The 121,896-nt window shown below is 39.2% G+C and overlaps 1 protein-coding gene across 2 annotated transcripts; it reads right to left on the bottom strand.

The window, feature by feature from the left end:
- Positions 1-630: 630 nt before the first annotated feature.
- Positions 631-114,306, bottom strand: LOC140665729 (uncharacterized). 2 transcript variants are annotated; one of them, XM_072892192.1, is made up of 4 exons: positions 113,896-114,306; positions 48,846-48,891; positions 7,875-9,099; positions 631-7,789 (listed from the first exon to the last, which is right to left on the bottom strand). In XM_072892192.1, the coding sequence occupies exons 3-4, from the start codon at positions 8,861-8,863 to the stop codon at positions 6,559-6,561; spliced, it is 2,220 nt and encodes a 739-aa protein (XP_072748293.1). In that variant the 5' UTR covers positions 8,864-9,099; positions 48,846-48,891; positions 113,896-114,306; the 3' UTR covers positions 631-6,558. The 2 variants fall into 2 exon arrangements, with proteins under 2 accessions (XP_072748293.1, XP_072748294.1); XM_072892193.1 differs by lacking the exons at positions 48,846-48,891; positions 113,896-114,306 and adding an exon at positions 46,704-46,860.
- Positions 114,307-121,896: the final 7,590 nt, after the last annotated feature.

Here is a 121,896-nt window from a genome sequence, read left to right as displayed (position 1 = left end):
TACAATATTTTGAATAGCTATCATTGCAGAGATAATACATATATATTGATAGCTCAAATATTCAGGTATTTAATAGTGATAGTTTATATAACTTTATGTGATTAAATACAAGTTTTATATCGAATGTCTCTTTGAAACATAAAAAGAATTGTATATATCTTACGCTTATTTTAAGCTCACTTTTTCTAAATTATATAATTTCGTAGATTAAGTGACATTTGTCACGTTCATCGATATATTATATTTTATATATTGAGTAACATTTATTTTCACAAATTTTGAGTCTTTTTAAACTAGAGTGTATAAAATAAATATGACGTAAGAAAATAAAACAAGGGCGTGTAACACGCACTTTGTATAATATTCTATTAGTATGCAGACAAAAAACTGAAATTGAACTGTCGCAACAGTTTCCATATTCTGTCAATACGCAAACTTTTACCTTTAGAAAATAGATACTTTCCGTAATCTCACGTCACCATGATACTCTTGCCAGGATTGCTTGTGAAGGAATCCTTACGTAATCCTACGCCCTCTCCCCCCCCCCCCCAACTCTTCGAAAAGGTAAAGCGGAAACGGGAACGGGATCATAGCGTCTGTGAAACGCATGCTAAAAAAAAAACCGAGGACTTTAATACAAAAGCTATCTTTATTCCTTTAATCTCATATCAGTCGTGAAAAATCCTTCGCTACATCCAAAGTACGTACGACATGTGCAGAATCGAATACATTACGTTATACACGGTAATACAAATCGTATTGCTCAATCGTTCGGAACATCGTGTGTACCTGAAATTGTATGCGTGTGTTGGTGTATAAGTACATAAACGAGGGTGTGTGTGTGTGTGTGTATGTCCATATATGCAGGATTGTGTCTGCGAGCGTCGGAGAGTCGTAACTCTCCGCGGGAGAGTTTTACGGTCGAGAAAAGGAGGGAGGTTTATACGGGAGAGGGAAGGTAAAATGGGAGAGAGAAGTATTGGGTGGTTTCGAAGGAGATCGATTCGAGTGTGGCTTCGACTCTCATTTTCTCGTGTATACTTAATGTTGCTTCTCTCTCTTTTTCTCTTTCTCTCTTTCCTCCTTCCGTTTCCTACTATCTTCCTGTCACATACACGCTCGTGTCATTATCGACCTCGCAGCATGAGAATTCATGAGCTCCGTAATTTGTTACAAAGAAGAAAAGGAGAAAAGAGATATTACTCTTCCAATGCCAATAATAACAACGTAAGAATTATACATAAGAACGCGAATGAGCCAGATACAGGCCAACTATTTGCGCTCTAATTTATAATAAATAACGGTTGATTCTTTTAGATAAATATTATATAAATCACCGCAAGATCTGAAATGCAAAATATTTATACGTCCAAAAAGAATTAAATATGGGCAACAGTTCTCTCGATAGAGGAGATCCCCGGAGGGATGTTTTCCATTTAACAGACGGGAAAGTCTGCCGTTTCGCAGTTGCTACCCTTAACTTTTGACGTGCATCCGACGGATGGAATTACGGGAGTTTCGTCGGACGGCTGATTAATGCATCGACGTGTGATTACATTTACCGGAAAGCATCGTAGCGCATTGCGAATGCGAAGGAAGTTAATAGGACGAGCCCCTCTGCCTTCCCCCTTTCCTCCATGAGATTTTCCACGGCGTGAATGTTTCACCGCGCGAGTCGACGAACGGAGGCGAAAGCCGATTAATATTCACGACCGATCTCGGGACGTTAAGCCTTTATACGATGAAATTCTGCGCGTATGATTTCCTTGCGAAATTTAATTCGACCGATTTAACGAAGGAAAATTTTGTTTCTCTGAAAACTGAATATTTCCCATCTGCATGAACATTAAAAATATCAAAAGTCAAAGAAGATTAGGGTATACAATTTCTATCAAATTTTTACGAAAAGAGAGAGATGACTCTGTCCGTTTGTATCATTTCTTGTGAAATATATTTCTCGTATAAAATTTTTTTGTGAAATACATCTCTCGTAAAATGTGTCTTCGCGGATTCTTGCATGGAAAATGTAGAAAAACTGTTCGATAGAGTTTCACAAAAAACGAGATCGTTACTAAACAAGCTCGCGGTCTCGCTGGTTATAATTAGCGCGCGCGCGCGAGACACGGAAAAGGGACAAATGAGAAGTAAAAAGGGATCGATGGAAAAAGAGAAATCCATTTAATTCGGACGAGCCACAAACGAGCGAATGCAATACCGCCTGCGAGCAAGATCGTTAAACTTTTGCTACTGTTTTTCTTGTTCCCGCGTTTAACCGTTGCTTCGTCAATTCGACGAAAATAAATACGTACGAAGGAAGCGACAGATTGCGATGATAAATTTTTATCTACGTAAAAACGATTTGAAAGAACAACGTCGAAAACAGAAAAAGAGTCAAAAACTTCCTAGTTTAGATATTTTCCCCGAGAGAGAAATTGTTTTCGATTGTGTTGCATTTTTATTTTTCTTTCGTCAGATTTTAATCGACGCGAATAAATATGCATGAAGCACATCTAGAGAGATCTATGAAAAATTTTCGCCTGTGAAAAATGTGATATCAAAAAATCGGTTCGTTTTAAAGAACGTCGAAAATAAAATTCGTTTCATTTCTAACCTTTCTAAACTATTAAACGAAATAATTACCTTTGTAAAACAACTCTTTAAAAAAAAAAAAAAAATACATTTACATTTTCTCACGGAATTTAATTCGATTTAACGATATTATTTATTCAAACTACAGGCGCACTTCTTTTCAAGAAGTTCGTGGTTCTTTAAGAAGATTCTTTAAGGAAATGGTAATTAAATATAACGGTGTATGCTCTTAATTATTTAATTCCTGAAATAACTCTTCTAAAGTTGCACTTAAAACACAATATTTAACGTTTTTACATTCATCTCACGAAAGTTTAGAGAAAATAGAAAATACAAAACCTATAGAAGTACCCATTTGTGAAATGCTGAGAAATTAGATAAAAAATATAACGTAATATATATGTATATATGTGTATAATATTTTTCAAAATGCTGTTGATGGAAACTACGACTATAATTTTCGTCGAGTTTGAATTTGATTAAACGAAGATTTTAATATGCCATATTATTACCGCATTTTTACCGCAATTTTGTTAAAAATACGGCCTAATGGCCTGCCCATTCACAGCACATTAATTGAAATTCGCAAAATTGACCACGCGCGTCGAAGTTGTCCTCGTTAGTGAGCTCGTTTAAAAAGTTCTAATTAAACGACGAATGCGAAACTACCTTTACAGAATTTCGTCACTGCGTAAAATTGCGTTTGCTTCTAAAATTCGATATACAGAGTTTCGAACCCGATAACATTATACAATCAAATTTAAATGTACCTCGATTATTATTTGCGATTTTTAACAGAAACTTTATAATTACCCTGCTTTGAAAAAATATTTGCTTAATAGATATGTATAACATTTTTCACAAAGCTGCCTTAATAAAAATATTTGTTTAATTAAAAAACATTAAGTTTAATTTCAACATGTTTATCTCTCGTTTTATTTAATGTAATTTGCTTATGAAAAAAATATTTGATTTTTTAATTTAAAATTAAAAACAGCCAATTATAACTAACTAGAAACAAACAGTTTTGATTTCTTAGCACATTAAAGTCTTTTGTTCTTCTCATGTCTCGAACATTCTCTTTGCTTGAAATTTCGCAAAGGGTAAATAAATTAGTACGTTGCCGCCCCCCGCCCCCACGCAATGAAATATTGTTATACGAAACTTTCGAAAGCAAAGACGCAAATTTCGAGTTATCTCAACAGTGAAGCTTAAAGGACGTAGGCAGGATTCTATATCCTGTGAATCGCCAGACTGGAAGGCAAACACTGTTCATCCGTGAATCGCATCGTGATTACGGTGACGGTAAGGAAACCAGTTTCTCGTTTCTGGTTCTGAGAGGATCCTTCAGAGTGTCGACGCTCTTTCTCGCACGCGTATCCGGCTGTTTATAATCATTTGTCATCAACTCATCGATATTTTATAAATTATTATCATAATTTGCAAACTTTACAAGCGATTCAGCTTTTTTTCTTTATGAAACAACGTCAATTAATTTCCACTATACACAGTTTCTATTAATCGAAGATTGATTATTTGAGAGAGCGAAGCCAGCTCGAATCACAAAATTTCGAAAACACCTTTAAAAAATAACTACTTTCACCAGTTTTTGTTCCTTAGTGTTTTAGTCGCGCCATATAATACGTATGTATATATCTATCTGTGTGTTGTGTATATATATATTTATATATATTTATATATACGCATATGTATATAGATATACAGGGCGTCTCAGAAAAGACGTATACTATTCCCAGGAGCTGCGAAATTAATCCGTAAGATTTTTCGTTAAAATGTAAACTTAATTTTGTGACGAAAAAAAAAAAAAACCAATGTAAAGAAAAAACAATTAAGATAAATTTCTAAAACTTTGAGAAATAAAATTTACCATGTTAAAAATTATAAACTACGTTACGTTGAAACGTTCATTCCTCAGGTTGTAATCTTATTTTAAAGAGAAAAAAAATTTGCAAAATTATATTTTAAAATGCATAAATTTTTCACACTTTATACACTCGATCCTGGTATATATCGTTTTTTCAGAATACACTCTGTATGTTCAACGGTATCTGTACATCAGGTCGAGCGCCACTGCGGCTTCCTAATCTCGCACAGTTCACCAGTCTTAAACACCAAGTTAACATTATTATCACTACAGCAGAATCGCTACAATTGCGTCTCCGCCTGAAACGCCAAGATCGAGAGTCCTCACGCAATTGAAATAAACGATATCCGTTTGATAAGTTTAAAACAAGGTGCTATGTAGGAGGATGCGAGAATAGCTTGAGCAGATTTCTGAATCACAAGCATCCCAAACATGTAAGGTACAATGCTCTATTGACAAACATAAACGATATTAAAATAATTTAAAAATGACTGAAGCGTACAGATCGCTTCCATCGTCTAAAAAAGAGAAGAGTTATGAAGTTTATATTTTTTCGATATAATAATAATAATAATTTGTTTAAGATTCCGTAAAACAATTTTACGAGAATTGTATTAAAAAACATATATTAAATCCTATAATACATATAAATATATCCCTCCTTCCTCAAATATCTATAATATTTACTATTAAAAAGGACAATTCTCTCTTTTTTTTTTTTTTTTTTTAATACCATTATATCTTTTCAATTCGCTCATCTCGCAATTTCCGATTCATCGCAGACTTTAACGGGTTACGGGATCGACATGAACAATTAAATTTAATTAATTTCACATTTTCTCAGCGGATCCTGTCGGAGCGACCGCTTTGAGCACCGGTCACGTTTCTGTCCGTGCAACGCTAAAAGCGCGCCATCGAGGTCCAGTAAGACGCGTTTCACTCCATCGAGCCCGCCAAACATTTATCTATCACTTTAAGGATCAGTCACGCCATCTTGGTTCCTTTTCAAGGCGACCAAACGTTTCTCCTTGGAGCGCGTCCAAAGAACGAGGTCGTATTTCACAAACGCGACACGCCGTTTAAATAAATCCGGCCGCCATTTTGATGTCCGAAAAAGCACTTCCTGCATTTAAACGCGATCCGCGTAAATTCTTCGGAGTCGATTTCCCTCGAATTCGAGGGAATCGCCTCGCCCTAGCGCGAACATCTCCTTCGTCATCCTTCCCGACGAGGATTGTGCACTACGACGACATTCGTGACATGCCTTCTGATTAATCTATTACGTCTCTACCGCCAAGACGAATCCTTTGTTCGCGCCGTCTCTGGCGGCCGTGTTCCGCCAATCACATCCTGGACCCTGTTATCCTCCGAGAATTAATCTGGCAGCGTGACGAGGACAGATTTCCTCCTTGATGCCAGTAATTCGTATTGTTCGTAGCTTCGTTAAGGTCTTCATGCTTGATGTTTGACTCGCGTGGAAGGAGATTATATATATATATTTATATGAAAAGTACTTTATTATTCTTGTTGCTGAATCAATATATTGAGCAAAAAGATTGAGAAAAGATATCTTTTTTTCTTAATCCGTAATGATTGTTTCGTCGATGATACATATGCAAATTTGTGAAATTCTAAGTTAATTTCATTTTATTTTCAAGTTCAAAATTTATGAAAATGGCGAATCATTTTTTTCTCTAATTAATTTCCTTATAAATAAACCGATCAAAAGATAATGGAATATTTGTGCGTGTTATCGTTAATGGTTAAAATTAATTTGTCGTTTCAAGATACTTTTTGACCAAAATCAGACAGTAAATAATATTAGTTATTTCTTTGAATGTCAAAAAAATGTGTAAAGTTAATACCATCTCTTCTACCTTTTCACTTTTGAAGAAGTTAAATGGCAGTAGATTTTTTATAGAGAAATCGATACATCCAATCTTTTCTTCAATGTAGGTCCCCATAGAAAACGAAGGTTGGGTACACTCACAAAAAGTGAACGTCAATCTTATTCAACGATAGACTAGAAACTTCCACGCTTTTCAGACTTGATGATTATTTCCCTTATCGCCTTTGGCTATTTTTCAAACGTCCATAGCGTCTCCCACATAGCCCTCGTCAGGACTCTCTGGGTGATTCGGTGGTTGCTCTTCCGCTCTCGCGGCGGCAGCAGCCGCGGCCTCGCGAGCAGTCTTTCCGAGAAGGGATCTCGGCGACAAGGGAGTGGTCTCACCCCTATAAGCCGCCGGGGGTGACGGTATGAACGGTACTTCCGGGAAGACGGCAACCGGTGAGACCGGCGATTGAATGGGCAGCTGTTGCTGAATGGGTTGCTCGACCGGCTGAATCGGCAGAGACGGCGGCTGCTGCTGCTGCTGCTGCTGGTGCACCGGATAGGGATAACCCTCAGCGGTGTACCTGGCATCGGTTCGCGGTAAAACAGGGTCATATCCCGGTGATCTCGCGAGGAACTCGGCCTCGCGGGAATACCTGGCTGCCGGCGCAGCCGCCGAGCCAGGCTCCGTCATTCGTTGTCGAAGCCTAGGCAAAGTGCTGGCGGTGAAAGAGATCTTAGGCAAACCAAAGTTTAACGGATAGCCATCCTGGTCTAGGTAGCTCATCTGCGGTAAAACTGGTGGTGGTCGTAAATCGGGCTGTAGAGGATAGCCCGAATCGTATTCCAAGATTTGTCGATCGGCACCACCGATTCGTTGATGATGCCGACCATACAGCTGGCCATAACCCACCTCTGTGCTTTCGGGTACCTCATTAATCAAATCTGGTTCGGTCAGGTACTTGGCGACCGGACTTGCTACCGGATATGCGTTTCTAGAGTGTTCTCGATGCTCCAAAGTAGCCGCTCGGCTGATTTCTCGCTCGGTGTACGAAACCATCTGCTGATGCTCTAAGCCGATCAGACTGCCGTTACCCTTTCGGCAGGAGCTGCTAGTAGTATCTTTTGTGATCGGCAGTACTGATTTGCTCTGTGTCACCAAAGTCTTTGAGTTACGCTTCCGGTCGCGGCGTCGTTTTTTCGCGCAATATATCACGCTGCCTATCAGACAACCCAACGCTAAGAGAGTGCCTACGAGTGCGCCTGCGGCTATGGCAGCCACATAGCCGCCACCGGAATTATCAAACGGCGGTTCCATGGTGGATTTTTCGCGAAAGAGCACGAGAAGAGAGAGGTTTGCCACGGCAGAACCTGCACTGTTTTCCGCGATGCAACTGTAAGTACCTTCATCGAGCGACTCGACCGAGTAAAGAAACAGCATGCTGCTCATGTTGGTCCCACCTCGTTGTCGGTAAATATATCTGCAACCAATTCAGAAGAATACGGTTCGAGATAAAGTATATGCAGACATTTGAATCAAAAATGCAGGATATAAATATCACTTACCTTGGAAACGAGGAAATACCATTGACTATCGAATCATTCTCATTCTGTAACTCGCACGGTTCTCCGTTGAACCACCAGATAACCTTGGCGGTAGGTATCGCGTGAACATTGCATGTCAGAGTAACATTTCCTCCTTCATAAATCTCTAAACGATCTTGAAGTTCAATACTGGGCAGGCAAGCTAGTTCGCTAATCTTGAGACTCTTGATTTGTCTGCCGCGCAATCTCTCCGGAGAATCGCAGACTGGTTCAGATTGCTGCGGAGCTGCCGGAGCTGATTCCTTGAGCCAAGCTTGCATTATTCTCAGCTTGCAGTTGCATTGCCATGGATTGTTATGAAGAGTCAATCCCCTGAGATTTCCTCCCAGTGGTAGAGTGTGATCAGGCACATAGACAAGTTGATTACCGTCAAGCCGGAGCCACTCTAGCGACTGAAGACCTTCGAAAGCGTGTTGCTCAATAATCTTTATTTCGCACTTGCTAATTTCTAGCGTGGTCAAGTGAATTAGACGACGAAAGGCGTCTTGGCGAATCTCTTTAATCGGATTTCCATTTAATATAAGTCTCATTAGACTTGGATAAGAGTCGAACGTATCCGTGGGTACTTCTTCAATTTTGTTTTCGGAGAGATCTAATTCTACCAGGCCGACTAATCCAGAAAATGCCCGGGAGGCAATCTTGATGATGTGAGATCTACCCAAATAGAGCCGTTGGAGGTTAACTAAGCCGAGTGCAAGGAAACACTCCTCCGGTAGGTTGACCAATTGATTGTCAGACAGGTCGAACACTTGTGTTTCCTCGCGAGCACCCTGCGGTAATCCCCTGAGACTACGATTCGCGCATTCTACCCACTCTTTCCCGCCTTTCCACTTGCATGCGCACATACTCGGGCAGCCCTCCGCCGCGCCCGCCCCCCAAGATAGCAACAACAGCAGCATCGTGCCGAGAAGGGCAGCCCACCGCCACCAGGTTGGTACGATTGAGCACATGGTGCTCTTTCATCCGGCGATAAGCCCCCTCTCGTTTTCCTTCTTGTTCCTCTTCTTCTCGTAGCACGATTGTACTCCTCCGTTTCTATCGCATTTTTCGCTGACCTACTAGCCGCGCACGCTGACCCTTCACCGTCGCTGAAGGGAGACTGCGGTACTTCGATCGAACCGATGCGGAGCTGAATCCACCGTCGCCAAGGTGCATCAGCTCGCGAATAATATTGAAAGGCGAATCTCTGCAACAATAAGACGAATAAATCAATGAGTTACGTTGTTACTTTGGATTCTGATGTGATAAATGGTTAGACAAGCTATAAAGGAAATCCGGAATAATTTAGGAAAGATTCAGTGCGCACGCGGAATCAGTTTCTATGCATTAAATACAAAAATTAATTCGCAAGAGTAATAGATCTCAGCAATCTCAATCTTAAAGACTCTGCACTCGTGTAAGTTTATTTTTTATGAATTCCGCAACGACCAATAACAATCGATTACATAATTTAGTCTCCCGTGAGTTTGCCCGCAAACGAAAGAACTATTAGACTTCCCAGCTGGATCAGGATTTTCCTTGGTCTAGAGTCCCACGGAAAAACACAACCGCTGTGGAAACTGTCGAATCCCCGGTAGGTGATCTCCAGGGAATTCCAATGTGGCGAGAGCGCAGGTTGAGGGCGGATAATAAATTCCATGAAGAGAGGGTGTGTATCCCAGGAGGAGGAGGCAAGGACGTCGTGAGGAGAAACACTGCCGATATCAGGATATCGGAATATCGAACGCGTTCGTGGGGCACCGCATGCAAAAATCTTCCGCTTCTTCGTGGCTTTATTCTGGCACAGAGACCTTTCACCCTCGAGGAATGCAAAGGCCTGAAGGATATTGCCGATCTCGGACATTTCGAATCCAATATCGACTGACCTGCCCGTCGTAACCGCGCGACTTGCAATTTCTTTCTCGCATCTTTAAAATCACTAATACCGCAATATTTCACGGAAAACGCAAACAACGCGGATATGATATCTTGACAAGCCGTTCGACGGTTCATATAATATCACGTATATATAACTTTTATCATGAAACAAATATTTCAGTTTACTCTAGTCGCATGTAAACTAGTTGTAGTTGATTCTGTACATTTTTTAATCATAAATATATAAATCAAAATTACGATTATTTTATCAAGTCACGTTCCTTTCGACGCGTACTCGCAAATTATCGTCGAGCTTTCTCCTCAATGTATACCTGATACTGTATAAATTCAACTTCGCATAAATGAGAAATCTGGTGCAGCAAGAATCGCGCGGGAAAAAACGCGAAAAGGTAGTGGAAAAATGACGACGATACTAGAAGGTTCAGTCGTTCGTTCTTTCCACTTTTTCGCGCTCGCCCTCGGAATCGCGAGCTCGTTTAGTCGGAAACGTTTTCATCGAGGATGCGAATTGTCGAGTACGGGGAAGGGTTGGAAATATCCGAATAGTCTGCCGGTAAACCGCCGACGTTTCGCTCTGCACGCGCGAAAGTGCGCCCTTAAAGGAGCGTTCTTGTAAAATTGAGTCTCGCGGCCGAGCAGTAAATATCGAATGCGAAACGGTGAAATGCTCCTGTTGCCCCGTTGCTCGAAATGGAAATGAGAACTGAAAATGAAAGAGACGAGCAAGTTCCGTGAGCTAAGGGACTTTTCAACACTTTTTCTTTCGCAAATGAAGGAATTTCATATTTTATTTCAACTCGTTCCCGTTCCCGTGATTCTCCTCCATTTCGTATCAACGATATATGTGTAAGAAAATTCGTTTCTCCCAGAAAATCGTACTACTAACAATAAGTAAGCCCTTTCAAGAGATCCTTAAAAAACGGGGTGAGTGACGTTTTCAACGGTCATGCTAAAATCGTAACGATAATGTCACGATTAAATTTAGTGGTCGTGCCGATTCCAGCGCTATTTCGTTAATTGTTCCCGCCATTTGGTGAGAGGAATTTCACTCCCGACGGAGGCGAAATGGGAAGAAATACTTCCCGGCAACGGAATGGAAGCAAAGCGAAAGAGGCTGCTGGAAGAGCTAAACGGCGCTGAGAGCATCCATTCGAAATGGCGAATCGTCATTTTAACTATTATGACTGTTATCAGCAAAGGAATAATACATTTGGGCGAGACAGTTGAAATGCCGCATCATCAAATATAAAAAAAGACATGGAGACGTGAGAAATTTGCGTTTCGAGTCGATATGTATCGCCTGTAATTGTTGCCTTTTTATAATTATAATTATAATTATAATTATTTATAGTTTTATATATTATATTATTAATATATATATATATATATATATATATATATATATATATATATATATATATATAATCTACTATTATTATCTGTAATTTAAAATCTCTACAGTTCACACTAGAATGCCTCACAAGCATCTATTCATAAAAATTATTAAAATATTAATTAAAAATTAGATTATTTGAGACGCCGTATATATAAATACCGAGGTGAGACGTTCGTGTTTGGTCTATAATAAATTGTCTATAATAATTAATTGTGCACATATACATACTATACAGATGATAAAATATTTGTTAACGATTGTATATTTATTTGTCGAGTTGTTTGCATTAAAATTTGAAATTGCAATAGTTCTTCATAAAACATAATACTCGTATATTCATATATGTATATTATTGAATAAAAATATTAAGCGCGTATATTTTGTATATAATATATATTTATACATTAAGCAGTATATTCTATATTCTATGATTACAATATATTATATATTCTAATTTTTACTATAATATTTTCTCCATGTAAAAATTTTTATCATATTATTTCGTGGCGGAAGAAAAAATATAGAGCGGTAAGATGTACAGCGCAAAGCGTGTATTACGGGGAAAAAACAGGGACGATTCTCAAAATTCGTCGACGAGAGCTACACGCGCCTATCACGCACACGCAGTGATGCCAGAAAGAGCCACTTCCTCCGTATGCTACCAGAATCAATTTATAATTATCACTACACTATATCTAATAATTTACGTCAGACTATTGAACTACATAATGTATCGAATGCGTGCTCCGCGAGATATTTTCCGATCATCTACAAAAAATTAATTATGCATATATGTATAAAAGTTATAAATTATGTATATTTTTTTATTGTTTATAAATGATTACGCAATAGTTTGATATTTAAAGATTTTTGAATAATTGCAATATTTGTTTAAAATATAATATACGTATATAATATTATTGAATATATATAATATTGAATAAAATCATCCTGCTATTTCTTCTATATATGTATATGTACAATTAGTATATTCCACGATAATTATTCTATAATTATTCTAATTTTTACTGTAATATTGTCCCCATGTAGAAATTTTTATCATATTATTTCGTCGCGGAACAAGGAATACGGAGCAGTAACATGTATATACAGCGCAAAGCGTATTCCGGGAAAAAAAACATCGGAGACGATTCTCGGAATTTGTCGACGAGCAGCTGCACGTATCCAGGCGCCTAATTAAGCAAAGCCTTGTCTACAATAAGTCCATGATCATAAGAAGTTTAACCAATTGCGTTGGATTATTCTTTTCTAAATTCAATCGTGATTGGTTGGGGCTTCTACGTCAACGACTTACCGTAGACAAGGCTTAATGCGCGCAGTAATACCAAGTTGAATATCCCGTAGAGGGGAGGTCAGTATCAGAGAGATCACTGCCGGGCGATGTTGATCCTCTGTTTCGCGCGTCTTAAATCGGTCGAAAGGGAGAATTTCGCGGGTGAGTGGGAACAAGTGTCGGGAGTGCCGAATCGAATAACGGGCCATTATCTCAGCACGTTCATTTAGTCTGCGGGAGTGCCGAGAGTGGAAGGGAGCTCTTGTACAGCGCTACAGGAGTCAGTATCTGAGGGATCGCTGCCAGCGATGTCGATGTCCTCTGTTTCTCCCGTCTTGTATCGATCGAAAGAGAGAATTTCGCGGATGAACAAGTGTCGGGAGTGCCGAATCGAGTAACGGGCCATTATCTCAGGACGTTCATTTAGTCTGCGGGAATGCCGAGAGTGGAAGAAGGACGGACGATCGTTTCAACACATTATTTATTAAACCATATACAAGAGTATATTGATTTATCGAACTAAATGATGCATTGAGTGCGGGCCCCCAGCCCCCATAGCGTGAAGCGTATGAGGAAGAAAACGTCGCGGATCGCGGATCGCGGATCGCGGGTGATTCGAAATCGGTCGACGGCGCTGCACGGAACAAGTGGCGCCATCGCGCGGCAATACCGCGCGTTAATGCCGCGTTTCGCCAACACCAAGACAGCCTATATAGCCTAGGGGGTAAGGCTGCCGTGTCGCGGCTCGCGGCGCTACGAGGGACGACTGCTGGCGATGCATGCGACAAGTCGTGTTACCGCGTAATATCGCACGGAAACCGACTGATTGTGAGACAGCCTGGATGGAGGGAAATAGCTGCTGTGCTAAAGTGTCACCGCGATTATTTAATCGGAGCCATCACTGCCGGCGATGTTGATTCTCTGATTCTCGCCTCTTGTATCGTCGGGAGTGCCGAACATAATAACGGGCGATTATTTCTTTATTATTATTAGTCTCCGCGATCGTGATTTACGTCTTTCGATATTCGTAAACGACATGACTGAGATAATTTATCGCGTTGCAAATGACGGATTTCGAACGAGTGTCGGGAATGCCGAGTTGATAGACAGACAATCGTTTCAGTGTATTATTTATTAATCCGCGCAAAAGAATGCACCGAGTTTTTGTATCGTGTATTATATATATATAACGCGTTGTACGTGTAATTTTATTATTCGTGTGGCGACAATCAAGCGAGAAAATATCGCCATGTATATCTGTATAATGTAATATCCGAAAATATTTAGTTATATAATTTGCCGATTGCTCGCGCGATGAATACTATTATTTTTTTCGCATTATTCTATGTCGTAAATAAAACAAAGTTCGGGCCGAGAAGTGCCGAGGAGATTATTATCGGGAGTGTCGTGCAAAATGTCGCGCGATCGTCATAAGTGATTAATTAGTGTACTCATGGTCATTTAAGTGCAAGTGTTTTGTGAGTGTTTTGTGCTTTCGAAGATACATCGACAAAGGATTAGGATAAAACTTGGAATGACATCAGGTTTTTAATAATAAGGTAATTTATTACGTTTTCGTGGAATTAATTTTTTTTTTTTTTGTCACGATGATCGCATAGCATATTTCACGCAATTCCATTTGGGTGTATGAAGCTGGATTTCATTTTGTGAAAACTCTTATTAATTAATTATTAATATTAAATTTAATAGTTCTAGGTAGATTAAATAAATAGTTATACCTAGTAGAGTTAAAAAACGATTGAAATTCCGAGATATTTGAATTTTTTTCTGTATCATTAATGCGCGCGATCAAGTGAAAGCGATTACCGATAACCACTTCGTTATTTCGCCACTTTTAATTTTTTTTTAATGAATTAACTTAAATCTCTCGTAAAATTCTGCAAATTCTATAATGTTATAACTGAATAATAAAGAAAATGAAGTATATTTACAATACATTGCTTACGGCATATTGTAATAATTTTACAGCAACTGATGTTGTCGTTGCACGATTACATTGGCGATGGTTTGTGACTAATGAATAGTCGGGCGACTATATTGATTACATATAGCACGGCATATCTCTCATTGTCGAGGAACCGTCACATCACACGTCAAACACGGAGAGATAATTTAATTAACATCGATCTTCGCGTTTAATTACCGGGAAACAAGAGGACGGCTCGCGAACAAAGAGGGAAAGAGGGAACATTTCTGAAAGGTTATTCGAATCTGGATTTGAATCCTTCTTGTACGGTTAGAACGGCATTTTCGTCCTCGACTTTAGCGACGCGACACAAAGGCCTCGAGGACGAGAAAATTTCCGCCAATCTTTTCAACGATTGAGAAACACGGACTTCCTGTCGGATGAATTTTGTACATTTCTATAGTCGACCAATTACTTGTTTATAAGGCGTGTTATAAAGTAATTTAGCTGTGATGTGATTAATAGAAGAAAAATATAACAATGTGAGAGAAAAGGATAAAAATTAATATTTGTCTCGATTGTACTTTTACTTTGTACCGAGTTACAGAGAGCAATTCCAAGTCGCGCGCTGTTTTCATTTCATAAATGCCGGCGAGGAGAGAGAACGTAGTAGAAACTCTCGTAAAACCTAATCTAATAATAAACTTGGCGGTATTGAGTGTTGCGCGAGCGAATATACAACGACTGAAATAAGAATTGCGGTGTGTAGTGCGCAATTGTTGCTTAAAGTTCCCCGGGACTCGGGACCCGAGACTCTTCCGACTCCTCGAGCGTGTTCGAAGGCTCCACGGCCTCTTATTCCTGCCTTTTCAAGCGAAGTAAAGGCAAGCAGCAGCCTCTGGTATCTTCATTCTCGACTTACAGCGCGACTTACAAAGACTCGAGATCGAGTGGGCGAGTATCGAGAAGCGGCCCCTTTGCCGATCTCTCGCGAACGTCGAAGTTAGCTGTTACGTAAATTCCTCGGGTACAATTGCTAGATACTTGATCAAAAATATAAGGAAGAATTACGGTAGAATGCACAAAACGCGTAGAGTGCTTTACGAGTTTTCGCTCCATTCTCTTGCGAATATTTCTTGAAAAGAGAGAGAGAGAGAGGTCTGCGACACAAAATTTCTTAAAAATTAAAACTGCAAAACGCTTGAAGATTGAGTCAGTAGACTGCAGTCAGGCACATGTAAATAGAATTTTATGTAAAATATACAGTGTTTCGTAAAATGTGTTTTATCTGCAAACTGCATATATTATTGCGCGAACAATTTTATTATCTTTCCTTTAAATCGCGGAAATATCATAAAAGGATCTTTCGTTGCGAAGAAGAACCGGCTACGCTAATTCAATTAACTTCGATTCGCAATTATTCCCTCGGCAAATCGCAGAGGATCGCACAGAGCATACTCTCTACGACCGGGAATTGTACTTTAATGTCGTTTAAATCCGACAATCTAATTGATTCTTAGAGTATATCAAAGTCGAAAGATTTCATCTTTAATTTACAGATAATAAAAGTTTATTATAATAATAATTATACATGTTTGTGTCTGTATGTAACATGTATAGAGAAAAGAGAAAAATCACATATTTTATAAACGCATATAAATATCCTATTTAATTAACTTGTTTTTTTTAAATTAAATTCTAATTAAATTTTATTTATTTAAAATTAAACATTATTACATACATTAAATATTATTTAAATTGCATGAAATCGCAATACATACATCTGCATGTCATATTATATTTTAGACATGTAATATTAGTTTAAAAAAAAAAAAAAAAAAAAAAAAAACAAGAAACAAAATATTACATCGAGCGTTTTTACTATTTTTTTTTCAGACCCCGATGTAATAATGTCGATGGGGTGATGCGGGAGATGCTCGCGTACTCGAAAGCCAATTTTTTGCCTCTTTCTTTTTTTGTTAATGTAAGCCGCGCTCCAACGAAGAGTCTAGAATTACCAGGCGTTACGATCGATCGGTCGCAAATCGAATAGCGAATTTGATCCTTACTATCCTTCTTTTTGTAACGACCCTCCTCGCGGAAGCATTTCCCTCGCCTTTGACAAGCCTGCCCCCGCTTTAGGTAAACAAATTTTCAGGATGGAAAATTCTACCAAAAATTTGGACACAAGCCCCGTATTGTGGCAGAATACTGCAGATAGAAAGTCGCAGCATTTTTTATCTTTTATCAGTGACAAAAATAACTATCAGTAAATAAAAAGTCATAGGTTTTTTCCTCTTTTATCAGTGAAAAACGATATTCTCCATTACACACACACACATACACACACACACACACACACACACACACACACACACACACACACACACACACATATATATATATAGGTATCATATAAATATATAATTATCTTTCTGTTTGTTACAATTTTATCCATTTTGTCTATTTTGGTGTATGATCAACGGATTCTCTTTACGTCCGTATGAAATCAGATTTCGGACTCAATTCGGGGGAACAATCGTATCTCCGATTTTCATTTCCGGTCGAACAGTCCTCTATGGGAATCGACGACGTCGAAATAACGCGCGGTGATATTTTTTTCAGCTCGCTCCGGCGGAGCACAAAATTACCGAATACCGTAATCGATGCGCCGCGAAAACGCGCCCGACCCTCTTCTTCCGTCTTTCGCCAAGAGAGATCTGGAAAGTAACGATCCCCGGGGCGCCGCGAGGAGCAACGTCTATTTTTCTTCCTTCCGCGAAGCCGGGAAATAGAGGACCGAATGCCTCGTCGACGACAAGTCACCGATAATGTCCGTAAACGCGAACCGAGCGACGGATACCCGTGTAATAAATCACGTAATATACAGGCTGATCTCCGAGAGTAAAAAAGCCGCGTATTTTCTCGAAATCGCAAGCCGTAGAAAATCAAGCCGACTAGAATGCGCTGATAACATTCGAGTGTCAAATGTGACGATAGTTTATCGCTTATTAACCCTTAAACTGAACACGTTTTTTTGGTACCGTACGCGTGGCTAACTGTGGAGTCCGAGTTAATTTTTGTACTCTAAAATTACTTACAAAATTCTAAAAAATATTTACACATCTTCTTTTAAGTTTAAGCTAAAAGTTTATGTAATAGAGTTAAAGAAACAATACTATATTTTAAATACTATATTTTTGTTATTTGTTAGATCAAGATTTGGAAACATAGATGTTTTATATAAAAATGGCACGGACACGAAAGACCCACGTGTTCAGTTTGAGGGTTAAAGATCTTGGAAAACATCGAGTTTCTCAATTTTATAATTTAGAGAGAAAATTCCACAGTTCGGCTTTATTTGAATCAATTTGGTTTAAATGTAATTTCAAAATTTCTCTATTTTATAATTTAAGAAAATTTGAAAATTTAAAACATTATTACTAAAATATGTTGAAAATTACAAAGTTACAGATAACGTCTAAATGCAAACCGAGTGACCGATACCTGTGTAATAAATCACGAATAAACAGACTGATCTCCAAGAGTGAAAAAGCTGCGTATTTTCTCGCAATCGCAGAAACCGTAGAAAACCAAACTGACCAGAACGCGGTGATAACATTCGTTTGCCACAACTGGCGATAGTTTATCGCTTATGAAAGGATCGCTTAAAGTTCTTAGAACGTTGAGTTTCTCGAAAATTTTAGAATTTAAGAAAATTTCTCAGTCTTTTTTTTTAATTGACTTGCTTTAAATGTAATTTCAAAATTTCAAGCATTATTACTAAAATACGTTGAAAATTACAAAGTTACAGATAACGTCCAAATGCAAACCGAGCAATGGACTCCCGTGTAATAAATCACGAATAAACAGACTGATATCAAAGAGTGAAAAAGCTGCGTATTTTCTTGCAATCGCAGAAACCATAGAAAATCGAACTGACCAGAACGCGGTGATAACATTTGAGTCCGAACTGTCGATAGTTTATCGTCTATAAAGGAAGATATTAAAGACGATAGAACGTTCAGTTTCTATAAAAAAATGTAAGGAATTCTACAGTTTGGCTTTTTTTTTCGTATTACATTTGGCTTAAATAATAAATTTTAGTTGGAAGCAAAATTTATTATCGACAATTTATTATCAACATTAAAGAGCATGATAATGTTTGCAGAAATATATATAGCATACCTCATCGTCATTGATATTAAGTGTTATCCGATAGGACACAGAATGCTCGAAAATTGAACAAGACCTCAAACTATCGCCAATGTGAATTATCAGTTAATTGTACCGAAAATATCGTTCGTTAGCGGCATAGCGTCAGCGATTTGTGTTCAGATGCGCCCTGCAAATAGGCATTACGTTGCGCTCGTAATTGTGCTAATAACTCCGACTAATAGTGATAATAGCGTGGCGCTAATTTTACTGTTATTTACCGGCACTCGAGGTTCACGCGAACGTTATAGTCGTGAGGCGATATTTCACATAAATTAAAGTCAACCTTCAAGTCATTAATCGTCATTGAATTGCTAATAAATATTCTACTTCCTTGGCACGATGAATCGATAAACGCGCGTTACAGCAAATACAATTAATCGTGGGAAAATTTTTTTTTTTTTGAAACTAAAATGAAATAAATTTTTATAAATATCAATTTTACGTTAGGGTAAACTACGGTATGATTTCCATAGGGAAAAGATGGCCATAGGCTGTAATTTTTTCAATAATCGCTACATAGTGCGCTTTTTTAGTCATTATCAAAGATAATCGATATTTACAGTAGTTTATGCGCATACATTGTCCGAAATAACGATATTGTGAATATTATATCATATTTTTACTTTTGACTACCTGCAAAGTTTTTCATTCGTCCACTAAAAACTGTTACAACGTCGAATAAATTACAATTAAGCTATCGTAATCGACGTTAGACATATTATAAAGATATGTAAATTGTGATATGACCTATAATTTTTATTTTCGTTTTAACTATATTTTTATAAATATTATGGCCATCTTTCCGTCACCATGGTCATCTTTTCCTTAAAAGTTGGGTAAGATGGCCCATGCTTATTAAATGTTTTTCTTTTAATTTCGATAATATTACGTAATTTAAGCTTCAGGGAAGATAATATGCTAAACATTATTAAAAAATAACAAAAATAAAAGTATATTTTTAGCATTTTAAAAAACTATGGCCCTCTTACCCGAGTTTACCCTACACCAAGAAATTTCTTCAAACATGAGAAAAAGAGAAATAAAAAATGTATTCTCTTACACTTATTTACAAATGGACGTTTATAAAATTGATAAACCCGTTCGATTTACGTTAGACGTGCATCTTCGCGAATGATATGATAAAACTGATTTTATCTTAAAACGTCCATAAATCATCCTTCCACGGCCTCCGGATCACGGAGTCTGTGCAGCCATCTTTTCGTAACCTTATTGAGTGATCTAAAAGCGGACGCGTGACATCCGGCGGCGATCGCTTTTAACACGACACGCTCCGCCGAGCCATGAAATTACCAAATCATCATCGAACTTGCCCTTCGCCCTCGTATAGCTCCTGGGGAAAAAGGGGGGATCGAAATGGGGGTCGACGCATTTCCCCATTACGTGCGTCGTTGGTCTCTCTTCCGCGAGCTGAATCACCAAACAGCGGCATCGACGCCAACGTCTTGACGTCGCTCGACGTTAAGCCGACGGCGGATATCGTCGACGCGCGGAAAATTCGCGCGGACGTAACTGCGCTGCGGAATCCGTCCGCCATCCGCCATCACGACGGGGCTTACGAGATTTAATGCGCCCGTTAGTCGGTGAAGATGCAATTTAATCTGACCCGTGAGCGGTCGTATTATGAGCGCCGAGCACGGATCACGGAATGATGAAATGTCTTTCTCTCTCTCTCTCTCTCTCTCTCTCTCTCTCTCTCTCTCTCTCTCTCTCTCTCTCTCTCTCTCTCTCTCTTTTATGCGAGAGATATCGATTCAGTAACTACATTCATTTTCCGTGTTCGGAAATATATTGGACGTTCAAAACCATCAAATATCCTTTTCATAACAGATTCTTTAGCCAATTTTGACTTTTGGTTTTTCCTTAGTGAAAATGTAGATAGAAATCATTTTCTTGTTACAAGTTTTCGATTTTCTTGTAATACATTTTTACATAATTATTTTGTTATAAATTTCAAATTAAAATGTTATCATAATAAGTTTACCTGAAATTAAGTAAAGGATGTATGTAGGTTTCTAATTTGTTTAATTTCACAAAGTTTGGTTCGCGAAAAATTCTTCTTTTTTAATCGCTTTTAATTCGGAAATTATTCTTCGACATTTTTACTAAAAGAAAGTTGGGCAGAGAATTTGCTATTAAAAGAATACTTGAGGATTTAAAAAGAAGGAAAAAACACCTTGGTATAGGAAAATGGAATGTATTGTTCCTTACATAACTCAGATCCTTGCGAAGAAAGGAATTGACGAACCAATACAGTACAAGTACTAATACAGACGGATGCTATAAAATGTTTTTAGTGTAATTAACTCATTTAACTTTCCCGTGTTCGAAAATATATATAAGATCTCTCAAAACCATCGGATATTCTTTTAATAGCAGATTCTTATGTTTAATTTAAAGTTTTGATTTTCCCTCAACAAAAATGGAGAGAATCGAGAGAAATTATCCTTTTTTGTAAATATAAAATTTTTTTTCCTCATCTCTCATATTTTTATAACTTTGTCTCAAATTAAAATTCTATTATAAACTTTTAATCTAAAATTAACTGGAAACTGTAGCTTATTAATGTTTTAATTCCACAATGTTTGTAGTTTGCAAAAATCTTCTTTTTCTCTGTCAGTCGCTTATAATTCGTAAATTATGGATGCCTCAACATTTTTGCTGGAAAGAAGAAATTAGAATCAGAGAATCTGCTATCCAAAGAATATTTGGTTGTTAAAGAAAAAAACAGCCTGGTATAGTTGTCTTTTCTTTAAACCAAGTATTCTTTTGATAGTAAATTCTCTTTTCGAGTATATCGTTCCTTGTATAATTCAGATTCTTGCGAAGAAGGAATTGACGGAAGAAACAATACGCGATACGAATGCTATAAAATCGTTTTAGCGTTTAATTAACTCATTTAATTTTCCCGATCGTCTTGCCGGCAGATAATGAAACTAAATATTCTTCTCAAGGTATTTCTCGCGCAAAACCGGAAAAACTTTCTCCGAGACTTGGCCTTTTTACAAAACCTTTGTTCCTAAAACAGCGTCATAATTGTCGTACTCGGACGAAATTTCAGACAGCGACTTCGTTTTCCCGGTCGTATTCCCGGTCGGAGACTTCGTCTCGTTCACAGCGCGCGGCTTGTTACTTTCCCTTAATGAGAAATGTTAACGTCGCGAAGACTTTTTAAATTAGCGCCTTAATTAACCGACGTGCGCGCGTTTTTTTTTTACTTTCACGAATACGAGCTCACGTCGGCTGCAAAATTCACTAGCTCTATGTACGCCCCAGCTCGTTTATGAGCTCGTCCTGTCAACGAAAACGACGTTCTCTGGCATTTCGAGTTTTATTTTCGGTTTTACGTCGTTTTTGTTACGTATACAGCACGAGTTGTCATTGTTTTTCCTCGTCGTCGATATATACATACAGTTAGTCCTATGCAACTTGGAGTTTTCATGTGTATATATATACATATACAATATATAGTTCTGCTATGTGTTTTCGTGAATAATTCAAACTTGATTTGAAAAGCAGCGTTCGATTGAGAGAGAGAGAGAGAGAGAGACAGAGACAGAGAGAAAGTTAATAAGCTCTCTAAATAAACCCAAGGAGGATTCACGGCCGTTAAACCTCGCGTAGCCTTTTGAATGCGAATGTCGGATGCTGTCAGCGCTTTTTCCGCCATTGTCGTTGCTATTCTACGATCGGGAGACATCCCTCATCCCCCGGATTCGACGTCTCCCGCGGGAACGACAAGCGACAATAAGCGACTCGGGGACGGCAAACTGGCGAGCAACACGGACGGGCGTCTGTCTCGCGACCGGTTGTATTCCAACGAGATTACGAGGCCGCGATGCAAATATGGCGGGGCATGCGACGTGTGAAATATGCAGCCGGATGCAAACGGCTTCACCGCCAAGTCCGAGCGGAATCGTCTCTCTCTCTCTCTCCTTCTCTCTCTCTCTCTCTCTCTCTCTCTCTCTTTCTCTCTCGGAATGTTATTCGAGGTGGCATAGTAATTCCGCTCGGGGCGAAATTTCGTCCGCGACGTCATCGTCCCCCTAATTTATTCACCGAGATCGTCCGACTGGCGTAACTTTCTGAAAATGGTCTCGCGCGATAACTCGATTCGAATCGTACGGACGATGCGTCCCTCTCTCTCTCTCTCTCTCTGTCTCCATTTCCCTTTGTAGTTACATTTTCGAAATCCTCTATCCTCGCAATATGAGGATCTCAACTAACGGTGATAAAACCGCTAAACAAACGTCAGACAGCGATGGCCGATGTAACGAATGTCGTGCGGTATGACTAAAATATTTCACCAAAGGCCGAAACAAGCGCGGAGGAAAAGGGGGAATGTTCGAAAAGGCCAATACGTTTGCCGCGAGTGTGCGGGAGCAAGGGCGATACGTCTCGTCGAAAAGGGTGGTGGAAAGAGAGCTGGGTAGAAGAAGGGGAGAGGGGGGGAATACGAGAACATATCGCACGCCGTTTGTTGTGCGCCACGTCGCGTCGTGCCGGCGGTGTAAACGATGGGACGAAAGGGGTGTACGGGGAATTGTAGGGGTTGGAAAACTCAAAGCGGAGGCGCCGCGATGCCGTTCCGGCCAGCCGACGCCCCGTTGCTTTGCAAAAAAAAAAAAAAAAAAAAAAAAAAGAGAGAGAGAGAGAGAGAAAGAAAAAAAGGGTAAAAGAGGAGAGTCGGAAATCGCGTCGCAGAACGTCCACGTTCGCGAGAATCTACGAACGCGCTCGGCGTGTTTCGTGTGGGCGAGACCGTGTTTCGCGATTAAATTCGAGTCGACCAAGAGACTAGACTCACACGTAAAAATGTTAAATGTGACACAATTTATAAAAGCGATATATATGTATATTGTATTATATCCATACATTATCAATTCTTACGTCTGAGAGTCTCAGGGATGTCTATTTAGTCATCTTTGATCGCTCCAAGAACTCGAGTGCTCCGGCACAATTAATAATGTAGTTTCAATAAATTAATTTCATAGCTTACATGAAAGACTAAGTATTTCGCTGCGAGCGTTGTCGCGCGGAGAACGCGGAGAACGCGGACTTTGTCAATTTTCATATTGATTTAAATAAGGAAGTACAAGACGAACCGAACTTCCTCGCGAGCTTAACGACTTTTCAGTCTCTAAGCTCTTCGCGGAACATACTCGGTTAAATAACTATCGTCGTCGTCGAAATAATTTCCTGCACACGATATATTACACAGAAGACACGTCTCTTGTACGTTGAATATTATACGCTGGATCTCCGTTAATGACGACACGGATATAGGGTAGGTACTACCATCGCATTCGTTGTCAAAAAATCATCCTTTTCCTTTCATAAAATTTCCACAAATATTTATTATTTATATCATTAATATGAATTATATCATTTTCGAAATTTCTTTTTTAATATAGAAATAGAATAAATTTAATGTTCTTTTGATTCTTCATGTAAATAATTTTTTGTGCAAAAATTTTAATAATTTTATTATAATTGAACCTAATATATATATATATATATATATATATATATATATATATATATATATATATATATATTTTTATATTTATATATTTAAACATTTGAAAAAATTTTATTTGAATTGAAATAAATTCCGTTACGGCAGCGAAGTATGCTTTTTGAGTCTGATGTAAACAAAACGTTATTTATGTAGTTTTGAATTTCTCCTCACATTATTTCGTGTTCAACCATGGAGTATTCATACGAAGAATATTTCGACAAACTCATAGCTCGAGGGAAGTAGTGAATATCGACGTGTTGCACAGAATCTTTTACCTTTGAAGATGACATTCGAATTATAAAGTTTCTCGGTATTTTGCAATTCGCATTCGCGAAAAACACAACTGTTAGAAAGAATTGAAGTTTCTCGGTTCCAATATATATATATATATATATATATATATATATATATATATATATATATATAACTTTTTGTACATATTTTTTTTGTCGCCACGTACACAGGATGTTCAATATAAGTTAGATTTCATTTAAATAGAATAGGGTAAACTAGAATATGATGGCCATAGGCTGTAATTTTTCTAATAATCGCTACATAGTACACTTTTTTAGTCATTAATCGATATTGTAAATATCGATCATCTTTGATAATGACTAAAAAAGCGCACTATGTAGCGATTATTAGAAAATATACAGCCTATGGCAATCTTTTCCATGTGGCCATCATACCCTCTAGTTTACCCTATTGACCTATACTATATCCTCTGTTGGAAAAATAAGCATTTTTGTATTGCTTTAAGATAATTTTTAATGTACTAATATTGTGCCGTTTCTGAATTTTTTTGTATAAAAATTATAATTATAATTAAGTGTCTAAAATTTACATTTTTTATAGTAAAACACTTAAAAAGTTTTATTTAACATAAATAAATAAATAAATATATATATTATACATATATATCATATAACAAAATATATATGTATATACAAATATTTACGTTAATTAAAAACTTTCTTAAGTACTTTATCATAAAAGTACCTATATGTATTAGACTTAATTATAACATGAAATTTTTATATGAAAAATCAAGAAATGACAAACGTATAGCATTTATTAAAAAATGAGATATCTCGAAAATAACATTTCTAAAAATTTTATCAAAGAAAAGAGATGCTTATTTTTCGATCAAAAATACTGTAATACAAGTCTGTACTTTATCTATATGAAACCTTACGTACGTGGCACAGCGAGAGAATATGGATAAAAAAAAAAGTACATATATTCACCGACAAATTGCGGTTTTCAAGATTTTCGAGAAGCATCAGCCGCGGAACCGCAAAAACAAAATACCTCGGACTTGAATAAAAGCTCATTCACCCTGCTATAGCAGAGGTCTATTCTCGGAAGTTCTCGGGTAAGAGCTATTGATTTCTTGGCAAACAACACGAAGAAAAGCCATGCGGCTATCCAAACGCAACACATCGCCTACGTTAATGGTAGCTCGTGCGCTACTTTCGACTAATCGATTCCGTGGAAGAATAGGCACCTCGTGTGAATGAAGGGCCGAACGGTCTGCCAAGTTCGACTGATTACTCGGGTTCTAATTCGAATGGATGGAGGCATCTACGGAAGCGTCTAAAACCAAGAGGAGAGACTCTCTCTTTCTCTCTCTTGCTTTCAGCCCGTCGCTCAATTCGACGAGCTTTTCGCGTGAAGTGATCAGCTCGCGAGAACTTTGGGACTCTTCGCGATGTGCTTTTCAGAATCCGAGGACTTTCGTCGACTGTTTCTCGAGAGCGAACCTCCAGTTGTCGCATATGTTGACATTGAAAAATGAGTTCGAAGAATACACGAGGGAATATACACGTTTATGGAGCCACCATAAAACATACATATATATATATATATATATATATATATATATATATATATATATATATATATATATATACACACGAAATACACACGGCAATATTTTAGGCATGCATTTTGCACGACGAACGTTTACGAAACTACTCTGGTGTTTGGTGAGACGAAATTACACGGAATAATCGCACGTTTCATTAATCATGATGAAGACAAAAGAGACAAATATGACGAGAGAGAGAGAAAAAAAAAAAATACCAACTATAAGAGTTTTAAGAGCGTCTCGTATAACGTGACTCTGCTAACGTAATCTTGCTTTACGCACTGCGGTCGAAGACTCAATAAAGGAAAAACACGTCGATAAAAAAAGAAGAATAGAGGACTTTAACCGCTCTGATGAACTTGCGGCGAGATGATCCGCCGCGCCGTTTCGTTCATTACGAGCGAGAGCGCCATTGTTTTTCTTTTCTCCCCCCTTTATCACAACGTTTGCTGTTTACGGCGCAGTAAAACGACTCGCGTGTATCTTCCTCGACTCGGCTCGAAGGAAACGTCGTCGACGGGCATCCTATCACTACGTGCAAATAGACGGTATCATCGTCGAGGTTTTATAGCGCGCGATCCTGTCTTCGTCCATTTCCGGGACAAAAAGTCGCCTGATGCGTATAACGATGGTGCACGTACGTATATGTATGCGTGTATACGCGCGCGCGCGCGCGCGTGTGTGTGTGTGTGTATGCATCGATCGATATCTCACTTGTTCGATCATACGAAGCGAAACTATTGCATGTTTTTACGCGTCCGAGATGGGAAGATTCTCGTTTACGTTTATGAGTTTGATATCGACGGACTATTCTTGCGAGGAAATTTCAGCCATGAATTTTTTTTCAGACCCTTTCAAATCGAAAGCTACATCTCGTGAAATCATTATCGAGAACGATCGAAAAACCACTGCAAATACGATTTAAATGCGATTTACGAAGAGACCTGACCGTTGGAAAGCGGTGTTATTAGTAAACACATGATATCCGTGGAGCCTACAAGTGTTTATTTAAAGATAATCCTTAATCCGTATGCTTGCATCTGCGGCTTATGAATCTGCGTGTCTATGATTTAACGAGATATTCCAGATATTCCAGATAGATCCTAAAGCAAATAAATTTGAAGGTTCGATTAGGTTAGCAAAATCGAAAAATGGGGACTTTTTAATATCATGTAAAAAATTTATTCAATCAGACAATTAATACTTTCTGAAGATATATTTTTAATAATAAAATCAAAATGAAAAAAGATATTAAGGGGATTCAAAAGCCGTTGTATATTTTCGACTAAAATTTAACCTAACATAATAATATATTTGCTTAATATAAAAGTTTTGCAATTTATACACACGAAATAAGATAGGTTTCTGCTAGGAATTGCATGAAGGAATATTTGTAAACTTTTAGAAATGACGTCTGACGTGAGTTTGTGTTTCAATCTCGCACACTTACAGATGCACGAGAGTAATTTTTTACAAATTTTGAAGATCTTTTTTACTAGGCTTCTAAAGTCATTTCCAAAAGTTTACTAATATTCTGTTATGTTGTTCCAAACGCGGACGCTATATCTCTTGCACGAACATACCGTCGAACTTTTTATATTAAATAAATATTGTTACGACGCGTAACTGTCATCTTTTAATTTTTTATCATTTTTATATTTAATTATTATATTTAATTAGCGTGTTGTTTTTACAAGTTCTTTAATTGTGGAGGAGGATTTATCAATTGCTTAATATAAAAGTTTTGCAATTTATACACACGAAATAAGATAGGTAAGATAGGATTTCTTGTAGCCAAAAAAGAGATTTTCAAAATCTGTAATTCATGTTCTGTCAGTAATTTTGGATCCCCTTAAGATAGATTGACGTTGTAAATAATGTTTCCATGGTGATCGAGATTCAGCATCTGTTATTAAATTATTTAAAATACCCACTTTTTATCTTTGCAGGTGTCATATTCAGTTCATATATGCTTTTTTCGAATTTCTATTTTTTTCTCAAGTTATAATAAGAAATAATATAATAATAAGACAAAATAAAATTTCCAAAGAAAACTTAATTCTTAGGTTCAGATGTGTTTAATTAGCAAAAATAAATTTCTTAAAAATCTCTTCCGACTTTGAATCGAAAATTCTAAATATAAAAATTTTTTTAATGTTTAGTTTTTATTTTATAGACCATTTATACAAATTTTGATCACCATATGCACGATTATTTATAACATTATTGTTCTTCTGTTTCAATATCTGCAATTTTTCATTTCTCTTTTATTATTAAAAGTATATAGTATATCTATTTTTTTTTTAATAAAAAATATTATTTATCTATTCATTTAAATAAAAATTTCTCACAATATTAAAAAGCATCCTTTTGGGATTTGCTAAATTCTTCTAAATTCGTAAAGAGAGATTCGCGAATATGCTCGAGCCGCTAAACGATATCCGATATATCTGTAACAAAGAGAAGCTATACACTCTGTAATAGTACTCTCTCGCGTCTCCTCGAATAATAAGCTTCGCGAGCGAAGTCGGTTTCGCTTAACAACGGCGACATAAATAAGTCACGCTCTAGGATGGCACAATGCTCCTTTTGAACGACGAGAATACACTTACGGCGGTGAATTTGTAATTTTACATGTCGTGCCGTGACCTGGACCACCATGCCGAGATTCACGAGATGAACCTCCAAGTCGCAGTAATAACAAAATAGTCTCTCGTACATCTCCGTGAAACGAGAATTTTGGGCTGTGCATATGGTCGTGTTAACCGCCAAGTTCTTGGTGAAATTCTTATCATTGCGTTTCTACGCTTATGACGCGTGGACGAATTTTTATTACCCGTATAACTTTCTTCACGCTATTCCATGGTCTATAGCGTATAGATATATTGCATATACGCGCGTCAATATTTATATTTCAAGAAAATCGGAAAAGTTTCATCGGGGGATACTATCGTCAGAGAGTAGAATATTGAATGCCGAGGAGTAAAGAGACAGTGTAAAGTTTTAGTTCCGTTAAGCTGCGATATGCATGGGAACACAGATCGGGGCAAGTTTCGCTGTTTATCGCGCGCCTGAGAGACATCACGCTGATCGTATGTCAAACGCAGCTGGATGTAAACAAACCAAGTTTGATATCCAGGCCGCCTATTTAGCACTGAATGCGGTTCTATGTACGTGTTAGTCGCGCGAGCGTAAACACAGGAAGGGTTCGCCGTGTTCCGACGACCCGACTTAACGTTAAGTGTCAGGTGCGAATACGGGGCGAAGTGTCAAACTTGCCCTGACGTCTCTTGGTGCCTAACTCGCTCGAATAACGTTATAACGAAATTTCCCAAGTTGTTAACGGAGACGAACGAGGCCTATACGTGTTAGTCGCGCGACCCGGCTACGGTTTAAGTCTGTTTCAAGCCGATTATTAGACCGTACGGAGCGCTAGCTCTAAGAGCTATAACAAGAGCCGCGACAAGTTTACGATTACATCCGTAAGCGCGCGTAAAGTTCACCCTTTGCGGATCATAGATTCCATAATTCTTAGCTAGCGCGTGGCTATTCCAGATTCACACTGATCCCAACTCCCGTAAATTCCAACTTCCATAGATCTTACAGATTCTACAGATCTCTCAAACTTTGCGAAAGTTCGAATCTTGGTTTCAGAGATCGTGTAGTCTCCCGCTAAGATCCTATACACGTTGTAACTCTAAGCTTGTCACATTGATCATACGAGATTCCCGCGTCTTAAAATCCACAAATAATAGATTTCGCTATTTTCGAGAAAATTTTCAAGCCAAGAACATCTCCGCGGATTTTTCTTTTGTTTTTTCCTCTGCCAATTTTCCGTCGGTAGATTCCTGTCTCCGCGAAAATTGGTGCAATTATAACGACATCGTTGGCTTGGCAAGACTTTTAAAGTCGCTGACAATGAGTTATATTTATATTTATATTTATACATATCCGTACCGCGTACATTAGTGTACAGATGCTAAATTCAATTCTGTATGATTAAAAAAATGTAGGTATTTGCACTGTTCCGCATCCGTACCGTCAGTGTCCGTACCGACATCACCGATATCGTTGTCGACCAAATTTTCATGGACGGCATTGAACGTATCAATACAAACATGTACGAACAAATGTAAATAGGCGTCCATCCGTGTAAAAATAACATTTTCTTGTAGGAATATTTTATTATGTAGGATTCGAAATAATTTAGTAAAATAATTTTAACAAAATAATGTAATCGTTAATAAATCTAATATAAAGTATTTAATTACATTCAAATAATATGACAATATGTAATATACAATTCAATAATTAGTATTATAAAATTTTTTAATCAACGAAAGGTTTTTTTATATAAAATGAAAAATTCATCCTCCCTTTTACGTTCTGTATTCATGCGCTTTGTGGATCCATAAATTTCGTTTTTCTTTTTTTTTTTAAAGCTCTTCTTTATCCAAAATTAATGCAATTCCTCTTCTGACAGATTTCCCATATACGTCTCAATCGTGACTTGCTATTTCAAAAAATTCACGGATGCGATCTGGATGTGTGTAAATAATTAAATCTGATTTTGCCAGTACTCTATGGATACGGAATTGATATGTATAAATAAGCCTTTAAAAGGTCAAAGTAGTTATGATATATATCACGATATAATTTCGATTCTTTCCCGCGTTCCCTCAAAGCTGTTACGCTTTAAGATTATGAAGGGTTTCTCTCGCGACTGGCCGCTTGATGCACGGATAAACTCGAAGAACTAATTAGCCACGTCGGATCTAAGTGTTTCTTGTTGAAAATCAGCGGAATTCCGTCGTTAACAAAGCACAACGAAATGAAAGGGAATAAGAGATTACAAAGGACGCCATAGAATTAATTGTTGTGGAAATTGCAGCCTTAAGGAAATTTCCAGATATCATCAATAAAGAAAATACCGATGACAGAGAACGATATTATTTTATGTTCATACGAGACAAAGCGATTTTTGTCGTAGCAAATCGTTTCTCGTTCTCATTCTCGACTTGTTGAGAAATCGCGTAAAGAAACTTGTTTAGACCCATTCAGAAACTCAAATATTTTCATCACAATGCGATAAATATTTAAAGTTGTACACAAAGGAAATATTACAGTGAAATATATATTTTTTGCATTTGTCTTTTGTATTTTTGAAACTAACATATGAGAAAAATCACGGTATTTTTATTCAATAAAATATAACATTACAGACATGTTATATTTTACAAAAGAGTATTATAATTATTTAAACATTTTAATGCACAAAGAAATGTATCATTAACAGACAGACAAAACAAATGCATAATTTATAATTTTTATTAATAAATATATTAACATTTTCGTTATATTTTTTAATTTGAAAATACATAAATGTTTCAAAAAGGAATGTATTTGTTATGTAATTATACTGTAAAATTTTCTTTGCATGTGTATATCTCATTTAAAAAAAATATTTGGAAACCGAATAAAAAAGGCATCCGTGCTTTTCGAAAAATGGCTAAAAATGTGAATAAAAATTATAAAAATGTAAATTATGTCTCCTAATTATGTATGAAACAAAGAATTTCGGCCAATTTTCACCGCATTTGACGTGAAGATTTATTGTCACGTGTGAATTGTTTCTCACGTGCAGGTCAGCGCTCAGCGCGCGAAACATCTCGTCAAAGCCTGACGCAGTACACTTCAGACACGTACAAATTTAATTAACCTCTTTGTTAATTAGATTCGTAAGAATCCCTTTGTACCAGTTATACGTGCTCCTTTGCCGAAGTAAACAAAAAAACTCATGCGTGATTTTCAATTAATCCGCCGCGAGTGCTCCGGCCTCGGAAAGTTCATCCGGCCGTTTTCGGGATGTCTAATTAAATAAAGATTCACAAAGCGAAATGAATTCCTCAAAAGACATGGTTCTTCACATACATCAAGTTAAACGTACATCATGTTAAGCACACATATCTCTTCGTGTTCTACTTCACGAACAAACCGACCGCTTTGATCGTACGAGCTGACCCGGAAACAGATAAATCTAATTTTTCATATAGCGACTCCTATGGAAACTCGACTCCTGATTTTTTTTTTAACATGGTAAACGAATAACAGTGCATGTATGAGTTTTCAAGCTAAAAAAAAACTCTACAAAGAATATTCTGAAATACTTGGAACGACTTAAGATGTTACAAACAGTTTATATGTATATTGTATAATTCGCTCTAGTTTATCTTTGAAAAGGAGGATGCCCCCTAAGGACGACCTCGTAGAGCTCATCTCTGTCCGCACGATACACAAGTGCTGCAAGTTTCTAACATACCCTACCTCTGTCCGCGTTTACGGCAAACTTTCTCACCTGTGTACGTAGACATCCATAGCAAAGACCGCTTTAATATCTTAATGGAGCAAGCGACTGGCGGAGCGAATGAATAAATTTAAGTATATTTTCGAGGGAAGATCGACGAAACTCTCTCGACGAATGCCCAAAGTGGATGAAAGGGGAACAGTAAGGGTGTGCAAAGAGAGAGAGAGAGAGAGAGGGAGAGAGAGAGAGAGAGAGAGAGAGAGAGAGAGAGAGAGACGAGGAAGAGAGGGAAGAGGAAAAAGATACTTCTACGGTTGTACGGAATAGTGGTTCTAATGGAATTCACAAAATCGTCAAGATTTGTGGAACCTATCGAATGCGAGAGAAAAATTCTTGAGATTGAGATGAATTGAAATTGGGATAGGAATGCGAGCGGAAGCGGAAAAGAGAGGCGAAGAGAGAATGGTAAAAGTAAATAGAAGTTGGAGAAGTTAATTAGATAACGATAATGTCCCCTGTTTGCCGGCGCTTATCCTTCTCAATTATAAATAGAAATTTAATTCGAAACTCAATAATATCGTAGATATCCATGTTCCCACAAACCGTTGCGCGATTTCCAACGGTCCACGAAAACGGTCGCAACGGCAAAGACAGCGGGATAATCCGGTCGACCCGACGAACTTTGGTGTCGAATCGTTTTGCATATTAAACGAACGTAATCGGCTATCCTAACGGAAACAGATGAGGCACGTTTCCCGCATTAGCTAAACGTAGTCACGAGCTGACGACGATTAAGAGGGACGGAGGGATCGGTTGGGGAGGAAGGTGGAGGAAAAGGGAACAGAGGAAATGTCTTCTCCTACCCTTTTAATTCGATTCCTTCCCCTTCGACACTTTGGCTCGGCATCTTCTCGCAAAGTTCTTGTATTTGTTCATCACGACGACATCGGCAACCGATTCCAAGAGTTTCCTATGTTCACCTAAACTTTGGACGCGACTTCCGACAATTGCGCTGATGGCACAGCTCGCCGTGCCATCGACGGTTATACGTCGGACAATAGCGATCGCCGGATACGATCGTTGTCGGTTCGCCGAGGACAAGGGAGATACCTAAACTAGTGGCGTTATCGCGACACCGAGTGTTCGACGTGCACGGAAATAACATTTCGCCGCCAGATACACCAAGATAATAAAATCATTGCCCGGGAAGAATGGAAGGGGAGTTGGTTGAACATATTGTATAATTTGGAAATTCAAATATATATACTTTAAATTTAAAAGGATTCTATTTATATAAAATATCGTGTATGAATATTCACTAAATATATTTAAAAAGTAATTCTACACTTTTAGAGAAGCTGTTTGCTCTGTTTTTTTATTAAAACGTCCGTGTAACATTTTGACATTGACATCGAAACAAGCGCAACTGCGATTAAAAAATTAACAAGTTAATTTAATTTTCCTCTCTCTCTCTCTCTCTCTCTCTCTCTCTCTCTCTCTCTTCTTTCTCGCAAACTTACTTCCCCTGTCAGGGACCCATCTCCACGTTGAAACTTCCAAACGGCGAACTCTGGCGTATTTGTTACCGTCGGAACAAAACGAACGGATCGATCTCTCACCGCGAGAAAACGAAAACCAGAGTGCGAAGATAAAGTTTGATAAGCAAGAGCGTCTCTCGATTTTCCGAAGAGAGACCGAGCCAGTCACCGTAATTAAACGAAAATTGAATAGCGCGAGCGAACAATTTTTTCACTCGTCATTGATCGCCGTTATTCCATCGACTGAACTCATGATGAGCGCATCGAGTTTAATTGGCTTATAAATTTAATTTGTTTTCACGGTGTGTATATTTAATAAATATATACACCGCGCGCACATACGATAATAAATACTGATTCCGTTGACGAGCATATCGTGCATGAAAATAAAACAAAAGCTGCACTGATTTTCAACAATTTTGACAATCATTGACGTTGGTATATTACGATACCTATTATATATTATATATATATATATATATATATATATAAATAATAGGTATCGTAATATACCAACGTCAATGATTGTTAAAATTGTTGAAAATCAGTGCAGCTTTTGTTTTATTTTCATGCACGATATGCTCGTCAACGGAATCAGTATTTATTATCGTATATATATATATATTAATAATATATATTATTAATATATATATATAATATGGATAAATAATTGCATCTATAATATATCAGTAATATATTTGTGTTACTGATACGTTATAGATGCAATTGTTGACATATCTCCTGAGCATCACGCGCGTTTTAAAGTTATTAAAATAATTTTAATAAATAAAAGATGGAGAAAAGAGAAGATTGAGAGACGGCCGTCGAAAGAGGGAAGCGCAATATCGAAGGCAACGCGAATACACATGCACAATTGAGATGGCAAACGTAGCAGCCATTGCGAATTTCTCAAAGATGCAATTCGCATCGTCGATTCTCCGGTACAAATTCGTTGTACGAGCGGGAAAGAGAAAATCACGTCGTCGAATATTTACCGAAACGTCGGGCGCAAACGTGAGAAAACAGTAACGATAAGAATAAGAAATGCAGTGAATGTAATAGCAATGTAGGTACATAACAAGGGTAGCGCGGAAATGATGTTGCCGCGATATATATACCAGGTGTTTAAAAATTGCAACAATGTACAAGTGTCAATAATTTCGGAGTAATTTTCCAGAGTAATCGACCTACCTGATTATCAACAGCGCAGTTTCTCTCGCTCTCGCTATATTTTTTCGCGATATTTTTAACGTTTTAATCCCATTTCTCACCCCAATCCCATTTAGCTAGAACGTCATCGTAATAAGATAAAAACAGCAACGTCTCTTGAAACATGTCTAGCATCGCGAAACACGAGAAGGCGTCGCGAAACGCGAAACCGCGCCGTCGCCGTCTTCGTCATCCTCGTTGCCGACGACGACTCGTTCGAGCAGAGACGAATCGCCTGCAGGTTCACCGATAACCGCATTAACGGCTCCTCCTCGTCTTCATCGCAGTTTCGTTTTCCGGCCCGCTTATTCTTGAAGAAAGTACTGCGAGAGCAGCAGAAGAACTCATCACTTCACCTTCGGCTACTTTTACGTCCCTTTTTCCATCTAACCTTTCTTTCTCTCTCTCTCTCTTTCTCTCTCTCTCTCTCTCTCTCTCTCTCTTTCTCTGTCCTTCCTCTTTATCCTCCTTGAAGCGATGAAGGACGAAGAACCAGGAGTAGCGAGAAAAGAGGAATGCGCGGACAACTCTGTCAGTCGCGCCGAGAAAAGGAGGTTGCGAGAGAAGACGGAAGAAAAACCGTCAGACCAAAAGGGGGAGAAAAAAGGAAAAAGGAAAAAGGAAACGGGTGGCAAAGAGGGCGCGGTGACAAAAAAAGGACGCGAGGGAAAATGCAACGAGGGAAGACCCCGAAGAAAGTGGAGGAACTTTCCCGCCGCTGCTGTCTGTTACTCATTTCTCCTTCACCCAACTCCCCTTCAACCCTCTTCCCTTTTCCCTCCTTCGCTTTTCCAACTCTTCCCTCCTCCTACTACCCCTCCGCGAGACCCTCCGCTGCATTATTCATGACTTTGTCAACGTCGCTTGCCGCTGTATTTTTACGGCATTATACTTGGAAAAATTTTGTGCCAGGGAAACTCGATATAGAGAGCCACGAGTGCACGCGGTCTCTCCCGGAGAAACGCGCGTCCTGTGTATCCTCGATGGAGGGTACACCGTCAAATGAGATGACCTCTATTGGGGAAAGAGGGAAAGAGAAAGAGAGAGAGAGAGAGTAAAAACACACCGTAGAATTTACACAAAAATACAAATTGCCTAATTTTGATAATAATTAATAATATTTAGACATCGGAGTTGCGAGTGCCTTTATTAAAAATGGGTAAAGCAGAAATACGAGGTCACATCAGGTTAGGTTGAGTCACCGCGTAAAGTGTAATTTATTTGATGTCGCGGCAAAGAGAATTTTACGAGACGTAACGATTAATACCTGTTAAATAGATATTTGAGCTTATGATTCGTTAAACGAATTAAGCTGCCGCGTCGCGACCCGGAAAAAGCACTTTCGCATCCCCCGTAATAAGCAATAAATTACTAGATATCACGGTATAATTTTTCGATAAAGGGAATTTTGCGCTAATTAATAAGATGATTAATATATGATAGAAATTCACGAAACAGATTAAATATCAATTAAATATTGCAGCTATTATGCGATCTGGTAAATGGACATGAAATACGCGAAAGTGCGTAATAAGCATTACTTAGCGATAAATTGCTAAAACTCGCGGCGATATTCGCTTCGGCGGGAGAAATTTTACACGGGGATATAAACCGGATATAATGGATATCTAATAAAAATTCAAAACTCATTTTCGAAGCCAATTAAGTTGGGCCATTAAAATATCGGAAAAAGGGGAACTTTTGCCCGATAAATAAATAACGCGATAAAACGATTCGGACGCAAGAACAATCGCGCGCGGCGCGACAAGTCCTTTGTTCCTTTGTCGAATTTTTGTCAGCCCCCGATTCCTCGATGTTCCAGAAACACGGGACCGCCCCGCGAAAAAAGGAACACGCGCGCACGCGTGTTCGCACACGCGCATCCTTCTCTCCCGTGACCGAAATAAATGGGAGTTCGCTCCTCCCGTTCTATCCCTCTTTTTTTTTTTTTTTTCTCCCCCTCTGTTGATCCTTCGTTTTCATCCTTTTCTCTCCACGCCGGGCGTTTCCATCGTGGGTTTTGCCGCCGTGAGTAACGACACCTGTCCGACTTTGTAATGCCTATGTTGGATATATTTTGTGACAGATGTACGTGGATCTCTCCGCTCGCAATTAGTCCCGGCAAATCGCGAGCGCCAGTCGCACAGACAGTCGCACGATTGCGGTCGCCTATATTTCGTTGTCGCAAACTTGCCCGAAAGATGGGATTTTGAGCCGCGCATTACATTATGTCGTGCACTTACTTATTCTCTCGATATATCCTTTGCCGGGGAAATTTCCTGGATAAGCGAAAATTCGCGTCGTTTAACGAAACGGGAAAAGAGATAACCGCGTTACTCGCGCCGCCGAAAAAGCTCGAATAAATCGAGCGGCCGAAGCCGCGCGATTAATGATACATACGTTACCGAGAGAAAAAGAGATATATATATGTATATATCTCTTTTTCTCTCGGATATATATTGGATATATATATATATAATAGGAAGATTTCTCTCCGTTTGAAATTCTCCGTTCAATGACACTATAAACAACGCCGGCCGTCCGGCGAAATAACGCTTCATGTCAAGTCTCTTCCGGGGAGAGTACTATAGTTAACAAGAGGCTTGTTCCAGTTGGTTGGACGCCTATTGCCTATTGTTTGCATAAAGATAATAGACGCTCATCATCACACTCTCCACGTCGATGAGATTCTGTGTACATAATCGCGTTATCGTCCTTTCGTTATTATTCGGCAGCTCGATTTCACGGAACTAAGTATATATATATATATATATATGTATACATTTAATTTGTTGACGCATACACTGACATTTACTCAAGTCTTGAGCGCTAGGTAAGTAAATCCAGAGCTGTCGATCGCTTCGATTAAACTTCCCGACCAAGTTTATACGCTTAGATTAGTGAAAGAGTCTCGGTTGACCTAAAAAATTGTCAGATGGCGAAAAATCCTTTGTTCTCGAGTTACAATGCGCGCATTGTCAGTCAAGTGGCTCGAGTCGGCTATGCCGAGAAAAAGAGAGAGAGAGAGAGAGAGAGAGAGAGAGCTGAATCCGCTAGCGTGTTCCTGGCAGCGACAGATTCGTCTTTTCAAGAATCGTCTTTGATATCATATCGATGTTAATCAGGAACGGCGAGGAACTGACGAGGAAATTATACGATCAAATGCGAGATAAAATATGGAATCGATCTTTATGCCATTATAAACCTCTTTTTTTTTTTCTTTTTTTATTACATCACGCGGAAATCCCGTTATTACATTCTGATCTATCTTACGAACGCTGTTTCGAAAGTTCAACGAGGGAGCGATTCTCAGGCAACGAAACGACCGATTATGCCATCGTTAGCCAAGTTGGCGATCGAACACAGTCGCAGCTTTATCGTCCGGGGGTTCGGATTGTACGTAATCGAATCAATCTCTTTCGTCACCGTAAGCGAAAAAGGGCTGGCCCCCGACTACCATTTTTCGCGAGATCCATCATTCTGAAATATGCCGGTCGTGACGAGGAGCGATCTAATCGCCGCAGCTGAAGGGACTATCGATCAGGCTACCGAACACTCCTCGCACATGTGTACACGTTCTATGAAAATCAAAATGATCGAGAATCTCTCGATATTCCGCGGTCAGAATACTCGGAATAATATCAATAAAGCATAGACGTCGGTAACCACCGCTTGAGCCAAGTATCGATACTACCTCCTCCGTTCGTAGTATCGTACAGTACAATAGTTAGCCGTGTGTGTATGCGCGCGCCTCATGGTTTATTCAAAGAGCCGCTATCTATCCGTTCTCTGGATGCGAGTGGGTACGCAACAACGACGACAGTTCGCGGATAATCAAGTCGTTAATGCGCCGCTGCGTCGGCGCGAGAAGTTATTCCCGATTCGAGGAAGCGATGGAAGATGGGGAAGACGAGGTTGGAGGAAAAGCGGGAGGCGGCAAAAGTTTCCGCGCCGCGGAAAAGCGTCCGCACGTACGCAGTTTAGCGCCCCGGTGTGCGGCCGCACTTACGGCCACGGGATGCATGCTAAAAGCGACGCGCCAGACTTGCAGTTCACTCTGCAAAATGGGAAACTCCACGTCGCGGGCGCAACTTTCCCCCTCGCCGCCCCTGCTGCCCCTGCCGCCCTTCCCTTCCCTTCCCTTTTCTGCTCGCCACCGACCTAAAGAGGCTGCTCTTGCATTATTAATCTCGATAGCCGCGACGAAAGGGCACACCAGTCGCGCAATCGCGACGCGAACGACGACGCGAGACGATCGTAAAGGACGTGTCTTTTACGAAGGAAATTCTCGTAGCGGCGACGAGAGCTCGTGGAAAAGTTACGCGCGTCGAGATTAAACCTTCTCTCGAACGACAAACGGCATAGTACCCGCGGATGCTGGCTCTTTTTGACATAATCTTGACATTAGAAAATTGTCTTGTACGTGGTAGATTAAAATTGCATTATAAATTTTAATTATATATATATATATATATATATATATATATATATATATATATATATATACATATAGGATAAACTCGGGTAAGATGGCCATAGTTTTTTAAAATGCAAAAAACATACTTTTATGTTTGTTATTTTTTAATAGTGTTTGGCATATTATCTTCATTAAAGCTTAAATTACGTAATATTATCGAAATTAAAAGAAAAATATTTAATAGAAATTTTATATTATCAAAATAGTACAACATAAGCATTGGCCATCTTATCCAACTTTTAAGGAAAGATGGCCATAATATTTACAAAAATGAAAACGAAAATGAAAATTATAGGTCATATAACAATTTACATATCTTGTATCTAATATGTCTAACGTCGATTACGATAGCTTAATTGTAATTTATTCGACGTTGTAACAGTTTTTAGTGGACGAATGAAAAACTTTGCAGATAGTCAAAAGTAAAAATATGATGTAAGATTCACAATATCGTTATTTCGAACAATGTATGCGCATAAACTACTGTAAATGTCGATTATCTTTGATAATGACTAAAAAAGCGCACTATATAGCGATTATTGAAAAAATTACAGCCTATAGCCATCTTTTCCGGATGGCCATCATACCCTAGTTTACCCCATATATAATTAATTTTTTTTAAATTATTTATTTATTTTTATTATATATATATATATATAATATTTTATTTTTTCAATATTTTTAAAAAATATTTGTAAATGAAAATGAAAAAAAGAAAAATATTTACAAAATAAAAATGATTGATGTTTTTACAATACACATTTTTGATTTCATACTTATTTAGATTTATGATTTTTTTTTAGATTGATATTTATTTAAACCGCATGAATTTTTATAAAATATTCTTAAAATATGAGTTATGAATGACCCGGTATTCGCGAAAGGTTAAACTGAAAATGCTGGTATCATGAAAGCCACGCTCGCCGTCTAAATAAAATTGCAGGTCAGCGATTAAATATACGCATACACATGGTAAAACACATTTCATATTGGTCAAACGCTATCCGTTATGGATGATTAACGTTAGTCGGCGATTAATAACAGTGACGAACGCGACGAACGCGATGCGCAATTAAACGCGCTTGTCGCCCGGATATATTATAATAATTTTCGTAGAACGCGGTACTTATTTACACGCGCGCCGACATAATTGATGCCATTCGGCTACCGTTCGGCCATTATATCGCGGCTATTTACATTAATTCACCGGCAGGAATGATAGCGCGCATAATTTTGCGTAGCGCGAATCGCGATCCTCTCGCACCCGTGCGTAACGCGGATTACCTAACATTGCGCGATACACAATGTTATGTAATCCACGTGATAGAGAGAGAGAGAGAGAGAGAGAGAGAGAGAGAATGAACTCGCGGCATAACAATGCGATGCTCGATGGAATAATAATAATCCGGCGTTATCGTAATGATATGCCGGTTTTCTTAATGTCAAAATTTGATTCTACCATGCGTAGGTTAATCAAATGCGAATAGTGTTTCCATTGTTACATATACGTAATATGTATAACAATGGAAACCTGATATGCCGAAATATTTTTCGTTGAAAATTGTGTCTCTGGAATTTATCAGCAATATATTTATTTCCTCTGCCGAATCACTCCGTGTATGTACACATACATATTCTCTCCCTTACAATAATTTTAAACATCTTTTCTCTCTCTTTTCATTCTTTTTCGCGTGTATTACGTGTATTAATTCCTCGCTGAAACGACGACGCGAATGAAATTGTTTACAGAATACTGTGGCGGATAATCAAATAGAGCTTCATAAAAGAATCGCGCACGCGAAGCGTCTCGCCGAATGTAAACCCACGCGCTGCCTAAATTACAAGCTGACTGAAAAAGAGCGACTCTGTGATATCGTGCTCGGGCGCCGCGAAATATAGACGGGCGTTTCAATCCGCGCGTCCGTCGAAAGAGAAAGAGAGAGAGAGAGAGAGAGAGAAAAAAAGATATACGCTGGCAACGTAATTTAATTTGCCTCCCCTTTAAGCGGCGCGCGCGCGCGCGCGCGCTCGAGAGTCAACGCGAAACTCGGGCGTTCGTTAGTCCTGTATACCTTATGTTAGCATAATCTTTTATTACCCGACCGCAAAAAAGTTCCGGTCCGCCACTAGCACTTAATTAAGTTTTCTCTCCCTCCCACCAAGGGGAAACTACCTCTTCCTCTTGTTATTAAAGAATTTTCAACTACCTTCATTCGGCTCGCTCCGCGCGCGCAAAACTTCCGGGTCCGCTTCACGCGAGGGCTCGTGCCGAGTCAGCAAGTGCCCTCGTTGGCCTTGTTCATCGGCAGCGAGGCTGCCAGTTCATCGTCCATGATTAACTGCAAACGCGACATGCAGAGTGTTGGTTCTTTCGACGTCGCGGCTGACTTTCGACCCGACTGCTTCAATTATCAATGATTGATGACGAGCAACTATATATCGAGTGTCACGTTTAAAATTCAGAGCGACTAATTGCGGCTCACGCTTCTTTCCTCCCCCCCCCCCCCTCCCACCGCTCCTCTATCTGCCACCCATCTTTTTCTCAGGATGAAAGTCGAAAGGAAAAGGAAAAAAAGCAAGGAAGACACTCACGCTTGTAATCTGGAGTCAATCTCCGGAGAGAGACGCGCAGTGGGTTCCATTTTTCTTCCCAGTCAGAAGCAAATCGATAGTTACATCCGGCCGGGAGGAGCGCAACAAACACAAGCTACACTTCCGGGATGGCGGAGGGCTGGGTTCGTAACCCGTTTCTCTTCCTTCGGCGCGCGGAGGCGGTATGAAAGGTCGTCGCTAATGACGATTAATAACTTGGCGGGTCTCCCGAGAGGAATTGATTACGATCGGGAACACGCAAAGCGAAGAGAAACCAGCGATGGAAAATGTGCGCGACGCATCAATTTCCAATGAGATACTTAAAAGGCATCGAGAAAAGTAGCATATCATATTCTGGCAAAAAGGTATTTTATCAGCATTCGTTCACAATAAACGATAGAATTTAAAAAATACGATAGATTTTTAAAAAATTCTCGGGCGACACGATCGGAGAAATAAAAATGCTCGCAAGCCTGATATATCGAAGCTATGACTGACAGCTATATTGATATTCTGATTATTTCAAATTTTGTTTAAAATAAAATATGATATAGTAAAATATATATTCTTAATTATATAACAATATAGGGGAAGACTTAAATATAGCATAATTTTTGAAAAAAAAAGATCAAATATTTTAACAAACACACTATTCAAGATAGTATATTTTTTAACATGTCATCATAAAAAAATGAATATATTTCCCTCCTTTCCCAATTTTTTATAAATTTCGCAAAACTATAAATTTAAAAGAAAATAAAATTATAAACCTTCGTAATTCATGCGACTTAGGCAACAGGTCTCCTAAAAATCACACTATAAATTGCCACAAAAATAGCGTTTACATATTATATATTAAGGAAAAAAAAACACTTTTTATTAGGTTTGAAAAGTAACATTATTTTTTATGAGCTATTATGTATAAATAAACAGTTTAATATTAAAAATATTATGTAAAATATTAAGTAACATGGTTAAAAATCTATTTGATCACTACATGAATCACAATGTAGTTATGCAGATTCATGTTTTGAAATTCCAGCATGTGATTCATGTGCCCATTGTTTGTATATCACATACTTTATTATCCTACAATATTTTTAACACAAGCTACACAAAAATTTTCTTTTTCATCCTTCCATATTAATTTTAATAATAGTAATACGAAAAACGTAGTTTTTCTTTTAAAGTTTGATATTTTAAAGACAACTTTTTTTTTCTCTTATTTCTTCTTTTTCGCGTGCTATTCTTTTTTAATACTGGACAAAACGAAAAAAAGAAAAACAAACTAAAATCTTACAATCATATCAAATCGCATCGATGCAATTTGAACAAAAGCGTAATAATGTGATTTTGAAAACCTCGTAATTTCCAATATTGTAATCTAATATTATAATCTCCTTAGCTTACACGCATAAACTAATAACACATTAATGGTATTTGTAATTTCGAAAATCTCGTAGTTTCTAATATTATAATTAACCACTTAAACTAATTAATGATATTAAATATTTTTTAAAAGATGCATTACTGCTTACAAATAAATAGAATTAATATAGCAAATTTTATTTGCTTTCTATTTCCTGAGAAAAATAAATAGTGAATCAAATAGTTTTGAAAACATTATTTTATTTAAACTCACACACGTCTGACTGATGATTCGAAACTATTGGCATATCATAAAAATGCATTTTAAATAAATTCAAAAGAAGAAATTTTAAAGAGGGTTCAAATAAAATAGATGGATTTATATTATTTATAAAATAATGCGATTAGACAATTTTTCTCTAGTACGTACTCTGCTGAGCCTTCGATAAACAAACGAGTCTCTCGTCTCCTACAATTAATTAAATTCATCTGCAATTGTCCGTGAAGACAAACGACGCGATGTAAAACTACGCGTGACTTTTCGCTCACAGTAATCTAATAAAACTTTTGCAAGCCTGTCGTCGCGCTCGTCGCCGATCGATCGAATTTTATGAGACAGGGCTGATGCCGCGAATGCGGACATTTTCGGAGCCGCAATCAAGCGAATTGGCTTTTTCAGCCCAGGCAATTCCTATGGCAAACCCCGAACGGCCGTGCCACACTAAAATCAACACAGTCCGCTAGTAGGATTTAATATAGATTCGAGTTTCCGCGCTAAAACGCAGAGGGAACGTCGACATATTTGACGGCTTCCTCCTCGTCGTTTCGGTAGGCATGGAGCGAACGCTGTTTGTATGTCGTTCGAGTGAAAAAAATTTCCAAATTGCACAAAAAGCTGCACCGGTGTTTATCGTCATCAAAAGACAAAATCGCGTTCGTTTCTCTCTATCTCTCTGCGTCGATTTCGATATCATCGTCTCCCTTTTTCTCCGATGGGAAAAAAAAAAAAAAAAAAAAAAAAAATGGGAGCAAATGAAACCACTCGCAAACCGCTTCGTAAACATTTTACTCAGATTAAAAAAGTTCAACAACGAGTATCCCTCACGCTTAGGTACGCCCAAGCACGTGGAATTTCCGCGCGTTTCAATTAAATCGTGAATTTAAGCTACTAACAACTCTAACCGCCATCGAAAAAAAGCAACGTCGTGCTAAACGGATGGAAAACTGAATACAACGGGGAAAATGCGCTTTGGTCTTTAACAATTTTTTTATTTATAATACAACGTTTACATCGCGCGATATAAAATTTTTACTCCGTATTATTTTTTGCTACATGCAACTTTCGACGGGCGAAAATTTTCAATTCACTAATTCAGAATTTTTATATACACAGCCTTACGTTTGAGATTGTAATTTATAATTGTCAACCTATATGCATTCCTGATCGATCGAATCTCCGTTATTATTATTATTCGCGTTTCAGTTTGTCGGGGAAACTTGTCAGGAGAGAAGGCGAGCAATTTTGTCTGTCCGTCTGGTCGTTAGCGGAACGATAACCCAGGAACGGAATGACGAACACGGTCATCCCGCGAGCTTATCAGCGAAACATAAAGCCGCTCTAGTTACAACCGCGATAAACTGCCGGCGCAAAACTCAATAGCGGCCTTCTTACGTAGTTGATGCAGCCGGACGGATCGTATCTAACGGCCGTTTACATCAACACGATACGCGCTCGATACGAGCTCGACGGCTAAAGGTGAAACGGTAAATGTTAATCCGCGCGCCCGTCGAGATTTGCATATACCGTATATGAAGAAAAAAATTCCGACCCGAGCCTCCCCTTTATCGCCTCTCTCGTGGGAAATTCAGCATCGGTAATTACGGTATTCAAAGCTTAACCCTTAACGGCGCCCGTTATACGCACCACGTCGTAAAATTAACGGTATATGCGAGAGCCTTCCGAGAATCGATCGTAACAATTAATTATTATTGGATTTTTGCCAAGTTTAAACGAAATTTAATCGAGTAAACGGCACGCAAATGACAATTTTAACATAATTATAAGAGAAATTTATTTGTAAACTAATAAACTTTGGTAAATTGCATCGTTAAATAGGAGTAAAGGAGATGAAAAATCCCGAATCGAAAATAAATTTTTAATTTCGATTCGTAAATAAGGGTCACATTTTATGTAGGAGGTATATATCGGAAGGAAAATTTCATATAATTATACGAGACATTTATTTGTCAGTAATCATATTTCCGTAGAGTCATGTTTCCATAAACTACACTACAACGTGATTAATACCCGAGGGAAAAACAATCTGACGAAGCAACATTGCCGTGAGGTTACTTATAACAGGCTAGGCGGGATATCAACACGCGTGATCACTTCGCCAGCAAAGTCATAATCGCAAATAATTAGCGCGAAAGAGCTTACGCTCTCTCACACATACACTCTCTCTCTCTCTCTCTCTCTCTCTGTGCTCGCGCAGAGATCGTATCCTATCGGCTTATTAAGTTGCCACTGCCGAGCATACTGCGCCAGGGGATGGCGTGCTATAATTTCTAGGGTTATACCGTACTTTAAAGGCGTACTAAAGCTCACTCCCTTTCTTCCCCTTGATTCCCTCCCCTATCAACACCACAAAGCGAGTGGATAAGTAAGAGACTACAGGCGAGAGCGTCTGAAACTGTCTCTTCCTCTTCCTCTCTCTCTCTCTCTCTGATTTTCTCGTTTCCTCGATCTCTCGGCTTCATCCTCTCCATCTATCTCTCGTAGAGATAGAGAGATAAATTGTTTGGCGAGGACTCGTCGCTCAAAAGTTTCGCGATATTTCCACTGTTAGTTAAAATTAGTGGAGTTCCCGAAGGCAATTCTGATAACGCTATCTCCCGTTTGTGACGCCCGTTTGCCATCGCGTTTTCCAACCCCTTTCGATCCTCGATTTGATTTCTTTTTCTTTCCCGCCTTATATCGTTACGCCCTCCGCGTTATTCCTCTAGCTCGAATCACCCAGAATTTCATGAGAGACGCAATAAATCTCAGGAGAATGTATCTCATTGAGTAACATTGAGGAGAGAGAGAAAGGGAGACACTTTCTCGGGAAAAGTGTATCTACCTAATTCAAAAGCAGAACAAACTCGTATATCGATCAAAGAGAAACGCGCTATCCGTACCTCGAGAGATGGGATGGATGAGAGTCTCGATTCGAGTGCACATTCGCAGAAATGGCGCAGCGGTGCTTATCGGAGAGTCCGGCGTCATCGGCGCGACAATTAGCGAAGTTTAATCGTCGCTCGGTCAACCGTAATTAAGGATCCCTTTCCCCTTTCCCCTTCCCCTCCCCGCCTTCTCTCTCTCTCTCTCTCTCTCTCTCTCTCTCTCTCTGTCTGTCTCTCTGAGTGCGACAAAAAGGAGAATGCGAGAATTAAAGCTGAGACTTGAAGGACAAAAACCGCGTCACCGATGTATTTACTGCGCTCGATGACGTGACCACCCGGTAATGTGACCCGTAATTAAATCAATGAAAAGAAATCCCACTCGTGAAACATTTGAGAAACGGGAGAGCTTGGAATAATATCCCTATGGGGGATTTCTCTCATCTTAAAAGTATTACACGCCACGAAGATATCGCTAATTAGAAACTATATATGATCGAGCCTCGAGATATTTCGCTCGAGGCCAGAGCAGCCCCAAGCTCGTTATTTGACCAAAAGAAGCAGGCAATCTCTCCTTTTAATAAGACACTCGGTAATTTTAATCCCTCAGTCTTCTCCATTCTCTCCCGCTTAATAGAATTTGTAACTCGGGGATTATGCGCAAATATACGGGGTGTCTGTACCCGACCGCGGTTCCGCTTTAGATAGTACTAAAAGTCGGCGAGCTACGTAATTTAATATAGCGTTGATTTAATGAAAATCGTGACTTTTACACTCATATTTTACATAATATTATATTCGGTTTTTACATGAAATTTAATTATTTAGTTAGTTAATTATTTAGTTTCCCCGTTTAATAATCTATCCCTTCCAGATTTCTTCCCTTTTTGCATATTTTCAAAATGAAGAGATTATGCAATGGATGTAATGGAATACGATAACGTGAAAAATTTTGACAAATTTCAATATTACATTGTCACAAGGGCGTTAACAGTATCGGAATATTTGAGTGTTATAAATAATTTATCATCTGCCAATTTTGTACAGCAAAGAAACAATGAAATTAATTAAATTCAGCGCGTGAGATCGATCCGCGAAAAATGGCGCAGAATGACTTTGATTTCGCGAGCGTTAAATTTCTCTCGTCAATTCCGGTCGAAAGGATTCGAGAACTGACAATGAGCGCGATCGGTTTGAGGAGAGAACTCTGATTAAACTTTGTTAATCGTTACGATGACGCTTATCTCCGACGCCGAACGAAACTATTCCGTCGTAGCATTTAGCTCGACAACGTTCTTAATAGACAAAAAGAGGCAGCAACCACTCCGCGTATCAGACGGTCCTGCAAAAAGACTCTATTAAGAACCATACGCGCTCCGGTGACTTGAATCTTTCTTATCCAATTTTATGGTCGAACGAACGATCTTAGATATTGGGATGTTTCGTGTCGTCTTCTCGATTTCCGACAATATCCGGCTTTAATATGGTCGTAAAAAAAAACCTGATATATATATGTATATATGCCAAATTATCTGATAATTGATACACGATACATGTAAATTATCTGATACAAGATATATACAATAATAGTAACAGATCATTTATATAATTATTACAATATTAATTACTATTACCTCTTGTATATTTTAAATTAAAATTATGCCAAAATAAATTGCAGCTACTATTGGCAAGTAGATTCGCTTGCGCAGTCAAATTACGCGAAATCACAGAGCGCGCGAACGTCTCCGCGCCTTAACGCAAGTTTAACTCACGAGCTTTTTGTCATTCCTCTCGCAGCTTTTCGCGAATGAGCGAGAATCGGGTAATGCGATCTGTGCGTTCATGCGATTTCTCGCAAAATGCGCGTTGAATCGTTGACGCGGCACAAATGTTCCTACTAACAATTAATTATAATAATCGGCGTGAGCTGAAGAAAACCGAGGAACAATAGTGATTTCGAGTTACAATACTAGCAAAGTCCTGCTAGTTTACCGAGGTATCTAGTTCTCGGGAAGCTATATACATATATATATATATATATATATATATATATATATATATATATATATATAGAGAGAGAGAGAGAGAGAGAGAGAGAGAGAGAGAGAGAAATTTGAATTTGACTTGAAAGGACTTTGGGAGAAGAACGGAGATCCTTACCAAAAGAGGATGGCCGGGTCCCTTATCTCCTGGTTGGTCCACCGATCTGCAACAATGAAGAGACAACAATGAAGAGAAGTGTACGGTCGGTGTTTCATTTAAATTATTATTGTAGCTTAAGCCTTATCGTTGTGAGGGAAAATTCCGCAAATATGCGCGCGATATCATTACAGGGACAATTTAGATCGATGTTTGAGGAGTAGGAGAGCTCGCTATAAACTTCTTGCTGCTTGAATAACACAATTTTACGTCGGCACAATATTTGCGAAACATGGCAGCTCGGCAGAAGCTCGGCTCCTTTATCGAGAGACCGAAGATATTGCTACGACAATAACGCGATATCCGGACGAAAGGATCAGCGCGCGGAGACATTAATCCTTTGTGCGAGGCGTATCGCGAGGAACTTGGCGAAGAGTAACAGGCGGAAATAAACGATCCCTGTCACGAGGCGCGCTCGGAACAGAAGGAATACCTATAAGCCGATGCCGAAAGAATTAACCGGGGACGTAGCCATTTAAGCGAGTTGTTGCAAACTTCCGTAAGCTTCGTGCTAACTAAAGGTACGGTGAAACAGGGCTTACAAACTGTAATGCTTGTGACTCCTGCCGACCTGAGTCTTCGGCAACGAACCGGAATATTACTGTCGCTGTCGCAATGCTGATGACTCAATCATTTGATTTTACGTTTACAATGCACTCGTTCGCTTCAAACACTTTGAGCGACTGCTGGAACGCTTCTATACACATCCGTTTATTTTAAATTTTCCAGTTGAAAAATATAAGAATATTTAAGGAGCCTAATGAATTGAACAATAGAATACATTGTAACAGCGTGCAAAAAATTTTTCTCCAAATGGAATTTCTCCAAAGTTTATTTTTTATTACTACATCTGAATTTAAAGGGAATAACAATCGAGCTTTTACTACGAAAAATTTCGTTTGTTTTTATAACTCAAGGAAAAAAATGGAAAAAAATAATCGAAAGTAATAGATGTAAAAATCAAAAATTATATTTATTTCAATATCCTTTACGATTTTTCATCATTTTCTTCATTTTATCATTAAAAGTTATATTTCGCTAGACTTGTATAAACCTTTAAAAGTCCAGAATACCACAGCTAAAAGCTTAATTAATTAACGTTTCAATTTATATTAAAAGTTGTAGCATTTTTTTTTAAGATTGAAAAAAAAAACATTATTTCATATTTTAAAAACCAGGTTTTATTCCATTCATCAGTTTTTTAAATTTCATAATATAATATGATAGAAACCTTTCAATTTTCCCTCGTTTTTGCTGCAAGCGCGCCCTATTTCGTATTCGATTGTACGAATTCTAAAACTACATTGAGTTTACAAATTCTAAATGAACTGTACCGCAAAAACATTCAGACAAAAATTCCCCCGTACACGCGACACGTTTCACTCGACAACCATCAATAAACGCGAACGTGTAAGTTCTGCATAAAAATACCGAGAGAACCCAGATTTCTCGCGGTTTCCTCGCAATTCAGTTTCCCTTCCGTTAGCCAGAGACAGCGAGCCAGCCAGAAGAAAAGAGCGCGAGATCGAGGTCACGTGCACTTCAGCCCCGAGCCGATCTCGCGATCGCGCAAAAGGATGAAAGAAAGGGGTGAAAGTTGGGAGGAGAGAAGGGAGGACGAGAAAGAGGTTCGTCCCCGGTATTCAGTCCGGAGAAATAGAATATGACGGTTAAAAGCCTCGCGTGGGGCTGCAAGTTTCTGACGACGATACTTACCAGCGATTTGAGATTTAAGGTCGACTCGACGCCATTCATCGCTAAAAGCCTCGTATCTGCGCGGCTGTCGGTTCTAATGATTAATACAGTTCCTCGTCGCTGAAGGATTAAGCCGTAGTAAATAAGCGACTCGGATGACTTCAAGCTCGTAGAGAGAAAGAGAGATTGACTGAAGCTTTATTTTACGAAGAAAGAGAGAAGGGGAGAGAAAGAGTCGCCGCGAGAATGAAAAGCATTAAGTGAATCGAGTTAGGTATTTTTACGTCAACCTGAATTTCGCTCCCAAATCAGGGACGTCAAAAGCGTCGCCAGAAGTCGGCGAGGTGAAGGATTTATACCGAGCACACTGGAAGAAAACAGCAAGAACGATCTGTAAAGAGTGAATTCAAGCGTAATCAACTCCGATTACGCCAGTCATTTAACATTGAAAATTAAAGGATTCTCTGCGAATTAAGAGTCCGAGAGGTTTTCTCCGAAAGCAGGGGGCTGTGAAATCGAGAATTCGCGAGAGGAAGAAGAAGTAACTCGCGCATCCGCTTGTGCAATTTCACTTTGGCCGAAATTCTCGTGAATAACGAAAACAAGCCCAATTTTATATTCCTACCTACCTACCTACCTACCTACGTACAGTTCGCGTTAGCGTTTCCATTTTCTTCGCTTTATTACAGAAGAACGATCCAAATTAGCTGCGTAGTTATGAAAGAGAATCAACAGAATTTCACGAAGCTACGCAACTCTGCACTCTCTCATTCTCCCTCTGATTACTCGATTATATTCTTCGTTCCTGTTGTCGTTGAACTGAAACTCGGTCGTTTCTAGGCGCTCTATCGTCACTCTACCTCCTCCGATAACAGCGATGCTGGGCATCGGGTGAAAAAAAAATAAAATAAAATAAAAATAAAAATACGAGACGCGCTTTTATTCGGCCGCGCGACGAGTCTGAACAATTCCCGTCTGCTCGTTTAATCGCGACGTCCATTTATAGGATCAAGGATGAGGCAGGAGAGGGGAAGAGGGAGAGGAAGGAAAAGCGCGATGGAAGATAAAGAAAAAAAAAGGAAAAGAAAAATAATTGCGAACGAAGCGACGGGGATTGGGGATCGCCGAACTTTGAGTTTGAAAGAACCGAGCGATCCCGCTCCTTTGTCCGACAGGACGATGCTCCTTCCTTCGCCACGGTATTGTTCATAATCCTCGACGCCTCGGAAGCTCTTCCGAGTCGACTTTTTCACGACCGCCAATTGTGATCAGACCACTGCATTTCGCACGTCGGCAGACCTGGCAGGTGAACGTCGAAGCGGATTAAATCCGCCGCGGCCTGTAATCCTGTCGCGAGCACCTGCCAATCCGTCTCGCATTTCGTTAATTAATCTCCCTAATTATTCGCCCAGCATTATACAGGACGGTCGTGTTATCGAGGCCGGTCGCTTACGACACAATGATGACACGACTAATAAGGCCCTGCGGCAAAATCGATCTCCACTAATATTAATAAGTAAAAATCAACTTACTCGTTAGTACTGCATATATAACTGCATATATATATATATATATATATATATATATATATATATATATACACTTGAATTAACGTACTGTAACGATTAAATTGATTAATATAATTATACGTAGTAAGTATAATACATACATATAACTAATTAACGAATTAGTATGCATTTTCTCGTGGAAATGCAAATAGGTTCTTCGAGAGTTTCTTCCTCATCAACGAGACAAAAACTATTTCCACATTTGTAATGCAAATACAGGAAGCAGCAGCGTTTATTTCTGTTCAACCGTTAATTGGTTTACAGCGGTTTACTTCAACTTATTTAACGACGGCAACTATTAATTAATATATTCCCGTTACGTGGCGTTTCACGTCGCATCGCGTAACCGAGGGAGAGACAGAGTTTCCTTTATTAATCCAATTCACGGGTGAATAATCCCTGGCAAGATCAACATTTATATTTTCTGATAAATAAATCCCGAAAGAGCACCAAACGAGTTCGAATCCGTTAATTAGATCACAACGATAAACTCTCGGCGTGGAGATAAACTCTTAATTAATTAATTAAAAGGACTCCCCGGCGCGTGGGGTGTGGGAGATCTGCCCCGGTTACTTTCTTTCAAAGTTTCTCCCGGGGCCAAAATCACTTAAACGAAGATTATTTGCGCGTTCGCAGTTGATAAAGCGGCTCACATTTTCTAGAAATTCGCAAGTAATCAATGTAATTGCATCGAACATCGAAATCTATTTAATTGACAGATTGTTAGAGTTAAAGTGTGAACAGAGCACACATTACATACATACATGGAACAATTTTCGCGTTTCCCGTAACTTTATACCCTCCGTGAAACCATGTAACGATTATTAACAGACATTTCAAGCAGCAAATAAACAATTGATAACGCAGCATATCAAAAAGCTATATCAAAATTATGTAATAACATTATATGTATAACAGAATTAGATAATAATTACAAGCATAACAAACATAAAATGTTTTATGAGAGATAATTTGCATAGTAAATTGATAAATGAATGAAGTAAAAATTTTAAATAAGTGTTAATAATTTAACATTCGCTTACATATACATATGCGTATATTCGTATTAGGGAATGAAACAAAATGTTTATTTTATCAATTAATTACAAGTAAATTACTCATTAATACAGCGAGACGCACATTGCGGATGTCAAATTCAACATTGTTCGCTTTCATCGCTTTTATTCGTTTCGGACATAATAATGAGATGCAGAACAAAGCGATAATTAGGAGCTTCTTATTTATCATTCACGTCACAATGAAGGAAAGTTTATCTGAGATACGGTAGATGAGCTATTAATAATGTTCCGGAAACGTCAGCGTGCACCGCTGGAGTGCAACGAACAATTTACATTACGCCACTCGCGAGAAACGTGGAAATAATTGCGGTGGAAACTCTGATCTGGAAAGCGATATTTCTTATCTGTTCTTTATCTCTTGCATCCATATTACTTATCTGTGAATTATATCAAATACAATAAACAGAATGCAATGTTGTATTATTTTTATTTTTAATAATAATCCAGAGAGACGTCGCCTGAAGCTAGACATCGACTGTCTTTCTATCGAAATGATGGCCGCGCTAATTTCCGTGCGATAATCGCGGCGACGAATTAACGGGCCCTTCTGCTCGTCAATTACCGTAATTAATCGGCGATTGATTAATCGTGACACGTGGAATAACGCGTCCTGATATCCAAGCGCGTCGATTGTCCGAGCGATTAATCGAGCCGCCGAATTTACTATAGCGAGGGGATAATTTATTTACCCGACGCGGCTCGTTAATAAATTAAGACCGGCGAGAAAAGCTTAATGAAACGTCTCGCGATGTCGTCAGAAGAATTACGAGCTTCCCACCGTGCGAAGAAACCGCAAAAAGGATTCCAAGCGGGGGCAGGGACTCTGCGAGACCCCGAAGGGCGGCACACGTTCGCGTAGCGTCTTTCCAACGAAGAAATAATCAATCTTGCTGTGTATGTGTGTGTATGGAAAAAAAATAATTAATTTAAAAAGAAAACAGGAGAGAGATTTTTCTCGAGGAAAATAATCCCCGAGACATTTTCTCGAAAACACCTAGCTGTCGAAATATCAGACGTTATAACCTTGGCGCGCGCGCGTCCTGAAACAGGAGCCGATAAATTCAACCTATCTCGGGGTAGTTTCCCGCAATGCCTCCTTTCATAACGATACTCGCACTGACTGCTGTTTATTCCTAGCCAGCCGGACGAGCGCTTTTTTGCGAACGAGCGAGAATATTTTCCCTGCAGGACGTCGGGCCATTGTTTCGAGCGGCGACCATGGAAAAGGGAAAAGTGGAAAAAGACATAACGAACAGACCCGACCGAAGAAAATGGATCGACCGGTCATTTCGCCTCCTCCCATTTTCCTTCCTCCCCCGCCGCCGTCGTCCTCCCTGTTAGACGCCGAAAGGGTGTATACAGCTCTTTTTCAGAGAGCTGCTTCTACAAAAAAAAGGATAAGCGAGCAGTTCGGCCTGTTCCTCTTTTTAAGGATGCCTTTGCTCCTTCCCATCGTACCGATGCATTATGCGTTCGACGGCGGTGATTCGGGGAGCGGAGAAAGAGGGATGAAAAAAGAACAGCACAAACTAAATGGAATTTATTTCCGTCGACGTTGGCCATCAGGTTAATCATTTGGCGAACCGGAAATATCGATTTTTTTTTTTTTTTTTTTTTTTTTTTTTGCGAAATACGGATTTTTTTATTCGCGCAAAATTATTGTATTTGCAGGCTGTCATTAAAACACCTTTATCCATCAAAAAATAATACAAAAACATATTGGCTCCAAAACGTATTCATCTATCAAAAACGCGGAATATAAAAATAAATCATAGCTTAATCCTTCACAAAGTTGGATATTTCAATATCCGAAATGAAAATTACCGACACGAGAAAAATAAAATTGAACTTACGTAATTATATAAAATCATATATAATTAAATCTAAAATTTGCGCGATAAAATTGTTACATAATTATATATGTGTGTTATCAGGTTTTTTTTTCATAATTGAGTATATTTATACCTGAGCATATTATATAATTTTTTCCTCTAGGAATTTATATAATGCTCGCATATTGCGAGATTTTCACATTCTAAGAGTATCAGTTACGTTGCATTTCGCGATGATACCTGCTTTCGTCTCCTCGTTTAGTGTCCCGTTATGAGAAATTAAAAGCTCACGATATATATTATAGTAAACATGATTACACGGTTCGTGCTGCGGCAGCTTCATAATTTCATGAACGTGCATTAATAATGCTAGCCGCGGTAGTACTGTGCCCTCCTGGCACTAATTTTGTATTTTTATCATGAAATCCGTCGTACCGTATGTTGTACCACGCATTTACCACAGGCATCAACGACAGCGGCAACGGTTGGGAAAATGCGGCGAGTCTTTCGATGCACTGGCCCGCAGAGTGCACTCTGTATCTTTACCAGCTCTATTCTCTTCTTCCTTCGTCTCTCTACCTTCTACCTCTCTCTCTCTCCCTCTCCCTCTCCCTCTCTCTCTCTCTCTCTCTCTCTCTCTCTCTCTCTCTCTCTCTCTCTCTCTCTCTCTCTCTCTCGACGCGCAATTTAATTTAAGTTTAATGCGAGCTAGCGCACGTGGTCACGTACGCTCAACAATGGCGAGAGGCTTGGTATCCAAGTAGAGAAACGCATCGGCGAAATTCACGCCGACGCTTCTCGAAAGCGTCTAGCATTGTAACTAAATCTATCGGGTGTCTCGCATCATGTTGATAAAGGAAAGAAAATTATTTGTAGGCATTGCCTTCCTTCCATAACATAAATTCGCTTCGTTCGATATATCTCACAGTATCTTTGTTGATACAAGATCGGGTCAAGATTGATTAAAAGCTTTATACGAATATATAAAAGAATATTTCTAACGTAATTTAATGATTTTTCTATAGAGAAGAAAGTAAAGATCTTGATAATTGTTAAAAATAAAAACAAGAAAAGTTCTGATACACGGTGGTATTCCCTCAACGTCCCGTCGAATCCATCCAAATCGACGTCTACCACTTTAAGCGAGGCGCCCTCGATCGACGTCGCGATATAGTGAACACGTGAGGCACGTACGCCCCATGATAGCGCCAAATAAATATCAAGGTTGAGAAATATCGGTGATCGGCGATCGTGGAATCGGCTATTTTCGCGATCATGAGCGGCGGAAATTTAAGTCGAATTTTGCGAGCGTACCATTTATATTTGTTACGCGAAAATAATAACTTGCAATATCGGGTATAACAATAATTCTTCGACCGAAATATCCGTTCTCGTTATTTCTCGTGATTATCCGCATTGTACATAAACAATAATGAAATACAAAAGCGTTTATAGGATTGCGCAAAAGCACCAATATATATATATAGAGAGAGAGAGAGAGAGCGAGAGCGTTCTTGCGTTTTTATCTCTCAGCCCCGAGGGGTTGATTACATTTTCGAGAATAATCATTTTCCCCTCGAGAAAAATAGGGTGCCATTTTCAAACTATTCGCTCATCAAATTTTATCGGCATACTGTCGTCGTGCCATTATCGTATATTCTGCGGTTGAAAAGTTTTTCGGAGAAAAAAAGTGGCTTTTATCGTTACGCTTACGCGCGTCGCCGGGACGGACGTCGCGAGATAATCACCTCGCGCGAAAATCGCGCTAATCCGCGCGGTGGAAAACTCGCTGACGCGCCGAATGCGATTTTATCCCGCGAGCGGTAACGCGGCTCTTTCAAAGCCCCGAGCAGGAAGCTTTTTCGGTAATTTGAAAAATACCGTTTTCGCGCGCGCTCGCTCGCACGGGAGCTTGCAAAAGATTTCCGGCTCGTAAACTAAAAGCTATCCGAAATATTAACTCGTCCCTCTCGATTCTATACGATTCCAATAAAGTTCTCGTTATCCGAAAATGGATTATTGAAAACTTGATCATCGGTGTTTCTATACTTCAGATTTCATTAAGAAGATTATATATTCCGTATCGCATAAATCGGTAAATAAAAAAATTTAGATTTTCGTTAAAGAGTATATAGCGCGTCGGCACAAATATCAATCTTGACATACTGAATCTTGAACGCGTTTATCTTGATTAAATGTTGATATTAAAAAAGTGATTTCCCTTGATTTATTATAGTATATTAATATTTACGTTTCTCTCTCTTTCTCTCTCTCCCTCTCGCGTTATTTTTTTCCTTTTTTGTATTTAACTTTTGCAGTATGCGGAAGAAAAATATTCAAGATAAATCTACTTAAAAAGCTGCGCGAACCACCAAATGACTAGCCAACTTTCCCTCACAATACGTCCTCTTGCGTCAGATACCACCGAGCCCTTTCTCTCGTTTCTACTCTTTTATTTCCAACACGTCGTTGCAATAGCGACCCGACGCGCGATCCGATCCACTTGCAGCATTCGGTTGCACCGTTATTCAATTCATCGCCGGATTCAATTACCTCAGCGTGCGGTAACGGTGAGTAGAGGGGCATTTCCCGTGCGCGTACCAATATATATACATATATACACACACACACACACACGCACGCGCGCACGCATGCGCGCGCGCACCGCAATAATCTCGCTGTAAAACTCGGCCACGCGACCTAGATCAACATCCACCTAGTTTTCAACTTTGCCCACTAATAGTCGCGATCCCCCTTCGATCGGCACCACTTCGTGGTACACTGACGTTTCTACCTAGTCACGCTTTTACCACTCCACACATATACACACGAGATAGCGAGAGAAAGAGTATCTTGTAAAAATATTTATAAAGTTCTTTCGCGCGTTCGTGTCTAAGTGGATCTGATATACTTTTGTAACTTTTATCCTTGGCTCTCGTTATCTCTGTAAACGCGAGCGGAACTCTATTATCGTACCTTAAAGAACGTTCGAGTTCGCATCGATGTTGACTCTATTCTTTTGCAAGAGAATGGTATCACGAAAATCTTTCCCATGAGTTTCACAGACATCATCTAACTCACCGTTCTCTATAGATGTATATAGGAGAAGGACTTGGCGACTATTGTAACCCCTGCAACATGTCTCATGCGAATCGCGTTCGGTCGCGATGCTCAACAAAAGTACGCAGAATCACCAATGCGTTCGGGAAAACAATCTCTGAGCGACAGTCAACGATGGGTATTTACTTTGACTACCGTGGGGCTACCGTTCGCGCGTACACTCAAACCGAGTGCCGCTCGACCGAGGCTGCCAATTCTTTTTTTTTTTTTTTTTTTTTTTTTTTCGCCGCAACTCCACCCCCAAGCGTTCCATCAATCACCCGGTAATGGCAGCTCCTCGATTTTTATCCGCGCGTGTATACATGCCGGTCCATACACGAAGGCGATCGATATATATAGAATTTATTCCCTATCGGGAATTTATTCTTCGAATTCCAAGTCGATCTTACCTTCCGGAAGGAAGGATTCGAGTCGAGGGCGGCCGTACATTACGGTCTTTTTCCTTACATTCCTTCTGTGCACCGAGGTTTTACATAAATTTAGGAAACATAATAAAATATAAAAATGCGAGATGAAAGACGAGTCTTTCTTTGCAGGATGTTTTTCTGTTTGATTATATTTTATCAATTTGTTGCTTTACGATTTCTTTATGCGAGATCAAGACGATATTCCAGGAAGCAACGTTTGAATCGAGTGAAACAAAAGTATCATTTATTTGGGAATTAAGTCGGGAAAGAGTCCTGAAGCATAATTAATTTTCACAAGACGAAAAATTTCAGAGGAATTTACGAAGTGTCTTTCTAGTATCTCTTCTTGTATGTTAAGACTTGATAAATTGAAAAATTTTTAGGGAAGGAGATGATCGATTACCTTTTAAGATGTCTAGTCCTTTTTCCTTCTCTCTCTCTCTCTCTCTCTCTCTCTCTCTCTCTCGTGAAAGATAAATTAGTTTCAGTGTCATCACGAAAATAAAAACTATTTTCTCAATTAACTTTATTTCCATACAATCTCGCAGTATCTGCCTGATAAAAATGATAATCAAAAATTGGCGTTCCTATAAAAGTCATCCACGCTCGGTTACATTGATAACATGTTTGCAAGGTAAAATAAATTAAGCGTAGAATTAAATTTCTGCACGATTTTCGTATCGCGCGATCCGAGTTTACGCTTGGCGCTAACGAGTGCAATAAATGTGCGACTGCAGCGAGTAAAAGAGAGAGAGATAGAGAGAGAGAAAGAGAGAGAAACAAACGGGACTGCCGGATACCCGAGGGAACCGGAACCGCTCGACTCGCTCGTGCATCGGACGGGCCGCGGTCGTCAAAATGCATCGGCGAGATAGTCCCCGACAATATGGCAGAACAAAACGGCTCGCAATGTCGCGCGTCACGAGTGCGGGAAAAGGAAGTCCCGAGTGGAGTTTGACAGTCGACCCGTGAAACCCGCGATATATATGTCCGACATTACCGACTTTCCCGCTCCTTGTACCTCGTCGACAGGGAAATAGATGGATTGTGTAAAAGGAGAAAGAGAGAGAGAGAGAGAGAGAGAGAGAATTAGAGAAAGAGAAAAAGATAAATTGTGGTATAGAGATATAGAGAAGCGCGCAGAGTTGAATGGAATAAAAAAGTGGAATGGAGCGAAAAAAAAAAAAACAGAAGCAAATAGAACAGATGGACAAATAGAAATAACCACTAGAGCAAAGTAGAATAAATGTTGAGAAATAAAGAGAAGGAGAAACAGAAAGAGGGGGATGAGGATTTTATTATGCTTCGCGGGAAATAAATCCCTCCAGATGTACAATAATACATGTTCATATCGAAAAATATGCAACAAAAGAATTTACATAAATAAGTGTGAATGTACAGCGCCCAGCTGCAACTCAATAAACTTGGAGGTTTTCAGATTCGAATTTATACGAGGAAAAGAAATAAACTCGCAGCAAGATTTCGTTGAAAAAGAGAAACTTTTTAAGATAAAAATAAAAACTACATGACTCCATCAATTCATACTCTCTCTCTCTCTCTCTCTCTCTCTCTCCCCCCCTCTCTCTCTCTCTCTCTCTCTCTCTCTCTCTCTCTCTCTCTCTGTCTCATTATCGATATAAAGATGTACAAAAAAATTAAAGCAGTTTGTTGAGCGGGAAGCAAAAGAAAAATAAGAGGAGCGAGACGTCAAGTAAGAAGCGCCAATGGGATTGAAAGGATTCAATAAATCTCGACTACGGGAGCGCATCGGAACTGCCGCGGCGTAATCCGATGTAGCTACATACACACACACACACAGAAATGACGTTGGCATATAGCAGAACGTGTATACACGCGTGGGCTTCACGACCTGCGGACACGAGCCACTCGTTACTGCTCTCCAACTTTGTTTGGTAGTATTACGGGACGCTTTGATGACGAATCGATGCACATCGCGAGCTAGCCTACGTTGTTGCTTCTCCGTGTATATGTGTGTGTGTGTGTATCCTCTAATGAGACGAAACGACGCGGATGCAATAACGCGACCGAAATGGCGAGAGAGAATGTCGTTCAAGCAACTTAGCCGTCGTCGTTTCGTCGCGCGAGATTACCGTAATGTTTGTCCGACCTGGAAATCGATGGATTATTTTATATGGGATTATGGTATATACACACACGTATGTAGAGAGGATCCGATTTGCGAAACAATTTCGCGTAACATATATAGCTGCGCGAAGAAATTCCCTTTTTCTTCTGTTTTATAAAATCTTTATCAAGTTTATAATACCTCAAAGAGAAATTGCGTGACTAATAGTCTTTGGAACGTTATTTCGGTAAAACAATACAAATGTAAATGCGTTACGTAAGAAAAACTAAGATTTCCGAGCAATCGCGATTTAAAAGTCATTTCGTTGTGACTATTAACTAAGGCGATTCCCTTTTAAAGTCTCGACTTCGATTAATACGCGATCTCAAGATTTAAATAATGATGAAGAGAATTTTCCAATCCTTTTAACATTTTATCGCACGTAGAGTCTCGATTACGAGTCCCGCCGTTCATTTTGCACTTAATATTCGAACGATGACTTTGTGTGTTCGCCAATTAGTTTTATTTATATGCAATGTTTACCCAATTATCTCATTGATCGACTGATACGCGCGCAAATTTCGTTTCGAGGTTTACCGGCCAAATGCGCGATTATGGATTTCACATTTATTTGGCCTGAATCGTTTATCATCGTCAGCGCGGACGCCCAATTTTTGAAGCTTAACAATATTATCGACGTATCATCGGATTCACGAAAGCGCCACTATAACACATTATATACTGAAATGCATTGGCATTAGACTCGCATGCGCATGTTGCAATTTTGCGATTAAATACTGCAAATCACAATTCACTGTAGGCGTCAAAATTTAGTTTATTAGTATCAAAAAGATTTTCCCGTTTTATCAAAGAGAGAGAGAGAGAGAGAGAGAGAGAGAGAGAGAGAGAGAGAGAGAGAGAGAGAGAGAGAGAGAGAGAGAGAGAGAGAGAGAGAGAGAGAGGAAAACAAATTCCTTCCTTTTTTTCATTTTTCGTCATGTGTGGTGATATATCAAATTTGAAAATATTATTAAAGTCACGAAAATATGTAAAATTTTCATGCATTTTACTTGAATATTTTAAACTTTTATTTAAATTGTTAAATATATATAATGATAATATTTCTCTCTCTTTTTGTCCTATTTTTTATCTCTTGCAGTGTTTCCGATGATTACATAATTCAACAAAAACAAGATAATTTATAGGTTTTTTTACGCGAAATATGATTCCAATTTTGCTCGTCACAATTTTGAAAAATTTTAAGTTAAAGTAAAGTTGCCAGGAGCTATTTTAATGTAAATATTTATTTATAATAAATATATTTTTTTGCAAAAAACATTTTTAATTTCGATACACATATTAATTCTACCATTTTTAATTTGTCAGTTTTGACAACGGATTCGTAAAGATTTGAACGATCTGAAAAATTTTACGCAAAATTCCAATTTTGAATAAATATAATTGAAAAATATTTAATGAATATTCACAATAAATTTCATATTTAACCCTGAAATCCTTCCTTTTGAGTTAAAAGTTTTAATAATATACTTAATTTTGATTGCAACAGAACTTCTTTAATATGTCATATATCGTAACTATGATAAAGTTACGTTAAAATAGTTTTGTTTTGCATTTTGACTGCAAACTTTTCAAAATTGTGTATTCAACGTAAAAAAGAAATTTCAGAAAGTAACTTGCTCTTGTAAATTTTTTATTATTAAACTGTGTTATCAATTACTCTCGTCAACCCTTTTCCCATACTTAGCGGTTTACTAAATACTGCACGTCCCTATATAACGTGCGCATAAAACTCAGTAATAAATGCGCTTCCGATAGCGTATCGATATCCCCGCATTATGCAAATCTGCGATAATCCAAATAGTAAATCACTGGAACTGGCTCAATAGTTTGTAATTGTATTATTGCTCCTCGACAGTTATAGCTAGATTTACAAGCAGGAGAGAGGGGTCCGTCAACAAGCTGGTAATGATGCAACATGGCCGTTAATAATCGTCCACTTGTGATAATAATTTACTGAACGATCGATAATTTACACTCGGGGAGAGATCCAACAATCCTTCTCTATATGTTTATTCAGCGTCGAGATTGCCTCTATTTAAATTACATTCTCTTCTGTTTGAAAATCCGTCACACACATTATAGTCCTAAAATTCCGTAAAGCGCAATTAAAATGATACCGATGTATATGAGGATAATTAATACGTTCATAATGTAACACACGAAATGATGTACCAGATTTATTTACGCCGCAATGCAATTTAGTAAACAGAAGCGGAGATATGCGCGGTGTAGAATCTCCTATATGAATATGCTGTATATTTCGGAGATCATTTTGACAGTACTGCAATTTTTATTTATTCGCCAGAAGAGTGCAATGTGTTTTAGATTTTAATATTTTAATCTAAATTACATGGGGCGACCGTGCATTTATTTGCTGTCAGTCGACTTCTTTATGCTTTTTTTATTTACACACACATATACTCTCTCTCTCTCTCTCTCTCTCTCTCTCTCTCTCTCTCTCTCTCTCTCTTCTCTCTTATTCGCTCACTAAAATTCAACCTGGATTCGGATTTAACATAATTTGAGGAAATTATGCTCGGAAATCGTGTTCGCCATTTGCCCGTAGAAATAGTTGCGCGCACACACACACACACACACACACACTCACACACACACGTGTGCGCACACGGCTTCATAAGCGAGTTACCATGAAATACAAATGCACATACACGAGTCAAAGCTTTCTCGTCGACGATTCAAGATTTAATATCGCAGTTGCTGATTAAATAATTTTAAAAAATTTCAAGAGAAATCTCTGAACATTTACTAATGTATAACATCATTGTAATATATTGTAAGGTTTTTTTACAAAATAAAAAAGTGCGTCGTGCTTTATTTATTTTACGCGTTATGCGTCGAATTTAGTAATTTAAAAAACTCAAGTACACTCAGTGCATGTCATTCAGAAATGCGAGAATAATGTAAAATTTCAATCTCCGGAGCTCCGGAATAAAACTAACTAGAAACCCTCGAACGATGTGTCGTAACTGGTTTATTAAGTACAACGTACAGAGTTGGTTGCGAAACCAGCTGGCATCGACTGGCAACTTAATTGCTGGTTACCAGCCGCCGTTCGCGAAAACCGTCAGTTTCGAGGCGGTTTCTAGGGAAATTCGCAAGGAATGGGTACAATGAGATCCTGCGCGCCTTTAATGCTCCTCCCCCAAAGTGCACTCTATAGAGATCATTACTTCCGGTTGGAAGAGCCACTAGAAGTATTTTATTCCTCAATAAAAGTCAGGCAGAGCGACGCTTGTTGAGAATCGAACCGCGGAATTTCCGCAAAACGATTGCAGCTCAACCTTTTTATGTATCTGATTGTAAGTCTCTCATATAAGGACACGCTCCACGCGACTTCACGTGACGCGGTTTAGACTTATTTTTACGTTGTATTATATGTATATCGCTATTATACATTGGATTGTAAGACCTCAAAATATACCAAAAGCTGGCAGTTTTATAATTCTTTGTGCATATTTGAGTGTATAATTAAGTTTAACTGTCGAAAAAAGAAAGATTTAAATGAAACTCTGTCATCCCCCTCGTATATTTTGATTCACTTTACTATTCGCTCTCTCTTTATCAGAAAGATAATTGAGTAGATTAAAATATGCGATTAATAATAATTTGTATAAAGAGTTGAAATACACGCTTAATTTATTAATTTATATTTACTTAATATCATTAAAACATTGTTAAGTCACACCTGTTAATAGCAGATTTCTCTTTATGCAAAGTTTCCAAGAGACATTCTCGCGTCCCTTCTCGGGATCTATCTTTGCTTTTGCGCGACCGCGACCGGAGAATGGATCGTGTTTGAGAGCGTTAAGTTAATATTTACATTTGCCCAGGATAGAGAAGCCGTACACGACGGATATTACACGCTCGATCAGCGTAACGCTGATACAGAGCGAACTCGATAACACTATTCCGCCGACGGCGAAATAAACTAATTAGTCCTCTGACAGCACCGTTTTCGGGTATTTCGATATCCCAACCGCAAATTTCCCAATAGCTTCTGCGTATACTACTGGGCATGATGGTGTATAAAATGGCAAGAAAGAGAGAGAGAGAGAGAGAGAGAGAGAGAGAGAGAGAGAGAGAGAGAGCGAGAGAGGGAGAGATAATTTGAACTCTACCCTCGATTATTCACCGCAAAAAAAAGCATGTCCGTTTTTTTTAATTTTTTTTTATCGAGGAATATATCACCGGAACGGACGGTTCGTCGAATTTCTCCTCCGGGGGTGGCGAAGAAATTTAGATATTTAACTTCGTTCGCCGTACGGCACGAGTTTCCCATCCAATGCGGGACTTAAATTATCCCGGGTCCCACGGGAGCCCGGGGCGAAAAAGGATCGGATAGGTTAGCCGATGTGCCGCAAGCGTTCTCGGGGGTGGCACTAAATTAGATAATGAAGCAGACATCTCCCGCTCCCCTCCCTTTTTCCCCCCGCTATCTAACACGGGCCTGCTCGGCTATGCGGACTCTGTGAAGTGTATCACTTCTGATAATCCGCCTTGCTTAACTCAATAAAAGCGGCGTCGCAAAGTGTCGGAAAGTCTGCAGAGCTTCTGCAGATTAAGAGCTTACTAGGTTTCTCGTTACTTCCGCTAGTTACAATCATCAGAGTCTATTAAAGATTTGTATTAAATATACGCAGGAGCTTATTCGCATTTTAATTGACATGTATATTATATAAAAAAAAAAAAAAAAAAACGTGACGAGAACGTGATAATATAATATATTGCGTTATTAATTAGCGACATGATAGGCGCCCTGGCACAGAATTATCCGACGTACAAAGAAATATATCGGACGAAGTTTACGGCGCCGAGTGAAAGGTTTATTACGATGTAAATTATATTATTAAGCAAATTACCAGAGAGACGCAAACGTCGGAACCGCGCGAGCGAAGCGAGGCGCGAGAGAGCGCGCGTCAACTTCTAACAACATTACAGCTACGAAATTCGTAATTAGGAGCGGACAAAAGCAGAAAATTGAACGCGCGCGGCGTGCATCGTTCGCGCAAAGGCGGAAATCCTCTTACCGAACTACACATCGGTGGAAAGATGGTGGTTTCTCTCGCTCTTGCAATTTCTCTCGCGTCGCATAAGTTTCGCGACAAGCATGGCTCCGATCCGGTCGCCACTGGGGTGTACGCGCGCGCGCGCGCGTGTGTGTGTGTGTGTTTGCGAGAGAAAGAGAGCCGCGAGCGATCGCTATTCTCCTTGTCGGAATTGTCCTTACCCGGGAATTATGCACTTGCATCGCCCTCGCTCCTCCCACGCCTTCGCTTATCTCTAATAATACCTTCGGAAAACTCATGGAAATATCGTTTCGTTAATTATCGCCGCTACCGAGTTCGTTCGCTCCGATAGTAAGCGAAAAGAGATTCAGAGTGACGTTATTAAGTAACTCGGGGCATGAAACGGGTGGGGAATCACGTGCCTCGATGGAAGGATGCTTTCATCTTTCGGCTCAATAATCGCGATGTTGGCCTCGGTGTTTTCGCCATTCGAGCTCGCATTTATTCCGCGACATTGGTCCCGGGTCCCGGGAAGTGCCTCGTCACTTTTGATAGAATGACATCCGCGGCCTTTGTTGCATCGGACGGAACATAATATAAAAGTATCAGAGAAAGAATATAATTTATATTTCATATTATTTCGTGCACACCCTTATGCCACGCGTTTCAAGCTTTCATTCGAAAAGCGACGATGTCTGTGCTTTTTAAATAATTAATTCTCTTTCTCTGAAAATTCGGGAGGATATATGGACGCTCGTTGTGTCCCTTCCCTACGGCCCTACAACCCACGCAATGGTTGCGATAAATATGAGGTAACTTCCGACTGTCTGGACCGCAAAATGGTTCGGCCAGAGCTTAGGATGGCGCCCAAGAAGAAGAAGTGTTATTGTCTTCGTGGGAATTAGCGGCGACTTAATGCCGGGAATTTTCGCCCCGCGACCGACTCGTTTTCCACCTACGTACGGGTCGATCTCTCGCGTTTCTCGAGGCATGTCACGTAACAACCGTCGGGGTAAATCCGGGACCGACACATCGTCGTTGTTGGCGAGAAAATTTCGCGGTTCGCATGAATTTTTTATTCACAACGCTCGAAAGATCATCGAGGCTTTTTATCGCGAAGCGACTTGTGGAAACTAAAAACGCTCGGCGCCGGAAGAGAATCGCCGAACGGCTCCGTAAAAATCCGTCAGTTTATCGAATAAATTTAAAAGTATCGCAGAATATTAATCGAAATATTCTCGACGAAAGCATATACCATTAGCATCCCATTACGGCGATGTCGCGAAATTAACTCACCATTAAGCCTTTACTTTCGAGACGGGGAATTAACCTTGAGACTTGGAGAATAATCCTTTAAGAAGTTAAGAGCTTCTTTGTTAACTAATAATACAGAAATGGATAAAGATTATCCGTCTCTTCAACGACATAAAGACGCGCCTCATTAACGTCGACTATAAACTCATCAACGTGATTTCGAAGAACTGAGAAGTATCTCGACATCCCGAAATTAGCTTGTCATTCGGTTATTCATCGTCCAGCGAGAGAGAGAGAGAGAAAGACTTGTGTCCAACCATACGTGTCCGGACACTATCCCTCTCGGTCGAAAAGATGACTCGACATAATAACGTCAAAGAGGGTGAATGCGAGACGATAATCGAGGAGTCTCGAAAAGATCCGCTCGATCAGCGGATTTGCGATGCGAGATCGATCGCTCGAAATTTCTGTCCACAGAGGGAGAGAGGAAATTACATGCCCGAGTCGAAGAACACCTGCCTCTCCATCTGGATTATTCCCCGCAGAAGGTGCGCATGGAAATTGGAGTAATTTAAAAATGAGAGGGTTCACACAGAGACCATCCTTCTCTCTCCCTACTTTAAGCGAGCAATATATTCAAATTAAATTTTAATCTTTAATGCGCTTTAAATTCTCTCCCATTTTGATATTTAAATATTTAATTGTACTCTCTCCCTCTCGGTCATATCCTTAAAACGCAGGTATTTCGCATTTCCATTTTAAACATTTTAATAATATCCTCCGCCGATGTCACGCATTGTCTCCGAAGAGCGAGAATTAAATATCAACGTTGAGTGATATATTGATCGCTCGCAATTTCTTTATAATATCTTTATTAACATAATTTCTTTATCATAATACACCTCTCTTATCCATCTATCTATTCATCCATCCACTTTGCGAGAGTTAAGCTCGACACGCACGTAAAACATTCACACCTGCCCCTACTCGATGCTCGCGCATGTACATACGCGCGATGGTGTTGAGAATCCCTTGCTCTCTCCCGTCCATCTCCCCTTGGGACGCGTGCACTTGATATCTATGCATGAGTCGACGCACACGCGTGACACGCTCGAGCGTGTCGCGACGACACGTGAGCATAGAGTATAGAATCACGCAAGGGGAGCGATGGGAGAGATCCGTATATGTATATATATATATATATATATATATATATATGTGTGTGTGTGTGTGTGTGTGTGTGTGTGTGTGTGTGTGTGTGTGTGTGTGTGTGTGTTTTTGGGATGCGTGTATATCTATGAAAGGGGGTAGTTAGCCGGTGCTCGATGGTTGCGGCGGATCGAGGGTGCCGCTTCCAGCAGTAGATGGTAGTAGTGTGGTGGCCCGGGATCGATCCAGGGACCATGGCATCATCCTCCAGCCCTCAACGACCGACTCAACCCGGCCCTTCTCATCCCCCGAGGCTTTGGGAGGGCAGCCACCTCTCTCTCTCTCTCCCTCCCTCCTTCCCCCCTCTCTCTCTCTCTCTCTCTCTCTTTCTCTCTTTTCCTCGACCTGCGATCGCCTTATGGAGAGCTTCTCTCTATCAGTCTGCACAAATAAAGCCTGCATACGGAGCGTAAGGGTATGCAAAAGGGCTCAAACGGGCCTGTGGCGCTGTGGAAATGGAAAAGAATGACTTCAAAGGACGCTTAAGGGGATGCCGTCCCGAAGAAGGTGAGATGAGAATCTATGAGAATTCTGCGCAATAGTTTCGCCCGTTCGAGTTAGTTGAATAAAGTTCTTTGTCCATCTGGATTCGATCGTTTCGGAATTAATACGCAATATACACACATATATATAAATATATATATATATATAATATTTTATACAAAAAATAGAAACTTGCAGATTTTAGAATCTTTTAATTTCAAAACATCGCATTGAGAGGACGATTATTGCCATCTTTACTATTAAATCTACACGTATATATAAAATTAAAAAAAGATACATACTGATATAAATAAGTCTTTTTATTGTTGATAAGCTATAATTATGAATCATGTACAATTTCTTGTTTGATTGGAATATCAAAAGTTTAAATTGCTAGACAAACAAGCGGCTGGATGCATCTTGCTGAGTAAAATACATATATATATATAATATTACCGCGAGAGAACAGAAAAAACATCGTAATCAAAGTCTCGTAAATAATAATCTCAAAGTATATTCTCAAGATAGAAATTGAAGGCAGCTTTTTTTTTTTTTTTTTTTTTTTTTGCGAGGATTAATGTCTCGAGCGATGAAAAAGATGTTGAAATATCTGCGATGGTCGATGGTTGGTTAGCCGCGCTGCCATTTCCTTCGAGACCACCGCTTGCCGGAAAACCCTCTCTCCCCTTCTTCCCCGCTCTCACTCTCTCTCTCTCTCTCTATGAGAGCCGAGAACGGGCTCTCGGGCGTGAGAGCGGCAGGCCTCTCGATCCGACGGGAAAGCTCTCTCGTCAAAATCCTTGGCGATGCGAGCGGATTCGAGGAAACCGACTCAGCCAATAAAAGAACCGTTGCGAACGGATTCGACGGTTTCCCGATATGTAATTTCCCGTGGCGCGCAAAAAAAAAAAAAAAAAAAAGAGACGAAAAGAGAAAAGGAAAGAAAAAAGCAACAAAGAAAGCCGAGGAAACATTTCCGCCGTTTATTCCGGCGAGTGACCTCACAAATGAGGCAATCGCGCGGGCTTAAGCGACACGAGTCGAGTTTATCGCATTTCGAACGTATCGAGTACTTTAAAGCTCCAAATGATTAAAAAAACCGAGAAATAAATCGAAGTGGTTAAAAAAAAAAGAAAAAAAAAACACCGAGTACGAGAGCGAGCATGGATATTCGCTCGAAGGAGATCACCGCGACATCCGGGATAATCCTTGCAACTCTCTCGAAATATAAACCAATGTAAAGTTTAAAAAATAAGAAATTATTTATCGTACCAGGCGCAGCGAACGATAATCGTCGGTAGCTGTATACGAGGGAGGATAACGCAATTTGAGGTCGTCGAGCGCGCGCCCTCTTATATAGTGTTCCTAACACATGTTGTAGGCAAGAAACGCTTGCGCGAGACTCTAATGGCTATCCACTGGTTATCGTTCCCGGATCAAGAACTAATGCGATTGCCGCGAAACAGCCGGCGTAATAGTCGGAAAGTAATAGTACGTAGTTCGACATTGTCGAACGTTTATCGACTTCAGCCACGAGAGTGGTTTCTGAGCCGTTAAAATAATTGCGCGCGCGAGCGCGGGGGAAGGTACGTTTTTCAGAGCGAATTTTCGCGGCCGATTAGAGCCGGGAACGTGCAATATCCTCTCGAGGAATCTAAATCAAGCCGTTGCGTGGCGGCAATCTCGCCGGTCGGGTTAATGCACGATTTGCGTGGAAACGAAACGCGATACGTCGCGTTTAAGCCCGAGCTGAGAGAAGGGGAAATCTGAATCTGCACCCTAGTCCCTTGCGGCAAATATCAAGGAACCACGCAATAGTTTCCTGAGTAAAGGACTCTGATCTACTACCACTCCCCCTTCGTCAGACCGTTTTCTCGGAATGCCATTTTATGGCAACTCACCGTCATGACGTGAATCTAAAAAGCGGTTGCGCCGAACATCGAGTTTCGTGCACGCTTCATCGCGTTGTAATCTTTGTAATATCGATCGTCTGACAATCGAAACAATTTGACGTTTATTCCGCTCTTTATAGAGCACGCAGTTCAAAATGTCCTGTGACATATTTCCTCTTTCTGTCTAATATTCTCAGATGAAGCGTTTAATTAAGCGTGGAATATGACAAGTCCTCAATTGAGATCAGAATATCCCGACGGTGGATCGTGTGATGCTTTAGACACCTTGTGGCTGAAACTTGACGTAAGGCACATACATCCACACGCTCACAGCGTAACCGCAAACTTTCCCGTCAGTCTTCGTGGGAACTTTCGCGTACATCCCAGCTCTTCTTCCAACTCCGCAAAAGGTTAAATAATGGGTTTCCGCATGGCAGCCGATTAATAATCGAAGAATTACCGACCGATTATCTCGGTGACGTAAAATGGAAATATATATATATATATATATATATTCATGTTCCGATAAACAAAGAACAAGGAGCATTAAAGCGCTATAATGACGAACGAATAGAGACACGTTCTTTGATTATTAACTTTGTCTCGGCCTTTGATGATAAGCAAAATTCACTGATCAAGCTCGAATAATCCTTTTCCAGGACCTTTATATTGACACGCTTTGTGTCGTCAACACGCAAGTTCGCCCTTTATCCTTTGTTCAAATTTGGAATAAATTTCTTCTTTTGCTCGATAAATTAAGAGTTACTAATAAAAAATAGGATAATATCGTTTAAAGAAATATTGAATAAAAATAAATGAATAAATAAAATTTAATAAAAAAATTTTTCTTTAAAAACACTATCATATATTATGTGAAAAAAAATTAGATAAAAATTCAAGTACACATTTGAAAAAAATATAGATTTTATTAAAGACGTAGATAAGATATGAGTGGCTCCTCTACTAGAATCCGTCGGGCACAGTATATCCATTACATCCCGAAATTTGGGTTACCTCTCGTGAATTGCAGCGAAACTTACGAGTCGAGAATGCGGTTCTAGTAGTTTATACTGAGATGCGGCAAGCCAGTGGCAACTCTCATTACGCCTTACAAACAGTATCCTGAACTTATGGCTGATTAGGACAAATGGAAACGGGGCTTTCCCGGCGGACGGCGCAAACGCGTTTTATGACGTTGCTGTGTTAAGTCGGCCTCGTTACAACGACGACGGCAGGATAACGAACGTGGCCACGTGGCAGCTTTTCGCCAGGAGAAATGCCACGGTTGCTAGGTGACGTGGCACTGCTGTATCCCCCCATGGGAGTCCCCTCGTACGTTTTTCAGGGTTACCGCCTCATTACCGCGCGATTAAAGGCCTCGCCTAGCTGGGAAATTTCTTTCTCGCCCTCGCTTCAAGGACGTTGTAAAACGAGCAGACGTACCTTACTTACACACGAACGTCGCGACGTGGCGGACCACGATGATATTGCACTCGATTATCATCTAATTAGGGTGCGACGACAGCGTCGCCGCAACTCGCCAGCCATCGAGAAGAAGAGAGGAATCCTCTCCTGGCCTACCTTCCTCCCCACCCGTCTCAGATAAGAAAGACTTTATGGGACGGCACGGCACCGGTGTCACTGGGGGCAGGATGCAGCTCGTAAAAGCGCTCGTTAAGGTCTACACCGTGATTACGCGCATCTCCTCCCATTCCTCCCCCTCCTTCTTCCTCCCTCCTCCCTCCAAGACATTTTCAAGACTGATCTTCATCGAGGGGGATTTCCTGTAATCGGATAAGCGATTAATTCCCGTTCCGTAAACGAGAGCCCCGGGTGTCGTTGATTTTTAACATCCCGCAAACGCGAGAGAAAACGCGCGTTCCCGTTTCTCCAGCTCTTCTGAGAATTTCTGAATTTCAAGTAACGTTTCGGGGACGCGGCATAAATTACGAGCATCGTTGATTTCATTAACAGTCCCCCTCTCGATAAGATTTACGTAAGACGAAGAGTATTTCGGAGACTCACGAGAGACTGGAAACCATTTTTCGCGACGATAAAAAAAGTATTTCGAGACTCGAGATAAATTCATCCTTCATCGCGAATGTAACGTTCATTATTCTGTAAATTTACCTATAATCCGTAGTAGTTTACGTAGCCGCAAAATTATCAGAGTTAAGTTATTCATTCGGTGTGTTACTCAAAAAGCTGTCACGCGATAATGAGGCGCCTATTTAAACCTGTACGGGGATCAAAATGGAAGGTAAATGGACAGCTTGAAGCGCTCACGGCATCCAGATGTATCCGATAGGACGATAAAAACGAACGATCTAATCCTGCGCACCGGCGGGGCTTCTTTATCCTCTGGCGGGGACGTCTCCATCCATTTTCATGGAAGGAAAAGCGCCCGTGCCTTATGGAAACCCTCTGTCAGGGGATAATAAGGCCCGCATGCCAAGCACGAAGAGTATGGAATGTCGTTAAACGACCTTCTCGACTTCCCTTTCCTACTCCCGAAGAATTCTTTTCTGTCCTTCTCGTCTCCCTTCCCTCGCTCAGTCAGCGCCGCCAGAAGAAAGGAAGGAGTGAAAAGAAACGGTGGGTGCAAGAACACCTGTACCCTGTACTCCGACGAAGGATAACGATTATCACGACAGAATGCTTCGGGATACGGCGTAGCACAATTTTTATAGAATATCCCGCCGCGAAATTCCGCAAAAAAGACGCCACCTCGTGAAATTATATAGTGGCGTTAAGTTATGCGCCGGATCTTTTTCTTCCTTCTTCTCTCCTCGGTACACGAGGGACGATACAAAGATATTGGTAGCGATAAAAATAGAGGAGAGTTTCGAACGCGCGTTCATAGCGAAAAATTTGTGGAATCAAGAAAACGCAAAGCTTAAAATTCTGCGAGAGAAACGTTCAAGAAACAAGTATTTAAAAAATGTTTAAATGTCAAAATATTATTTAGGAAAAATCTTAGAACGTAGTAGTAATGGCAGGTGTAGTGGAATTCGCTCGTAGAATTTGAAAAACTAAATATCTCCGTAATATAGACTTCATTGTCAGAGATATTCCAGAATATTCCTCGCACTTACGTCTCCGCGTGTCTTATCAACGTCTTTACGCTTATTCCGGGGACACTGTTCGGGTATATGGCGTATCATATTCTCGCACGTCCAAAGAGAGAACTCGGCTCCCGGTTAAGCATTCTGTCGCGAGGTACACGTCGGCTTTTATGTAGCTACACGCTACTTCGCCGGGCAACTCTTCGGTCTTACGAGCCCTTTCTCGTCGTCCATTACAGGAAAATGGGGCGCGCGTGCTAAGTGTCGCGCAACATTTCCCCGCTTTCGCGCTCTAATGACTTCCAGCGAGACTCCGATTCGTCCAAAGCTCTTTTAATATAAATATACTTTTCGTCAGTTCATTTTGAAAAATATTAAGAAACTAAAATTCATATCATCAAATTGATGCTAAATTAGTTTCAAGCAAACATTGAATATCGATCGCTTTCCATCAAATTTACTCCAAGAAAATATTCAAAGAAGAAGGATCTGCTATGAAAATTTGTAGACGCAGCTGGATTTTCAATCTAATCTTTTTCTCGTCCCTTTTGTTTCTAATCGCGAGAATTAGATTTTAGCTCTCGGAAGGAACATGAATTTATCTCGTAGGCTTGCACAAGACACATTTGTCTCCAGAATGTACCGCGAGTCCCGGGGGATCCTTCCTCATCATCTACCGCCGACAAGTGGGTCGCACGTGCTGAATGTTACAACAAGCAACATCTCATTGTTTTGCGCCTTGCTTGGCAATTTTGACGGTTAACATTTGTCAGATAGAGAGCGCGATAAATAATATTAAGTCAATTATTTTATGTGTGATAACATCAAAAAAATGATGCCTTAATAATCAAAATTTATAAGATACATTTTATGCACATATCTATAAATTAACTATATTCTCTTATTAATTAAATGTATATATAAATATAATTACTAAGATAATTTAGTAAATAATTTTTCATAAAATTACTCTAGCGCGTAAAAATGGAGAAAATTCTTTCATCGCCTTCAAAGAATAATTCTCGATCGTAAAAGTTAATAAATATTTCGCGGTGAGGAGGAAGAAGAATGAAAGAGAATGAATATTGATGTGGAGCCGGAGGACGAATTCTGAATGGCTGACTTGTCGTGTCGAAGTCACACACGAGGCGATAAACGTCATGTCAGTCAAACGACTGACCCCACTGGAGGTCATCGCAGCGTCAAAATCGATCGATGATGGTGTTATCGAGAACGATGACGTTGACGTTATCAGTCTCATCTGTCGGCGGATACAAGGCTATCCTATCGGCGATGACAAGGAAATCAAGGAAACGGAATTCTTTCGGAAAGTTACATCTTCGAGAATAGGGAGTGATTCATCGTACAATTTCAATCTTAATTTTTCCCGAGCTCGCTCATTTTGAGATATTTAAGTCTAACAAAGTTTGTAAAAAGAATGCCGCTATAATAAAAACTTTTATTAAGGAAAAATTGCTTATCTTGCGAAATATTCGAAAGAAGATGCGTAAATGAAGAACAAAACATTCCGTATTCGTTTAAATTCTCCTTTCAATCTTATATTTACTTTTCACGAGAGAAATACCGACTTTACAACTGATCGTTCTTATTAATTCCCCGCTGTTATTATTAAAAATAAAAATTTCAAATACGCGTGTTCAATAATATCCTCTTCCGTATAATATTTTTGCGATTCTCTCTTGAGAGGTCACTCACCTAGATAGGCAGCAGAATATGTATTCTCGTTGACATAATAACGAATATTTTAAATGGAAGCACGGTCGCGTATCGTTCCGCAATTACCGAGCGATGCGAAATAATAACGCAGCACACGTGCTGTTACATCCATTTCCTGCCGATTCCGGGATATACGTATAATCCATCGTTATCACAGCTTCCGCGCATTAAGTAATGGAATGAACTAATGGAATGATGTAATAAAATAATGGAACGATTTTCGCTGGATGCGATACGGCGGAAAATGTGTCGCCCGTTTTGCTCGTGCAAAATTCCTATTATTAAACCTTCTCAACTCGTTTGATCTACATTCCTACTTTGTTCCAATTTGCCAAGTTTCCACATTTCCACCCTGTCGTATTTTTACTCTGAAAGGAGCAAATGTCAGAAAACTATTTATTACCTTACCCTCTTTTTGCCTATACATATATGTATAGGCAAATGTATCACCTCAAGGTGCCATTACATCTCCAAGTGAGCGCGATAATTTTTCGGTCGCTCCGTATCTCTATCACAGTATCGATACGCACCGTATCAAGGTATATCGGAAGTATCCCCATTACGTTCGAAGTCGGAAGTTGCTCTCGCGACGCGTGCTGAACGTTGGTGTGGTTTTCGCGGCCGTCGCGGCGTTTACGCTCCGTTTAAGCTGCACCCGCGATAACCACCCCCGTTGTAATTTGCGGAATCATCCCTTACACCGCCACTTTGCGCGACGGACCTCTAAACGCGGTGAAACAGAAATTGCCGAGAAGGCGAGGCATCTACACTGCTTTCAAGTATTAATGGTTTAACTCCGAACGAGATGGATGTAGCGAGATATTTGATTTGTACGGATACATGTTCCATATTTTTCTGTCGAGCTGGTTTTCTTTTTTTTTTTCTTCTTTTTTTGTAAACGAATCGTATAATTGTGTAATATTTCAAATATCACAATAAACAAGAACGTCGAAATAGTTAGACGAAAAATTGGAGCACGCGAGGTCATTTATATGTAAAACGACGAACAACATTTCTGTTTGACGCTGGTGCTTTAACGTTACAGTTATTCTGCCGACACGTAAACAGTGAAGAACCTTTCACACTTATCGCGATAGAGTAAAATTATTGTCGGAGCGATTGCGCGTAACGTAAGATTAAAAAGGAGCGCGATCGTAAAAAGGAAAAACTTTTCTTTAGATACGTCAGCGATTTTCGAACAATTCCAACTACCTGTTCCCGATTCCGCAGCCATCGGAAAAACCCACATCGATCAGTAAAAATCGCTCCGAGAATCCCGAAAGCTGTTTGTCTTATATCTCCGTAATACCCGGTTTGTCCGTAACCAAATAAAAGTAGCTGCGGGTTTCGTTCGATCGCGAAAACGTAACCACGACGACGACGTCATTTTATTTCACGAGACAAACATGCTTTAGATACACGTATCTAAAGTTCGATTTAGATTCGTTAAGAAAAAAAAGTGCAAAATCTATCTCGACTCTGAGCACATCGTACGATCGAATCTACTTTTTCCGGAAGAATTTGTACCAAATGTATTTTAACCTCTTTGCAATTATAAACTCGACAATACATCCCATAAGAAAATATATAGGGTAAACTAGGATATGTGATGGCCATATAGAAAAGATGGTTATAGGTCGTAATTTTTTCAATAATCGCTAGTGCGCTTTTTAAATCATTATCAAAGATAATCGATATTACAGTAGTTTATGCGCATACATTATTCGAAATAACGATATTGTGAATCTTATATCTTACCATATTTTTACTTTTGACTACCTGCAAAGTTTTTCATTTGTCCACTAAAAACTGTTACAACGTCGAATAAATTAGAGTTAAGCTATCGTAATCGACGTTAAACATATTATAAAGATAATATGTAAATTGTTATATGACCTATAATTTTTATTTTCGTTTTAACTATATTTTTATAAATATTATGGCCATCTTTCCCTTAAAAGTTGGGTAAAATGGCCAATGCTTTTGTTGTATTATTTTGATAATATAAAATTTTTATTAAATATTTTCCTTTTAATTTCGATAATATTACGTAATTTAAGCTTTAGGAAAGATAATATGCCAAACACTATTAAAAAAATAACAAAAATAAAAGTATGTTTTTTACATTTTAAAAAACTATGGCCATCTTACCCGAGTTTATCCTATCTGTCAAATTGTAAAATCATTCTCGGAAAGCACGAGAAAAAAACATTGTAAAAAAATATTCGAATATTTTAATCCGCCTTGACTTTTCAATATTTTCAATATTTTCAATCTCGTCTATTTCTCAATGTTATTAGAGGCACGCGATATACTCTCGAAACAATCCGTTGAAACACAACTCGTTTGTGGTTTTGCTCAATCGTGAGGCTTCTGAGCGTGACTTCATATTGCGTTACACCGAGGGTGAAATTTTCCCTCTAGGCGCGGATATTTGCCGTCTAATAACATCTTGACGCCGTCTGTTTTTTTTACCCGAAATAACGAATACCTCTCTCATTTCTCGCGTCGAAAAAGGATCTCCTTTTTCATCGCTAATTACGCCCCGCCATGCCTCCCCTCTATGAGACCTGATATTTTTTTACCATGTTTTCGCAATTATGGGAAATATTAAAAGAAGATGTATATTTTCTACGAAAACAAAATGTAAACATATTCGTAGTCGTACAAATGTTCGATTACACTACTGAAATCGAATTTGCTTTTGAAGATAACGATTCAATGGGAGCCAGATGTCCCTTAATAATATTGAATTTGCGGAAGCAGATAGGTGTAAATGCGAGCCTCGTATCTATTCGCTCGTCGTAACGATAGGAGAAGCACTCGAGCATCGATGGCGTACATTCAATTCGACGAGATCGTCAGAGTGACGAAAACCGAGATCCGAAATTATGCGATCGACTCGTCGCCGCTCGCGGCTGCTTGTCGATACACGTTTCAGCTTTGGCTTCCACACGCACGCGTCGAAACGTGCGATTTGCAGGTTAAATTAATCATCGCGGATGATCGATGTAAACGGAACGGGCGAGACTAGCTACTTCGTGGTACATTGAAGCGCCGTTCGTATCATTTCTCGCCGATTATTCCAACGTGGTAAAGTCTGACGTAGAATTTCCACGGAAATTCTAAGAATATTATTATCAATACAAAGTCGGAGAGAAAGCAAATCTCCAACCTCCCCCCCCCCCCCAAGTACCTAATATGACGATACAAATGTTGGCTCACCTTGTTGCTACGAATTCGTGTGTCATTCCTAGCAGAAAACTGTGTATGTATTTTAAATGTTAGAATTTTCAAAGACCAAAAGCACATGCGTCATTTATTTATATTTATATATATATATATATATATGCGTTATTTATGTTTTACTCGCCAACTTTTGGCGAGTATATATTTAAATACGTGAGATTCGTAGTTTAATTATATTCGTACGGATTTAGTCTCGTATTTTGAGAGTCGGATCTCTAGAAAATAATCTGCCTCTACCGTTGCGTATGGAAATTTCACGAAAAGCTGTCGTGAACGAAATTTCGTTGCGAGGGCGAAATCTTTGTACTCGCGGCTCAAGAGAGAGAGAGAGAGAGAAAGAGGGACACAGAGCTTTTGCGAATTTAACCGCGAAATAAAGATCTCACCCCCAAGAGAAATGTGGCTCTTCCGGCAACACGCTTCGCCATAACGTTCTTGATTTATATCACGATTCCCGGTGTCGCACGCGCAAGGAAGTTAATTACAAATGGCACGAGTCTCAAGCTTTTAAAACTCAACTTGCTCATTTTTACATATATCTTGAGATTCACACACGCGAAAAAAAAATTTCTCAAAAGTCACAGTTTCCTTTCCGAATTAAAAAATTATTATCACGGATATCAAATATATCCTCTCGAATCGAGCACCTCGTATATAGAGGTACTCAGCAGCAGTTACATCGTACGACGATAGTAATGACGCGAAAAGGGACAAGAATTCAATTCAAGCGCGTGTGCGACGATACTAAAATTTAATTTCGCCGTTTATGATATTCCGAATGCGCGCGCACGAATATAAAGTTTATTGGCGAAACGACGCTGTGAGAGAATAAAGTCAGCGACCGTGTGCGTTCCCGTCGTCGTTTTGTCGATAGATGCCGAATGTTGCCGCCGGTGCTCAATCACGAAATCGTAAACGTCGAACGATCCGCATGATCGATCGATCACCGCCTTCCACCGGTCGTAATTATTATCACGCGTCAACGAATGACCCGAATAAATTATTCCATTCTACTATACGTTCCCACCCTAGTAGTGATAAATTTTGCAACTAATCATCACATGACATATATTATTCCTCTACTCGTCGAGTATACACATTCAATAATAAGAGACTCGTTCACGTTTTGACATTCGATATGACTAAAAAAAAAAAAAAAAAAAAAAAAGAAAAGAAAAACGAAATTGAGTCTAAAGAAAAGGAAGCAAATAGAGAGGACAACGATTCACCGAAAAATCAATGTTGAAAAAAGTTTGAATCCAAAAAACGACTTGGTGCACGTAATTTCCAACGTTGTACGGATAATATTTATTCGCGCCATGGCCGTAAATCAAAACGCCTAATTTTTATTTCGCGCGATCGCGAGTCGAACGGCCGTAAATATCTTCCGTATGGCAAATACGGCGGATTTATCACTGTAATTTCGCGTAAACACGACAGTCGGCGCTATTAATTAATCGCCGTCGCGTATTTGATCAAACGATGCGCGTGCGACTATTCGCTGATCGGCAAACAAGTGAAAAGATTTACTATACGGATTATCGCCGCGACGAGTACACGTGATACATGCGCGTTGTAATCTGACCGACATTCGAGAAAACCTTGTTATTATTTCAGACTAGCCAAGCCCATTATCTTGGAGAAAGAAAGAGAATAAATCTCCCTAATAAATTCCGCTCGGTCGTCTGTTTGTGCCAATAAATGGAGGATCCAACTTAAGTAAAACAATAATATATAGTCGCGAGAGTGTAGTTTCTCGTATCATTTCCTGCCAAGCAATTATATCGTAAAATTTGCAAGTTTATGCGTAAATGTAAAATAACGTTGGTTAAAACGTTTTATAAAATTTACAATTTTATAAAAGCAAGTGGAGAGTCTCTTTTGACTTTCGATATTATATTAGTCTTCGAGGGAAATTTACTCGAATACAAATTGCTCGAGAAAAATAACCACTGGTGGAACTTCTCTACCGAGCCCTTTTTGCCACCCTGTCCGGGCACGAAAGTTTACACCGAGCAGAAAAACAGCCATTAAAGTCAGCGCGAAAGAAATTAAAGATACTTTTGCATTGGGGAGCCATCGCGCTTTCCCACGCGAGCTTTTGCGCGACTAAGAGCCGCGCTTGCAGAGTTAACTTAACTCGCGCGGATGTAAACCACATTATATTGCGACCGGAGGGATCCAAAGGGATCCTCAGTCGGTAGTCCAACTGCGAAAGTGCATTTCGCGCAACGATGCAATTTTCGATTTCCTTAATACGTCGAGGATATTTTCATATAACGTAATTCGTGCTACTTTCAAATAACACGAATATATATTAAAAAAAGTATTTGTACATTTAAATTCGTCGTAGGCAAAATATATTTATATGTATGCGTGTATCTTTGTGAAAACGAACCGAAGATTAATGACAAAGCAAATTACATTGCGTCAGTTTTCAGTTTGCAATGTCATTTTAAACAGTTCACTGAACGATGGAACGCAAGTACCAAAAGCAAAGCAAGTCCTGGATCTCACAGCGGGGCATAAAAAAAAAAAAAAAAAAGAAAAAGAAAAAAAGTGAAACGGATTCACTTCCACTTCCGACCACGGGCACCAGGCGAAATCCTGGGCATATATCTATGACATGCGTTGCAAATGGATACAACCACAAAAGTACGGCAGCTTCATTATTCAGCTTTCGCGAAAATATACAGGCTACGGAATCTACATAATTAAAATTAACTTTCTCTCTGCTTTTCTGTTTGTTAACCATGTCGCGCACAAAAATGGCCGGATTTTTAACAAATTCCCAGGGTATGTTTTAAGAGACGAGGCTGTTGTAAAATACAGAGACTGCACGAAATTTACTTTCTGTATATACTTCAATTAATTTTTTTCCTTTACACCAGACAATTAGCGGGACGTTTTTCTCTTTTTCCCCCGTGTTTTTTTTTTTCGAGAGAGACAACAAATACACATAATTTTTCACATCTGGAATTTTCCCAATCAATTCGAGGGTAATTTTTTTCTCGACAAAAATTTTTTTATCCACCGAGAAATATCCCTTGGCTTCCCCAAAAGGTCGTCGTCTCTCTATTCAGAATTTCACCCTCGCAAATTTTACTCTCGCTTACCATTGTCTACACGCAACCACCCGAGCTCGTATCGTTCAGGTAGGTAGGTATGAACGCAAAGGGGATAAGGTAGACGAGAGAAAACACGGTGAAGTCCGGGAATCGCTTTTATTTTGTCCTTTTCCCTCAGCGAGAGTCGCAACTCTCTCTCTCTCTCTCTCTCTCTCTCTCTCTCTCTCTCTCTGTAAATACAACGAAACGGCGTCATATTGTGTCACTGGTAATGGCCGCTGCTTGTTTATCGCGATGCTCGTATTCAATGGTCGACGAAATATACAGGGTGTGTCGCCGACTACATCTCCTCCCGGCCACAGAGATTGCGCGAGAAATCAGGGAAAATTCAAAGGAAAAATTTCAAAGAAATTATTTTAATTTGAGCGCGCGCACACACACACGCATACACACGCATACAAAAATACGAAACATTAAATGTCGCGTATTGCGAAGAGATATAAATGGAACAATGTCGATTGTTTTATGTCTAGTGTATTTACGCAACGATTATGTTGTCGTGTACCTCGATATTAAGACGAAGTATTTTTGATATAAAAGCGCATTCCGTTTTCAATTTATTCGCATTGTTGCACTCTCGTGTACTAGAGAGCTATTCCACGTCATCTTAGCGAAGCATTTCAATTTCGAATCGTCGCGAGGACGTGTTTCCTGCATTTTTACGCCGACAGATGCGAAATTCTGCGCGAAATTGCGCGCATGTGCTCTTCTCGTGGCGGCAAGAATTTTTTGCCATTTTTGCTGCTGCAATAAGACACGCGTCTATAAGCGGAAGGCAAGCATAAAGACGAGTAGATATTAATATTTGACGGGATAGGAAGCGAAGGAGCACTTCGTATTGAGAAAATGCGTTACAGAACGTAGAAAATCCCCGGCAGCTTCTTGAAGTTTATTGTTTCATAAGTTTCGCAAGAGAAAATAAACGATAGACAGAAAGAGAGAAAACTACTCTACTTGTTATTCCAAGGTAAATCCTGTTAAAGTATAATTAGAAAGATGATATAAATATAACAACTCCATGACGTATATCAGTGATTCGTTTTACTGTAATGCGTAATTTAAAAAAAAAAACTTGTTATTAATATAAACAAGTTCTTTCTGAATAAAGAGAATATTTTAGCTTTCTCGACTTAAAACTGGTCCAATGCCCGAGCCGAACCAGCAAGAAAATCAATATTATTCTACAGAAGATAAACTTTATAATGTAAAACAAAAGTTTTTTTCTCTCTAAAATTATAAAAATTTTAAATTAGAAAAAGAAAAGATTAGATAGGGATATTCAAGGGGCTTTTTATTATCATCTATATTTTGACATAAAATTGTGAAAATTCCAGCCTCTATAATTTGTAATAGCCCCTCGCTATATCCATGGAAAAAATTTTATATACGAAAGAATCTTTTAAGCGAGAGAGCGATTCCACCTCTCGAATTTCTAGCGTCTGCCGTTTATTTTGCTTTGTATTCCTCTTCCGTGGAACATTTCGCGAGAAACTGGGAATCATTCATACGTTCAGCAACTTTGCCCATCGCGAGGAATATGTATGTCAACATGAAATAAAGATGCATGATACGCTGGATAACGTGCCAAGATTCTCCCACGACGTATCGCACTTGGAATAGAAGTAGCACGCGCGACGGTTAACGCGTACACACGCCGATAAAATATTGTCGGTCCAAAGGTATTGATGAGAATTGCATTTATACTTGATTCAACGCGAATCGAACAAGTTCGCGGACAAATTTCGTTTCGATTGTGGAAAAGCTCTCGATAGTCGGCCACCTTTGTTCGGGCGTTATTGACGAACTTTGATTCAAGTTCGAACCAACGAGCTTTGTTCAAACTATTGACATCTTTCCAATGTTACGCTACTTTCGAGAAACTGCTAACGAGCATATAGATATAGATAGAACGCGATATTGATTAAAGAATGGAACTATCGACTATTATAGTTGAACTTCCCTTCTCTGTAATCCGTTCGATCAAACACTTGATTTTTCTTCTCTTCTTAAAGAGCATGCTTTCTTAAAGATACTCTGAACCACGTGCGTGCTCTTTTTAATTGTATAATTCAGAATAAGTTTTTTTTTTTTTTTTTTTTTTTTTCTTATGTGAGAAACAACCAATCGCACAAAGACGTGCCAGTATGCGATTGCAAAACCGAATGGTAACGGCGGAATATGACGTACTGGTCGACACAGAAAACCAGACGACCGCAGTGTTCGCTGTTCACGGGGAATTCTCTCGGAATGAAATACTGTTGGCGGCCAGCGTTTTCACGCGGACGAGACAATTCATCGTCGCGGTAACCGATGGTAAGAGATATACGGAGGACGAAAACTGTTTCATCGTAATTACTATTTCTTTTGATAATATGAAAGTGAAAAAGAGTTTAACGAGAGAGAAAAAAAAACGCCCAAGAGCGTTGCTCTTGCCGAGGGAAAATCAATTCCAAACGAGAGAATTTTTATGGAAAAATTAATGCGGGTAGTTTTACGAGGCGCACGACGCCTCTCTCCCCCCCCCTCTCTCTCTCTTTCTCTCTCTCTTTCTGTACACGAGAACCGGAATGTGAAAATTACGCACTTTGAAGGGCGTGAAATTAATTCACCTGCCTCGTCGCCCCGTGTAACCGATTTGAAAGCAGCTCTTCATGGTGTGTAGCAATTTGGTATTTTTTTTTTATTTCGGTGCGTTTCTCACCCGTATCGGAATTTTGTGAGGGTTGCGAGGATTGCGGAAATTCGGCACAAAACTTCATTGCTGAATTATTCGCAGTTAACGCACCCGAGGAATTCCATTTATTTTCCTGTCCCGCGTCAATGAAGGATCGCGTTTTATCTCGATGTCGCGGGAATGTAATCATCCCCCTTTTAACCCTTTCGTGACAATTTCTCGACGTTCTTTCTGAGACTACCTTTTTCTTAAACATCTCCCATTCTCTTTGTGCTTCATTCTTCACGTTAAGAAAATGAGAATTTTCAAAAGATCCGCAATTTAATGCTTACGCGGGAAATGCCGCGCTTATGTAAAGTAAGCATCTATAGAAATAATTACGCGCGCATTTCGCGCAAACATTTACTTTACCAACGGCTCTTTTTCATTCGAACAATCAAGCTTCGCGAAAAGCTTGTTAATTATACCATATATATTACCGCATCTTACTCAAACGTAAAAGTGAATTAATATTTTAAACGTATGAGCAATTGTATTACAGGGAAGATATTATACGCAGGGCATCAGCTTCTCCCCTATTATCGCCATACAAATATTTGCTTTCGATCTTCGAAACAATCGTGTGGACATAAAAATTATTAATTACTAAATTCTCGGAGAGCGGTCAGGCTTGCGAACAACATAAATACGGCCAATTGTTTGCCAAAGTAGTCGCGGCTCTGGTAGTCCCCCTGTACATAATCGTGCGAGTAATCAAAATTAATGAATTTCCGACGATGACCGGACTATACCGGGCGTTGTAATTGGTTCAAATCTCCTTACGCCTGATACGTATTCCAATTTTCCGGGCCTTGCGTCTGCCAAGAGGGGGGGAGGGGGGGCAGGAGGGGACGGAGGAGACGCATGATAACAGGATGAAACTCTCCCCATCTCGCTCCCCCTCCCCCGTGCCCCATGGTCGGTCAGTCTGAACTGATGTAGCAAGCTATACACGCTGTAAATTGTAAATTAGCTTAAGCCGGTTTTGATGGGATTCACGGTGGCTGCCCATGAAGGGTACGAAGAAATATCCGCCCACGCGTGTGTGTACGTTGCGTAATACGTGGGCAGCCATAAAATATGCGCGCGACAGGATTCTGGTCTTCGAGCGATTTACAATCGATTTGCTCTCACTTGACGATTCAGTCGAATTTCATCTCGTCAAAGGAACAAACGGGTGAGTCTCGTGTTTCAATTAGATTCGCCAGACGAACGTTGACATTGTAAATTTAAGGGATTGACTTTAACAAGTCTAACTATTTTTAACAAACACCGGGCAATTTCGCGCGCGCGCGTGTATGTGTGTGTGTGTGTGTGTGTGTGTGTGTGTGTGTATGTGTATGTGTGTACGTCCTATCTTTGTGAAGAAACTAGAAATAATATTTTAGATCCTTGCTTAATTGCAAGTGAATTTTACCTTAACAGAATTTTAATACGACGCTCTCCGACCGTCCGGCGAATAAAAAAAGCACTGAATAAAGATGACCTGTTATTAAATTTTTGCTCGGGGGAAAATTAACCCCGCACGTTTCGCCGAAGAATGCGTAATCGAGAGAAATTGCGCGACGCGCTCGAGACACCCTTTATGCAAAATGTACACACGTTTCCGCATCGCATGCGGTGGCTCAGTAAAACAATGGAAACCGCTATAACCAGAACGAGGATCCGCGGCGGAGCGCTATTAAACGCTCAAGTGATTCTAGACGCGCGTGACGTGACGGAAAATCATCCCCTCAGCAGGAAACAGTATTAAAAACAGATACGCCCTCTTCGGGCGCAGCCTCCTCAGCGTTTATAGTTTTATTACGCGACGATATATATATATATGTATATATATATATATATATATATATATATATATATATATATATATATATATCTGATACATTAAATACCGAATAGGTTCTTATGCGGTCTTTTCCGGTCGATTAAATTTTCAAAGACATCTTAAAAATTCTTATCCCTTCCGCCTAGCTTTTTAAAAAATCAAACTTTTACAAAATTCATAAAATTTATTTAATGAAAATAGTTTTGATAAAAAATTGTTATAAAGTATGATATTCCTTAAAGCAATCAGTTACGCAGAAATTAACATTATACTTTATATTCATATCTTGATCACTCTAATTTTTTCTTTTCTCACTGATTAGTTACAAATGACATATCTTGTTTTTTTTTTTTTTTACTAAGTAGAGTCAAATTGAATAAGAAAAAGAAAATGCTTATCAATAAGTCTTTTTAAACGTTCTCCTACATTTGCTCTTCTTCCAGTTGCAATTAATTTCATGTTGTAAGAGCATGTCGATTAATAATTTCTCTCAATTGAACTCTGAAAGTCAAATTGATTTCACTTTTAGAAAACTTCCAATGTAGGAGCGAAAAACATGAAAAATGCAACATCTATCGATTAAAGTTAAAAATTTACATATATTTGCTATCTTTAAAAAAAAAAAATATTTCAAAATATATATACACAGAGGAAACAAGAAGAAGAAGAAGAAGAGAGAGAGAGAGAGAGCGAGAGATATGTCTACCGTTCTTGAAGAGAAATGTTCATTTTATCGCATCTTATATCGTAGCATCTTTTTATGGAAGAAAACAAATTTAACAAAATGAAGACTAAGAAGAAAAGAACGTTTATAATTTTATATGCAGCGCAACCGTGTGTAACCTGTATTCCAGTATATCATTATGGTGTGACTTTCCGTGTGACAATTTCGCGCGTTAAGTATGCAAACTAACTTAATGCTAATCCAAAGTCTCGCGCGGCAAAAGCAAACGCGTCCCGCACGGCTGAAAAGTTTCGGGACGCAAACTGTTGGATCGTGCGCTGTATATCTGTATATGCGTGTGTACATGTGTTGTGTACGCGGACGCGAGTGTTGTTCCAACACGGCATTCGCGCGAGGAACAATGGAAGGCGCGGGCAGGCGTCGCGACGCTGAAGCCGGAATGAGGATCCGTGTTTGCGTCGGGCGTGTGCTATTAAACGTTCGCTCTTGCTTTCCTGCAGCTCTCGCTGCAACACTCTCTGGGGATCGACAATGGCACGGGGCCGCGAAAAGGTTCGGCGACTCGAACGCGGGCATGACGTTGGGCGGACGGGGGGACGAAGGGGGGAAAGGAGGGGTCAGGGTTCGTCGTCGTCGTATTATGCGGAATTTCGGCGATTCACCGCCGGCGGCCTAGTATGCCGGCCCACAAATCCTCGGACCCCCGGAACGACTATTTAAACGCCGGCTTCGTTTCCGAGAGGTCACGGGGTGCTGCTCGTAAATCCATCGCCGACTCCCCTCGCGAGCGAACGCCGAGGAGAAGAGTGTGTTTGTATATATATATATATATATATATATATATATGGATGAATATGATGAGTAAAGAGCAGTGGGACATTTTTAATCATCCTTCGATTCATCGTCAATCGTCAGTCTTCAAAGAGTACGCGAATGAAAATAAAATCGGATTGTTCGATGCGATATCGCGCGACTTTGGCGTTCTCCGCTCGTTAGTTAAAGTTAGATTAAGCCCTCGTATTTTCACGTTGCAACATACCGGTATTTGAGATAGAGAGGAACCATAGTGCAAGTCTCTGCCTTCGTCGGTGTATTAAAAGCGTGCGCGCGCGCGCGCGTTGTTTACGTCGGGGGTTACGATAAAATTAATCCTTTCCGTGCGAATACGTAAGCCGATACTTAGTCGTGAAATACAGGCGGCGGCTCTGCGTAAAGCGCTAAAATATACCGTGTAATTCCGCCAAGAAAGAGAACTGCCATGTATGAAATTGAAACGAAGTTTTCATTTCTGGAAGCGAGCCTGTAACTCGTAAATCCTCCGTCGCGAGGATGGAAGAAGAGACGAAAGGGAGAGGAAGAAAGAGGGAAGAAGGAAGGAAGAAGGAGAGACGCCAGAATTAATAGCGCGTTATACACAATTAGCGTGATAAAATTAATTCTCACGGGCCAACTATATATGCGTGCCAGCGCCGACATTAACGCGCGCGCAAAGTACACGCGCTCTGGCTCGTCGTCTTCATCAGAGTCAACTTATTATTAAATATAATAACGGAAATCGCGATAAGGCAAGGAGAACACGAGAAAGAATTTTATATCGGTATGGGAATTCTCTTGGAGAACGTAAAACTTTAAAAATTCAAGAATCCAACAATTTCCTCCTTCGGAAGATCGCGAGGAAACGTGTATGTATATCCTCCTCTCTTCCTCCCTCTCTCCTGCACGTCCGCTATCCGCGAGAATGATCCCTGAAATTTCGTGCGCCCGTGAGATCGGAGCGGTTGAGGCGCGTGACGCGAATTCCAATTTCCGCGGACTCGTTATCACGCGCGAGGGCGCCCGCGTTATTAAATGATTACCGCCGCCTTGATTATCGCCGTCGGTGTCCTATTCCGTTTACACGACGACGACTGCTGTCACCGATTTGGACTTTGATCTCGACGGCGCCATGAATATTGCCTGATGTAAATGACTGTCTTTCTCTCTCTTTCTCTCATTCAATGAGGTCGAATCGGACGAATGCAATATCGGATCGTTGAGAAAGAGAAGGGAGTGAGCGGAGGGGGGAGGGGGGGGGGGAGATGCAGAAGATAAGTATTCTAAACGGAGCGGGAAAAAGAGGTTCGACGCTCCATCGGAATGAAGAGAACGAAAAAAGGTGAGAGGGAGATATCAGCTCGACGAGGGAATACATCGTCGTCGTGCAATCTCGGGGATGTCGAACGATCGGAAATGGGAACCGCGCGATTCTGCCGTGAAGGAAATGCGGATGCCGCTGAGGATGATTCGCCGTTTAGTAGCCAGTTTGAGATGTGCGCGGCTTTCGACAGCACGCGGCGCCTCTTAATTCGCGCGTAAAATGGATTACGCGCTCGAATTCATGATCACTCGGAGCCGCGGGGATGAAGGACTCCCGGCGACGAAATTTTCAGGATTTTGTCTAAAGTCTAAGAGAGTTTTCTGAGAGACAGTGTTCTTGAATTGTGCGCGCGTCGTTAAAATTGCATCTCCGAAATTCTTTAACTTCCTCCTGAAAAAAAATAAAATAAAATAAAACTCCGAAACTTTGAATGCTTCGAGAAGGAAAGGGTAAATACCGTCGAGAATTATTTGTTCCTTGTGTGTTATATTAAATTGTTAAGCCAGAGATCGCTTGTTAAATAACTGAATTTTTACGACATTATATTCCAAGTAAAAATATATAATATACAATTCACCAAAATTGTTATATGTAGTATTAAATCTAAACGTGGCGTAAAAACACCATAACAAATACGCAAATTGCATTTCTCGAAAGCAACATTGACGCACTTACGTAGATACGACGAGAGCGTGAATGGTTCATAAATTCGGGAACAACTTATCGCACAAACAGAATTCTACACCAAACGGACATGACAGACATTGAATTAGGCGCCGCAATTTCAAAGTCGTCCAAGAGAAAACAAAAGAGAGAGAGAGAGAGAGAGAGAGAGAGAGAGAGAGAGAGAGAGAGAGAGAGAGAGAGAGAGAGAGAGAGAGAGAGAGGACCATTAACATGGTTGGATCTAAGCCAGATCATTGAATTCGCTCCAAGAGCACCGAGATGACGAGACGGCCTGACGTTTCCTCCCTTTGCAAGGGCCGTTTGAGGATCCTTAAGAGTGGCTGACGTTGCCAAGAATTGTGACGCGCGGACGTAAGGACGATAACGGCATGAGTGAAACGAAAGCTCTTCTTTTATTTCCTAAGATTTTCTTCGCCCTATGATCGAACTTGCAACGAAAACGAATAATTTCTCAAAATTCGAGAAACAACAAATTTTTTGGAAGGAAAAAAAAATATTTATCCGATACACAGATATCTTCCGTTTTATTATCACGCCACATTATGTAATATATTATCATTGAATATTGATATATATTCGTGATAAGATTAATTTAATATCACTTGGAGAGTAATTAATTAACTTAAGTAGATGATATTTGAAAATTGTCTCGTCTGAATAAGCCTTTATATCCGACTTGATTCACATAATGAATATATAGTCGAATTGGCGCTTTCCCATTTCCATGATGTAACGTATGTGATAATCACGCCGAGAGAGAGAGAGAGAGAGAGAGAGAGCGTCATACGAACGAACATGAAATCCTCGGGCTCATCAATGAAAGCCGTTTGCCTCTCTGTCGGATCAACTGACCGGGAAAGCCGTGCCTCATCTCGATGATGGATCAAAGCAATCCCCGCACTTCATTCGCGATCCCGATGCTCGACATTATGTCCGTTCGTTCGCGGATTAATGCCGATAATAACAGGTTGGCCGGATATAGGATGGATACGCAATTATTCATGGGAAAAGCCGGGAAAATAACGCAGATCATCAGATTAATTTCTCGCGAAGGGGATAGCAACGATAATTAAAATGTCCGATTATTAATTGCCGTTCGCCTTTACGGCGTGGCAGAGAGAAGATGAGCTTTATTGATCGACGATACATAAAACACGCGACCATTTACTCTCGTATGTCATTTAGAATTTTTAGACAGAAGGATTTCTTGACGAATTCGACGCGGAGACAGTGCGAGTTTAGAGACTCGCGGTTTCTATAAGACACACTTTAAATCTAAGATTTTTCTTATTTTACGAGAAGAGATTTCTCGCAAAGGATTTCATTATCCGATAATCCGCCGCTCTCTTCTTCCGGTTTGTTTGCCCCCTTTTTCCGAGGGGAAAATTGAACAAAAAGGAACGAACTTAACTAGAATTAGGGATGAGGGAGAGTAAACTTCGATCTGGCCTATCGTCTAACATAATAATCGATACCGGCTGCGGAACGTAGCCGGAAATTTCAGTGAAAAAAGACTCGAGTCAGCACAAACGTTGCGGGATAAAACGATCGCGAGATCCTCTTCTCCCCTCTTCTCCCCTTTTCTCTTTCCCATTCCCCCTACCATTTTACCACCCCCGCAATATTCTCATTCCCGTCGGATATTTTTGCGGCAAATTGACTGCACCCGCTGTTTATTCGACATCGAACAGGTTTCGTCGATTTGCCGCAATCCCGGATACGAGTGACGCATGCAGGCGCCTATGGCTATTGCCGATACGCGCGATTGACGTGAATTTCGATGAATTTAGATTTTTATGTACATAACTACAGAGAGGGAAGAGAGAGAGAGAGAGAGAGAGAGAGAGAGAGAGAGAGAGAAAGAGAGAGAAAGGAAAGAGGAGGGAGAGAGAGAGCTACTTTAAAACTCGCCGTGCATTTATTTGCTGAAATATTGTGAAAACCATTTGTATTTATAGAAAAAAAAGGCCAATCTAAAGTTTATGTTGAAATATCACTGCAAAAATATTACGAAAAATGTGTTTTTATCTATTGTAAATATATAAATATCAATATAAATATAATATTTATATAGTGTATTAAATTGTGAGTGATGATAGAAAAAAATGTTAGTTAATATATAGCTTCAGGATGTTTACTCGAATCTTGTAAAAAATTTTTTAGTTAATATATAGCTTCAGGATGTTTACTCGAATCTTGTAAAAAAATTTCCTGATAAAAATTTTCTGATCTTCTTGATATTTTTATTCATAATTTCAGGTAAAATTAGAGAGTTTTTAGGTGCAAATATTTAAAATAAACTTTTTTCATTTGCTCTTCATGAGAACTCTTCACTTTTGCACTCTTAACATTCATATTCTTTTTTCACTAAGAATTACAAAGCTTGTGTACGTCATATTGAATAGTTAGAGATATTGAATACATAAATGAGAGATATATTTATAATATATAATAATTCAACATTCTTAGAAACATATTTTAAAATAAATACATTTGTATTTATTGTTAAAAAAATATAAAACATCTCTTTCCAGGATACTTTTAAAGTTATTTAATATCAATTTATTTAATTGTAAAACCAACTCGAAAAATATATGATAAAAACAATACCACTATTTAATAGCTAAAGAACTTAAGTATAAAAAATTGTTTTAATCTCAATATTAAAGTTCCGTGAGAATTTTTTCATTTTTTTTTAAATAGAGAAAAAAAATCCTGAAAATTCCAGGTTTATACAAGTATAAAGATACAGTATACACGGAGATAAAATTTTACAGTATAATTACATGAAAAATACATTCATTTTTATGATATTTATTGTAAAACTGAAATATACAAGTCATTAAGATATTTATTACTACTAAAACTTGTAAATTATGCATTTATTCTATTGTTTGTTAACGATTATATATTGTACATCAAAATATTTGAATAATTATAATACTTTTTTATAAAACATAATATGTATGTTATATGACTAAATAAAAATATCGATTTCTTTTATACGTCAGTATGTTCCACGATTACAAACATTATATTGTAATTTTCACTATAACATTTTCTCCGTGTATGTATTTATATTTATGTATATACATTTATATATACATTTATATTATATTTGATATAGTATATGTACATCTCTAATATATAATATTTATAATATATATATATATATATATATATATATTTATATTATATTGTATAATATTTTTTGTATGTAAATATAATATTTTCTCCTTTTTTTTAATTTTAGATTAATGTCACACAAACTGTATTATACTGTCGCGGTGTGGTTGACATCCCTAATCACAAACGCGATGGGATACGTGCAACGAATCGCTTTGCTCGCGGGAAGAGGGCTGTAGAGGGGGAGGTAGATTGTTCGCGGGTAAGATATGCGCATCCACGGAGAGTGACAGCGAGTTCTTATCATCCCGTTTCCGGTCGATCGCTACTCGAGAACTCGATTACGCCGGAGAAGGGTGGCGGGCGTCGCCGCGGTCGTCCGTGAAGCGATTTTTTGCCAAGTAATTCCTATGGCGAAACCATTGCATCGGCGTCGAGGCGAGGCGAAACGGCCAATTCGAGGCTGTTTTATCCAGCGATTCGAAAACGCTCGATCGCGCACGGTGAACGATAAAAGAGAGAGAGAGAGAGAGAGAGAGAGAGAGAGAGAGAGAGAGAGAGAGAGAGAGAGAGAGAGAGAGAGAGAGAGAGAGAGAGAGAGAGAGAGAGAGGGAGAGATATTCAACGGCATGGCGCGTTTTATTCGACTGCGTTCGATTTAGAATCGACGCTGGATGACTGGCTCTAAATCAACGTGTGCGTGCGTTGATAATAACATTCGCGTGAATTGAAACCCTTATAATATATAGGGATTTTAATTAGCGGGCATTAAATTGCTCGTTTAATTTGCTGATGTTTTTCACATCTCTAGAAAGAAACTATTTCTTGCGCCACTCCAGTACAAAAAAAATACGATACTTTTATTGTACAATGTGCAAAATTGAAGACAAATATTATTTTAACAGAGAAAAAGAATTTAATCACATTGAAGCGCACGCATACCCGAAATACTAATGGGAGATGAAATATTTCTGACAAATTGCAAAATTTTTATCAAAATATTTCTTGTCACATGTTTTCCGATTTAAATTACCTAACATTACAAGACTTAATAATGTAGTCTTTCGCAAAAATTAATTGGTCATGGCAATAGCTGGCTCAATAAATATTTCATATAGGTTAAATCAATAAAGCAGTTACGTTCGGTAAATATATTTCCTCCATATTGATTAATCATGACAGCTACCTCGATGGATATATTTTCAACCCGTCGAATATTTTCGCGGCGATTGGCTGCACCGGCGAATACTTTACTTAAGCTAATTAAATTCTCATCGCAGTCGCGTCAATAATAATCCAATTACCGTTTCTATTTTCTTTATTAAAATCGAAAATCCGATACTACAGTCACGTTTAAAGCGTCCCCGCATTTATTAAACCAAATTTCCACACACACACATTTCGCATTTAATGATCGCCTGGAATAAATCACTTGAAGCTTATATCTCGTGTCGACGCGCCATTAACAAATTATTCGTTTTATTTTTCTTTTTTTTTTTTTTTTTCCCCCCGTCAGACCGATGGCAGAATTTATACAAGCCCCTTCTTTGGATGACTCGATGGTAGGATGACGACTGAGTCGCGCGAGATCGCCATTACGTTTCTCCGAAATTTTGGCAAGACACGCAAAGGGCCGCGCGCGGGATACGGGATTAAATCCCGTCGAGACGCTCGCGTTGCGTGTTTCATCGATACGCGAGCATTTGCGAAATAAACAGCCGAAAACGGACGGCCACCGACAAATCACCCGGGCAAATTTATGCCCGACGACAGAGTCAGATGGAAACGTTTCGCCCGTGAAGCTTTAGGCGACCGATAGTCGACCCTTTCCCCCGATCACTATCACTATATACTCGGAATATGAAACGCGAACGCGAACGCGAACGCGAACGCGATCGGGAAGCGTGAGCGCGAAACAGAGAGAGAAAAACTAGGTTTGACGGCGAATGAGCCGCCGATCGATGAAAGTTTAATTGCTTGGCATCGGAACGCGGATATTGCTTACAAACTCCCCGCGTGCGCGCTACCGCGCGTAAATTTCTAATTTTCCCCGGCGATCGATCGATCGAGCTTCTTGCGCAACGGCAAAAAGGACTATTAACTCGCCGGCCGGGATTAATTTCCCTTTGAAAAAAAGTAGCACAGGATTGAGCGCAGCTCATTTTGTGCTAATTAAATCTCTAAAATCTAAACGGTTCCAGTATTACGGCGCGAATTTTCTTATATATAGATATTTTTCCATCGAGATTGCCTAGCCAGTCCCTTTGACTGTCGAAGCTACGATAACGAGCGTATCGGAAAACGATCGCGATGGGCGTGAGATTGACAATCATTAATTTCGTCTTTGTACGACGTAATACATACATGTTTGAACCTCGGAAGCGCGTTTCGGTCCGGAATGTTCCCATTTCGAGAAAACTTCGGATTATAAACTAATGCTGTATAAATATGCGTATAAAATGCTTATATTTTTGGCTCGCACATAGCTTGGCACTAATTCTCGGCATCATCATTGTTGTATGCTTTCTTTTTTTTTTTTTTTAAACATTATAAAATAGGCATAATAGGAGCGAAATAAAGTAATCTCAGTTAAAGACAAGTTCTTGTTAAAAATATAAATATAATTAAATCTGAACGAAATTAAATGATTTTCTTATATAATTTCTTTTTTTTTTGTCGCACATCTGTCATTACAACATTAAGCGATTAATCAGAATTTTATAATGAGAATAAATTTGCTCGGAACAATCGGAAATATTACAAAAGCAAGATAATTAAGATAATAAAACTCATTTACATACTAAATTCAACCGGTCGCGGTGAGATGTGATTCGTTGGGCGAAATAATTATGATTTAAATATTCCCTAGCTACGCAAAAGCTGTTATTATTCGGAGCATGTCTGTAAAAAAATAATCACGATTACCTTGATCGAAACTGTTCGCAGAAACTGTCTAACTACGTCACATTCGCGCCTCCGGCAACACCGATCCCGTTATGTATTTTGAAATAAAGCCAACAAAAGAGGCATCGATGAGCAAATTCGTTTTCGACGGCCGTTGAAATTTATGAAAATCCGAAATTTCCGCGTACGAGAATCCCGGTGTTTAGCTTCGTCAACGAGATATTACGATAATAACTCAGTTCGTTTTGTTTAATTTCATTAAATACGCAATTGCCGCTTGTGCGTAGCTTAATGTAACATCGTGCAAAATTCGAAATTTCAATGACAGTCGATTTCGCACAGCATTTCCACGTTTGCTTTTATGTAGCGCGAGCGTATATAACGCTTTTACGAAACAATTAAACTGCCAGGGTCCAGTTTTTTTGATAGTAGATATAACATTTCTTTATTTATTTCACCGTGTGTCTCTCGTTCTGCTGACGCGCGACGCTCGAAATATTTACAACAGAATAGTTATTTGCAGTTGAAATTCACGCATGCGTTTAAACAAACTATGCTAATTATTGCTCGTGACATTTCCGCCCCGACTTTCACTTCATTAATATTCAATGTACCAATCGAGTTCTGCAACGGACGCATTTTGACATGTAAAAATTAGCATTAACATTATTTATCGGTTTAATGTTATTCGATAATAATGATTAAAATTTGCATTCGTTGTTGCGAATGTACTCGCGATGTTAGCTGATATTAGCACGTAGTAATAGCCGATTAACGTTTGACGCGCGAATGAATTCGTCAAGAGAGCGTGCGGCAAAAAGCGCGTCATTAACGATGATAACGCATTCGTTATAATTAATTCTCGAGAAATTCTCTTAGCCTTAATAAACCCAATGAAATATTTAAAGCCGTGCGGTACCATGATGTTTTTAATTTCGAATAAATTCCAACTCCGTAACGCGAAAAATTTGTTTTCATCTCTAGTGTACTTTTTTCCACACTCAAATCTAATGCTCATTTCACATATATACATATGTATATGATGTATATATATATATATATATATATATATATATATATATATATATTGTATATATGAACTCGGTTTATCTTTCTCTCTCTTTCGCTATTCGATTTTTTATCTAAATAAAATGGTTATTCCAACAGCTGCCGACCGTCGAAATGGCAGGTTTGCACGTCGATCCATTATAGACCGTAACGGGCGGGAAATGCATTTTTTAACGAATTAATCGGAAAAGTACACGTCGAGATTTCGCGCGCTGTCGGAATCAGAGCCGTGCGCTTTCCGACGAATTAATCGGAAAAATACACGATGAGATTTCGTTCGAAACGCTGTCGGGATCAGAAAACGCGCCCGGCTTTCGCGAGAATCGTTTACCGGAAGCCACGTTTCCGCCATCAGTCATGCACACGGCTCTATTATTTTGTGATCGACATTTTGCCGGTCAGGGGAAAAAAAGGACTCAACTCTGGCGCTCTCGCGCGAAAGCCACTCGTCGTTGCAATGTTTTCATTCCTGTCATGTTTTGCCCGAGAGCACCGAATTTCCGTCGAACGCGCATTTAGCGCTAAATACGAACTTCCGATGATCCTGATTTGCGTTATCCGTCCAATGGACGCGAATAATGGCTGCGCGTTTAACGGGGGATGTATATATAACGGCGATGCGTCGAAAGAAAAAAATAAATAAATAAAAACCTTCGGCAAAAGTACGTCGTAAGAGCCATTAGACGACTACCATGGAATTACCTCCAATCGTCGATATGTCGTCAAGTTTACATGCGTGCTGGTGACTCGGGGAATATTATGGATGGGGCAAATAATCGGCTTTGCGACACCTGGGAAGCTCCCTTAACTCTCGGAAGAGATACGTATCGATAGGTCGCCTGAAGCCGTGTTGCTCGTGTTACAGATAATATTGAACTTTGCGCGCGCTCCAGATACAGAAATATCCTCTTTCCAATATATTATATATTATATATTATGTATTTATTCAAAGGATGTATATATATATATACACATATGTTTTGTAAATTAATCGATATCATCGATGCACTATAATTAAAAAAATGTAAAACAGAAAAAGTTTAGATAGAAATATATACAGAGTAAGAACTTGAAATTGTCATCTAGATTTACATCAATATTATTATCAAAATTGAAAAGTAACTTTTAATTTTTTAAATAAAAGTATATGTTTTTCATAACATGATTTTAATACATTATTATGGAATATTTTACTATACATGTTATTTTATAATATAAAACACAATATATAACAGTATAAAAAATTTTATAATATAATATAAATAATATTACATATATATATATATATATATATATATATATATATATATATATATATATATATTAAATAAATTATATTATATTATACATGTATATAAAGGCCATAATTTTATATAAAAAAATAATAACACAAAGAGCGAGTTCCTATTGCGAATTGAACTAGAGCGCGTGCAGATCATCCCTTGAGAATACAACAAAGATTTTTCTTTATTGAGAAGATTAGCTCTAACCTCCTTTGGAGCGAGAAAAATTTTTTTTCGAGACGTGACCGGGGTGGAAAAGATTTCGTCCTGTTGCAAGTATACTCGCAGATTCGTCCGTGAGTTCTTGTGAGAGTGTCTCGCGGCAAGTTTCCGCGCATGTAATGCCACCATTGTTCAACATTGTCGAAACTAGAAACGACCGCAATGAAGGTTGCGACTCTGAAACTCCCGGGAGAACAATCCGTCGTTCTCCATGGAATTTCACAGGGCCGATTGATAATCGTTGCTGCCCATGGATCGTTATCAGGACCATCAAAGTTATCGCTGACCTGATCTCGTAAAGATCCCTTTATACAACATTTGTATTTATGACGTCGTTACAGTATCAAAATCGTATCTCCGTTTGTTGTACGATCAGATATGCCATGATAACCATGATGTAAATTGCCCATCGAATTCAAAAGCGACTTTTCGCGATTTATTTTTATATTACGGGAGAGAAGGTAACTCTAAAATTTGTCATGCGTTTTATTTACGTATTAAAATAACAAGTAGTATAACAATGGCAATCAACAATAGATTGGCTCTCCACAGAATGCTTGATTGCGCAGTCAGAAATGCTGGAGATTCAAGATTCCGCGACCGACCTCTCTAATTGGTGTTGGTCAGAACGGGACTACGGGATCGTTATTAAACCAAGTTCGGATCGAGCGACGGTGTGTAAAACGTCCGTTCCACGATGCAGCTGGGATTCGGTCAATCGGAGCGAATAAATTGTTGAAATGCATTTTGCACGATGAAACGCGGCGCAAACCCCAGGGGTTAAACGGAGCGAATCGAGCTGAAATAGGCTGCGTCGACACGCAATTGGACTTTGTAATGCAGTGAAGAAAAATTCTACTAAAATTCGAAAACTTTAGCATCGATCGCATATAATTGCGTCAAGCGTCCATTGTATTTTGATAAAAAAAAAAAAAATCAAATTAATCCGAGTTCTTATCTGGAGGCTAATTAAAGAATCTTAATGTGATTAATAAAGCTTTGCTTCTCGAATCGCGCACGTTGATCGCGCGTGAATTATTCCCGCATAGCAACTGTGTTTTATACTTATCGGCTACATGTAATCTCGATTAGTAGAAACTGAGGAGATCGCGCAGAACAATCGCTGCTTGCCGAGTACAACGCGGCTCCGCCGAAACAATAGGACCTGTTTCAGACCGTTACTCAGTTATCCGCGATTTCGGTAAATCTCGACTAAATAGAATCCTAGAATGCAACGCTCTCGGAAATGTCTCCCGATGTTCCCTCCGAAATTCTCGCTCGATCGTATTTGGATTCCACGGCGTGTACAGGATATTTCAGAATCCGACAATCCCGGGACCTAAGAGATTACAGGGTCCGAAAGTCCAAGAATCTTGGAATGCGGGGGCTAAGAATTTAAGATTCGTTTACGGATATCACTGACGTCTCAACAATGGGAGCCAGCTTTAAGAAGGTATCCCCTCCCTTTCTAAAATACCGTACCACCTTGCACACTCTTTCTAGATTCACAGATAAGCGAGACAGTAGCTGACTTTACACGCCAACTTCGTTAACGTTGAAAATAGACCGAGCCCTGAATTTTCCTAATCTACATCCATTTAATCGATTACCTCTGTGAGAAACATTTTCGAGATATTTCGCGTGAGATAATTTGTTGTTGGGATCCCCATCAGCCCTCTAAAAATCCGCGCTGAGAATCGACTGCTGCGCGACCTGCTTTTCTATCGTTATTATCCTTTAACATTCAAAATGATAAAAGTGCAAATGAAAGAGAAACAATGGCCCTCTAATTTTTCAGTTTTTGGATGAAGATAATAATTTTCAAGCTTTTACAGATTAAAGTTTCATCTCTTTTTCCGAGATCCCCGAATGTACTACTATTTTCTCTCGAGACTCATTCTAAATTTGCCTCTCGAGGATTCTTATCAGAAAATAAAAATGGAGTGCTAACTTGAGATAAATCAATAAAAGATACTTTTCTTCTCTTATACATGCGCAGAGAATTCGCAATATATACATATTTGCATGTTATATTATATATTCACGTATTAGATTTGAAAAAAATATTTTTTTTTTTTTATAATTTGCTGAAAACTTTCCAAAACTTTTAAAACACTCTATCGGCGAATCGGATCGAATGGAATCGAAGCGAAAGAGCGTCAATTTTATTCACGGCTAATAGGACTTTTAGCACAGGAGTCACTATGAATCGATACGTGCCCGGAAGTGGCACGCTCTATTTATCTCAGGGTGTTTGTACGTTATCGGCGAATTTCGGAGTATCTGTTTCATGTCTGTTAAATGGAGTCCTCGGTCGTGATGTGTCCCGAAACGTCTCAATGCGCTCGATCACGAGACTTGCGCTCTCTCCAACACTAAACACATATACAGGATATATACAGGATTTACAGCAACTTGGATGGAGTATCTTCCCCACGGAAATCGCCCACGTTGCTATTACCGGAGGGCATCAACGACCTGTCGGTCCGGATTCCACCTATTACGTATATATATATATATATATATTTTGCGCTCTCCAGTTTCTCTAGAAATCTCTAGGATCTTAGCATCTCTCTCTCTCTCTCTCTCTCTCTCTCCGTTATATGAGTTTTAGAACTTTAGAATCTTCACTCTTTATCTCATTGTTGAAATTCTGGAATACTGAAATTAGATCCACCTGCTTTGAATACTTTAAGATATACACGGATTCGAGTATTAAATTGTAGAGTCTTAAAATTTCCATGTGCCATATATCGAAAGATGTCTCTATAATTGAAAACAAATATATTTAAACTTTTCTCTTGAATATAACGGGTAAACACTAACATTAGGTCAAACTCATCTGACGATTAATGCAAGCTTCATATTCGAAAGCCACTTAATCGCTTAGGGATATACGTACTTAGGTGCCGGAATTAATCTTCACCGGAGAAACTTTACGAAAGGCTTCGATCGCGCTATTATCGGGCACTAGTTTCAGAACACCCGGTGTATGTAAGCAATAGCGTCGCCTATAGCGATGGCAACCTATTTTACACGGGTCGCCGAACCCCACGAATTATTGGCCGGCTCCCAGTCAATAAGGATACGCTGGACGTTATCGCAGGACTGCCAGGATGCGAACGGACACGTTACAAGACCGGCAAAGAATCGCATTTGTTTTCCCCAGCTTTCATCGCTTTACGACGCGCGGCTTAATATCGTGAAATATCGTATCCATCATATCCGATATATGAATATTTGAGATATATAAAGAAGCGTTATATACATCGGAAACCTGTTATCTCTGACCGCTGCAAAAAAATCTATCGATATTTAAGAGGGAAGTAACTCTGCGATAAATATAACGATAACGCCCCGTAGAAATTAATTTACGTTGGATAAAATTATTCTAATACGAGTGGAAATTATTTTCCTCGCTGAATTTTCCTTCTCACGGAGAAAATTCTCCGCGAGACTCCGCGAGCTCGTATATTTATGCGGAACATTTAATATTAGTAACACTTGTCTGCCTGAAAGCCACGTTTTTTCGCAATTTCCGCGTAATGCATCCCTGATTACATCGCGAAGGAAAGAGATTTCTCCTAGCTCGGGACAACTTTTGCCTCGTATAATGTTATTGTTATCATTGTAACAGAGAGAAAGAGAGAGAGAGAGAGAGAGAAAATCGTACGGCGAGACGTGGAAAATTGCCGGTGATTGAAATAACGCCGGAATAATTAAATATTAATCATGGGCGTTGCGCATTAAGCGGTACGCGCGATTTTCATCACATCAGTCGGGTAAATATTAAAATGTGCAAATACGACCACGTCTCTCTCTCTCTCTTTCTCCCATTATAAATGCGAGAGGGAGTTTTATCGATGAATTTCCGGCGCGAATATATCGAGCGCGCGAAAATGGAGATAACAAGCCGCCGCGAGACGTTATAATCTCATAATCTTACGATGCGAATCTAAGGATGACGTTTCTTGATTACTTAGCATTATACATATAACGCTGAATACTGATCTCTCTTCACCTTTCCTTTTCTCTCTCTCTCTCTCTCTTTCTCTTTTCTATTTTATCTCTTTATAGGTTACTAAAGGCCGCACCGAAAACAAAGTGAGTCGGGTCAGGAATATTTGCGCGCTTACGTTTCATAGCGCCTGTTCTCGGAATGTACAGCACACAAATTATTTCGCGACTAATTACCTAGGCGCACCTGCAAATTACTACGACTATAACTGCGACAAATGTACGCGGATATATTCCTGCGCGAGAGAACATACATCTAACGGGGGGAGGGGAAGGGAGAGGGGAGTTTAGAAGGGAAAAATAGTAGGCGCGACACGGATACACACACACACACACACACACACACACACACACACACACACACACACACACACACACACGTATATATATACGAATTGGTGCACGTGTGCTTTTCCTCACTACTTATGCGAGCTGTTTTGCAATTTAGAGAAGCATCGAGTGCGGTGATTTTCATACCGCCGTCGGTAATTCGTGGAGAAGCCACGAGACGCCACGCTCAAAGAAATATTCCGAGAGCGGAGATACGGGGACGGAATATTTTAAGAGCGACGGCGCAAGGATCCGCCACGAAGTGTGCATATGCAAATGATTTTTCAGCCACGGGGCGACCGCCGTCGTCTCTGGAGGAAAGGGGATTTTTCTCAAATGTGTGAGAGCACGAAAATTCTCTTGCAGAAACCCGACGGCACGCTGTTTCTCTTGCGGTGAAGGTGTCTTGATGGCAATTAAGGGCCATCTCTCCAAGGGCTACACTCTGAAAGTATCCAACTCTCGTCAACCTCGGACAAAAAGGACGAATAGCGGGCAAATAGATAAGTGTGTTTCGGTGTCAGCATAATTGATAAACATACGATATTGTTATATGTGTAACTTTTGCAACTGTTGGACTAATTTTTATAAGATACTGACATTGATTTATTCCGAGAAATAATATAATTTCCGTAATACTTATCACGATAAATCGTATATTTACAGCTGCAATTTTTTTCTCAACTTAATTTTTTCAAATACATGACATACTTTATCACGAAATCATGCTCGATATATCATCTAAACGTTTCATTTTCTCTAGCATGTCTCTCTCGCGACGCGCTTTTTGTTATTTTCCCTTATCGCTGTACAACGTAATCCCCAGTCGCCATCTTTCCACCTCAAGCGAATCTCCTTTACGGGGTAAAGCGGCGGTTACTTTCATTCCGGAGGTGTTAAGTAAAGTGGACCATCCGTTTCGATCGTCGGGAAGATTTAAGAAGCGCGCAAGAAAATTTCGCCGACTACTTTCGGGATCGATTTTTGTTTTAAAAAGACGTAGTAAGTAGATACTATTATAAAAAAAAAAAAAAAAAAAAAAAAAAAAAATGACACGTATTGCGTATCTATAAATCCGTCAAGCCGCAGAATTCAAAGTTTAATAATCCAAAAATCGGAAAAATTGCAAAAATGTTTTCTTCACCGTGGCGCTTCGAGATTGATGTCTTTGCGACACACGATAGTCAGGACATTATTAATGCACGCAATAAGCGACGTCGGAGAAAAATATGGAACCCGTGCAACGTATCGGTGATTTTACCGAGGAACATACATTTTTCGTGAATTTCCATTTCTCCGTAGCCACAACGATCGATACGCCTCGAACTCGGTCGTACAGAATTATTTATCCAGTCACGTGTCCGAAATAATTCATTATCAAAGTCAGCCGACATTAACGGTCAATCGTGGTAGTTTGAACCTTAAAATCAAAATACCCTTGTACGCAAAAATCCCTCTAATCGAGAGAATGAAACGTTTATCTTTTTAAACAAATTATTCAAACCTTCTTTTTCAATCTAATAAATGAAAAGTACGCGAGAGAGAATAAATTTAGGAGCAATATCAATTCTCTAAATTAGTCAATATATATATATATATATATATATATATATATATATATATATATTTCCAGCTGAAAATCCCTGATACATTTAGCCTTATCTCAGTTCGCGCGCGCGCATGCGCACACGCCACTCTTTCTGATCTCTGTAATAAAAGAAGTTTACTTTTACGATCAGGCGACAAAGTCAGAACAGCAACTTTGCTTGACGATTAATTAATGGTTAAAACTCTCGTCTATACAATTTAAACACTTGCCGGGAATAATCTAGCGTCAATCTATTTTTCAGACCGAGGACAGACGCTGCCAGGAACACCTGTCCCACTCTTAATTAACATCGATAATCCGCATCCTCTCTTCTCTTTCTGCTTTCAAAAGCACCTTATGTGCGTGAAGGATCTTTTCTCAACGATCTCGAAACTCGAAAGTATTTAAAGTTACGTCGTCGTAAAGTGCCGCTAATCGTGAAAAAGGCCCGTCAAAATGAAACTCGTTTTACTTTCGAAATTTTTATCTTTCGATTATTCCTCGACGATGATTCGATTGCTTCTGTCGAGAATCGTCGAATTAAAAGCGTATGATTAAATTCAAGACAGTATTGACATTTCTTATATTTTACATTCGTAACACCTGTCAATAACTGATGTATTGATTTTCATCTATTATTACAAATGCTATGGATAGCTGCACAATGGCATAGATGAATATCTGTTATCAACCGATTAAAAATACAGCAATATTATCGTAATATCGTAAATCCTATTCAAAGATGGACACGCACGGGGCTGATCATTATGCGAGCTATCCCGAGATTCGGGCTAATAATTGTGCGCCCGATAACGGCTATTTTGTATCTCCTGAGAGAGAATACTCGAAGCACTCGTAATATCGGATAGATTATTAGATTACGTAGTCGTAAACCTGTAAAGGACATCGCGTTGGACACCCCAAGGAATTTCGCTTCGTCGGAGAAATTATTTTACCAAAAATTTTTCAATTCCACGCATTGTTATATAAATTATTTTATAATCTTATATAATTGTTTCCGACGAAAATTTCGATTATATATGAGAAAATAACATTATCGAGTTTTCAAAACGTTGCTTGGAAGCTCGAAGTGAAGGAAAGGCTTTCTCTCGAAAAGCTTCGTCCTTTGACGCGAAAAGCTCGCATCACCGGTGAACAAATCGCGCTCTTTCAAGCGCGAGCATTATGTATTCACTTAAGTTCGCAGAAAAGTAGACAATGGGACGTAAATTCACGCGGACTTTCATCTCGATTGGGGGACCGCTCTCAACGTTGGAAAATCAGAGTCGGGCAACTCTTCATGGAACACAGCTCCAAAAATGGGGAATCACGACTGCGACAGTTTGCCGAACAAAAAAATCAAATAAGCGTCCATCTCAAATTCGCGTGTCGCGATTAATTGGACGGTCATGCCACAGTGGACCAACGGACAAAAATACTATTTTCCTCTCGCAATTCAAGTATCGAATATGAAGTTAACCGGTTATCTATTGCACGCAACGATAAAATGCAGTATATTTTTTTTTTTCCGCCAAAGTTTCGTCTATTTTTCGCAACAATCATTCGACAGTCCTTCCCTAATTGAAATGCTCCGCCTCGTTTCGAAATATATAACGCCAGACACAGTTTTTAGGTAATTGTTACGCATCGATCGACGCTCGTCCGTTTAAACAGTTTGCGCCAGCGCAAAGGAGGATCACGATTCTCCTTTCTGTAACTAAATGTTGATACTGGAGGTTGAACAGGAGGGCGAATTCCATAAATGACAGATAAAGAAGGAACGTCAGTGTACCGAGGAATATTTAATGCCCTCCTCTTTTGGGAGGAGGCAAAAGGCGGAAGTGATTTCCATTGGACAAAAGGGCAGTAAATATTATGTCCCATGCGGGTCGCCGGATCGCTTTATGCTCTCTTTGACGGAAGAGAGACACGAAAGAAGTTTACTCTCAAAGCCTCTCTTGTAAACATTGTTACTTTGCGAGCGAATGAAAATCGCACCAGCCAACGAGACGAGTGGACAAATGCGCGCGCGCGCACACACACATATGTGAAGAACAATGGCAGAGATCTCGGTTAACTGACAGAAAAGATATTAAGAATACTTGGCCGGAAAAAAATGCCAGTTTAATCATCGTGATGATAGTTTAAACGCGTTTACGAGAAAGTGGCACAATGTTTTTTTTTTTCCATTTTTATAATTTTATATGTGACATTAATGTTAATATTTCAATTTAGGAACAAAACTGTAATTTGAAGACTTAAAGTAATGTCGAAATAAAAAGTAACTTTTCTCAAGAATTTTTTTTATAGGTAAAATAAAAATAATTGAATTAAAAAGTCAACTTATGAAAATCATAAGCTTGCTTTATTTTACCCGCGAGGATAAATGATTTTTAGTCACGCTTTTTAACCTACATCTCATAAAAAAAAAAAAAAAAAAATAAAAATAAAGCACACTGCAATCTGTCTTTCTCTTTCCTTCACCCTTTAAAGATAGTAAAAAAAAACTTTTCAAATTCGCTACTCTTTTTTTTCCGTACCCTCGCGGAAGTATGGAAATGGAGAACTCTCAATTTATGTCCGACTCGTAGTCAAGCACGTACTTCATCGCCCTGATTCCTTTACCGAGCTTTCTTTTTTTTTATTCAAGAAAATCCAGGATTTCCGTTTCGGATCGATCAAAACGCTTTAAGGAAAGAGGGTAACCCGATACTTGTCATTACCGCCGGTCTAGGATTTCACGAAGCGTGCTGAATCGAGACGGAAGAAAGCGGTGGACGTATCGAATATCGCGAGTCTCACCGAAAAAGAGAAGAAGGTAGAGTTGGAGAGAGGCACGAGCGAACAGGAGGAGAGCACCCTGCCAGTTTATCTTTCGGATTCTCGTAAAGGAGTTTAAGTCCACATTTATAGCCGTCCCGTTATCGTCCCACCGAGAGGAAAGTATATCACTTGATTTATGTGCCCGAGCGTGTCGCGACAACCCGACTACGAAGCTGATGCACCTAAATGCATCGATAATGACAGCCCGATAATGGGGAAAAGATCGCGAGACCCATTATATCTTTCGATATGAGTCGTGGGAAGTGATCATTAATTTAATTTGTAACAATTAAACCTTCACGTATTATAATATACTATTACAACGGTATGTAAATATAAAAATTTTTACGCTTATTGTACTATGTATATAATAACAATTGTATAATTGCATGCCTTCTGCGTCGAAATATTATAGATACATAAAACTGTATAATATAATTGTAATGATTTATTACACCATTTAATTGTTGTAGGAAAATTAAATATGATAATGCAACATTGCAATTACCTACATATCGCGAATTTATAACGTCCAATTATAATTCAAATAAAATATGAAATAAAGAAATGAAATGTGATATTGAGTGTAAAAAATTATTTTTTCTTTCGGAAAATTAACATAATTCTCGAAAAACACTAAAGGGAAAAGGAGAGAGAGAGAGAGAGAAACATTTCATAGACTACCTCTCTGAAATTGAATATCGGTCGCGGGACACTATCTTCCACCGAAATATTTGTAGCCGAGAACGGAGGAGAGGTAACCCCTTTCCCGCTTTTCCACTCCTCGTATCCTAATCCTTTGAGACAGCTACTACAGGGAGATAAACGAGATCCTATCGACGTGAAATAGCACAACGCTCAGCGGCGATCTGCCGAGAGGGATCGCATTGTTGCGATATCCGCCATTACGGGAAACGTGCGTTTGGTAGCAGTAACAATAGCGGCTGTAACCCCTGTGTACGAGAGTGTTTGTAGGAGCCGCGCGCTAAAGAAAGATGCGTCTTTCTTTTACTGTGGCTACTAACGTGAAGTATCGCTCCGTAAAACCACCTGCTTCTTTGATCCTCGCGTCTTGACTCAGACATGTATTGTGAAAAATTGAACGCGGGCTTGGCTATATATCGCGAAACAATAGTGAAAACAAAAAAATTAACTGTACTTCTTGCGGCTTTTTTCTTGTCCCACATTTATCTCCGAAATAATTTCAAAATAATTTCAAAATATCCCGACAAATTAACTCTCTCTCTCTCTCTCTCTCTCTCTCTCTCTCTCTCTCTCTCTACGTCGGGGACAAACAAATTTCTTCTTTCTCTACTCTTTCCAACGTGACCGCCAATTAATACCGGCAAGCCGTAATTAATAATAACTCGTACGATAATGAATGAGCTTCGTTAAAAACAGCAATACGTATATAAATATGTATCGGAAGTTCGTGACTAATTAAAGATTGCTTTTACACGCGCGTATAATTACGTCATTCAAGTTCATACAATAATATGAAAACAATTCAGGAAACATATATCAGAGGATATTGTGGCAGAATAAAATACACTAGACAGTAGACAATAAAAAAAGCACAGAAATTTCAAGAAAATTTAAATCGCAGCACTATATCAAATAGTTATCATTTATAATATTCACTACATCTCTCAAATACCTTTCTTTACTTTATTATTTTACTTTATTATTCCTTTTTACAGTATTTATATATGGCATAACATATTTTTATATTTTATTATTTTATTTATTAGTTTAATTTTATATTTGTATTAATTTATATTATTTTTCGTATTACATTACATTTTTTTCGTATTAATTATATATTTATAAATATGCTTTTATTAATATATACATATATATATATATATATATATATATATATATATATATATATATATAATTATTACTTTGCTCATATTCTATTCATACTTAAATCAGCAGGTTTGTATTCCTAAAAATTGATCAATGTTACGTAGCAAACACGTGACAAACGGAAAGAGTGCATACTGTCTGACCTTAGCATCTGCTCTCCAATGCGTCAAATTGCGTGTGCCTTTGAACGGGTCGTCACGCATGTTGCGCCGCATTTCGATTGTTCGATACAGGAAGCGGACCACGTTTCCGTCACCTGCCTCGAACTTTCCGCTCGATTCCCGACCTGCCGGTCGCACAGAAATTACTATGGAATTATCATTACGCGTGCAATAAAACACAAAGAAAATAATGTATATTTTGTTTTTTTTTATTAAATTATTCTGCCTGCAGAAAGATACATAAAGAGACGTCAGTTCAACGCTACACACACACACACACACACACACACACACACACACACGCGCGCGCGCACGCGCGCGCGCACGCACATGTATATGTTCTTGATATTAAAAACGTATTATTATAAACTATTAATATTTAATTATTAAAGTAATTATTAATATTCATAGTTATAAAATTATTAAATATTAAATATTAAATTACAAATATGAAATGTTAAATATTAAATTATGAAAAAATGTATTATTATAAATTTCAAGTATTAATATACTTGGCAGCATAATTATTAATTTATGTATTACCAATATATTATTAAATTAAGTAATTTTTTTAATGATAATTTAAAAAAAAATTTATCTTTGTTTGACCGTGGGGGAGATTGTATTTATTTTTATTTTTTACGCGTAATGGCAAAGAGTTAGCGACGATTTTAGGTTTACCATGGTGTACGAGAGGGTTTGCACGTGGCGTAAAATTTGCGTGAAAATGGGATATGGTCGCAAAACTTTGAGAGTTGCCGTATCATCGACGAGATTTCGCCCGTATGAAGGAAAATCTTGGCAATGCGTGTAACAACGCAATTTATATGCGTCCTGCTGAATTTACATGTGAAAGAAGGCGCGGCGTAACAACGGATATTTACGTCGCGCCGTATTTTTCGCGGTTTCTACGGGGTGTCCTGGAATATATCTCGCGACAACGACAGTGTGCCAGTGGTGCCTAGTACCAGTCGACAAATAGATTCTCATTCTACCCCCCTTTCGATCTGAATGTCTTTCGGCAAACTCGGATACGACCTTAAAAAGAGGATAGCTGTTACGAAAGAATCGCGCAACTCTCGTTATCTTTGTTTGGGATTTCGAAATCAGAAAAGTTTCAAACGAGTTAAAAGGCAAACACGCCGACGGAAGAAGATATGTTAATCCTCCCGTGTGTAATGGCGCTCTGATTCTTATGTAATATACTTGTATTAATGTGATACAAGCAAAATATAATACTAATCTAGAGGTACTACCACTGATGAACAAGTTGATCGAACATCGCTTTACAATTATAATAGGTATTATTTATACTAATTAATATCGCACCAGTATTAATTATTACCGCACGAATACCATTACAAATGCATTTCTCTCGGCGCAATTCAATCTCGACCGAGTCGGAGAGGATTTCAATATAATTTCGTTATCATATTTCCCGTCTCGTGTAAAATGTGTTATAGTTATTTCTGGAATCTTTTTTTTTTTTTTTTTTTTTTTTTTTTTTTTTTAACAAGAGACATGTCTGTCTTTCTACTATTCAATCAATTTTTTGCTTAACAGACACGAGCAAAATGAAACGATTATATTCGACGGCATTTTGCCTGGAGGTTCGAAATGTACTGAAGAAATCGATAAATCCTGTTTACTCAGCCAGCTGCGCGTGTCAAAATCCGCCGGAAATTCAAGTGGAAAAAGTCAACACCGCGCAGCCGAGTCGTCGGCCCAAAAAACCATACCGCCACTTGGTCGATAACCTCCGCTTGCAGTCTCGGACTGCTTCGCGTCGGGTTACTAAGGGTTACGAAAAAAGACTCTCAAGTCCTAATCCGTTGCGCCAAAACAATTACATAAGTGACGCGATAGATCGAACGCGCTGATATTAAAAACTCACTCGACGCGAGATGAATTCCATTTTTCCTAAAAGCGAAGGGAATTTCAGGGACACACGCGCATTGAAATCACGCATATTTTTTTTATCGCCCACACGCCAGTTTTCCATCACATTAAACTAATATAATAAAATAATATTATTTTTATTCTTTGCGTATACATTTTTGAACATTAATTTATTTAATCAAATTGCATACCAATCTTTCATACATGTCTGTTATTAAATTTCGATATTACGTTTTGTTATTCATTAAAAGTTCGATCGTCGCTTGAATGCATAATGATTGAAAATAAACGAGGTTTTATTTCGTGGCATTAATGCTCAACAAGCGTCGCATCGATGAGTCTCGAGATATGATTTGTGTAAAATCAGAAAAAAAAAAAAAAAAAATATTATACGTCCACGCGGCTGCGGAAAAGTTTGCTGGATGCTTCTCAGAGGCCGCAAGATTTCTCGACACGCGTCACGTTTCACGCGAAAGTGGAAAGTTTTTCACGTGACTACAAATCGCGGAAGTTTCCACGATGGATTACTCACCGATAGTGTCATCTGCATATGAATAACAAAGGCGGATTAAGTTCCGTTATATATCACGCGCGTTTCACGCTTCAGGCCACATCGTGGAGCGAAATCGCGAAATCTGCACGATTTCGCGGATCTTAAATTCCCGGGGTAATACCTAGATATCTCTCGCTGAGCTTTCCCCGGAATTCTATCGGAGAGCCTAGGCTTTCGCGAAAATCGCGAGGTTCCGCGAACCCTCAACTCCCACGCAAGCTTGCCAAATCATCATCGGCGCGCAAATAACAGCGAGTACCGCGAATCCTAGGGCAGGTTCCGCAGATTCCTTCCTCCTTTCGCGGAGCTTGTACAAACTTTACTCGTCCCGCGCTACGATTCTGTCTTCCATATATATTAGATTCCGTAGCTCTCGCGAAGAATCTAACGTCCGCAGTTACTCCCGCATCCGTAGTTTCTACAAATCGCAACTTTTGCGAATCCGAGCTTTTCTGGTAAAACCTATCCATAACTCCCCTGTTTTTTTTTCTCTTTTCCTCTCTCCCAGCCTTCTCTCCATCTTTTCTATAGCTCCAACATTGCACTCTTAAATTTTATGAATCCCTGGATATCGCAATGTATCCCGGCATATTCGTCCCTTCGCGGAAACGTCATTAGGATTGGAACATTCTATAAAGAGAATCGGAGAGAGAGAGAGAGAGAGAGAGAAAAAAAAAGACACTCGTCCACAAAGATGAAAAAAGTGGATACGAGTCCAACGAGGGAGCGCATCTCCTGCCCATCCTCCATCCTCCATCCTCCACTCTTCTCCTCTAATTGCCTCAACCGGCACCGTGGCGGGGCCATTAATTTCGTTTAATCGACTGCTCTTCTTCTCGTTGCCAACGAGAGAGAAAGAGCTCCCGTCGGTCGATCTCTCAGTGAGCGATTTCCGAAGGGAGGAAACTCTCTGAGAACCAGAGGGAGGAAGAGGAGACGGATAGAATGGTGTTGCGTGATTTCCGCGCGAAATGATGAATTTGCCGAAACGGGAGGTAAATGTAGAAACGCGGAAATCGTAATAATCAAGGACGACGAAAAAGCCAACGCGCGCTTATGCCGATTAATAAGCGTGATGCAACAGAAATTACGGCGTCGTGATGCGACGTCGGTGGTGCAATTATGTTACAGGCAAGAAGCGACGAACTGCCTGCGGTGATTATGAGGAGGGAATTCTGACAGCGAGCGAGTGTCACCGAATGTGTTGCGATCGATTAAAGTAGCGAGATTGATACAACTATATTACACACGAGTTGAACGCAAATATCTCCACGGTGATTTTAACCACAAGACGAATTATATATGTGTCGTTAACAATATTACGAATCTGCCGACTAATGGGATAAAGACTTTCGAATTACAACAATTATACAAGGGGGAAGGAAGGCAACGCTTCCTTTCCGACCTGTCTTCTATCTTATCACCCTATCGTAGCATCGTCATTAGTTTCGACGAAACGACAGACTACAAATTCGACCTGCTCGATTCATTACAGATGTAACAGCAGAGACCACACGGGGTCACCGCATAATGGTACTCGCGCCACTTTACACGAGAGAGATGAAGTCGAGCGTGTCTAAGTGGATACAGCAAATTCGGGGTTGAATTATTGCGCCGTCGCGATTTGGTCTGCGTGTCAACCCTCTGTCAGTTGACTACCCTATTGTGATTAAATTTACGAGACTTTTTAGAGATTCGTTCGCGAAACGGCATTTTAATTTACGCCCCTCCCTTCTTTTCAATTTCTTTCCAAAGCTCCAATTGAATCTACATGACCATCCTTCCGATTCATTTATTCAAATTTTTGATTAAATTCTACAAAAGAAAAAAAAAATCTTCTTTTTATAATTTCTATCCCACCTCGTGTTATTAAAAATAAAATTCGGTAATCTTAAAATTTCTTGACCGAGTTCATGGTACTCTTCAACTTTTCCGGGCTAAACTCCCGGCGCAATTAAGTTTACACGCCTCAAATTCCCAAGTAAGTTATTAAATAAGTTTATGTTGCCTTTTCATTTTCCACCCGCAATGAAACTGTCAAATTTATATAGCACCATGAAAGTACTTGAAGATCATGCGAGACATACTCGACGGATCGCAGCGTCTTTCCTACAAACGAGGTGAAGCGATTGATTACAGGATAAAAAGCTTCTCGCATTTCTCTTCACGATAGAGAATACGAATCGAAATTCAGACCACTTACCTCGCGCGAATCGTCACGAGACACCGTTCGCCATGACCGCCGATATCCTCAAAGGAAAGCGTCTTCCAGTATCCCTCGAGATCGCACGAGACAGGGCACTGACAGATCTACATCCTTCTAAACGCACTGCTGGCTTTCGATCACGCAAGTTTCCGTGGAGAGCACACGCGAAAACAATCACCCTCTCTCCAAAGGTCGCAGAAAAATGGAATCACGTGTATCGAGAGACTCTCTCGATTTCGATCGACGAAAAGAAAGAGAGAAAGAGACAAAAAGAGAGAGAGAGAGAGAGAGAGAGAGAGAGTGAGACGGAGAGAAGGAGGGACTGAAAAAAAGGCTCGCGAGGACGACAGAAAACCCGAGTTCAGCGTTCGCGCAGCGACTGGCGCCCGACACCTCCACCCTTCCGACAACACCCCAACCACCCCCTCACGCGGGCCAAATGGGAAGGGGGTCAGAGACCAGAGGAGGGAGAGGCACGAAGAACGACGGAGAAGACCGAGCGAGACGATTCTCGCCACGAGCGGCGCTGCCAGTAGAACGTAGTAGGGCCGACAGAGAAAGAGAATCAAGTGAGAGAGAGTAGGGGTTGGTTAGCTTGGCGGATCGTATGGTGAATCCGTACGGTTTGGCGGACGACGCGGAGGGAGGGGGAGAGAAGGCGCCCCCTCCCCTCCAACGATCTCGCACCCTTTTCTTTCATTCTCTCTCTCTCTCTCTCTCTCTCTCTCTCGCTCTCGCTCTTCTCTCCTCTCTGCAACGAGAGGGATTTCCCGCGACGGGGGACCGGACGCGGAGCGCACGCGCGCGGCGTCCTAGATTTCGTCTCGCCTCCTGATTTTTCGTAATAAAAACGTTTGTCTTGCCGAGTAGCACGGCTCGCATATCTCCGACGTGGCGTGCAGCGCGCGCTACACGCGCGGCGCGTGTCTCTCGTGTGCCCCATCCCTTCCGCCTTCCGCCGGGTATACAAAACGGGGGATGTGCGGATCCGGGACGCGCGTTCGCGCGCCCGACGAAAATCGAGAGGGAACGAGAATCGATGATGGAGTGACGTGTCTCCCGCGCACCGAGCACGACGACAGGCAGGGAAAGTTGGTCGAGTGTTAAGGGGGTGTGGCTAATTCTTAAGTACGCGCGCCAGGAGTGGAATTTCCGCCCGCTCATGCGAAAAGGATGTCCTGGCATTTGTCTTCCGCCACGTGACAAAGGGGATCGAGTTGATTTAGGGGCCCGACGAGCCCTGTTGTGTTCGCTAATAGCGCCTTGCGATTTTCAAGTTTTTACCGTTTCTTGCAACAGCAATAAGGCTACGAGGAAGATGTATAAAGAGGGAAGCTCCTGAAAAAGCTAAGCTCAGTTTGATGAATTAAGCCATGCGCGACGGGATGGATTAGGATTAGAAAATAAAAACAATTTCATCAATTTACGAGACGTTCAAACATATAGGCAAAGAGTAAAAAAAAAGCGAATAATATATTACAGACGAAAATTGAAAAATAAGACTGTTGCGTCACCGTTATCTTAGAGGTAACGAATACTTTGATATCGGACGCTACCTCTCCTCTCTTTCTCTACCGAGGATCCGACTCAATTATGTAATTTAACCTGTAATTTATCCGCGTGAATATCCGGCAGAACATCTAGAGTTTGTGGTCCAAACTACTTCGCGAAACCCACTTTAACACGCTGCACTCGCGATGCAACGTTCCGCATATAATGATAAGCGTCAAAATTACCACCGCAGCCGCAACGTCGACCGCGTAAGAAATAGTTGCAAAGGTAATTATATATAGTCAAGAATATAGAGTAATTAGCTCATTATTGAAGTACAGTTGTTCGTTAATTATAGTTACATGATATCGAAGATAAAAATTAATGTGAAATTTATGTGAAATTCAAACAAGCTCTTTTCTCTTATAGAGACAAAACTCTTTGTCTACAATATATGTGTATATATTTGTAGTACAGAAATTTATTTTTAATATCAAGTTAAAAATATATAAATTTTCTCCAGTCTCTTCTATAAAAAAGCTTTTATTTTTCTTAAGCCAGCTTAAGATTGTAAAATAAATAATAAAAAATACATTTTTGTCTTATAAACAACATATATATATATATATATATATTTATTTATTTATTTATTTACACATATATATCTACATATATATATATATATATATATATATATATATATATATATATATATATATATATTGCGAATATTCTGATCGTTCTTAGCGGAAAGGATCTGCTCCCGAAGGACGAAGCAAGGCAACTGGAAAGTTAAATAGAAGCCCGTAATAACGAACCCAAGACGTGCTTCAATTGCAGGCGGACTATTTTCATATTTATCTCTTCCGCTGTAACGATACGCCGAAGCCAAGGAGCTCGTCTTTGTCGTCAATTAGTAGGATTCGAAACGTAAAAAGAGATAAATTGCACAGTTTCTTAACGATACCAAAAGAAGACTCAGAGAGAACTCATTACGTAGGACTGTCGTGCATAATGGCATATTGATGAGAATTGTTCTTTAAGAATTGTTGACGACTTGTGGAAGTTGTTAATAGAAACTGTTCGAAGCCTCGACAAAACAATTAACGGATTAAAATATTTTTCTGAGAGACAACGGGTCCTATACTCTCGTTAGAGATTTCGCTTTTCGCCAAAGAGGAAGAGAGGCTAACGATAAGCCTATATCAAGTTTTGCCGAGAGAGGCTATATTTTCGATGCAAAACATTCTATTTAGTCCAACACAAAAGGAAATCTCAGATTTTCCTGCGATTTCCGGGTTATTTTTTTTTTTTTTTTTTTTTTTTTTGACAGGAACAACGTCGGATGCGCAGAAATCGCGAATTTACACAGCGCGTATAAAATCCGATCCGAACCGAATTCAAATGGAAATTAAAAACAGTTGCGCGATTTAAAGCCGGTGTGGAAAACACGCTCGATTTATAAATTACAGTATACAACGCAGTTTAATAAAACGCGCGGTCTCTGTTTTTTGAGTTAACCAAACCGCAGCTTGGACAAATGTTTTTTCTTTTTTTTTCCGGCCCACCAACAGACTATTAAGCGAATGTTTCCAATTATTTTTAAGCAATTTCCCAACCGGTGATTATTGTTTCGCGAATTAAAAGTTAGTTTGTGTTACTATGTCATTTTACGAAATTATTTTACTGTTCAAAATGCGTGCAAAGATTCATAAATCTATCCACATAATCGTTCGGATAAAATTAACTATATATGTGTAACTATATAATATGATTATTCTCGATTTATCTATGAAAATACATGGATCTAAACGCGTCAGCACGTATATATGACAAAGACATTATGCGAAAGTGCAAATTCATTTTGAACCTCAAAATATATTGGAAGGCTGAAACGTGATGGCGGTTTGTATCAACCGAGAAGGACGATGCTTCATGCGATGCTGAATTATGCAGACGCTTCTACACAGCGTCGTTATCGGTGAAAATCGGGTCACTAGCCGTCCGGGAGGATACCACGAGAAGATAGGGAAGGAGGAAGAGAAGGAGAAGGAGGAGGAAGCGACACGTACAAATGCGCCCTTAATATTAACCCCTTCGAACTAACAGGAGCTACGAGCTCCGCGTGTCCTTTTGAACCACCCGGGGAATTTTCCTAACGGAGAGTTTCGTCGGAAATACACCCAAGTTCGTTGTCACGAGCTGAAAAATATATATTTGCGGAATGTGCAGAATACGCATCTCGGCATTCTTTTTTTTTTTTTTTTTTTTTTTTTTCGCGAATCGACTTCCCGGAGGCAAGAGAGCTCGCTCCTTTGTAAAACGAACGAATATCGTCAAGGCGAAGGGATAGAGAAAAATAGCGGTGAGGAATTTATGCTTTTTTTTTTTTTTTACTTTTATACCCCTTCTTCTGACAAGTTCTGCGGACAATGTGCGTGGAAGAACCTGCGGGACATGAAACCAAGAGAAACTAAGAAAATAAGAGGATCAAAAAATAAAGCAAGTACCAAGATGTAACCAACGGTTGGCAAAGATCGAGGAATTAATAAAACGTGCTTTGTCTAAGAAATTACATTAAAAAAAAAAATTCATTATAATAAGATGGCGCTTCTGAAATCTCTTTTTAAAAAATGGAGACGCAGACGATGGAATTAGTATCGCGTCTCTTTGACTGGGAGGCGCGTGAAAAATATTGAATTAAAAAATGTAAACAACAAATGGGTTGATGCAACTTGTCAAATCGGATTGTGTCCGCCCTGTATATACGAAGGTGGCAGCAAAAGCAGTGTATAAAGTCGACTTTCGTTCCGGTTTCGTAAACCGCGAGTATATCCTCGGGACTTTTCCTTTATAATCGCGTTGACTTTATTCGCGGAGGACCTCCGTGCCACGAAAAAGTCCACAAGCTACTTTCCGATTTACACGGAAACACGGACAACAATTTTCATAAAAAAATCCAGCCATTTATTTTACGTGAATTTGTTTTCCTTTTCTCACGTGGTTTACCACGTGAATTGTATACAAGTATAAAATAATGTATAAAATAATAGGCAAAGAGCGTGACTAAAACCGTGAAATATCCTTCTTAAAAATAATAAAAAATATATACGCATGATTAATATTATGTATATTTTTTTAAATAATATAATTTCTCAAAGGACGCGTGGCTTTAAAAAAAATATATTCACACTCTGTTCTAATGCGACAAAAGAAACGACCGTCTGTTAAGGATAAGACGTAAACACAAAACATCGTAGAGAAACCGGAGAATCCTTTATCTTTGCGAGAAGGGTCGAGTTCCTTGATCTCGACTTAAGAGTTCCTTCGCCTTCAACAAAGACCGTCTGTCTGTTTATTCGTCTCTGGCGAATAAATGTATGACTTACGCAATGTATGGAAACGATGAAGATTACCCCAAGTCCGATTGGATTTCGCGAACGGGGTGCGTTTACGCACGCTTTTATAAAACGTAAACGTAGACTCGCTTGTTTCAAGGGGGAGAAAAGTGACGTTTCAACAAACTATACACAGAAAAAAAAAAATTCTTATTTTGACAATATCTTTAGTTTCAAAATGTAAATTTTGAAATGAAATTATATTGCGTTAAACAAATTTGCTCGAATCAAGACATTTTATATAGTTCAACCAAGAAAAATATATTCATGTTAAAAATAATTTTCTTAAATAGAGAGGAAAAAATGTTGGATAGAAAATAACACGTGTTCACACAAATCGAATATTATAATTTTCTTAGGGTTAAAATAATTATTTTATTCTTGAAATGACAATTATAGTATTGAAATAAGATTATAATGTGGTTAAAATTTAAGTTTTTCAAATTTTTCTTTAAATTCTTCTTTAAGCTTTAAATTCTTCAATGAACGGGTTCATATGCGAGTATATAAATTTTGATTTGACACTTACTTTTTTTTACTGTGTACGTAGCATGCTAAAAAACATCTCTTACTAGATATTTTTAATCGCAATAGAAACGGTTTTAACGATAAAAGATAAAGAGTCATAGCGATTCTTCTTTACATTTTATGCTACGACAAATCAAACAATATAATTGATATTTTTCTAAACTATCGTAAGGTTTCCAACTTTTGTGTATATAAATTATCCAACTTTAAAAAGAAACAATATATTTTCTGTCGCGTTATGCTATGATTTTTCTTAGCGAGCCAAGTCAGTAGGATCATATCGCTTACGAGGGAGTTATTCCCAGTGTCTCTACAATATAAACTAGCTGCTCCGTATAAAACGGCCGCTGCGGGACAACGGATTCATCGTCGTTAAATTAAGCGACATCGCCGAGATCTCTCTCGCGCAACGGAGAGACTTCTTGGATGCGGCTCTTTCATTTTTATTTATACACTTCCTGGCTTTCCTGCTAAATGGCCCAGACGAGTTTCAATTGAAATTTTAAACAGAGCTGAAGACGATACGCCTCGTTTATTCAATGCGTTTATTTCAATCGGCGAATCTAACGTTGAGAGCGAATAGGAAGGGCTTTAAGGATATTGTTATGAAACGTGTAATTGATACACAATTATGCGCGATATGATGTTTGAAATCGCATTTCGAGGCTGGCTGGTAACTCGTCGACCAAAACTATTAGTGTCTCGTACAAGTTGGCGAACGTAAGAACAGATACACAGGGTGTTACACAGAGAACGAACTTCTGGTCGCTTTAAGTTCCGTCCTACGCTGAAATAAAGTAGCAATTAGGCGAGCGCGAGCGCGAGCGCGACTCTTGTTTTACAAACTTTGTTAAGCGAATTTGCGCGCGAATTCACGCTCAGCTTGGTATCGCTTACGACGAATTTACCAGATTCGCTACTCGTCATCCGACAAACGTTTAAATTGCATGCACTGGATATGCAACGAAATCGTCGTTTGCAGATATATCGCTAGAAATTAGACATGCGATGTAGTTCGATTCACGCAATTTCGGCAAAAATGCAATTATCTTCGTGATATTTTAAGCTACTGGGATATTGTCGTTACCAAGATTATTTTTCATTAAATGTGACAATTTTTTTTTCCACACGTGAAGCTTTAGCGTAATAAAAGTGCCGCTTTATATATTTCAGTGTGTTTTGCAGATGTTTTATACGTAACGTAAAAACATATCCGGTTAATCGCGAAAATAATCCATTTTGAGAATCAAATCGAACAAAAACTGGATATTAACTGTGCGCGCTAAATATTGTCAATAATTACAGAGAGCATTCTCTAACAAAGAGTTACCGGGATATGAATCCTCTGACAAAGAGTGGCCAAGCACAATTAGCTAATCGGCTATACTACCTAATAACCAGGAATATTCATTTTGCGAGCAACAACGTTCATTCAACTAGATCCCTTTTGAACTGGCGATTCTCGATTACCCGCCACATCGCGAAAGTTTATTTAACTATACGTGTGAACTATATATAGCATAATTTTCCGAGCGTATTCTCGTACCAACATCAATAGCGAAGTTGTTCAAGAGAGAGCCATTGATATAATTATTATTATCATCACACTTCGAGTAAAACTGTTCCGATTAATTTTACAGTGTACTAAAAATGTGTTTCAAATTATGTGTAATTTTTGAAAGATATCGAAATACTTCTTTTTAGAAATATTACGTTGTAAATCCCCAAAATTAATTTATTATTTACTAAATTTTTGTACATTTTTATATTTTTTTATTATTAATTTATTTACTAAATTTGTTTAACTTGATTTAATTATCTCTTCAACAAAATATAATTAAAAAAACTTTTCTCAATTAAATTTTTAAAATTTTAAAATTTATTTACTTTTAATTTTTTATTATAGCCAATTTAAATTCTATTTAATTCTTTTATTTCAGTCTACATTTAAAAAGCAATTAATTATTCTATCTTAGCACAGTTAATATATTATATTTAATTTTGAAATTTTATGTATGATCAAAAAATGATATTTTTGTTAAACTGGAACTTTACCTTAAATTAAAAATTAATTTATTTACATAATTTTTTTAATAAATATATTTTTAACTTTTTTTTTTATTCAAACATCAGCTCTAATTTCTCTACCCTTGATTTTAAAATAAATTTCATTTTTGTAAAAGGATATATATATGTCTCTTCTAAACTTTTAAATAAGTGCGAACATAAATCCCACATGACTGTTTAAACGTTAAATCAAATTTGTCCAAACGACAAGTAAACACTGTCGGCGCAAAATTTTTTTCTCTCGCCGTTTTCCCAACGGGAAAAGCAACAAATCGCGCGAGGAACTCGTCGACACTAATTTCCCGAGATTCACCGCACTGGGATTCTCGATAAGCCGAAGGTCGATTCTACTCTCTTTCCAGGACTCCCCTTCCGCCGTGACAAAAAGTCTGCTCGACGCTGTCGTCGTCGTTGTTGTCGTCGATGGCGACGCCGACGTCGCTTCGATCATCGTGTTCAGCTCGAACGAAGAAAGGGAATAGAGGGTGACTTAAGTAAACCCAAAGTATTTCGT

The sequence above is a fragment of the Anoplolepis gracilipes genome, chromosome 5, assembly GCF_047496725.1.
Source record: "Anoplolepis gracilipes chromosome 5, ASM4749672v1, whole genome shotgun sequence".
NCBI lineage: Eukaryota > Metazoa > Arthropoda > Insecta > Hymenoptera > Formicidae > Anoplolepis > Anoplolepis gracilipes.
This window is presented reverse-complemented; position numbering and strand designations above follow the sequence as displayed.

What these genes read in the sequence shown, in the direction of transcription:
- LOC140665729 (XM_072892192.1), bottom strand. Translation starts at nt 8,863, where the DNA reads ATGTGCTCAATCGTACCAACCTGGTGGCGGTGGGCTGCCCTTCTCGGC. An exon ending in GGTATTTCCTCGTTTCCAAG is followed by an intron (nt 7,790 to 7,874) that starts GTAAGTGATATT and finishes AATTGGTTGCAG; the next exon opens with ATATATTTACCGACAACGAG.